Source organism: Leucopleurus acutus (genome assembly GCF_964270905.1).
Source record: "Leucopleurus acutus genome assembly, chromosome: 4".
In the NCBI taxonomy this organism is placed as follows: Eukaryota; Metazoa; Chordata; class Mammalia; order Artiodactyla; family Delphinidae; genus Leucopleurus; species Leucopleurus acutus.
In genome coordinates, this window is record NC_139146.1 from 69,341,983 (window position 1) to 69,477,785 (window position 135,803).

Below are 135,803 nucleotides of genomic sequence, written 5' to 3' on the forward strand. Positions count from 1 at the left end.
AAAACACCATCATATAGGTGTATCTATTAGTAAAAGTCAACTAATAACTGCTAATGTATATGTGAGTCAAAAGGATTTTAAGTTTGCCCAAAATGTTGAATCTAGGCATGAGACACAACTATTAATTTCTATTAACATATTTCAGGGACATAAAGAGTATTTTTTAAATACTGAAAGGAAAATGAATTTTACTCATTAATAATTAGTAATTATATAAAATTGAAAATTGTGGTTTCTAATTTAGCTACATGTTTGTGTGTGTATCCTAATTGAGCTAATTGTGTGTGTGCGTGTGTGTGTGTGTGTGTGTGTGTGTGTGTGTGTGTGTGTGATGTCTGTGCATGTGAACTAATCCGCAATCTGTTGGTGATGCTTTAAAGTTTCAGTTTAAAAATGTTCAACTCTTACCAAAACCTCTTCAGGTATACAAAGCTGCAAATTTGAGTCAGAGAAATTTAAAGTTGCAATTTACAAAAGCAGATTTACATTAATTCTTATCTGAAAGAGCTGCTTTCAAGACAGAAAAATGTGCCAATTAACTGCCCTTTCCTTTGTAATTAGTGGCTTCTGAGTCCTGATGAAAAGAAGCCTTAAGGCAGAATTTGCAGTAAACAGGAAAGGAGAGAATCATAGAAGTGCTTATATATATTCTGTGACTCCTATGAATTCTCATTGATGGGAGTTTTTGGCACAATTTTCTAATCCAGTATGAATGTTGTTCCACAGCAGCCAAACTGGATGTTTTTTCCAGTTTCCAGCACCAAGAAAATTTAGCTGATCAATTTCAATACAACACATACTGGAAAGAGTAAGACCTATTTATTGTCTTTTTCTTTTTAATTTAAGGTAGTTTCCAATGATTAAAATAATCTGTAGGATTTCAATTATTACTTTCAAATAAACTCTAATGCTAAAAATGTCATATCCACGACATTCCAATAGTTATTAAATTCTAGGCATAATGAACATCTTGTCAGGGTGACTCATAATTATTTGAATTTGTCATGCTGTAATATGTACATGGCTATGGACACTCTACAGGGTAATTAAAAGCTGATTTCAAATCTCTAGTTTCTCTTCTGATGTGTACTAAGCTTCCAATTATACTAGCAGGGATTCTGAGCACTTGGGAAGGGAACTGATGTTGCAGATATGAGGTTCTGTTATTTAGAGGAATTCATCTTGGAACGACAATGTTACCTTACGTTATAGTTAGGCAACAGTAGAAAATACTCCTATGTAAGACCTAAATCAAAAGGGTCCATAAAATGTGGTGTAGGATCTCCATTTTCATCGCTGTTAGGAAAAGAGAAAATAAATCAGGTCATCTGAAATCCACTTTAAACCAGTTCCTAGGGTAAATCTTTTAAAAAGGCAATGGCTTTTTGGGCATGGGGTGCTTTCTGCCTGCAGTACCACAAGTTAGCAAATGCGTGTCTCTATTAGAGGTCTATAAGCTATGTTGCTATATACATACTGTACATGTTGGTTCACAAATTAGCAGTTATTAGTCAGACTGTACATGGCAAAACAAACCAGGTTTAATGTTGCTATACATCCCAAAGACAACCTGTGTCTAGATTCAAGGACTGACCCCTAATACAGGTTCTCTGTTTAAGTATGTAGCCCAGTAAACTAAATTAAATGTACCAAACAAAACTGGGAAAACTATTCTAGACATTCTGTCAATTTTGCTAACACTGTTGAAGGTTTTCTTGGCTTCAGCTGGCTTGTTTTCCGGCTTCTTGTTGGGCTCTGGCGTGGTTGCACTCTTGGAGATGGTGGAGAGAACTGGGTCTTTTGAAAGATTCGGGGCATAATTGGCAACTGCCACTGCATAAGCATTGTTCTGTATCATGACAGAGGCTTTTTCTTTTTTCTATTGAAAAATACAAGAATTAACAGAATGTGGGTTGAGACTGCTTCTTAATATTTTCCAAACTCCAGTTCAAATTCTGAAGAAAAGTATCTTGATAAGCATCATTATCCATTAGAAAGAAGGAATTTAGGGAAATAAATGTAGTTTATTAAGTCCTAAAACCATGAGGGAGAGGAAACCCCCAGAGTAAATCAATGATATCATTTTCCTGGAGAACCATTTTCTTGTTGTTTACATGGAACACTGACAATCAAAAATACAACTTTAACAAATGACACATTTTTGACTCTTACAAGTCACTCAAATATTTGTTGAATGAATGTGTGAATGAATAAATGAAATGTAGACATAATTTAACATGAGGAATGATCATCTACAGTGAATGATCTCAAATTTTGAATTAATAATTTAATTTCTTTAACTTGATAACAGGATTTCTCCCCTTCATGTCAAAATCATACAGTAATGTTTTACTCAGATGGTAGGAAATTGTATCCATATACAGATGCTAGTGTAATAAATACTAAGAACATAGAAGGAAGATGAAGTACAAACTTTTGGATTTCTGCCTAGCTCATCCACAACATGTTTCTCCTTATACTTCCCAGTTCAGTTCTCACCCACTTTAGTCTGGGTCACAGTTTTCTCCTGCCTGGACCAAGCAGCATTCCTTTGTACTCTTCCACTTGGCTTGACCTCATCCAATCATTAGTCAAACTACAACCCCCATGGGGACTTTTTAAAGACATAAATTGGATGGGGTCACCTGTCTGCTTAAATCTCTTAAATACCATCTCATGGAACTTAGAATAAAATCAACACTTCCTGCCATGGTGTCTTTTTTTGTTCATTATATACCAGTCTCACTGAAATAACTTGCATTTGGAGGACTTCTTTGTTTGATGCCTTTGGCTATGCTACTTCTGATAGGGCCAGAGTAAAGGGACAAAGTAGGTAATTAAATAGTTAATCCCACTAGGGGACTGTAAGTAAAGAAAAAATTATGGGAGACTCCTGTAAGTTAATGAACACTCTAGAAAGTAGGTTTGCTTAGCCACAAAACCAAGCAGGCTTGCTTAGCAACAAAACCATGAAACAGAAGCACGAGACATGCCCCAAAACAATAAAACGATGGTGGCATGAGACCCACATCCTGCCCAGTGAGCTCAGTAAATTAATGTTTCCTAGGACACGTTCCTATATGCACACTAAAAACAAAAATATAAGGAAAGGTGACATACTAAAATCTGAGATGATTTCACATTTTTAGCATAAGTTACTGCCTTTTCGCTCATTTCCATTGAGGCATGACAGTCCCAGCTTGACCATGTAGGGACAAGAAAACTCCCCTGCCTGACATGGAGGAGGAATTGATGATAGAAGCATGACATCTACTCAAGAATGAGGAAGAAGGGGTTTTTTTCCCCCTCCCACTCTTCCTTTGATTATAAAACGGTAGCCTGCTAAGTTCTTGGGGCACAGCACCCTCTGGCCTGCCTGCTTGTAAGCGTCACAAGCATCCTATTCTAATACATCACGTCTTATCTATCTCTTTGTCTCTCACTTAATTCTTTCTGCACTGAGACATAAAGAACCGGAGCTCGGAGTCCCCTGAAATGCCACCTAGTGTTTTCACTTCCTCATCCTGGAATGGCTTCCCTGCATCCCATTTTCCACATGATCAATACCCTCTCATATTGTGGTCTTGGTTGAAGTGTCATTTCCTCAGAAAGTACTTCCTAACCACTCTATCTAATGTCATCCTGGCTCCCCATCTATACTCTTTTAGAGCACCCAGTTTACTTCCATCATGTCATTTTTCAAAATGAGTAAATTCTTTCTTTAGTTGTGTGATTATTTGACTGACATCTTCATTTCCTATTAGAATCTAAGTTCAATGAAGGCTGGTGCTATTTCTGTCTTGTTCACCATTATAACCTTAGCATGATTCCTTCCATGAAGTAGGCAGGTAATATGTAACCAAATTAATGAAACCTGAAAATATTTACTCAACATTAAATAATAATATTTAATGAAACCTGGAAAACTATTTAACTGCACTTCTGTATTAATACAAACTCATTGCTAGTTATCTAAATGCAAACAAATTTGAGCAAGCAATGAATTATCCAAGATAGTGAATAGTGTAAATCAACAGATTTATAGGACCAACTGACCTAGAACAGAATTTCAAGTATCAGTATCTCACAATGTCCAAGTAAAATAAGATAACAAAGGGCCTCTGAAAGCCCAGGAGGATCTGTAAACAGGCCCACGTTTCCTGTCCTTCACTGACACTGGGTTTCTCCCTCACCTCTTTCCCTTGCTGATAAGGCATTCTTCCAGAACTGGCTGGAGGAAAAAAGGAAAAGGGGTAAGGGATTACCATTTGTAGCTTTATGAAAGCTATAAAACAGCTTTTCTCATGTTACACATGGAGGGTAATCCTCAAGCATCTAACTGGTAGCAATGATAACTAACACCCTGTGAGCCCTAGGATGCGTCAGGTTGAGTGTTAAGCCTAAGGGTGTCATTGCTGACAAAATTCACTACTGGATAAGAAGTAAGTTCTATGTTGTAACCCCAAGTTACAAAATCAGAAACAGAAGCTAAAGAGCTTTTGTGACATGACCAGGTCTCCTGTCTACTAAGTGGCTAAAAAAGCACACAAACTCAAATGTGTGTGGCTTCCAAACCTCTGCTTGGAGCATGCCTCCTGACTACCTCTGAGGAAGCTTGTGAGTATCTTTTTCTCAAGATTTTCCAATTGAAGTTTATATTACTAGGTCAACCTTCTAAAAGGACTTTTTAACCCATAAAGTTCTGACATATAGTGTTTATATTGTTATTATTTCAATTATACCTAAACATCACTTAAACTGATATCGAATTGCAGAGATTGGTCAATGCAGAATTCCTAGCAAAGTTCCTGGCACAGGGCAGGCTCAAAAAATGTTTGCTTCATGATAAATGAATGACATCGACTAGAATGATTACTGTGATTATATATATATATAATGTATATAAGCATATAATGTATTTTATAGAATACAATAACCATTTATTAGATTAATAGAAATAGATTCTAATAGTGTGTTCTGCAATTCTATTATGTAATTATCCCAAAAGTCCTCAATTTCAGCATCTATAGATGTAGGAGACTGAGAAATAATAAAATAAGCTCAACTGAAAAACAATGCTGCGGAATTTCCACGTTTGTGGAAACTGTTTCACTTGTGATTGAGACATATAAGAGGGAAGTGGGAAAATATGACTATACACTAAAACAACAAATGATTTATTTTTATACATTATCTGGGGAAAAAAAGTAAATTATGCTGCTGTAGAATCAGTGGATGCCGTTACTTAAGTGGAATGAAAAGGGAAGATAACCCATACTAATGAAACTTTCTTTTTTTTTTTTTTTGCGGTACGTGGGCCTCTCACTGTTGTGGCCTCTCCTGTTGCGGAGCACAGGCTCCGGACGCGCAGGCTCAGCGGCCATGGCTCATGGGCCCAGCCACTCCACGGCATGTGGGTTCCTCCCGGACTGGGGCACGAACCCGTGTCCCCTGCATTGCCAGGCGGACTCTCAACCACTGCGCCACCAGGGAAGCCCTAAACTTTCTATTTTTTAAATGACGTTTTATAAGAATCAGAATATTCTGAGGTTATTACTTTATTAGAGTGTCCAAATATATAATTAAAATGTTAAGTCTGGAAAATTCCTGATTACAGAAATCAAAACATCTTACATCATCGTGGCAAACCAGTTTTGGCTTTCTTGGAGTATTAGATAAAATGAAGTGTTAGTAAATTGAGCAAATGCTCTAGCTAAAATATAGACACCTAGTAGTGAAGTGACCTAGGATATAAATGAAAATAACAATCACATAGTTTCAGAGCTGGAAAGAATCTCAGAGACTGAATAAGGAAATGGAGCTTAGAATAAGGAAATGGAGCTCTCATAAATACAACAGTCTTTGGAGAAAACCCCAGGTTTACAAAGTGGCAAATTTATGCTTTCTACATACCATGTTGCTTTTTTACAGTCATTGTGGCTACTAGAAAGCCCATTACTTGTAAAACAGCAACATGCTCTCTTGTCAGATAATGCTATTGTTAACTGTCTGCTAACCATCCTGACTGAGAAAAGTGATACTTACAGAAGATTGTTTGAAGGTTATACAGTCCATCCACTTCTCTAAGTACTCTAAAGTCTTTCCTTGGATTAAACTGGGCCATGAGAAAGCTATATACTTGGACCATATTAGCTTAGCTCCTTGAAGAATTGCCTTCACTGAGTTGTATATTAATGTAATGCCTTCAGCTTTTATTGAAGGGGACTACAAGAAACATCAATATAAAATTCATTACTGCTTTTACTGGGAAAATGTTGACATTACTTGCAATAGCATCCAACTTTCCCTAATATAAAACCCATATGATATTGTTTAAAAAAGAGATTTTTAGTATAGGACAATCGTTCTTTCTGAGGAAATTTATACATCCATTTTTTGGTTTAAGAAAGATAAGTTTCCCCCATGGTTTACTCTCATAGCCAAGAAGCTCAAGATTTGAATCTCAGCATAATCTAGCTATGAACTACAGTTAATGTTCTGGCCCAAATGGTGGACATATTTGCAGTCTATTTTCCTTCATCCTGATTTTCTACTTCTATTTATATCTTATTATAATAATTTAAGTAATGTATTCTTTTGGTAAACTGCCTGAAATGCTTTTGGAACAAGGCATGATGTTTAAAAATGCGTATAAATGAATAAAAACACCTGAAATACAATGTTTTCTATGAATTGCATGGAGTGAATCACAAAACAATGGCACATTTCATGTTAGTTTGGATATTATGGTACTATGCCTATATTTCAAGTAATTTAATATATAGTGTATTTCCAGAGAATATGCTTTTCTTGGCCAGTGTAGAACAACTGACTCAGATTTAGAAATAAAAACAATCTCGAGACAAAAGGTATTTTTAAAAATTTAATTCAAATAAACTATGTGCTAAATGCTATGTCAGGTATTGGCAGAGAAATAATGAATAAGACAAAACTATTATCCTCTTAGATCAGGTAACGTACTGTTAGAAACAGATTTGTTTATAATAAAAGTATAATTTAATGAGGTTACATAAAAGAAATTCATGCCAGATACTGTAGAAGGATAATGGGAAGATGGCAATTAGATACAATTGGATAGATTTGAAGGAATAAGTAGTTCATCAGTTAGAAAAGAAAGGAGAGGGCATTTTAGCAAGAGGGCTGAACATATCTAATGCCATGGAGATGTGTAGGGGCATGGAATTGGGAGATGTTTTTAATGGCTAGAGGAAGCATATGAGCATGGACTTTAGATTTGTGTTCAATCTTGGATTCACCACTTATTAGATGTGTGATCCTGAGCAAGTAACTTTACTTGACCAATCTTATATTTCCTCATTTCTAACATGGAGATATTCCCAGGCACATACTAGTAAGTGCACAATAAATAACACACACACAAAATTTCTTATTATTCATCATGTAAACAAATATATGAGAAGGCTATATATTTGGACCATATTAGCTGAGCTGCTTGAAGAATTGCTTTCAAAAATTCATTAAAGAACTGAAAAATTAAATGAACAGATTTCTGTTTTAGAAAGATAACTCTGGCACTACTATAGAGGATGGATTAAAGGGAGACATGATTTAGAGATAATGAGGAATAAAGAGTCTCAAAATAATGAGAGATGGCAAGGGCGTGGTCTATGACATATAGGTAGGAGAATGGACACCATTCAATGACTGATTAGGTCTTAAGGGTAACTTCCAAGTTGTTGGTTTCTGAGATTAGGTTTTGCCATGAACTAAGGTATATATGAAAAAAAAATGTAGGCATTTAGGAGATTTTTTGTTTGTTGTTTCTTTCACCTTTTAAAAGAGATATGTAAAGACTGAAATGTCATATTCATGTAGAAATGCCTAAGGAACAGGTTGGATATATGAGCTTGGAAGTTAAAAGAAAGGTATGGAGTATAGCTGTAGATAATAACTGTGGAAGGTAAGATAAAGGTGTTGGCTGTAGTTGTGATTTGGTTATACTTCATTAATTCATACCATATTTATTGAGCAACTAATATATACTAGGCCCTGTGCGAAGGGACAAGGATAAATGATTTATTAAAATAAACATGGTCATTGTTATCATGATCAGTGAAGGAGGTGGTATATAAGCATGCAGTTACAAACTGTGGTAAAGAATTAAATGCAAAAGAGCAGGATACTATACACACTTATAAAGTGATCTAATTATTCAGGGGTGTGGGGAGCAAGTGTTCAGAAATTTCCTGAGCATTGGTATATGTGCTGAAGATGAGTGGGTTTTAACTATTTGGATATAATAAATAATGAACAGTGTTGCTGACATTCCTACAAGTATTGTCAGTAAAATCCTTAAAGTGAGAATCACATATGAATAGTAAAAACAAAAACATAAAATAAATGTAAATGACTATCTTTGGGGATAAACAACAGCAGATGCTAAGGAGATTGGATCTACTCTGAACTCAGGCAAAGAATCTCAAAGAACAGAATGAATAGTGGTAGCTGCCAAGATTTGAGGAAGGAAGTTGATATTCTAAGGCCTGTTTTAAAGGCCTAACAGAAGAGAAAAAGTTGCTGACTTGGGCCTGAAATGGAATCTTGGAGTATAACAGTATTCAGTGGATTCAATAGGGATTCCTTAAGAATGGAAAATTATCTTATCTGAAAATGTAGAGGTCGTTGCTGTCCTTCAGTTATAGGACAATGAATGGAAAGAATTACAGTGAGCTGAGAATTAAACTAGAAGTGAGAATATACACATTATAAGCAATGTTTTCAAAAAGCTTGAATGGAGAAAAAGAGGGTGGAATCTGATAATGGGGGAATGGGTGACATACAATCTGGAGAGAGTTTTGGTTTTGCCTTTATGGTAAATTAAACATATTAAGCATCTTCAGAAACTTAAAGCAAGGAGACAGTTGAAAAGGAGAAGATAGCTTTGAAGAAGTAAAAGAAGAAAATAATAACTGATGCTTCAAGATTGAAAAAGGGACAAGAAGAAAAGAATCAAGAGATGGGGTGGAAGTCTTGAGGAAGTGGAAGAACACTAGGTGTAAGAGAAGGTTCCGGAAGAACTTGGGGGGTTGCATAAGTAGATATTTTCTTATAAGGAAGGGCATAAATATTTGCCCTTCCATATAAGTTAGATTATTTGATCCACCACTACATTTTTAGAATGATAAAATTTTGTTGACTAATTTCACACCTGAGGCTAAAGGTATAGTGTATACACTTGTGCAAGATCACAGAGCAAGGTAGGCTTTGTCTTCTAATAGAGGGCTCAAATGTGTCTTGAATATGAAGTGAGTGGATTTATTTATTTATTTGCAAAAACTAACTTTAAAGATCAACAGAGCACAATCTACATGAAAACTGTATGTTAAATACATATCTCTTTCTTTCAAACATATAATATTAACATGAATCTCTGAGTGATTATTCTTATGAGACAAATTAATACTTGCCAGTTAACAAACCTTTAATAACTTTTTATATACTCTTTGGATTGACAGATAATTTAAGTGCATTTACTCATGTTTACTAACTTCAAAAAAGAGGACTTCCTCCAGTCTGGTTAAACTGAAAGGATGCCAATTTGGCTGATGGATAAAAACTTTGTATTTCAGGAGAATTATTGTTCTCCACTTAATTAAATCTAAGGATAACTAAAGCAGAGGTAAATTGCACTGAAATATTTTTTTTAGGCATATGTGCTAGTTTGGGGCACTATACTAGATTTCCTTTTAGTTCTAAGGACCTGGTTACTTCCAAGGTAGGTTTAGGAAATACCTCCCCAGATTCATTTCAATCATGAAAATGGATTGAGTACCCATTGATAAATTCACCACTGTAAAGTTTTAAAAGTCTTTCCGTGAAGGCAAAGAAGTCTTCTCATTGGTATTACATTGCCAGATTTAACATCAGAAACTTATTTATTCTTTTATTCAACAAAACTTTCTGAAGTGCTTACTAAGTGACTGGCACTGTGCTTGGCACTCTAGCTGTGGAAAAGTGATTAAGAACAAGCAAGGTGCCTGATATAATGTTCCCTTTAACTTATCCACTGAACTTGAACCACTTATTACTGAAATAATACAAATTTGTTAGTTGTTTTCCTGCAAATTAGGTTGGAACATAAATGATTTCAACCTAGATTTAGCTTCACTATGTGTGATCTGCTATGTGGGTGGAGTTAAATCCAGTATTCATCAGTAGTAGGTTATTGCTTTTAGAATGCATTATCAAGAATGTGTTTTTCGCATTTATAGGTACTTCTCTTTTCCAAGTTCAGGGGGTGAGAAGGCATATTATTTGATATGCCAAATCACAATATCAATTTGATTGACACCCTCATCGCATTAAAAATAATATATCAGTATATTTCTACACAGGGCATTTACACTACAAACCACTATTTATCTTTTGTGACATATTTACAAAGCATTTTATCTTCAAAAAAAGTTAGTATGAAAGTGCATGTGTAACTAATATAAAAAGAAGTAATTGCATAGATAGCAATGGAAAAGCAGTATATTTTATGGGGAATGAAAACATCAATCAACAGTAAAATGCAATGGAAATGGTAAAATAACCTAGAAGTTAAGCATGGAAAATTAATCAGATTCCCTTTAATATTTACTCATTGGCTATTAGTATACAAAACAGCTTATAAAATGAAATAAACCAGCAGTCTTATGAGAACTTTTACAGTTTACAAAATTAGGGAAAAAGAGCAAGACTTTTAAACTATAACGTCAACTGTTTGTACACTTTAACTGCAATATTGTCATAGAAATTTGAAAAGAAAAATTTGTATTCAAATAACTGAAAAGGAAAATCAGCAAGTATGTTATTCCAAATTTAATGGAAGGGTATTCAGGTAGATATTTTATTAAAAAGGAGCCCTCCAAGTAGAACTTTTTACTATTATTAAGACTACATTATATCTCATTGTGACATATACAAAACCTCCTCTTAAGACAGATGAATAATAATCTATAGACTAAGAAAGGAAATGGCTATTTATCAATGCACAAAACTCCCACTTCCTTCAGTACTTGAAACCTAAAAATAGACACCTGAAATAATTACCAAAGAAGTTAATCTTCAAAACAAATACTTTTTCTCTTATAGACTTCAGGAGCAACTTAAAATGTCTAGGCATTTCTACCTAGTTACTTATTCCATACAACATGGGAGAGATTACGATGCTGCCAGTCTTTTACATCCAAGCAACAGAGATGGGGGTAGGTGAAGAGTAACTCAGCCCACTTGATAGGGCCTAAAATTCTATAACTGGGAAAGTTAATGCCCACTTTTCTTTTCCAAATCTTTTCCCTATAAACCAGCGTGGTTAAGAGCATGAATTTAATGGTCAGGCAGATCTGGGTTTAAGTATACTTATTAACTTGTGTGAGCTTGAACATGTAAATAACCTCACTAAGCCATCCATAGCTTCTTCATCAGAAAAAAATGAGAATTAAAAAGAAACCGTAGTTATAAAGTTGTAAAGATTACATGAGAGAACATGTCTAAAAAACTTAGCACAGTGCCTGACACACAGAGCTCAAAAGATGCTAGGAAGTGGTTTTAACAGAAGTAATACTACCAGCACTCCTAAAGGATTTCAGGCAAGAGCGTACTTTGAAAGAAATCTTTTATGTTTGAATGTTCTTAATGTCAGTTTTGAGGAACAGTATCTGTTGCAAGCTAAATCTGTTGGAGGATTCTCTTAATCACGGTGAGAAGGAAGTTCTCACTTACCTTGTCATTTACTACACTCTTTCCATCCCAAGCCCATCCTCTTTTGGTGAAGTAATTAACAGTTGCAAATTCAATTAGAGCAGAGAACACAAATGCATAACAAACAGCAATAAACCAGTCCATGGCAGTTGCATAAGCCACTTTGGGGAGAGAATTCCGAGCACTGATGCTTAGAGTTGTCATTGTTAGAACAGTTGTTACTCCTGCAGAAAGATAGGAAGCAAAAACATCAACAAATACCAGCAGGACAGCATTGGAAATACTTTTTTTTTTCTTTCCCAAAGGTACTTTCAGTGCCACCTCTAGCCATTAAAAAAGCAAACAAAAATCTTCAGAAAGAAAACAGTGCAAAGTTAATTATTGTAAATGGTTATTATACTTTTTGAAGTGATGACTCTGAAATGCTTTCATTTTCCATTTTTGTTTGTATGAATCTCCTTTTTCTCTTAAATACCGTTGAGGTTAGAAAGACTGGTGAAACTGAAATAGAATTCCCTATGAGGAAAGAAGGACTTGAAATTGACCAATTGTCCATTAACATTAATTAAAAAAAAATCTTTCACAAAGCCTCACATTAATTTGTTCATCATTTATTTGAATCATTCTAAGCAGACGACCAATCATCCACACTAGTAGTCACAATAGAACTATGATTAAGAAGTTCTTCATTCTAAGTATAGCTACCTAAGGATGAAATTAATTCTGGATTGCCTAGCATTGTGAGGACATAATTTCTTTCATAATGTAGCTTAGAATCTTCAGAAAATAAAACAAGCAACTAAATCCCAAACCTTATAAAATTTAAATCACTAAAAAGGTATATTATATACCTTTGTTGGTTTAATAAATAATTTCGTTCCTTGCATTATAAAGCTTTTCTGCCTATAGTCTGGGAAGTCACAGTGGTTAAGTAAAAAGAAAGCAATAACTCAGAAGCCAGTCACAGTATCAGCAGGTCAAAATGTCTACAATTACCTGTTTTATCAGAGATTCAAGAGAGGATTAATTATGTACATAGGGGATACATTAAATTAAAAGACAATTGAAATGTTAAAGAAATGTTCATTCATATACTGAAATTTTTTATATTTTATTTTTTAGTTTCCCTTAGGATAAATAAAACAGCCTTTTTTCTCACTTACCATAGAGTTAGAAGTTCAAAATAGCAATAATTCTATTTAATCATGAGTGAATGCATCTGGGAATATGATGGTAGTAGTAGGGATAAAAAGTAGAAAAATAAATTTATCTCACCTGCTGCTGAGTCAATATTAAAAAACACATTTACAGAAATACATTGTGTTTGCATGCATCAAACTGTGAAAGGTTTTAGATGGTGTCTTCTTTCGAGAATTTGGTAGAGGAGAATAATTATATAGAACACATGCCAGATACACCTACACATACCCACAAACACAACCATATCTACCTGTACACACACACACACACACACACACACACACACACACATATATATACATGGCAATGCAAATGATGAATCAATATATGAAACTATATTTAACTTCACCAGCAGTCAAGGAAGAGAAAAGCAATAATGAGATATTTTCAAAACAATATTATTTTCAAAACAATATTAACAGCAAAACAATATTAACAGCAAAACAATATTTCAAAACAATATTAACAGCAAAATGTTAGCAAAACTTTAAAAGATTGATACTATCCTGGCATTGAAGAGGATGTGGGGCAATTGACATTCTCTTTAATAGGGATTACAAATATCTAAGAGACTGTTGCCTAATCTGAGGTCATAAAGATTTAGGCCTATATTTTCTTTCGAGTTTTATAGTCTTAGTTCTTACATTTAGGTCTTTGGTCCTTTTTGAGGTGATTTTTGTGTATGGTAGATGTCCAAATTCATTCTTTCTCATGTGGATAGCCAGTGGACCCAGCAACATTTGCTGAAAAGACTTTTCTTTCCCCATTAAATGATCGTAGCACTGTTGATGAAATCAATTGATCATAGATATATGGATTTACTCTGGACTTTCAATTCTATTTCATTAATCTACATGTCTGTCCTTATGCAAATTTCACAGTTTTGATAACTTACAGCTTTAGAGTAAGTGCTGAAATTGGGAAGCAGGAGTTCTCCAAATTTCTTATTCTATTTAAAGATTGTTTTAGCTTTTCAGGGTCCCTTACACTTTCCTATGATTTTATGGTCAGTTGCTCATTTTTTCAAAAATGGTCACTGGAGTTTTGATAGGTATTGCATTGAATCCCTTGTTTGGGGAAGTATTACCATCTTAACTACATTAAGTCTTCCAATTCCCAAACATGGGATACATATCTATCCCTTTTAATCACATATACATATATCATCTCCATTTATTTAGAACTTTAATTTCTTTCGGCAACATTTTTTTTTTTTTTTTTTTTGTGGTACGCGGGCCTCTCACTGCGTGGCCTCTCCCGTTGTGGAGCACAGGCTCCGGACGCGCAGGCTCAGCGGCCATGGCTCACGGGCCCAGCCGCTCCGCGGCGTGTGGGATCCTCCCAGACCGGGGCACGAATCCGTGTCTCCTGCATCGGCAGGCGGACTCTCAACCACTGCGCCACCAGGGAAGCCCTCGCAACATTTTATAGTTCTCAGTATACAAGTTTTTCATCTTTAAACTTAAATTTATTTATAGGCATTTTATTCATTTGGCTGTTACATAACTAAAAATAGCTTCTTCTTAATTTCCTTTTCAGATTGTTCATTGCTACTATATACAAACAAAACTGATTTTTTTAATGTTGAGCTTGTACCCCGAAACTTTGCTGAATGTATTAGATCTAATAGTTTTTATGTGGCTTAATAAAAGTTTTCTATGTATAAGAACATGTGATCATGTGATCTGCAAATAGAGTTTTACTTCTTCCTTTCCAAATTGGATGCCTTTTATTTGTTTTTCTTGCCTAACTGCCCTAACTAAAGCCTGAAGTATGATGTTGAATAGAATTAGTGAAAGCAGACATCCTTGTCTAGTTCCTGATGTTAGAGCAAAAACTTTTAATCTTTCACCTCTAAGTGTGATGTTAGCTTTTCTTTGATCCTCTTTGTTGGGTTAAAAAGTCCTTTTCTAGTGCCAGTTTGTTGACTGTTTTTATCATGAAATGTGTTTCATTTTGTTTTTCAGAATCTACTGAGATGATTTTGTGTTTTTTCATATTTCATAAATATGTTTGGTATTACATTGATTGCTTTTTGTATGTTGAACCAACCTTACATTCCTGAGGTAAACTCTACTTGGTCACAGTGCACAATCCTTTGTATATGTGGCTGGTTTCAGTTTGTTAGTTTCTTGTTGAGGACATTAACATCTATATTCATAAGGGATGTTGATCTGCAGGGTTTTTTATTTCCCTTGTGATTTCTTTGTCTGGTTTTGGTATCTTGGCAAAATGGCTCTATAGAATGAGTCAAGAAGTTCCCTCATCTATTTTTTCAAAGAGTTTGAGAAAGAATGGTGTTAGTTCTTTCAATATTTGGTAGAATTAACCAGGAAAGCCATCAACCTTAGGCTTTTATAGATTTTTTTGATTACCCACTTCATGGCTTTACTTGTTATAGATTTATTCAGACTCTTCAGTCAACTTTGGTAACTTTCTGATTTGAGGAATTCGTCCAAGTTATATAATTTTTTGGCATACAGTTGTTCACAGGTTCCCTTATAATTCTTTTTATTTCTACAAGGTCAGTTGTAATATGCCCTCTTATTTTCTGATTTTAAAATTTTGAGTCTTCTCTCTTTTTTATCTTGATCAGTCTAGCTAAAGTAAAGACAATTTTGTTGACATTTTCAAAAACCAACTTATGGTTCTATGTTGATATTCTCTATTGTTATTTCCTTTCTCTATTCCATTTAGCTCTGTTCTAATTTTTATTAATTCCCTCCTTCTTACTTTGGGTTGCATATGCACTTTTTTTTTTTTTTTTAGTTTTTAAGGTGGAAAGTCAGAATATTAATTTGAGATCCAAAAAAAAATAATGTAGATGTTTACAACCATAAAATTCTCTTTGAGAAATGCCTTTGTTGTATCCCACAAGTTACAGTATGTTGTATTTTTATTTCCATCCATTCTAAAGTATTTTCTACCATCTCTTGTGATTTCTTCTTTGACCCAATGGTTATTTAGACGTTTCTTATTTAATTTCTACATATTTGTAAATTTTCAAATTTTTATCTATTATTGATTTCTAATTTCATTCCATTGTGGTCAGAGAACATGCATTGTATGATTTCAATCTTTAAATTTATTGAGAATTGTTTGTGGACTAATGCATTGTCTTCCTGAAGAATGTTCCATGTACACTTAAGAAGAATGTACATTCTGCTTTTTTTGGGTGGAGTATTCTATAGATGTCTGCTAGATATGGCTGGCTTATACTGACATTCAAGTCTTCTATCTTCTAGTTCTAGCCACTATTGAAAGTGGGGCATTGAACTCTTCAACTATCATTTTTGGACTGTTAATTTCTCCCTTCAATTTTGTCATTATAGTCATGTATTTTTAGGCTTTTTTGTTGGGTCCATATACATTTATAATTGTTATAACTTCTTGATTGACTCTTTTATCATTATTTTATATTCTTACTTGCCTCTGGGAAAGTTTATTGTTTCAAAATCCATTTTGTCTGTTATCAGTGTGGACAGTCAAGCTCTTTTTTTGGTTATATACTATTTCCATCCTTTTATTTTACCCTTATTTGTATCTTTGAATTTATAGTTAGTCTCTTGTAGACAGCATATAGTAGGATCATGTTTTATTTTTTGTTTTCTATCCATTCAGCCAATTTCTGCATTTTAACTGATGGATTTAATCTATTCACATATAGCATAATTTCTGGTAAGAGAAAAGTTACTTCTGCCATTTTCTATTTATTTTCTATAGGTATTTTATATTTTTATTTCTTAGTTCCTTCATTACTTCCTTATCTTGTGTTAGATATTTTTTAATGTACCATTTTAATTCCCTTGCTATTTCTTTTACTATATGTGTTTGAGTTACTCTCTTAGTGTTTGCCCTTGGGGATTAAAATGTCTAATTTGAATTAATACCAGCTAAATATCAAGAGTATACTAAAAATTGCTCCTTTATAGCCCCATGCCCCTCTTTATGCTGTTATTATCACAAATTACATTTTTACATTGTGTGCCCATCAATATAGATGTACAATTCTTGCTTTGTGCAGTTGTCTTTCAAATCAGAAATAAGGACTTACAAACAAAAAAATACATATTTATACTGTCTTTTATATTCACCTGTTATTATCTATTTCTTTCTGTGGATTTGAGTTACTATCCTTTCATTTCAGCCTTAATGGTTTTCTTTAGCATTTCTTGTGTGACAGTTCTGCCATTGACAAAACTCACTCATTTTTTGTTTATCTGGGAATATCTTAATTTTTGAAGTGTAGTTTTGATGGATATAGAGTTCTTGTTTGAGAAACTTTTTCTTTTGACACTTGGAATATGATATCTTACTGTCTCCCAGCCTCCATGCTTTCTGATGATTCGTTAGCTGTTAATCATATTAAGAGTTCTCTTTACATGAGGCATCACTTTTCTCTAAATGGTTTCAAGATTCTCTTTTTTTCCAGTTTGATTCTGATGTATCTATTCATGGGTCTCTTTAAATTTATTCTATTGCTGGTTTACTGAGCTTCTTGAATGTGTTGACTTGTGTTTTTCATTAAATTTGAAAGTCTTTAGTCACTATTTCTTCAAATATTTTTAAAACCTTTATCTCTCTCCTTTCCTTCTGTGACTACCATTATACATATACTGACATGCTTGATAATATGCCTCAGGTGTCTTGGGCACTGATTATTTTTCCTCATTTTTTTCCTTTCTGTTCCTCATACTTAAGAATCTTAATTGACCTATCTCTGAATTCAGTGATTCCTTCTTCTGACTGCTTAAATCTAATGTTAAGTTCTTCTAGTAAATTTTTCTTTTCAGTTATGGTACTTTTGAATTACAGAATTTCTATCTGTTTACTTTTTATAATTTCTATCTATTGATTTGATATTTTCTGGTGAGACATCATTATTATACTCTTCTTTCATTCTTTAGACATGGTTTCCTTTAGCTCTTCTATTTTAACTAATGTAGCTTATTTAAAGTCTTTGTCTACTTAGCCCAACACCTGGGCTTCCTTAGGTACAGTTTCTAATGAATCTTTTTTTTTGGTAAATGGGCTATACTTTTTTTTTTTTTAATTTGCAGAACTTATATTTTTGTTGTAAACTGGATTTCTTTTGTTTTTGTTTTTGTTTCCAGTACGTGGGCCTCTCACTGTTGTGGCCTCTCCCGTTGCGGAGCACAGGCTCCGGACGCGTAGAATCAGCGGCCATGGCTCACGGGCCCAGCCATTCCGCGGCATGTGGGATCTTCCCGGACCGGGGCACGAACCCGTGTCCCCTGCATCGGCAGGCGGACTCTCAACCACTGAGCCACCAGGGAAGCCCATAAACTGGACTTTGAATACTGTAATGTGGCAATTCTGGAAATCATATTCTTGCCCTCTCCAGGGTCTTTTGTCAATTGCTACTTGTTGTATTTATTGTCTCTGTTTGTTTAGTGACTTTTCTTAACTAATTCTATAAAGTCTGTATTCTTTTCATTTGGGATCACTTAAGTCTCTGTTTTCTTAGCTTAGTAGTCATCTAATGATTGCATAGATTTTTGCTGAAACACTTGAAACCAAAAAAACTCTCAGTCTTTGTCAGGTGATTCTGTGTGCAGGTTGGGATATGTCTTCATCATTCAACCAGGCAGTTTACAACTCTGCCTTCGCATCCACTTCCTGCTTGTATAGAGGCTCAAGGTCAACAAGAGGGGAGAGCTTTGGGCTTCCTCAGTCTTTTTTTGTGTATTCACATAGCTCTATGTATGCATGTGGCCTTCTAGATTCCAGGAAATATGTCAGTGCTTTTCAAATCACTTATGTACAATTCATTCACCAGCTTTTCCTCTCAAACCTTTTGGTCAGCCCATTGTTTGCCCCAGATGTTATCCAATGCCTCAGGCAGAAGCAGCTAAAATATTTGCCTGGAAATGCTTTCAGTATGCATCCTTCAGGTGGTAGCTTTGGCACTGGGGGAATTCTGAGTCAAATGAAATAAAAACAAGCTTTTTGAGAAGATCTTCCAGGGAGGCATAATACAGATGAAGTAATGACAATTCTTTTTGGATGAGCTCCATTTTCCTCCTTCTGGTACCAGGAATTCAGGCTTTATTTTCAAGACTACCATTTAGGTAGGGAGTGGGTATGGGACTAGTGTAAGTTGCAACACCATAAAGATTACTATTCTTTACCAAGATTCTACCATTTTTCTTGAATACATGTACTCAGGGTTGCAAGCTGTTGGCTAGTTTCCAAAGTTCTGAAAAAGCTGATTTTAACAGTTTTACCAGTTTCTTATTGCTTTTATGAAGATGTGGGATTTTAGTATTTCTTATTCCACAGTTTTCGGTGATGTCACTTCTAACATTTTGAGGGTCTACCCTGAGACCTAGGAGTTATCTTTCTAGATAAGCCAGGGCAGTATAAAATACTGGATAACAGTATAGATATTTCCTCAGAAGGCCTTATCATCAGATGGCTTGGGTTTGAATTCTGGCTCCATTACTTGCTGCCTGTGTGATTTTGAGCAAGTTTCTCAACTATTCTCATTACGTTCATCTTCAAAATAGAATTTTAGACTATATCTACTTCAGAAGAACGTTGTGAAGGTTAAGTATGCATTTACCACAAAGCCTGGAACATTGTAGGAATTTATTAAATGTTACTTATTTTACTTCTCTTTTTCGTTGTTATTACTATTACGTCTATCAGAAATCTACTTTACTTAAATGATAGCAGAAAAATATTTAAAGGTAAATGATACACAAGGCCCTTTACATGAACACTGCTTATAAAAGTAAGAAAGTGGCAAAAGTGGCATAGTCAGTGTTTGGTAAATAGTTTAATAAATTGTTGAATACCTACATTAGTAATACCAATACAATATTGAAAAGAATAAAGTTGGGCTATACATTAATGGCAAAAAATCTACAATACATTTTGCTTAAAAATGTTTCATGATTCAAGATTCATGAAAATATACACAAATGGATTTGTGCATCAACATAGATATACTGCATGAACTTAGTAAAAATAAAATCAGAAAAGACACTCATCTTAAGTTACCACTTTGGTAACTTTAGGAGAGAAGATAGCACATGGTTTGGAATGATAAAACAGAACTGGACTTGTGACTGATTTTTCATTCTTTTACTTTTTTTGGTATTTTATCAGGTAAATATAAAAGGACAAAATCTCTAAGGATACAATCTAAGACAATAATATTAGTTACTTTGGGGAATTAACATTGAAGGAAAGTCATTCTTAAAAATTTTTCCTGGAGTGAACCTGCTTTGCTTCTGTGATAAGAAAAAATACAAAATTTTTGATTTAAACAAGAGATACTTAATGACTTTTCATCTTTTCTAATTCAAGTGTGAATTCCTGGGAACGACTGATATATACATTAGTGTTGACTAACTTAAAGAAAATCTACAAAAAATGCATGTTCAAATTACGGCCAACTATAAATTTAACTATGATTCTAAGTCTATACTGCTAGCTTAAAATTAGATTTGAGTCTAGTCATTCAAGCCAATAAAATGTTATAGCAATTTCAATATGAATCTACTATGAGGCTCTTTTTCACCATATTCAAATCTTCCCTATATCTAAATTTTATTTTCTTTCGTCTGATTGTGGAAACTTGACATTAAAATTGTTAACATGGACTATAAGCTCCTTCCTCCTTCCCTCCCTTCCTTCCCTTTTTTCCTTTTACTGGAGGGGTAAGATTCTCATATGTCAGCTTTTCTGGCTGCTAGTTGAGTCTAGCCTGGTCCCATTACACTGTAGATAGAAGAGCTAAGAATTAAAGAGCTGCACTTAGCTAGAAACCTCACAAACCTTCCACAAGCCCATCTCCCAACAATGGGCATTCTTCTATACCTAGTAGGGCCTCTATAAATGAATGTTCCCACAACATTACTTTAACAGACTTGTGTCTTCCCTTATCACCTCTGTGTGACCACCAAATCCCAATGCTTCTTTGGGAAGCCTAAGTTGCTTTTTCAGTAAAATTAAAGGTAGGTATTTTAAAGTGCTTTCAGCCCTAAAATTCTATGCATATATGTGAAAACTATGTGACCATTTCCCATACACAGACAATATCTAATGTATAGCTATTTTATATTCTGATTTTATTCTGTGTAATATTTATTTCAAGGTGTAGGTGCCAAAAACCTCAACTCATAGTAGCTGAGAAAATGGTGTCAAAGTAAAGAAATGCTAAGTATTGAGTGAAAATATACACTGAAAGGAGAAAATCAAATCAGGGGAAATGATTTCAGCACAGAGACTGAGACTGTGGGCTCCAAGGCCAGATGCCTGAATTCTAATTTTGTGACCTTAGGGAAATTTCCTAGCCTCTTCGTTCCACAATTTCCTCATTTGTAAAGTGGGGATTAGGTATAGTGTTTTCCCATCCTGTTGTTATAGCAACCAAATGAGTTACTGCATGTAAAGCAATGCCTCTGTTATAAAAAAGACACCTCAGTGTGTGTGAGGAAAAAAACATCACTCTGAAAGCAAAGTCAGGACATATTTAAATCAGAAAAATAAAATAAAATACTCCTTGAGACCTTTAACCCCATCAAATGCTTGTTTGTGGTTAGGGTGTGGGAAGTTAGGAAGTTAGGAAGAAGTGTCAGAAACCAAACAGGCACAAAAACTGCAATAGAACAGAAATGTAAGATTGTTTGATACCACCTGCTGGCTACTGCTAGAAATGGCAGAAACAACAGACATCCTGGAAACAAAATGGTGGATTCCCCACCCCACCCCTGCCTGCCCCTTCAGCCCAATGGACAAAGCAATAATCACCCCTTCCCCCGAAAAATGATAATAATAACATTTACAAATACAGTATAAGTGCAGTATGAAAGGTTGTAATTTTAGTTTATTTTTAAGGTTGAAATTTTAACGCATAACTGTACTACATCTGAATAACAAAAAAGTTGAAACTTCTATGTGTTAGAGACAGAAATTAGAACTTGGATAGCATATCATTGCCCTAAAACCTAATTATCTCAAATTCCACTAATTTAAAATTTGTGAACTATTGATTATAATCTAGAAGGACATGATCGAAAGGTTAATTATAATATAGACAACACTGTGAGGGATTACAAAGTTTTCTTTATGATTACCTGAATACATCATGGATTTAATAAATCAAAACTCATATCCCTTTCCCCAAACCCTTTGTATCTTGATGTCCCTTTCTCAATGAAAGGCCTCTGCGATCAGAATGAAGTCATTTTCATATTCTGTCAGTTTGGGCAACACATGGTTTCCTCTCCCTAGAATCTTTTCCTTGTCACACATCCTTCTTTTTTACCTAGTTAAATCCTATTTCTTCTCTTAAATTATTGAGTACCTACTTACTGCAGTACTTTTTGTAGGCACTGGGAACATACCAATGAATAAAATAGCAGAGATTCCTGCACCTAAAGAATGCACATTGGACTAATGCTGCAGCACACACAGCTCAACTTGTTCTTTCTGCAGGATTTCATCCATGAATGAAAAAAAATAGGCACCTATGACCTGGTCCTATGCATACCTCCATAGGTCGTGTCCTTTTAAAATTTTCTGTTGGTTTACATGACTGTATATCCCCAATAAACTATATGGATTACAGTTTGTTTGTCTTCTTCTCCCCGAAATGTAAAAGTGTGCATAACAGAGGGTAGGAGATCATTAAGTAGTTTTTAAATTAAATAGTTTTTAAATAAATAGTGCATAGCAGAGTGCAGGAGGTCGTTAAATAGTTTTTTAATTGAAACTACTCCCCCAATGATCTGTGATAAGGCTTTATTTATTAAGATAATGGCAAGAAATCTCTTCCTTCTTTTATAGAGCAAGTAGGCATTGAGTTCCCGTTCTGTGCTGGGCTCTGTGGAGCTGTGAATGGAATGCGAGCCAAACCAAATCAGCTCTCTACGAGACATTTTTTCAAAAGAGCACAAAGTAACATAATATCACAAGTGGGCAGGGTCTATGATAAACTGTAACGGGGTGACCGACCTAGACGGGAATTTGGGTTAGACTTCCCCAAGGAAATGAAGGGATAAGTTAAAATGGCCACCAGACAACGGAAGATAATACTAGACTGAGGAAAGAATATGCACAGGACCCAGCCCAGAGACATGGGGAAACACGGCATTGCGAGGCATGGAGAGAATCCTGCAAGGTGGGAAGGCAGAAGAGAAGGGTTTCGTGAAGAAGAGGAGAGAGGGGGAGGCAAGAGCCAGACTACCCAGGGCCTGTTTGATGGTGTTCAGGTGATATAAATTCTTTTCAAGAGCAATGGTAAAGCTTTGCAGAGTCCATTTTGAACTGGTTAGTGACATGGTCAGTATTTCTTGTTTAAAAGATTACTCTGGCTATTGTTCCTCTATAGTTAAGGTGGTTGCTATTTTCTTTATTTTTCTCCAGCATTTTCTGTTTGCCTTTTGTTTACTGTAGTTTGAATACGATATGACTAGGTATGTTTATTGTTTGTTTTGATTTGTTTTGTATTTATCCTTCTTGGTGTTCTCTGAGCTTTTGGACCTATGGTTTGGTCATTAATATTTGGCAAGTTTCAGCCTGTTAATGTCAAATATTTCTTCTGTTCTTACTGTCTTCTTCTTCTGATATTCCAATTATGACTATGTTATACCTGTTAAAATGATAGCACAGTTCCTGAATGCTTTGTTGTTTTGTTTTTGTTGTTGTTTATTCAATTTTCTTTTCCTGTTTGAATTTCAGTCTGTGAGGTTTCTAATGATCTACAGACAAGCTCAGCCTTATTGAGTTGATTGATAAGCCCAGTAAAGGCATTTCTGTTATTGTGTTTTTTTTTTTAATTTCTATCATTCCTTTTGATTCTTAGAGTTTCCATCTCTCTAATTATATAACTGATTTCTTCTTGGATGTTGTTTCCTTTTTCCATTAGAGACATTAACATATCAATCACAGTTATTTTAAATTCCTTGCCTAATAATTCCAGCATCCCTGGCATGTCTGAGTCTGGCTCTGTTGTTTGCTTTTTCTTTTCCACCTGTGTTTTGTTTTTTATTTTTCCTTTTGGCATGCCTTCAAAAAATTTCCCCAAGTTTTATTAAGATATAATTGGCATGCATCACTGATAAATTTTTGTTGAAAGCTGATCATGTTGATTTGGGTAATAGGAACGGAGATAAATAGACCTTAAGGGTAGGATTTATGTTAACTTGGCTAGAGGTTGGCTGTGTTTAATGTTTGCTGTCGTTATAGGTGCCGCAGGATTCAAGGGTTTTTTTGTGTTCTTGCTTTGGCTTCCCCTTTTGACTTTGGACTTCCCTAGCTACTCCTCCTCCCAGGGAGTCTGTGTCTTCAGCTCTTTCTGCTGTAAGCTGCTGCTCTTCTACGGGCGTCACCTTGGCGTGGAGGTAAGGTATACGAGAGGGAGACTGGTCTACAATCTTCGAGTAGATCTCAGGCTTTTAGGCAGCCTGCGTCTCAGACTGTAGCTTCGCGAGTGTTTCTCCACTTGTACAGCTTTCTTCCCCATTCTGCTTACTCCTTGCAGTGGCTCTAGCATGCCCAATCTATTTCCTTAATGCTCTGATCTCTGTTGATAGTATTTCATTTCCTCAAACCTCCTTAGATAAGAGAGTAAGACTGGCCTTCTGTCAGCTGGGATGAGGCTCTGGCCAAGTCCCTTCCCCTGGACACGGGCTTTGGCTATGGAGAAGGCTCTGGGTATATTTCAAAAAGCTTCTTCTCCCTTACCCTTTCCTCTGCCATTGTCAAGAATGGATATTTCTCAGATCTTTCCCTTGAGAATCTAGTGGGGTTCCGGGGAGGTAAAGCCCACGAATATGTGGGAATCCCCCATAAGATTGTGGTCTTAGGAGTTTCTTACTTTCACATGAGTACACGCTCAGTTTCTAACAATTCATGACAATGACCATTCAAGTGCCTCTACCAGATGCTTAAGCAGCATCTCTTTCAGGTAAAAAGAAAATCTTAGCTGTGTCTCTCAGTGTGTCTGCCTCTTCACAATTTGGGATGGCAGTTTGCCTCTCACCTTGATTCTTGTACGAATGCAATAAAAGCCCTTAATTTTCACTTGTTTAGCTTTTTCATATTGTAAGGATGGGAGTGACAGCTTGCAAGCTCTTCACATGTCAGTGCTGAAACCTGAAGCTCAGCACCTTGATTTTAATACATGATTTTTTATAACTTCCCATGTTATTAGTCATACGTATATTTTTTCTCTTCTGGCTTTCTGGTTGTGTCTGGGTGGTTGAGTTTGACAGTTAATCAGAAAAGCTAGGTAATATTTAGCAAGGTAATGAATCAATATAATATAGACAACCTTCTGGAAGTAAAGAATGAACTGATATCAGCAGATGACTGATAGTCAACAAGGCAAATTCATAAATCTCTGCATTTGGCCAGCACAATTAAATTTGAAACAGATGCTCTAACAGTTCCCTGTGTTCCTGCTAACTGCATCTTAAAAGAAGAAATTTGAAGACATATAAAAATGAATTAAAATGAATTATAAGGTCAGAGTATTTTTATATCACTATATTGACATCATTTAAAAATAACTTGTTAAAAACAGGAAAATTCAAGAAATCAACCAAATTTTTAATCATATGTACCTGATTTGTTCAATCAGCTTGCCTAATATTTGTTCCCCCACCAACTGGCTTGATTATATTTTTGGCAAAAATATTACTTGTAAAATCTGGCCAAATTATTTAATGCTTCACTACAAACATAAGCAAAATCATATTTTAAGATTGAAAGTAAGAAGAAAATTCAAACAATAATGTTACTGACCCTAATTTAACATCTATGCACACTAGTTGTTAAATTAATAAGATATTAAGAACCTTCATGGGTACAGACTGCAATTTATTTGCAATCAGTGTATGTGAAAGTACATATACATACATGCATATGAATATTCAGGAACTCTGGGGCATCAGTGGTGGAGTCTCAAGCTATGAGGATCAATTAATATACCAAGTCTGTGTTGAGTGCCCCTTCCAGGTTATCAGAGAGCACCCTGAATATTCCCAGAACATAACATATCATAATATAAACCATTGTTTACCTTCCCTTCTCCTCAAACAGACTGTAACCTCTTTGAGTGTAGGAATAACATCTTTTTTGTCTACCTTGTGTTGCTAAGGTCTAGCAAAGTGTCTGGCACATATTTTCTAACTGAATGGATTAATAAATATAGTTTTGAAGCAAATACACCTATTTGTGTGGATATAGACATATATTATAAATGAGTGGGTATGTTTGTGTGTGTTTGGGGTTAAATACATAAATACACAGAAACAGTCTGATACTAGCTATTTTTTTCCCAGAATTCAATGACTAGGGAAGTGGATGCCTTGGAAGATTTGGGATTAAGAGATGTCCGATCATTTAAACAGTTTTAAGTAAATATTTTATATGCTCCATAAGTCTAATCAAAATATTATATATGTAACATTATATATATATACACACACACAAAATAGTGTGTACATAGTATATGGTATACTATATACTAATATATAATGTATATATATATAACATATATAGTTATACATGTAATATATACATATGTAAAATTACATAAATATACTAATGTTATGATTAGTTCTTAGAAAACTTATTAAGCTAAGCACCAACTAAAGACTGTTCTCTGGAGTGAGCAAGTAGGAAAGCAGACAAGATAAAATGAAAGTACCGCCTCATCCTCTCTCTCATTTAACAATTGTGGTGGAAGACATCCAAGGGTATGATTGTTGTGGTATCAGAGACCTAGGCTTCCTCTTTCTTGTTTCTCTGCCATTTTTAAGGTAGTGCCCATGTCCTTGAGGTTGAAGAGGGCTTGCCAGCACTTGGCCTGCATTCCAGCAAACAAGAGGGGAGGGAGAAGGAGGGGCACATAAAATATTTAGGTTCTTAATATCTTATTAATTTAACAACCAGTGTGCATAGATGTTAAATTAGGGTCAGTAACATTATTGTATGAATTTTCTTCTTACTTTCAATCTTAAAATATGATTTTGCTTATACTTGTAGTGAAGCATTAAATAATTTGGCCAGATTTTACAAGTAATATTTTTGCCAAAAATAGAATCAAGCCAGTTAGTGGGGGAACAAATATTAGGCAAGCTGATTGAATAAATCAGGTACACATGTCTTTGAGAACTTAGTCATATGGCCACATCTAGCAGTAAAGGAGGCAGGGAAATGAGTGGGTGTGTACATCAAGTCAGTGTAGTGTTCACTTGATGTACACAGCTAGAATTGAGACTTCTAATGTTCTGTAAGTTATTAGGGAATAACTAATCATCTCTGACAGATGGAGGCCTGTGATGCTTTAGGCACAGACTGTATAAATTATCTGAAAAATTGGGAAGGAAGAAAGGAGTGTTTTATATTAACCCTCTAACGTATCAAACTACCTACTAAAGCAAAACTCTACATACCTATGTACACTGGCCTCCTGCAAGTTATTCCAATGGGCTTGCTTTGCAAATGCAGCTTTGAGACAGTCCCAAGGCCCACTTCCCAATATTTTGGTCCTATCGAAATAGAGATTCTAGACCTATTATTTCCATGCACATTCTGTCTTTTGACCACTCTCTTCTTTAGTTCTCTCTGTAGGCCGTTCGTTACCACTCGTAGCTCGATTGTTCAGATTCCACAAGGTAACATATTGCTCTTCTACTCCTCTTACTTTACTGTTCTCTCTGGGCAATATAATTTACTCTCATTTCCTAACCTGTTCCTACATGACAAGTATCTTTAAGGATGTATCTTATGAACTCCAGTGCCAAATATCTCACTCTGGCCATCTTCTGCATATCTCTAATGAGCTCAATAAAAGTTTATTGAGCTTCCTATATGACATTAATTTTTTTTTTTTTAGATTTTAAAAAATTAATTAATTAATTTATTTTTCTCTTTGGCTGCAATGGGTCTTCATTGCTGTGCGTGGGCTTTCTCTAGTTGCGGCAAGCAGGGGCTACTGTTTGCTGCGGTACTCAGGCTTCTCATTGCGGTGGCTTCTCTTGTTGCAGATCACGGGCTCTAAGTACACGGGCTTCAGTAGTTGTGGCATGCAGGCTCAGTAGTTGTGGCTCACGGGCTCTAGAGTGCAGGCTCAGTAGTTGTGGCACATGGGCTTAGTTGCTCCACGGCACGTGGGATCTTCCTGGACCAGGGCTCCAACCTGTGTCCCCTGCATTAGCAGGCGGATTCTTAATCACTGCGCCACCAGGGAAGCCCGATATTAGTTTGGTTTTTTTTTGCGGTACGCAGGCCTCTCACTGTTGTGGCGTCTCCCGTTGCGGAGCACAGGCTCCGGACGCACGGGCCCAGCCACTCCGTGGTATGCAGGATCTTCCCGGACCGGAGCATGAACCTGTGTCCCCTGCATCGGCGGGCGGATTCTCAACCACTGCGCCACCAGGGAAGCCCTAGTTTTTTAATTAAAAATCTATCCAGTCTGCTACATGTCTGCACTTTGTTATACATGAGTATACAAAAATATGAATTATATGCTCAGGGAGAATATAATCTACTGGAAGATGCAGAAAATCAATAGGCAAATTTTGCAGATGGTGTAATAAATAACAGAGAAAATATGGGGTGCTCTGAAACTGCCTAAAAAGTACCTGTCCAAGATTTTGGGATCAGAGAAGGCTTCCTACAGGAAGTGATATATAAAAGGAAATTTGAAGAGTCTGAGGAATATGTTCAATGAAGAAAAAACATGTTCCTGGGTCTAATGTAAGTCCATGTAGCAAAAGGTACCCTCACAACAGGTTAGGTTGGGGAGGCCCATGAAGGCCACATAAACATGGTAAGTGTTTCAGTCAATGGCTGTAACGTACAGTCATGGAAAAGTTTCATGCAGGAGAGGGTTATGTGACTAGATTTGAGTTTTAGAAAGATCACTCTTGCCACACTGTGTAGAATGGAATGAAGAATAGTAAGACTAAGGACAGAGAGATCAGAGAAACCTTTTATAATAATCCCACACTGTTAAGTCCCATAGAAATCTCAAGTTTTAAGCCTTCACAACTGAATCTATAGTCTAAGCCAAAACCTACCACATCTCCCATAATTCTCTATTGTAGGGAATGACGTTACACTTATCTAGTCACTCAAGTAGAAATCTAGGAGTATTCTGCAATGCCTAATTTCTCTCCCCTTCAGATTCACCATGTCCTGCATATTCTTCCTCCGTAGCTTCTCTCAGATCTGTAACTCTTTCTCCACCAATATTCATTGTCCTATTCAGGCCTTCATTATTTCTCACCCAAATAATATCAATTGTCTCTTAACTAGTCACCCTCCATCACTAATACCATTTCAGTCTATGTATACAATATTCCCCATAATAGTCTTCCCCTACACTCAAATGCCTCCAGTTTACTCCCTCACTAAAATACCCTTCAAGCAGTTTCCGTGGCTTTAGCGTGGAATGTAAGGCTGTACACGAACTGGCCTCTGTCTAACCATCCTTACAAACAAATGAATCCCATGCCTGAGATACACCGAGCAGTAATCTGCTGCTCTTCATATGCTCCATGTTGCTTTTGATAATTGCGCACCCTCTGCTTAGAATATGGCCTTTTCCATTATGCTAATTTGCAAGGCTTGAGTTGATTCTTCCTCCCTTGGGGTTTCTCTGACTTCCTCAGATTTAACTGCTTCCTTCTTTTTGCTCTTACCTTATTTTGGAATATTTCTCTCCCAGCACCTATGATCCTCTATACCACTTATTTATTTACATGTCTCTCTCACTCCCCCATGCTCTGAGCAGCCTATAGGCACGTGGAAATGCTACCACCTCATTCAGATTCTGGCAAGAGTAAATCCTTATTTTTTGTCGATTCATCAAATGAAATAATTAATTTAAAAATCTGTGAACAGTAACACTGGGAGACCATATTCACAAATTCTATAAGAAGGAACATACAGGTTAAGAAGCTAATAAGCTTTAGAATGAAACAGAGGTTTAATCACAACACTGTAATATAAATGGAATATAAAAATAGTGTAAATTGATGCCTTTTCCACTTAAATCGCATATTCTTACATTACTCCAGATAGGATTAAAAAGTATCATTTAGGAGCACCTACTATATGCCACATCTTATTATAAGAACTTTTCATGTATTAATTTGTTTAATTCTCATAACAACCCTGTGAGTTCAGTAGTATTATCATCCTCATTTACAGTTGAGGAAACTGAGGCTAAGTGAGGCTGACTACCTTACTAAAGATCACACTGTTAGCAAGTGGTAGAGGTGGAATACAAACCCAGGCAGTCTGCCTCAGAAGTCCACACTCTTCACTAAATTGTACTGCCTAGGGCTTCCCTGGTGGCGCAGTGGTTGAGAGTCTGCCTGCCGATGCAGGGGACATGGGTTCGTGCCCCGGTCCGGGAAGATTCCACATGCCGCAGAGCAGCTAGGCCCGTGAGCCATGGCCGCTGAGCCTGTGCGTCCGGAGCCTGTGCTCCGCAACGGGAGAGGCCACAGCAGTGAGAAGCCCGCGTACCGCAAAAAAAAAAAAAAAATTGTACTGCCTAGTCTATAAATGGTCTTCTCTTTCAAAGCCAATTATATGTCCATATAGTGTCTTTTTCAAAATCATGAATCTAACACGTCAGCCCCTAAGCTCTTTATACATTTTAAAGTTATATCGTGGGGCTTCCCTGGTGGCGCAGTGGTTGAGAGTCCGCCTGCGATGCAGGGGACGTGGGTTCGTGCCCCGGTCCGGGAGGATCCCACATGCCGCGGAGCGGCTGGGCCCGTGAGCCACGGACGCTGAGCTTGCGCGTCCGGAGCCTGTGCTCCGCAACAGGAAAGGCCACAACAGTGAGAGGCCTGAGTACCGCAAAAAAAAAAAAAAACCAAAACAAAAACAAAAACAAAAAAATAAATAAATAAATAAATAAAGTTATATCGTGTATTAAAATGTTTCGATTGCTTGAGAAATGGCTTATACCTAGAGACAATGTGCAGTAAAATCAGGCACAGACTTGGATTCTGTTTCTGCCACAGCAGCTCTGTGACCTTGCTAAGCTTCATTTCCATCTGTAAAATGTAAATGATTTTTTTTTGGTGGGAGGGGGATTGTTGAGAGGATAGAGTATGAGCATGTATGCCTGGTACATAGAATTGTCCAACAAATGTTCAGTTATCCTCCTTTCTCTCTCCCTCTCCCTGCCACCTTCTCTCTCTCAGCCTCAGTGACTTTATCTCTAAAATGGGAATTATGATATATTATAAAATAGTATTTTATATACTTGAACATTAAATGATACATGCAGATGTCCCATTTGGAACCTGTCAAATAAAAAGTGCTATAGCTTCCCTGTTATTTCTGAGTTGTTTAGGCCCCCAATGTAGATAAAGCAGCTAAGAATCCAAACCAAGGATGCAAGAGTCCCATCTAGTGGTGGTTTAAGAAAAAAATCAAGACACCTAAGGATTATACTGCTTAAATGGTTGCCTAGAAAGCCTTGGGCTATTTTGTTTTATTCATTTCCCACCTTGAGAAATAATCTAATGTGGCTCACAGGGAAAGAGAAAGGAAAGCCTTGAACTGGATTCTTCTCTGTTCTTCCATTGTTCCAAGAATGTCCAAAATCTTTTCAGAATGGATCCACAGATTTCTGGTCTTGTTAAACTCATTATCTTCACTGCTGAACTACTCTATTCCTAGATTTCTAAAAGGATGTGATTCAGCTCCTCAGTTAGGCATGATTTGATAGCCTAATGCTATCATATGGATTCAGCAGTGTCGTTATGACTTAAGACCAATCTCTCTCAAAAACATCAGTCAAAATCTATTACATTTGAGAGGTGACTTCCAAGAAGTCTAGCATATGGTTTACATCTAATCTCAAATGATATCAGGAATGAGGTGGAAGTTCTGGTTAAGGTAAGGCTAGATCTAAAAATGGTTGAAAACAGCCTTTCTGGGATCCCTGCACCTCTGCTCCATTACCCAGGGAAGTTCAATCCAGCGTAACTGCTAAATACCACAGTGATTGTTATGAACTAACTGCATGTTTGTGTTCCCCCCAGATTCATATGTTGAAATCTAATCCTTGATGTGATGGAGGTGGGGACTTTGATAGGTCATGTGGTCATGAAGTTGGGGCCCTCATTAATGAGATTAATGCCCTTATAAGAAGAGGCCAGAGAGTTAGCTCACTCTCTTTCTGCCACGTGAGGACACAAAGTCAGCAACCTATAATGAAGGAGAGGCCTCTCACCAGAACCCCACCATGCAGGTGTCCTGATATCCAACTTTCAGCCTCCAAAACTGTGAGAAAGAAATTTCTGTTGTCTATTAACCACTGAATCTATGATACTGTGTTAAAGTAGCTTAAACTAAAACAGTAATATTCTCATTTCATAAGTTTAAAAGAAAATAATATATTCAGTATGATGACAATAAGGCAATAAAAGAACAGACCACAGAAAACACTATCTTGTATAAACTCCCCACTATTATCAAATCTTTTTATTATTTCAATCTTTTAATTGTATTGTCATAAAATGCAAGGTGACTGTTCAAATATTAATAGTTTTGGTGGTATGGTGGTATCTTATAGCTCCCTGAGGTGATCTAACTAGGGAGATATTACGTTGTTTGTGATAAATAATGCATTATTAAATAATTTTTATCAGAAAAAAGTCACCCAAGTAGAAATCATTTCCTTGAAAGACTAGTAGGTATTTGAAAATAAACAATAGTTTTAATTTTTTTGAGAGTTTAAAAACTAAGAATAAGGCTTCCCTGGTGGCGCACTGGTTGAGAGTCCACCTGCCGATGCAGGGGACGCGAGTTTGTGCCCTGGTCCGGGAAGATCCCACATGCCGCGGAGCAGCTGGGCCTGTGAGACATGGCTGCTGAGCCTGTGCGTCCAGAGCCTGTGCTCTGCAATGGGAGAGGCCGCAGCAGTGAGGGGCCCGCGTACCGCAAAAACAAAAAACAAACAAAAAAAAAACTAAGAATAAATATGCACTCAAAATTTTGCTATAGTGAAAATAAATATTTAATGATCTAAACCCGTTTAAATAGTAAAATAATCAGAGTAGAAAAATCTATTATTTTCCACTTTGTTATTTCAAGGCGTAAGTGAAGAAAAAAGAAAACAACTAAAAAAAAAACTAAAAAAAAAATCAAAACAAAACAACGACAGTAACAAAAAATCCTTCTCTTGAAACACCTAAAATCTCCTTTATATATTCTATAAGGTTATCAAGCTTTCACAGATGAGTTCCAAGACAAAGTACATTATAAGAAATGGTTTTACAGAATGCAGTCAAAAGCAGTCATAGAATTCTCCACCTCAGATTAAAATTAAACAGAAGTTTCTAATGACTAAGGTGAACCTATTATAAGTACCTATCCTTTTAAAGACCTGGATTAACTAGGTTAATTTTGCTTAAAAATGCAGAATATGACACCAGGACAGAAGAGAACTTTGAAAAGTCATTTAATGCATTAGTTACTATACCATGATGTGACAGTATCAACTTCTGGGCAGGAAATAGGGCAAGCAATCTGAAATACTTCAATAAGCAGCTGCTAATGCCAAAAGCTAACTATTGTTCAAGTCTGAACATTCACCTCTAGTTCTGATCTATGTTTAGTAAGCCTGACTCTCAAACAGAAATTACCTATGTTTGAAGCAATCACCCAGGAGATTTCTGATTTCAAGCTCTAAAAGAAAAGAAAACAAAACCAAAAAGAAAGGGAAAAAGTAGTTTGATGGCATAATGGTGCCATAGAAAAAGTGAAAAGATTAGAGTCAGAGAGTGTGAGGTCAAATTCTTGCTTTGTTACTGACCTGCTGTCTGATAATGGAGTAGTCTCTTGATACTTTTGGACTTCAAAATTCTTGTCTGAAAAGGGGGAATAATTACTTTCCTAACTGGGGATATATTTTTTTCAGAATTAAATAGTGATTAAATTTGAAGTTTCTAACACAGTATATAACCCATAGAGGTGCTCCGAAACACGCTTTACATTTTTTTTCTCATCACTATGACCACATAGATTTCAGTGCAGGAAATGGGATTGGATAATCTGCCCTCATAACTTGAATGGTTATAACTGTATTGAAGTGACATTGGCATGTCCTGAAAAGAATCTAAAAAAGAAAAAAAATTCACTGACAAAATAACAGCATACACTTTTAATTCTCTTCCTGTGCCCTTACTAATCTATTCTTCTCAATCAAGCTTAAGCACCTATATTCCTGAAACAACTTCTAAACCTGCCCCTAGACTTGGACCAGCAAATCTTTCTAATCTTCCTTGCCATGGCTTATTAACGTATCTTGCTTCAGTCACTTTCCTAATTGGCAGTGGCTGACTGGGATGAGTCTACCAGCAGGGAGGAGTGTGGCTGGTGGGCTGGCAGCTTGCTGATTAGCGTGTGCTGCCTTGTGCCAAAGTCAATTCTGGGATGCCAGGTGTGCAGCCTGTTAGCGCTCTGCAGCCCATGCCTTGTGGAAGACAGGGATTTGGAACGAGGTTTGCAGAGACTTTTTTTTGCCCTGCACAGGCTTTCTGTTCATTGCTTTCATATCCTGCTACCACCCAGACATTCTACTCCTGCTGGCACTTTCTCCATACTTTCCAATTAAAACCGTCCATGTCTCCTTCTAAGGCTGCCCCGATTCTTTCGCCTAGATAGGCTGAAGCTGTATCCAGGTGATTTTCTGATTTTTCTGTCCCTTTTTAAAGTTCTTTTCAGCTTGACTGTGGTATAATTGGCCAATAAAATTGTAATATATTTAAAGTGTACAGTGTGATGAATTGATATACATTATGAAAGGATCCCCACCATAGAGTTACTTAACCTCATCTCACATATTTACCTTTTTTCTTTCTTTTTGGTGAAGACACAAGTTCTATTCCCTTAGCAAATTTCAATTACACAGTACAGCATTATCAACTATAGTTACCATGTTATACATTAGATCCTCAGACCTTATCCATCTTATAACTGAAAATTTGAACCCTTTTATCAGCCTCTCTCTAATGCCTCACACCCAGCCACTGGCAACCGAGATTCTATTCTCTGTTTCTATGAGTTCAACTTTCTCTTTGCTTGGAATTTTTGCTCAATTCTTATGCAGTGCTCTTTCCTATCTCTTCATGCCTTCAGCCATAGACCACTTGGATTCACAGAACATTCTACAGTATCCTTGGTTCTCAGAAAATACTCAGGCTTGCTATTTGTTGAATATATAAGACAGTAAAAGTGTATGTTTACTTTAAGATTTAATAAAACCTGTACACATATTGTTTCAGGGATCCTCTTAGCATCCCAATGAGGTAGACAGCATAAGTTTTACATCTATTCATAGTGGAGAAAATGTAGACTTTACAGAGGTTACATGCTTGCTTAATCTAGAAGTGGAATCAGAACCTAACAGAAGCTCTCTTCATTGTTGGTGCAATATTCTTTCAAACATGTAGTTAAGTGTTCAACATTATTTGCTGTTTTATTTAATAATTTTATTTATTATTATTAGTTGTTTTATTATTATTATATTTGTTACTTCAGATCTTGATTATCTCTTTATTAAACTACAATAACCTCATTATTAAGGGACTTTCTGCCCAGTAGGTGACTGGTTTCTCAAAAGTTGAAGTGGAATGTTCTTCTTATCTGCCATTTTTATGATCACCTATAGTATGTGTTTCATGTAACGGGTACACAGAGCCCACTTATTATATAGCTTTCCTGAACTAAATGAAGAAGCATGTTTTTCATTCACCAATTCCACTGTAAAAAAGATATTTCTAATATTAAATAACTTGTCGGACATGCTGGTGGAGGGGAGAACTGCTCCAGAGTAGGACTAATGTTGAGACCTATAGGGAATTAGACAATGATGCGGGCAACAGGATAAAGGGGAGGTAAGCATGAGGGAAGGGAGGAAGACTAGTGGCAATATTGAGAAAGGTATGAAGAAAGCAGATATATTGGTAACTCAAAATGATAGTCTAATAATTAGATATTTAATATTTGGTTTTATAATGTATACAGTTTACATAATATAGAATTTTAACCACACCCAAAGAGAGGTCAGGCCTTTGCTCTCAGCTTCTGGGATGTGATTTCTAGGCCTGGAATGTCACACTTGATAAGAGTGGCTTTGCTTGGGGGTTTCGGTGCAGCTCAATAGTGACAGTTGAATTTAGGGTGGGAGTTTGGGAACATGCCATATCAGCTCTACCTCCTGAGCAGCTGGAAACTGAGATCAGCCACAAGACCAATCAACCATGCCCATGTGACAGAGCCCCAGTAAAGCCTCTGGACACCAAGGTGCAGGTTAGTTTCCTGCTTGGCAATATGTGCTGTCACATATCAGTGCCAGGAAAGTACTGCTGTCCCTGACTCCATGGGGAGAGGCCAATGAAAGCTCTGCATTTGGTCCTTTGCCTGGACTCGACTCTATGTGCTTCTTCCCGTGGCTGGCTTTAATCTGTATCCTTTCCCTGTAATAAACCATACCTGTGAGTGTAACAGCTTTCACTGTGTTCTGTGAGTTCTTTTAGTGAATTAACAACTCTGAAAGTGGTTTCGTGAACTCCCTGAACTTACAGTTAGTGTCAGAATGACTGCAGCCCTCTGCCCTGTGTTCCTTCTAAACTTCACAGTTGGCTAACCTATTGCAATGAATAAGTTTTATTTGCTTATTGTTTTTCCCTGTATCCATGCAACCTTCTTTTGGAAACAGCACTCTGATTCCCTAATTTTAAAAATTAGGAAAGTACCCCACTTGACACTTTTAGTCTCTATAATTTTGCTAACCTAACTCTCGTTGAACTCACAAATGTGCTTATCTATACTATCTATCTATCTATCTATCTATCATCTATCTAAAATCATTTTCCATTTACTTATTGCCTCAGTTTAACCTACTTAATTGGCCATCAGCTTAAAAAGAGGTAAAAATAACTGCCCTCTTGAAATTTAAATTCTTGTCGGGGAGGCAGATTAAACAAAAGTATATATTTTTTCTATAAAATATTGGAAGATGATATGTGCAATGGAAAAAAAAAACATAGAATAGGGCCAGTGGGAGCAGAAGATTCAGGATTGGGAAGCAGTTCACGATTTTAAGTTAGATTGTCAGGTAGGTCTCTTCAAGAAGATGACATTTTAGAAAAGCCTGAAGGAAATGAAGGAGTTAGCCACACAGATATCTGGGAAAAGAGAAACCCAAGCAAAGGGAAAAGACAAACCTTAGAGGTGAATGGCTAGTATATTCATGAAATAAGAAAGAGGCCTGAGTGGATGCTAGGGGAAGGGAGGTCATAGGAGGGGTGTGAACCTGTCCATGATGATTGTATCAGGGATAAGAATGTGATCCATGTCTAACCAATAAGACTCAATTAGGGGACTTTGAGATGGGATGCACATCTAAGATGTTGTTTCTTATGGATATCTATAGAAGCTCATGATTAATTAAGAATAAAGTTAACAAAGAGGCTTAAGTCCGCTGGACTTGAGCTTCATTTGACATGACAAAGGAGACTCGATTAAAAACTGAACACACACTGGTGTATTTCACTTAAATACAGGAATATCAAAAATTCTGAAATTCCCTTCAAACAATTGAACACTGATGATATGAATATCAAAGAAGTTGGATAACTGCCCAGGTACGTCTTACCTAGAGGTGTATAGAGTTCATAACTCCCAAAATATGCCATCTTGGGATATCCAACCTAAACTAAAACAAGATCTGACCACTCTTTACCTATTTATTGATAAGAAGGAGAGAATTAAGTATTAGATAATAAATAGTAATAATAATAGCAAACGATTACATAGAATTTACTATGTGCCAGAATTATTCTAAGTATTCCATGTGTCTATGAATGTATGTGTGTGTGTTGATTCCCTAAAATACCTAATGAGGTAGATATTATAATCCCAGTTTTACAGAGGGATGAAACTAAGGTACAAAGAGGTTTAAAAAGACTTTCCATAGCTTACCTAATTTGATCATAGAAGAGCCAGATTTTGAACCAAGGTACAAACATACCTTGGACATATTACAGGTTTGGCTCCAGACCAGCACAATAAAGTGAATATCACAATAAAGCAAGTCACATGGAATTTTTGGTTTCCCAGTGCATGTAAGAGTTATGTTTACACTATACTATAGTGTATTAAGTGAGAAATAGTATTGTCTTAATTTAAAAATACTTTATTGCTAAAAAAATGCTAAGCATCATCTGAGCCCTCAGTAAATTGTAATCCTTTTATAATAGTAACATCAAAGGTCACTAGTCACAGATCACCAAAACAAATATAATAATAATAAAAAAGTTTGAAATATGGTGAGAATTACCAAAATGTGACACAGAGACATGAAGTGAGCAAATGCTGTTGGAAAAATGTCACCAATAGACTTGCTTGATGCAAGGTTGCCACAAACCTTCAATTTGTAAAAAATGCAACATCTGCAAAGTGCAATAAAGTACAGTAAAACGAGGTATGTCTGTGCTCTGATTCCAGAATATGTGCTCCTAATCATTTCATGACCTTCATAGCAAACTGCTATTTTTTCTTTTTTTTTTCTTATTGTAGTAGAAACCACTAGCTCCCAATCCAATATTTAGTCAATCATAATATTGGAACACTGAATTTATTCAGGGTGGCAATTTCTCAGACTCTCCGGTTATGAGACCAAGTTAAGCTAATAATATATAAATAGAGATTGCTTGAAGGGACTTCTGGGAAAGTTCATTAATGGCAAACACAGAGCTGGAACAGGTCTTTTGCCCTTTTTGCTTACTCCTTCCTGTTCCTGAATATGAATGTGATGCCTGGAGCACCAACAGCCATTTTGGACAATGAAGCAAAACTCCATGCTAGGGATATAAAAGAAGAAAGATGAAAAGAGACAGACTGCCTGATGCCCATGATATTATCATATTAGTCTTGGAGGATCTACTTGAGGATTTTTTTCACATGAGAAAAAAGAAACACCTCATATAATCAAGCCACTATCTTTTGGATTCCCTAACATAAGCAGTCAAACTGAATCATGGAAATCTGTGATCTAAGTAGAAAAATGAGCAATCCAAACATATCCCTTCTGAAGTTTTAGTTACTCCAAAAATATAAGACAAGCAGGTAAGTCACTTGCAAATGCAATGTACTTTGTATGTACAAACTTTGCAGTATAAGGCATTTGAACTCCCTGTACTCTTTTACCAGACAAACATACACCCTAACAGATGTTTGTTATTTGGTTTTAGTTCTTAATAGAAAAAAACTCTCTATTCCATAATGAATATAATATTAAGACAGAATACCAGTACATATTTCTTTTTTTTTTTTTTTTTTTTTTTTTTTTTTTGCGGTACGCGGGCCTCTCACTCCGGACGCTCAGGCTCAGCAGCCATGGCTCATGGGCCCAGCCGCTCCGCGGCATGTGGGATCCTCCCGGACCGGGGCACGAACCCATGTCCCCTGCATCGGCAGGCGGACTCCCAACCGCTGCGCCACCAGGGAAGCCCCAGTACATATTTCTTATATATAAACTTTATTCATATACTCATATGTTCATGTATTAATGTGTAGTAATATATTCATAGATAAACTTACTCATAAATTTGAAAAATGATTTGGCTTCAAATATACAAACAATAATTGGCAAACTCGTTATCACTATTCTTATTTATAGGAAGTTCTGAAGGATGTTAAGCAACTAAAAAAACCATAAGCCACAATTTCACAAAATAAGCTATATGTTTATACAAACACAAAATGAGGTTTGTACATTGCAAATACATTGTTTAGTCACAGGAGGCTTGAAAGCACAAAACCTGAAGTTTAAGGTTAGAAGTTTCCCAAGTGCTTCCTTGTACCGTTGGCAACAGAGAACAGCTACCTCATCGTAAGGGTGTTCGGTTTTGTTCAAGGACATACCCCAAGTATCTAGAACCATGTGGTAAGTAGGTGCTCAGTATTTGTTGGTGTTGAATGAACTGGATGTGAGCACTCAGAGAAAGTCAAAGGAGGTTTTCCTCATCTATCATTGCAAGATACGTAGGCAGCCCCTTTGAAGATATATCTTTGAAATACCAAGCTGCCCCTACAACCACAAAATAAATGCAATATAAAAAAAACTGAATAGATAAAACCTAATACAATGGAACAAAGTTTCTAATATCAAAGGGGTGCACATTCTAATTTCAACTCCTCTGCCTGCTGTCTTATTTGCTCTGTTTTCTTATTCTATTGACCCCATAAAGTCAGACCTCAAACGCTGAGAATTTTGGCATCTGTGTCCCAGGGCATATTAATTTCTTAACTGTAATAGTTGTTGTTGTTGTTGTTTTAACTTGGGGGGTTACCCACCACAGAAAGCCTCTGAGGCAGGAGGAGGGCAGATGATTTAATGATATATTGTAGACCTGATTTAATGGTAATCAGCTTGTAGACCTGACTGTGGATTCAGGGAGAGAAGTTTGGAGAGGGTAGACACTTTGCTTAGGTAACTGCTGTGCATCGGTCAGAGAATGATGTTAAGGAGGCAGAAAACCGTGAAAGATGAAATGGGGGTGGAGAATAAAGAGGCTGGGCAGGTTTCAAATCTCATTCCACACGGGATGTAGGATTTTTAGCTTTTACTTTTACACACATATACACATACACTCACATGGAATTATATTTATTACAAACGTTACACAGAATAACTTGTAGAGATAATACTAAGAATGCCTTTACCACCTAACTGTTTATATTTCCATGACAATATGACTTTTGGGTCCTTAAACCTGTATTGTGAATCATTCATACACAAATGAATTTACACATTCACGTATAGCCTGGATTTTTAACTTTGTATGTGTTATTTTTATAATCAGTCTTTAGAAACTTTTGTACATTTGTTATAGTTGAACCTAGCAGCCTAGATACTAACACATTCAGTTGATTCACTGTTAAATATTTATCCATCTATTTATCTCTCCTTATACTTAGGTAGTCTTCTATTGGTTTTTTTTGAAAACATATTCCTCTCTATGATTTATGCTATAAAATCTGTCTTTATTTACCTCAATGCAATATTTTGTTTTCCTTACAACCTTTATTAAGCAAATACTTCATCATTTAATTTTATCTGATATGCTATATATTTATATATAAATTTAGATCTTTCTGGAATATCAACTCTGTCCCAATCATTTTCTTTCTGTTATTAATTATTATGTACTTTTCCCTGAAACTTTATTTTCTGTATTATTTGTGCTCTGAAAATCATGTAACCTTATTTTTCAAGTCATTTGAGTGGAAGTTTTGTCATATTTTTAGCCATGTCAGTTTTTTTTGTCTTTGATTCAATAACTTGCAAATTTTGAAATAGATATCTAAGAAGATTCCTAAATCCTGGGAAATCCTTGGTGTGCTCATCAATTTTTTTTTTAAACTCGTGACTTAAAAATTATTTTACGGAGATGAAATTCACATAATATGCAATGAATTATTTTAAAGTGTACAATTCAGTGGCATTTATGCATTCACAGTGTTCTGCAACCATCATCTCTCTCTAGTTTCAAAACATTTCTATCACCCTAAAACACCCTGTTCTTACTACAAAATCACTTCCCATTTTCCCCTGCATCCATCTACTGGCAACCACTAAACTGCTGCCTGTCTCTCTGGATTTGCCTATTCTGGATAATTCATATGAAAGGAATCATACAATATGTGACCCTTTTCATCTGCCCTCTTTTACTTAGAATGACGTTTTCGAGATTCATACATGTTGTAGCATGTTATCAGTATTTAATCCTTTCTATAGATGAATAATATTCTACTGTAAGTATATACTACATTTTGGTTATCCATTCATCCACAGAAGGATATTTGGGTTGTTTCCATCTTTTGACTATTAGAAATGATGCTGCCATAAATACCTGTGTACAAGTTTCCACGTAAACATGTGTTTTCATTAATCTTAGGTAATACCTAAAAATGGAATTGTTGGATGATATGGTAATTCTATGTTTAACCTTTTGAGGAACTGCTGAACTGGTGTCCACAGAAGCTGTACCATTTTATATTCCCCCAGCAATATGAATGTTTCTATTTCTCCACATTCTCACCAATATTTATGTCCTTTTGTTTTGTTAATTATTTTGGCCATCCTAGTATGCATAAAATGTACTTTATTGTGGTTTTGATTTGTGTTTCCTTAATGTACAATGATATACATCATTTCTTGTGCTTGTTGCTATTTGTATATTTTCTTTAGAAAAAAGTCCATTCAAGTTCTTTGCCCATTTTTTAAAATCAGGTTTTTGGTCTTTTTGTCTTTGAGTTTTAAGAGTTCTTTATTTATTCAGGATATTAAACCCTTATCAGATATATAGTTTGCAAATATATTCTCCCATGCGTAAGTTGTCTTTTGACATTATTGATAATGTTATTTGAGATACAAAAGTTTTCATTTTAGTGAAATCCAATTTATCTATTTTTTCCTTGTCATGCTTTTGATGTCAAACCTAAGAATACATGGCTAGATCCAAAATCATAAAGATTTATCCTATATTTTCTTCTAATAGTTTTATACTTCTAGATTTTACATTAATGCTTTGTATCCATTTGAGTTAATTGTGGTATCTGGAGTGAGGTAGGGGTCCAGCTTCATTCCTTTGCACATGGTGGTCATAGAGCTGTCCCAGCACCATTTGGTGAAGAGACTACTATTTCCCCACAGAATGGTCTTGGCAACCTTGTTGAAAATCCATTGGCCATAGCTGTTTGTTTGTTTGTGGACTCTCAACTTTATTCCATTGGTCTATATGTCCATTCTTATGCCACTACCACACTGTTTTGAATAATGTAGCTTTGTACTAGGTTTTGAAGCTGGGAAGTATGAGTCCAGCGAATTTTTTTTTTCTTTTTCAATATTGTTTTGGCTATTTGGAGCCCCTTGCAATTTCATATGAATTTGAGGATTGGAATTTCTGCAAAAAAAATAAAAAGCCACTGGATTTTTTACAGGTATTGAATTCAATCTATAGATTGCTTTGGGGATAATTCTATCTTAACAGTATTGTCTTCCTCTCAAAAAACATGAGATGTCTTTCCATTTAATTAGGTCTTCTTTAATTTCTTTCAACAAAGTTTTATAGATTTTAGTGGACAAGTCTTTCACCTATGTGGTCAAATTTGTTTCTAGGTATTTTATTATCTTGGATACCATTATAAATGAAATTATTTTTTAAATTTTTTTTCGAATCATTCTTTGCTAGTATTGAGAATAAAATTGAGTTTTCTCCATTGATAATAAGAATAACCAACAGTTATATAGCACATATTAAATGCCAGGCATTGTTCTAAGAGCTTACACATGTCTATGGTCTCAAAACACTATAGTCTATAAGATAAAGGTACACTATCTTAGCATGGCCTACAAGGACTTCCCATTAGGCCTCAAGCTATACTTCTATCTGTATGTATATCAACTGACACTGAAACATCTCACTGTCACTGAATACACTATGTTCTTTCATCCTTCAATGTCACTGCACACTTTATCCTTTTTTGGCTAGGATTCTTGTCCCATATCATCTGTCTGGGAAACTCCTACTTATCCTTCAAGAATTAGCTCGAATGTTGACTCAGCTACTTAATCAGTCCTTTTAGGGAGGATCCATGCTCCTGTCTTTTTTAATGGTTTATATGTGCCTCTTTTATAATGATTTCATCTTGTGTTGCCATTATCTTTCCTGCTTATTCTGATGCCCTCCACTGTACAGAGATAGTTGAATGCAAGGACTGTATTTTATATGCTTTTGCACCTTTAGGGCCTGATGCCATATCCAACTTAGTAGATCCTCAATAAAGCTTTCCTAGATGAATGAGTGGACCAAATACACAAAGGTGATCTACTTTGTCACAAAATGTACTCATCCTAGTTCATATATCCGAAAAGCAGTAACCAAATTCCCCTGCATGGTTTAAATCAAGAAAATTAACTTTGTTATTAAACACACTACTGGTAGCGAATGAGGGAGTCTTTTTCTCCCTCTCTTTCCCTTCCTCCCTTATTCTCTCTCACTTAAAGTACTAAGGTCATTTTTGTTCATCTAAAAACCAAACAAAAAAATGAAATGAAATGAAATGAAATAAAATAAAATAAAATAAACATAGCTTAGAAATATGGTACTGTTATACTTTACATTAAAACCTCTAAGAATATTCTCCTTATACTAACATGGAAAGAAACGTTGATAAGCAAAATGATTTAACAGAAAGAAGACAATGCAATTCAGAAGATTTGAGAACTTCTTATATTCCGTTTTAAGAGTGTGACACTGACTCTGTATTGTACCTCTCTGAGCCTCAGTTTCCTCATCTATAAGGCAAAACGAATACTCCCTGCTCTGCATACCAGAAACTACTGGGGTGAAGATCAAGAGAGATAATGCTTTTGAAAGAAAGCCATGAAACAAAATGTGCTGCACAGCAAAGTATGTAGTTATTCACTCACCAAACACAGTTCTTGCAGGCACAGATTCTCTATTAAGCCAGAATGACACTTGGGAGAGAATGACAGTCATGATGCAAGGCAGATATGTCTGAATCACAAAATACCCAATTTTTCTTTTCAAGTGGAAATGAGCTGTCATTACGGTATATTCACCTAGAAGAAAAATTTAAGAAGCTTAAGAAACTGTAATAGTCAATAGTTTGAACATTTTGGAAATGGAAGGGATTAGGCAAAGAACAGTCCCTGATTTAAAAAAGGAAAGAATTTGCCCCGTATATGACATGGAAAGTATATAACATTAAAATGCTCACTTAGCATAGCAAGAGTATTTAAAAGAAAATTTTCATATGACCAAAAAATTTGAATGGCATGTGTATCGTGTGGAATTTGTTTTTCTCTCTAGGTCATGCTTACTGACCAAGGGATAGAGGATTCCTAAATGCTCTGACCATGGATTATCTTACTTGCTCAGGTTCTCATCCCCTTTGGTCCCAACCTCAAGCCTCTGTTTTGACTGTTTCCAGTCCAGTCCTCTCCGGCTCTTTAAAGTATTGATCTCTGGCCACATCTCCAAGACTGATCTCCTGGCCCAGATTTTCTACTTTTAATCTTGTCACCAATTCTGAATTTATGTGTTAATGTCTGCTCTAATATAGTGGAGTCAGTTCTATCTGATACTCATAGCTACCTTCCTTTCTGCTCTCTGGGTTTTTATCTGCCAGATGTGAGATCATTCGTTCATACAGCTGCTTTTTCTTCGAAAGGGCTTTAGCTTTCCCACACAGACCAATAGTAATTATCCATAATCAAGAGTTGAATAGTCATAGCTTATCCAGAATAGGGGGAAAAGAATTAGAAAGTGAGGGGAATTGTAACACTGTGTGAAGGTAAAATTGACTTGTCTCAAAAGACACACATGTTTTGAATTGGGAGCATAAGTTAGACTACTGTTTTTTAAATTTTAATGCACACCTTGGTATCTCCTTGAAATCTTGTTAAAATGCAGATTCTGACTTAGTAAGGAGTCAGGCCTGAGATTCTGAATTTCTAAAAAGCTCCCAAGCACAGTCTGCTGCTCCTTCTTAGGGCACAAAAGGTTTTAAGCAAACTGACACATTTCCAATGACATTCACCCATTAATCTTCTCAGGAACTAGCTTTTCTTTAGACTCATTTTACTAACCTGTACTGGATTTAATTGTCTCCTTCCCAATTGATTGGCCCAGCAGATCATACTGATTTAACCTAGAGCCATCAGGAGCAACTTGTACAGAATCAGATGCATTGTATGTCCAAATGTAAGTGACCTCTGAGGTTGTATACGCATCTGTAGGAAATCAGGAAAAAAATCTTTTTAAGCATTTTAGTAAGAACTATCAATAACATCCACCATCAAAGGTCGCATATTTCATAGAATTATTGTTTACTATAAAAATTGATATTTCTTAGGGCAAAAAAGTGCCTTTGAAATTTACAACTTCAGTATGCAGGGTGTGAAGCAGACCAAGAGAGACAACCATGACCACAAGAGTATTTTCACTGTAACCACTTTGAGAGATGAAGAGCAAATTTCTCTTTAGAGCCTGCGAAAATCACTGGGCCCTGAAATGGTTAAAACGTCCTCCATATTCGCGAGGTAGTAGATGACGGCATTGCAGTAAACAGGTTATGAATGCCCAAGGCCCATTTAACCAGTTAATTTAGAAATAATAATCACTCATGAAAAACTTATGTCCATGTGAGAATAATGATGACATGTGTTTATTTTAGGTATTATTTTTGTAGTTAGTTTTGTAGGTTTTTCTTCAAAACGTTCACCTAGTTAAGAATTAAGTGGCTTGGGCTTCCCTGGTGGCGCAGTGGTTGAGAGTCCGCCTGCCGATGCAGGGGACACGGGTTCGTGCCCCGGTCCGGGAAGATCCCACATGCCGCGGAGCGGCTGGGCCTGTGAGACATGGCCACTGAGCCTGTGCATCCGGAGCCTGTGCTCCGCAAAGGGAGAGGCCACAGCAGTGAGAGGCCCACGTACCGCAACAACAACAAAAAAAGAATTAAGTGACTTAACTATCATAGTACAATGCATTTCATTAGAAGAATGAGAATTTTGCAGAATATGCAAAATAATTCAGAATGCTATAGTTTCGCAAGTTGAAAACACTTTTTAAAACCTGTTCATTTTAAAATTAATTAATGCACACAGATCTCACTGAACTATACTTGCATAGCATCCTAATTAAGCTATGGATTGGCAGGAGGAGACAAATCACATACAGACCAAGTATAATTTTCTGATTTATTTGTCCAAGGATACAGAACTAAGCAGAAGTGAGATGACTCTAACGCTGGAAGGCAGGCAGCCTATCTTGTCTCAGTACTTCTCTGGCCCTGGCATTTCCCTTGTGCCTGTAGGGGGAACAGCTGACCTCTCCATGCAGGCAGAGTCTCTCCACAGTTGAATAACGAGACAATTCCAGCTGTACTACTGACCTTTCAAAGAACTTCTATGCACTTTTGCTCAAGGGAATGTTTAGAAATATTAGTTACTCCTGGTCCTTGAGCAAAACTCAGTATCACAGTCACATTTTCAGTTGAGGGAGAGAAAGAACCAGCAATATCTCTGCCTCTAGCTCTCCAGGACACTGGAAAAGCTCATTTACCTGCCATCTAATAGGTTTTCTAGGTTAATACCATTGTTCCGGGGTGGTTCTGGTACTTACCTTGATCTAAAGTCTGTGATCACAAATCCATTCCCACTTAAGCATTAGTTACAATAAAGTGAATGCTGTGTCTTATTCACTGTGTGATCTTTTAATGACATACTACAGCGTTGTCTGGTTTTCAGAATGTTACTAGTAAATGTTAATATCAGTGAAATACATGTATACACCTACATCCACAAATAATTATATTATGTGAAACAATTTTTGAAATAGCATTCTAAAACAGGATGTATGTATGTATATCATTATACATACTTCATATCATTATATGTATATATATATGTATTTGTTTTAATAGCAGATCTATTCCTACAGCTTGCATATGAATGAATTCAGTTACCCTAAGGTCTAAATTTTTATTAATTAATTTCAATTAGTTAATCATTGATGATTCTGCTGTTACATATAAATAAGTAACATTAGAAATGTGTATAACTAGCAATGCATTTGCAGATCATCAAGTGGCCTTCTCTTCAATAAAATTTCAAATGACACAGAATTTAATAAACCAAAAAGACATCACATGCTCCAGTTCATATTAGAAGGCCTCAGAGTACGCAGTAGTTGTGGATCTTAATAAATTATGAGGTTTTATTTTAAGCAATTATAATAATTCTACTTTTGAATTTTGACGTTTACCTTTAAACATAAATAAGAGAAGATGAAACTCTACAAACATAGGTGACATTTTAAAGAAACTAGTAAGAGACTAATGGGAGGGACTCTATCTTACTCATATCTATACGTCTTGCACCTGGCACAATGCCTGTCACGAGGAAAATGTTCTCACTTCATTCTTGCTAGATTAATCAATAAACTCATAATATTTTAATTCTGTTATTTACTGTTATGAAAGATGGAAATCTGGATAGAAGCCTAAGAATATGTTAAAGAAAATGACTGATCCTGCCCATGTCTTTTATAAAAAAGCAATTATTTACTTTCATTTTTTAGGCAGGAATGTTTTTTAGATTGGGGGTCTGATGAGAGAAGAGAGAGCAGAAAGTTATGTAATGCAGATTAGAGGCATTTCCTGGCCTACCAACACACATATAAACTTGGAGACCATTGTGATTTTTCAGTGAAGTATAAAAGGAGAGACAGACAAATTTCTTTATAAATTCCATATCTAGATTAGGTTTCCATTAAATAATTTTATTTAATTTTATGCAGTAATCCATTTTGAGTCCTAATCTGCATTAAACATCAAATGCATACTGACCGATTCTTAATATTTGATAACCAAAACAATCCCCAAATCATTTTTATCCAAAAAGAAAATTTATAATTTCTTTTGGGATAATGTCCAGAATACTCTTAGATTTCCATTCAGGAAGTTTTAAATCAAATTAAATAGCAAGGAATTATATAAAGATGTGAGGCAACGGGAATAACGCAAAACGAAACTGAATTCAAAATTTAAATTAGTAGAAAACATGCTTCTTTTATTTGAGAACAATGATAAAAAGTTCCAGAAATTCTATCATTTGTGGGGACACAAGGGAGTTTTTTAAATAAGTGAGGAGTAAATGACTAGAAGAAAAAGTCATGTCTGCTTCTGCTAAAATTTGTTATGCCAGCATTTTAAGTTTTAGGTTGGCTTGTTAGTCTATACACCATGCTCGTGTCCATACTATTAACACTATGTCTCAAGTACATACTATTGGCAAGGATAAATAAAAGAATATACAACTTTTTTACTCAATGTGTCAGAAAATAAATATGGAGAAAACTAAAAATAATTACTTCAATAGAAAATGCCTAACAGTAAGCTCTGTGTGTTGCCTGCAACACTTCTAGATACAGAAAACCATATTCTCAAATGTACAATATTACACTACTCTGAAGATGCACTCTAAGGGATTTTAAAATTTCATTTAAAATATTTTCAGGTGTATTTATTTCAAATTCAGAATTGAGACATCATACGTCATTTATATTTGGTATCTTAATGGCACTAACTTGTCCACTGAAAAATGCCTTTCCTTCTTAGACCATAACTGCATCTTGAATAAATCCTTTCTTTGGTATGAAGGCTTTTCAGTTTTCTATTTAATGCCATTTATGCAATGCAAATGAGTTTTTCTGTGCTGCATCTGCTGCAGTTTTTCCAGCGTCATGTTTACTTTGTATAACAAGATTGACTATCTTAAATAATCTTCAAAAAAGTGCCAGTATTGAAGTGATAGTTTCCGTGAAAAGAAAAAAGCGTTTATTGTTAAACAAAGGGGAGATTCTCAAAGAAAATAGAGAGCTGACACCTTTCGTAAGATTGAACAGAGCAAACAAGATTGAACTCATTCCACAAAACTATGGCCATCAATAAAATTAGAGGGTTTTGCATTCATATTAGCCACCATTCTTCTCTTTTCTTTCACTTGATACAGTCTGTGGGGAGAAGGCATATTATTCAGTCATACATATTTGTATCAGGTGAGAGAACTGCATTTCTATGCAAGAGACTGAAAAGTCAAAACTGCCCAGAATGGACAAAGATGGAGGTGCCAGAAAGAGCAAAGGTTTCTGAAAAGGTCAGGCTATGGAACACACTCACAAAAGAGAGAAGCTGCTTAGCTGTGTCCATGAATTTATCCTGAACCTGCCCTGAATGCCTTGTGGGCCTAGGGAGATGATTTGACCTTCCCTCTTTTCAATTATTCTGGGAGAGCTAATGCTTCTGCTTGACATATAAGATACAACCTCAGTGACCTAAAGAACAGCCAAACGCACAGAGCCTTTTCTGAAATATTTTATGTACACAGACAGTGCCCACATGTAGCAATCGAGTTACATCATCTCCGTCAAATTTATTTTAGAAAGAAACTTTCCTTCCATTATTAGAGAGTAGAAAGGTAATTAGAGATCCAGCTTTTTTTTTACCTATTCTCTGTTGCCATTTGCAACAGGTTGATCACTACTTTAACAAATAGAATCTATCCTTAACATTTCATTCTTAGTTGAAAAAAAAGCCATTTATTTAGCATTTTTAATGGGTTAGCACTTGAAAAAGAAGGTAATTGACATAGTCCTGACCTTCAAGTAGCTCCCAGTCTACTTTTTCACATTGATAAAAACACAGGGTGTTCTTTATTAGCAGTAAAGCAAATGACAATTAAACACAATGATTAAGATATGATATTTGGGAGTACAGTAGGGCTAGCCAATTGATTACTTGAGGGAAATCAGTATGTTTTTTAGTTCTGCATCTCATTGGGCAAGTATTAAGCATCCCATCATATGAGAAGAAAGTATACAATTAAGTTGTGCTGCTGCCTAGCCCTGATTTTATTGACCCAAAACATGTACCTTCATCCCCATACTTACAGCTGCCAAATTTCAGAGGACATGAGTGGGCATCCATTGGAAAATCCTCCAAGTGCATTGGACACTCAGCTTGAACTGTAAGCCTAAAAGTCAAAATTCCACTCTTTGTTTACGTAAATTTGCAAGTCAAGATAAATCACTGCTTATTGTGGTCAACAGAATTAATGATGAGGTAGGACCCTCATTAGGGCATCTGATTAGGCTAATTCACATTTAAATATGCTTTTGTTCTTTCACATTTAGGCGATCCTTCAGAAGACATTTGCACCCACACAATCTGAGCTCAAGTAACAATATTTATTTAAAAATATACTTTAAGCATTTTGTACTATATGGTTAGTTAAGAAGAAGTTATGTACACATTTTTGAAGGTTATCTTCCCATTAACTTCAGTATTAACATTTGAAATCTTGAAGAAAAAAATGAAAAACAAACCTCTGTCATAAAAAGAATGCTATTTTCTCCCAACATTCCATCAATAACCATATAGCAAAATTGATATAGGAATTCAATAATGCCTCAGAGTAGCACCCTTCAAAATTATGTAAATTGTAAATGAATATCATATACTGTATATAGATACATATATATAAATAGAGACATAGTTACATATGTAGATATATCTCCTATAAATATCTTGTTGAGACTAGACTATTCAAATTACAGACACAGGTTATGAATGTTAAAGAAATATTTTTTTTGTATATACGTGATCACATTAAAGAGTAATCATAGCAAATTTGTTTTAAAGAAAATTATCTACTATTCCATTTCAGACAAAGGTAAATTATATAAAATAGGGAGTAAAGTGAACTTACAGAAGAATCTCTGACAATGAGCAAAACAAATGTAACCAACAATTTAATTATAGCTTATATACTTCCAAGAGAGTATTTAAGTAGAACCCTACATAATATTTTTCCAAACCCCAAATTTCCAATCATTGTCTTAATTCACAGGACTAATTAGCGTGTAAAATCAAGGGGGATACGGCATCTATATTGCAAGATTCAGAGAGAAGCAGAAAGAATAGCTAACTTCCATTTTAGGCAATGGTCATTTAGCAATGAGCACTTAAGAGTTTTCTTCTTTAAAGATCAAGACTGTATTATTGTCCCTTCTTAAATAACTTTCACAATTGAAATCCAACACTTAACATTTCATATGAAATAATACATCAAATGCTTCGAATACACATCTGTCTATATACAATGCTGATGAAAGTTATCTATGTTTTAAAGTCTTTATCAAACATTTACCTTTTAGATTATACACCATTTTATTAGATTTGTGATTGTTTTCTTTGTTACATAATATAAGTAACTTATTTTAAAAAGAGTAATTCATGAGAAGAGTTCAAATGGAACAGTGATTAGAGTCAACAACTGTATATTTCTTTCGATAATTTTTTAAGATTGAATCATCTGAACTTGATGTCATATGACATCTCTGAGGTTATAAAAGTATTTTTCTCCCTTCATAAGAAGGATTAAAATATTAAATTAAGTGAAACTTGCTTAAAAATCACTTAAAAATTTGATGGGATATTTCATGAGATATTAAAAATAAAATTATGTGTTGTATAAAGAAAAATTTAAATCATACTATTAAAGTTGTATGTAACTAAAATATAGTATGAAAAGTAAACTGCCAAAAAAAAATCAATTCTTAACAGCTAAGGCAATTTTTAAGCCTTAACACTCTAAGATGAGTGTCAAACTCATAACCTTTATTTTTTAAATATCAAAGCATTTATAAAGCATATTCTGGTTACCTCAATAATCTGTTATGAAAATGTTCAACTTGCTAATACTTGACAGCTAAGTTGGCTGGTTGGTTAATACACAGATTCCTCAGTATTTAATGGCAACATATCAAACTTGAACACATACCTCATTGTGTATAGCAGAGTCCCATCATCCTGGATTCGAAGAAGCTTGTTTGGCATTGTCATATTATGTGCTACTGATTTTTTCCCGTTGTGGAAGAAGGTATCTGGCGTCCAGATTTTGCTGGCCATTAAATTGTTAAGTCGAAGGATGTTCATAGGACCTTTAAATTTTAACCGTTCATCTTTCCATTTTTGTCGAAAGAAAACATCTATTGTATATTCCTGAAATATAAAATAGAATTATTTTGAAAATAATAAATGTTTTAGATACAAAGACACTATAAAATTTCAACAAAAATAATAATATTAATAGTTTAAAAAGAGAGAAAGCTATTTTGAGAAGTGAATTTTGAAAGATCATTCCTTTATCTTATCAATAAATGTTGCCACTTACAATGGGATAAAGCATGTGTATTTGCACAATTAGCTACATGTTATTATGAAAAGAAAATAATAAATTTACTTTCTCTGGTGTCTTTCAGTTGAACAAGGTCTTAGGCAAACTGCTTTACTACATTGTATAGTTTAGAACCACTCGGAAAGGGGGCATGCTTTGGCCGGGTCTGGGTGGATTGTCCCAAATCATTCATCTCAAGAATGAGTAAGGAGGCAAGCAGGCAGCCTGATTCTCAGTAGAAAAAAAAGAAGAAAGGAAAAGAAACAACTATTAAATACACACACTGTGGGATCTATATGACATCTCCTGTTGCCAAAGAAACTATAAAAAAAAAAATCTGATTGCTTTCTTAATCCTAAAAAAATGATGAGATGTCATACTGTTAACAAGAATGTATTGGGGAAGATGATTTCAATAAAGTTTACTTAATGAAATTGTAATAAAATACTTTGAAAAGGTATTAGAATACTTAAAATATGAATATTTTGCAAACAAACACCCTCAGGTTAAAATGTGCTTTTAAATATTCATACAGACCAGCTAGTGATCAATTCCCCTATTATCATCCTCCAATACGTTAAAAGTTGGTTTATTCAATCTCTCTGTCTCTCACCCTCTCTCACTCTTTTCTCGTTCCCCACCTCCCCTCTTTTTTCATTTTCTCTCTGTCTTTCTTAGGATAAGAGGATGTATACATTTTAGATGAGATGTACAATTCACAATTATGATCGATACTGACAATTCTTCAATATTAAAAATTTTGGTCAGTGTATGTTTGTGCAGACACTTCCATGATAAATAACTAAAATGTTCATTTATGCACCTGAGATTGGAAATTCAGAAACTGGCCTTTGTGCATAAAGCCATAGCCATCACATGTTTGAAAATAAACAACTTAGCAACTGGCAATTTCACTCAACTAAAATTATGTGTTTAAAAAAGGACATTAAAAAGGCCACATACTTATGACAATAACAAATCATTTATACAAACCTTACTCAAGTAAATGAAAGTAAATGATTCCCAGCGATCCCTCAAAAGTTGAATGGATGAAGATAACAAGAAATGGCCACAGGTAATGACATATGGACAGGAAGTAAAGAGTGGCTCTGGGCTCCTAACCCTTAGAAGAAAATATCATCATCTAATCCACCCTCACTCTCTGTGGTTTAGTCATTGTTTTTAAGTTCAATTCTATATAAGTGTAACTCAATTTTTAAAAAGAAGCTGGATTTAGAGATGAGTTTTTGCTATCTGACAAATTTTTATGCAAATGTTTCTTCCAACTGTGGTTCTCCCAAATCCAAGCCTGATGTGAACACATTGGACATTTGCTTGTTCAGGCACACTGAATATATTTTACAACTTTCTGTAAAACTTCAAATTCAATTTTTCCATTTCTATAAAATTATGAGATGTTTTATCTGTTTTCAAAAGCTCTTGCTATACGAGCAAATATTTCCTACAGATCCATCACATAGGGAATACTCAAGGTTTCCAAACAGTAAATTACAGATGAGCTCTTTTTAAAAAGTATTTTTAAGAATACCGTTTTTGAACCTTCGCAGTGTCCCAGGTATGCTCTGCCAACCTCTGCAGAGTGACCTATGCCTTTTTCTTCCCCTCTCCGCAACCAGGTACATTCATGTTATGCTCTGGGCAATTTTAGCAATCCGCATCCTCGCTATTCATCAGATAAAGCAAGTTCCCTACTTGCCTGGGCCAAGGACTGTACTCACAGCCATGCTCCCAGTCCCTTGAACATCTGGAAGAAACAGTCAGCTGTCTGTATCTTTACTACTCATAATACAGCTTTCTATTACTAAAGATCGTATACTGCAATTATACCTTTGTTCCTCTGCCTTCTGCTAGATCTGCTAGATCTTCTAGCAGATCTTCATAAAAGGCACTATGGCTTTCATTGTGCATTATTTTACTTTGTCTTCAGAGACATAAGAGAGTGTAAAGAATACTACAAACACTTTGTAACGATCACCAGCAAGAGTCACAAATATTATTGAAGCATTCTCTCTCCTGTGTATCCCTCCTCAATCACATTCCCCTACTCTATGAGGAAATAATCATCTTGAATTTGGTGTTTATCATTCCCATACATGGGCTTATGTATTTACTATATAAATGTACGTGTTCTGTGTCACATTTTTAACATTTCTATAAATGAGATCATACTGTGTATACTTTTCTGACAGATTTTTTTTAGTTACATTGTTGAGATTTATTCATAGCAATATATCTAGTACTTTGGTTCATTTTCATTTCTACCTAGCATTACCTTGTAAGAACGTTTTACAGTATTCCTCCTTTTCCCATGTTCTTTAATACTTTTTCTATTTCCTTTGTCACTATTGTAAGCAATACTGTTATGAACATTATCAAACAATGCTTTAAGGTGTAAGAGTTACTTTAGACCAGAGGTCGGCAAACTATTTCCATCAGGGGCCAGTTAGTAAGTGTTCTAGGCTTTGCTGGCCATACGGTCAGTATCACAACTATTCAGCTCTTCTATTGTAGTCTGACACAGACACAGATAACAATGACACAGATAACATTTCAATGAGTCAGAGTGGCTATACTGCAATAAATCTGTGTTTACAAGGAAAGGCGGTCAACAGGATTTTGCCCGTGGATCATGGTGTATCCATCACTGCTCTAGAGTAAATGGACAAGTGGGGATACAAAATTTATTATATGTGCAATCAATAACAAGATATTGTCAAAATGAAATTGTAAGAGGTGTATACATTACAATACATAACAAGATACTGTCAAATCTTCAAAAATAACAAGATATTGTCAAGTTGAAATCCTAAGAGATGTATACATTTATATCCCCACTAGGTTCTCTACAACTTGGTATAGACAGAATATTTCATTTTAACCATTATGGTTGGCGTGAAATGGTTCACAGTGCTGCCATTTGGCTTGTTCTATTAACTAGTAAAATTTAACACATTTTCATGCGTTTATTAAATGCTCTACTTTTTTATGGATTGTTTGCTCATGTCATTTACTCAGTTTCCTTTTAGGTTGTCCTTTTCTTATTGAGTTATAGAAATTCTTCATATTTTCTATATACAAATATTTTAGAAAAATACAGAACTCACTAAGAATTATAATAAAGATCATAAAGGTATACAAAAGATCATAAATATACCCCTGTATGTTTCTCTTAAACATGTCAAAGTTCTGCTTTTAACATTTAGGTCCTGGAATTACTGTGTATCATATGAGACACAGATCCAATTTTTTTTTTCAAATGGAAGACAACTTTCTGGTACCATTTATTGACTGGCTTATCATTCCCCACAGCTCAGCAATGGCATTTCTTTCATGTATCTAGTGCTTATATAGGCAGGGATCTGTTTCTGTTTATATTTCAGTCGAAGACATTTTATACTTCCTATTACGGCTTTTTTTTTCTTTATGTGGGAGATATTGTGAAGTGTGTTTTTATGATTCCAAATATATCGGTTTCTTTTACTTATATTTTTGTCACTGATGTTTAATTTTACTGCTTTATGATAAGAGATTATGCTCTGAAGATAGCAATAATTTTCAATGTACTTAAAATAGCTTAAGAAAAATTTTTGTTGAACCTGACCATTTCCATCTTTTAATGGTAAGACAATTCAGTCCATTTGCATTTAATGTGATTACTAATATATTGGATATGTCCCCAGGCTATATTGTTTTTAGCAGTGACAAAATGATGAGGATAGATGGGATAACTTATTTAGATGTTTCATGATTAACTGATTAAAATAAATAAGAACTCTAGAAAATTATGGAAGAGGAATCATAAAAGAACACAGATACATGCACACATACACAATGAGTAGAGGGAGAGAAAAGTATCAAACTAAGAGAAAAGAAATTTTAAAAAGTATATAGAGATTAACAGTGTCAAATAGTGGTGAAAGATCTTGAACGCTTAGTAGAAAAAAAGAGTTCAGAAACCAAAATGCAATGGGTTGAGGAGTGAACAGAGCATACAAGTGGGAAAAAGTAAAGTATAAGGTACTCTTTGCCACTCCTGATTTTGTAAAAGCCATTAAGGGAAATCAGAGTTTAACCAGTAAAATCTAGAGACTAACTTATACCATTTAGCTATTGCCGTGTTAAAAGACACCTAAAATGCAGTAGTTTAAAATAGCAACCATTTATTATTAGCTCATAAGACTGAAGGTCAGCTGATCTCACCTGGGCTCAGTTGATCTCAGCTGTTCTTGCTCATGCATCTGTGGGTTAGGCGGCCATTGGCTGATCTGAGCTGTTATTGTGTAGAGACACTGGGGCAACTCAGCTCTGCTCCAAGTGTCTCTCATCCTACTCCAGGGACCACTGGTCTACCCTGCGCTTACATTTCTCATGATGATGGCAGAAGTACAAAAGAACAACCCCCAATGCACAAGCCCATTTCAAGCCATTGCTTGTGTGATGTCTGTTAACAACCCATTGGCCAGAGAAAGTCACATAACTGAGTTGAGTGACAAATACTTTAGCAGGTCACCTCACTCTCAGTGGGAGGGCATTACGAAGTTAATGAAAAAACATGTTGATATTGAAAGGGGTGAAGAATGGGTGCCAGCATTGCAGCCTATCACACTAGCCCTCTGTGAGAGAAAAATAAAAGATTTTTGTGAATGAAATGAGATGTTTGAGAACATCTGAAACTTCATCATGTGACGCCAATGAAAGTTACATGGGTCTAATATCGGGGGGCAGGTTGGTTATAAGTTAGTAAGTATAACTGTAATCAACTGTATTGTACCTCAATTAAGTGTGGGCCCGTGAGCAGAAGCAAGATTATCAGCTTAGAGCAGTAGCTTACAAAGTGGGGTATGTACATCCATTTGGGTGTAGGAAGAAAATATTAGAATCTTTATGTTTATATAGAATTCTTATCTAAATATAAGAAGTAAATTAAGCTTTACTAATAATATATGGAATGATATTGGCACTCTCACTATGTCCATAAGTAGTAGATGATGGTCATGCATGAAAGGCATGCTATGGGAAGAGAAGAAGCCACAACAGGGAATGGTCAAGTGATGCTGAATTCATTTGCATTCAGTGTACTGTGATTTGTACTCAGGTAAATTTTCAAGTTATAATAACCAGTTTTGATTAAACTAACTCTAGTGAAAATAGCCAATTGGCTTAAAAATTATTGCTAAATGACACCATGGATCGAAGAAAACACTAATAATTACACAAGCACAAGTGAAAAATAAGAAAAGGGGATATCACTTCTATGCCTAATATGAGTTCTTCATTAGCCACATAAAGAATGATGAACTAATAAACTCTACAAAAAAATATGCAAAAGCAAATTCATAATTTTCAATAAGGCTACTTAAAATATGGGTTTATACCCACTACATTTAATGATGAGCTTCATCTGAAGCACATGTTGTGCCGTGAAATACTGGTTAATGATAGCATAAGGACTATAAATAGTAAGTTGTTTTGAAAGTAAGTTGTAAATAGTAAGTTGTTTTGAAAACCAAATATCCAGAACATGAAGATGAACAGCTAAACTTGGTAGATGGGTTTTTTAAAAATTGGCATGATGGTTCAGTAATCCGTAGCCAATGATGCACTTCTTAAATTTGCATATCTTTTTCATCCATGGCAATTATTAAGACAAGTATTAAAATAATATAAATTTAGAATCAGACTTTTTTTTTTTTTTTTTGCGGTACGCGGGCCTCTCACTGTTGTGGCCTCTCCCGTTGCGGAGTACAGGCTCCGGACGCACAGGCTCAGCGGCCATGGCTCACGGACCCAGCCGCTCCGCGGTAGAATCAGACTTTTGATTGCTATATTATAAAATATTAAAGAAACATATTTAGAAATAATAAAGCACAATTTAAACATATTAAATGCTAAAATATTCTCAGGAATAGAAATCTTAAGTATGAGGAAAAATAAATCTTTTTAAATAATGACACAATAATTATTCCTGAAAATAATATGTATTTTAACTTTATCTCATTCTAATTTCTGCTTTTGTGCTTCTCAGAATACCTCAATATATTAGTACAAAAGCATATAGATACAGACATATAGATACATAAACAAGTAAATACAGCTGATTCACTAGTTTTTATGGTTTTGCTTTCAAGATTAAAATAACAGGGAAAGGAGACATTTCAATCAAATAATATTCATGTCATATCCACTAAGTTACTACAGGATTTCCAGACAGATTATTTGCATGTGATTCTTTTAAATGCATATATAACACACATTCTCAGTACTTGAAAAGAATATTTTTGAAAGGTTTCTTAAAATAAAACTCAAGTCTGTCATGAGTATATACTAATATAGTAATTATTTGATTTGTGTGTTACAAGAAAATTGCCAGAAAGTACAAAACAATGCAACTTCTTCATACAAATAAGACCTAGTCCCTTGAACCAAGGTTCTAAAAGAAATAAATAATACCAAGATCAATTACAAAATCGCTCAGAGAATACACAAACAACTAAGGAGCACAATTAGAAAGAAACAAAAAAAATTCATAAGGACCTATCAGCATGCAGCTATCCTCTGGCCTGTGTATAGGACACATGAGGCTGTTAACTGAGACTGAAAAGTTGAAGAATCTGTACACTTCAAGATTTGAAAAACTCTTTATGGGAAATTTAATCCAACTTCTTCTTATAGATGGGATTATAGATAAATGTAGTGACTGCCCTGTTTCCAAGCTTGTAAGGGGCAGAACCCAGACAAGGATGTGATTTCCAGCCTAATGTCTTTACTACCACTGTTATTTCCATGAAATGTATTGCTAACAGGGAAGTCACTCTCTATTGCACAGTTTATTGAATAAACATGATTTCAAGGACACATTAATTTAGTGAAGACAGCATATTTTTTTAGTGCCTGGCTACATTAATTATAAGTCAGTGCTTGTAGCCAATTTCTGAAGAATTAGATCTACTCACTAAAACATAACCAAATTGCAGGACTGCTCTTGGAGTGATTTCTCATTTACTTTGATTTACTGAGTGTATTTTTTTTTAATTTTTAATTTAATTTAATTTAATTTTGGCTGTGCCGTGCGGCCTGTGGGATCTTAGTTCCCCAACCAGGGATTGAACCAGAGCCCTCAGCAGTGAAAGCACAGAGCCCTCACCACTGGACTGCCAGGGAATTCCCTCCTGAGTGTATTTTAAAGTACCAGAATTTATTTCATTATACCCTTTTGCTATTAAAGGTTAGTCTCCTCTGAGTAAGTTCCTATCAGTGTGTTTCTTCAATAACGAAGAAAAATGTGGTTTATGAAGCATGTATGTAGCAACTGAAGAAATAACACCCTGAGACTATACAAGAATGGGTAAGATCTAACACTTTCAGTTGGTACTCAAAGGGGTGTGAACCAGGAATTTAGCCCAGTATTAGCATTGCAAAAATTGCAAAAAATGAAAAGCTTAAGAACAGATCAGCAAAAAAAAAAAAAAAAAAAAAAAAAAAAGAACAGATCAGCAGTGTCAGTAAACCCAATTAGTGCAGTTCATAAAATCTTATTATGCAAAGACGCTCACACAGACTGCAGACCACCACAGCTACTGCATGTTCCTGACTATTGTGCAGGCGAGATGCCTGGGCTTTCTCTTTGGAACTAGATGCCTGGCAGGTTTACAAACAATTTAGAAACTGATACTAAAGGTTCAGATTCTAACAGTAAATTATTAAAATATATCTAATCAAAATACTTAAGAAGATTAATAGAATATGTTAATTGCAATTCACTTTGATACAATTTATTATTTAAAATTCATAATAACCTTATTAAATATAGAGAACTATTCCCATTTCACATATTCATTAAAAAAAAAGAGGGCTTCCCTGGTTGCGCAGTGGTTGAGGGTCCGCCTGCCGATGCAGGGGATACGGGTTCGTGCCCCGGTCCGGGAAGATCCCACATGCCGCGAAGCAGCTGGGCCCGTGAGCCATGGCCGCTGAGCCTGTGCGTCCGGAGCCTGTGCTCCGCAGCGGGAGAGGCCGCAGCAGTGAGAGGCCCGCGTACCGCAAAAAAAAATAAAAGAGAGAAAGCCAAAATTTGAACTCAAACGTTATGTTTCCCAACATCATGTTCTTTCACTGTACCATATGTAAAAACAATCCTTGGAGGTGGGACATTAAAGGGAAATTTCCTTCTTTATAGACTAAAAAATAGACACTACTCATGTATTATGGAAAGTTGCAGGCTGAGACTGAAGTTTTGGAATCTCTGTCAAAGTCTTCTTTCCACATTTAAAACTGACTCAAACACAAGATTGAAGGATAACAGCAATAATAATAAGTTGAGTAATGTGAAATAGATGTTAAGTACATTCAATCTTAAGTCAGATAGAATAGGGTACTGGACCTTTAGCAGGTCACTTAATCTCTCTTTATTTCAGCTGACATATCTGTAAAATGGTGATAATTATACAACTTACTTCCTTTAAGGATGAAGTGGTATAATACATGTAAAGTTCTTAGAAACAATCTGGACATCAAAGAAGGTAGCCTGGTATGAATCACCCTCAAAGTGTCCTTCTCCCCCCATTCCCCATACTCAAGAAGGTAGCCTGGCAAGAGAGGGACACCCAGAAGCAAAAGGGCACAAAGTAAAGTGCCAGGGGCAGGAGCTAAGTAGGATGCCACAAGAGGTCCATGAAAGAATAAGCCAGCTGTGCGTCTGGTGTTTTGGATAATAAAGTGGTCTTTGAGAAGAAATCACAAGTGTGCCCCATGAGAGGTCCTGTATTTATCTACCGGCCATTCAAATGTCATTGATTGCCAGGAGAGAACCACCAACAGAATAAGCTAAGTAAAAAGGAATTTCCCCCCCTTTTTATAATCTCCCTTTTTCTTGCTTCAACTCTGGAAGACCCAGAAAGAGGAGAAGAAGCGTAGATCATGGCCTCTCACCAACTGTGCACCCCTTACCTGTGACCACGGCTAAGAAAAGGAGAGAAGCTCTAAATGGCATACGAGATTGAAGTTAAAATTGGACTGGACTGGGCTCTTTGATGTGTGAAAGTGAACAGAAAGCTGCAAGATGCACCCCAGATATTGCCATGATATGGCAAAAGAAGATCCAAAGAGTGAAGTGCTGCTGAGTTTGATCAGTTGAATTTCTAAAGCCTTGGAATGAAGCCCAAATGCTTTCTCACAGCCTCCAAAGCCCTGCAATGACCCCTCCCTCCCTTACTTCTCTAGTCTCATGCTTAGCAATTCTCCATGTATGTTGCCTATAGCAATAGTGATACTGCAGGGCCTCTGACGTGTCATGCTTCACCTTACTACCCAAACTCATTGATCTCCCTTGCAGTCTCTCTTCCCTGTCAACCCCTACATTTGGCAACTTTTACTCCACATTGAGAACAAGTACAAAGACCACCTTCTTCAATGTATCAACAGTATCTAGCTGCCCAGAACATAGGAAAGAAGCAATAATTAGTCCATGAATAAACAAATGAGAGGAGCCACTGGAAATTAAATATAGTAACAAGGATTCTGGGCCATAACAGCTCAAATGGTGCACAAGGAGAAAGGCATCAGCAGAGGCAGACGGTAGAAAAGCTCTCAGATATCTTATCTCAGTCCCCTGCATGCAATACCCTAATCCTAAAATTCACAAGTGTGAAGTGTGTATGTTTATGTGTGTGTGCATCTGTGTAACTATATTAAACTAATCACAGTAGGCTTTTCTTTTATATGATATTTACTTTTTAAAATATATTGACACATATAAAAAAGTCAGGCTATAATAAGATCTATGGTAACAGAAATCTATGTTTTAGGTTTTATTTGGAGATGCTTTTATGGTGTTTTGGGGCATTTGGCTACAATGCCGTTCATGAGCTGATTCTAAGTTATTTTCTAGCTTCATCTCCCCCAAAATCTCTAAGAGTATTCTGGGCTGCAGTCACACTGAACTTTTGCATTTTACTAAATTCAACAAGCTCTTTCACTTTGTGCTAAAACACTTTTCCCATTACATAGCTAGCCAGTCCTTGTTTGTCCTCCACTATCTTCTTTTCCTAGAAACCTTCTCAGATATAGATATTCTCTACCCACATCTCCTCTGCCACCATATTAATCCATAAATACTTCAATAAAAACATGACCACACTGTTTTAAAGTGGATTTTTTTTTATCTTAGCTGTTCCCCACTACACTGTGAAAAACAAGAGGGCAGCAACTGGGTTATACTTAAGTATTTCAGCTCCCAACACTGTGACAGACAGAGTACGTACTTAGCAAATCTGGTTGAAAAGAACAAACACAACGCATGCCTTCTAGTAGCTCAGACGGCAGTAAAGAAGCAAAACACGTTCAGATTTTTATAATCTAGTGTGCAAAGTCATAAAAACATGTGGTGGAGCACAGGTACAAGAAGGACTGACTCTACTTGGAGTAGCCTAGAAAAAGATCAGGGAAGATGAAATGGAGCTTGGCTTTGAATAAATGAAAGCTCTCCAGTTGGCCAAGGAGGAGGGTAGGCATAACAAGAACAGGGAAAAACATCTGCAAGGCCAGAGAGTTGTTAAAGATAATGGCAGCTTCCCAGAACAGTGAGAAGTTCAACGCAATCTTTAAAAATAAAAGCCTGTCTGATAGTTATAATGCCTTGCAGCTACTGCCCCCCGCCTTGCCTTCTCTCCCCGACCACGCTGCTTAAAAATGTTGCCTCCACTCTTTCTCCATTTCCTCACCTCCCACATGCCTCAGCCCACTGCAATCTGGTTGCTTTTACCACGATCAACAAATATCTCCTTGTTCTAATCTAATGACACATTTAAATCCTTTTCTTGGCTTTACCATAATATATGACACCGTTGTTTTCTCCCTACTTTTGTAATGCTCTCCTGCGTTGGCACTAAAACCAGTCTCCTGGTGTTGTAGTTAACTCTCGGGAAAATGCTCATCATGGGACCTGAGACCTCCTGTGTCTGACAATAATCTACACGTAATGGTATCTCCTGGAGAATGTATGGGAGTAACACCGGTGGTTGGTTTCTATTATTCCTCCTCAAGACATACAAGTTCTGCATAGTTTTCCCCAAAAGATGGTCCCATCCTTGTAACCTGGGGAAAGAACTTGCAACTTCTGCAATTTTTATTTTAAAAATCACTTCATGTTCAGAAATCCTAGCTGTTTTTTATTTAGTTTTTACAAAAGAATGGAGGAGTGGTAAGGAATGCCCTCCCCTGAGGCAGCCAAGTGAGCTATGACTAGATATATGTAATTCCTACAAGCCTCCCTCCTGCAGAAAGGTAATGGATAGAGTCAAACTAGTTCAACTACCTTTATCTGCACTCTTTTATGAAACTATTACCCCACTCCCTGGGTAAGATTTCACTGTGGGCAAAACCTATGGGTTCATCCCATTACTAAATGAATCATACTTCCTTCAGGATACAGAATCCTACCTGGACAGAGGGCCATAAATTATACAGACACCTGACTACTGAACATTGTTGCATCTGATAAAGAGGGAAAGGCAGTGGTCTCTGATGTTTGTTCTTAAGGATCAGAGCACAGTCTAGTCAGAGAAGGGAATGCACCTCCATTTGGACAGACATCCATGGTTGCTCCTTCTCAGATTCCTCTGCAATCTTTTTTATCCTCTTGTAGTCTAGAGCTTCTGTCAGGGTATGATTACCATCTCATCCTAATCTCTCTCCTTGCACAAGTTCATGTATGCCTTCAACTACCATCAGATGGCTCCCAAGCCATCTGCACTCTAAGTTCTCTTGAGCTCCAGGTCTATTCCTGCTACCTAGACATCTCCAATTAAATTTCTCACAAAGACCCCAACTCAATACATCCAAAATGTAAATACTCATCCCCTAGACACCAAAACAAAAGCAAACAAAACTTTTCTTCCTGTGTTCCATATCCCAGTGAATGGTACCACCATCCACCCAATGCCCCCAAGCCTTCATCCTATACATCTCCTTCAACCTCTACTTCCAACAGATCACAAAGGCTTATCATTTCTGTCACATCTCTTAAATCTTTTCAGTTCTTTCTTTCAGGGTAGTAGTCCCTCTACCCTGACCCAGTCTACAATCATTTCTTGGCTGGCATATATCAGCTTTCAAACAATTTTTTCCTTTCCTTGTCCTCTAATATAAATTATTGGATTGCAGAAAATCTGACTCTTCACATTCCTTCTGTATTACCCCAGTCCTCCACCCATCCTATGATGGTTTTTGGCTGCCCTCAGCATAAAGTCAAATACCTCAACCCTGTTAAAAGGCAGACTGTCATGCCCCACAACAAGCAATTATGATTCCACAGATCGTAGAAGGAACCTAGAAAACCACTTTTTAAATAAATACTCCAACTGATCCCAACACAAGTGTCTATGATTCTCATTTTGAGGAACATTATTAAAAATTCTAGGAGGGTGCTGAAAAATATTGGTTGAATATTAGCTAAGTCTAATTCCTATCCTTCCAAAATATCAATAACTGTCCAGTAATCAACTTCTACATTCTGACTTGAAAGTGAGGAAACATTAACAGATGGCAACTTCTGATAAGTGTTGACAGCTTAAACCCAGTGTTAATTTTCGGCCAAATATCAAGATCTAATAATTCTCTAAAGCTTTCTATGATGTTAACTACTGAACTACATAATATCCCAATAGCTTCTGGGGTTTCTAAGAGTTAATGCACTCTGTGTTTTCATAAGATAGACAAGTACTAACTAAGGGGATTGATATGATCAATAAACCAAGGTCACCACTTACCTGGCTGCCTGTTTCTTAATAGCCTAATGGTAAACTCTAGATCAGAAATCTTGAGATGACTTCAAAGTGTTCATCATTCAGGATCTAACCCTAACACTTAGCAGTGCAAGAGGTAACCATTTGGGCTGAGTTCTTAGTCTAGGTTTCAGTGCAATAGTTGGTGGCTATACCACTTATATCTGAAGAATATGCTCACACAGTGAAAATGCTTACTAGAATGGGAAAAGACCCCCTATATAGACCAAATAAAAAAGTAAAAAATACACACAGAAGAGCTATAAATTGCTTAAATGTGTAGTCAGCTACTACCAACTTTGTCAATTAGCTGCTAGTACATCCCCAAGTTTACCTTCTTACTCATGAATTTTTTTAAATCTTGAAATTAAAAAAAAAAAACTGTACTTAATTGCTTAAAAAAATTTTTAAAAAAACTGTACTTAATTTGGCTGTAATTACAATCTTTAATTATAATTTAGATCTGCAACTTTCTTTGGACAATTACACTAGATAATGATTCTGAGACAGCAGTGTGTGTGTGTGTGTGTGTGTGTGTGTGTGTGTGTGTGTGTGTTTGCTCTTTTGCTTCTTAATTCTTTTTGCTAGGCTGCTTTTTCCTCTCAGGCTAATGTCATAGTAAATCTACATCACTGACCTGCACAGGAGGACTTAGGAGTTTAAGTCTTTCTACTGAGTATGCACACTGCATAGAAATAAGGGTATTAGCTAAGCTACCAAAAGTGAAATTAAATTTATTCTTTACTGTTTTCCCATTAACGAATTTCTTCTGTAAGACATGAATTAGATATCTTCATATCCACTTTTATGTATAGGTAATAATAATGTGGGTATCTTGTACCTCTGTGTCATACTAAATTTCTTTCTCTTTCGAGTCGCACATATAAGTTTCATTTCTTGACCTGGCCATCCATACTAACATATATCAAACTCGTCCTCATCATTTGTTTTGCTTTCCAACAAAAGTAATATCAAGATTGAAAATCACTCCATGTGAGCACCGTGAGGTCCAAGTCATTTCTCTTCACAAAATGTATACATGTTTTTAAATTGAGCTCTGTCTTCCCTGATATATTTATAATATGAGTAAGTGTGTGTGTTTGTGTGTGCCTGTGTTACATGTGTATATGAATTACTCAGCTTTCATTTTCTCCTCTAGATTTGGACACATATCAAACAGCAGCTGTTGCATGGTCAAACTACCTCTTGACTCTCCCTCAAAATCCTCCTCATATCACACATTATTATGTATACCTATTATTAGTGAATTGCCTCTCAGCTCCAAGTCCACCCTCCTTTCCCCTTCTTTGTGACACAGGAGAAGGGCTCTGTAAACAGTGCTCCTTCACCAGTTCACACAATATTAGGCTTTGCCATTAGAAGGTGCTGGAGGGATACTGCCATGTCATAGCAAGGGAAGAGGGCTTTTCCTTCTGGTTCTCTTCCTGGTTCAGGCGCACTGTCATCCTCTGACACAGCTTCAAAGGACTGCCGAGCTGTGAGTTGTCAGCCAGCAGGCAGGCTATTCCTCTGACCAGCTTCAGCATGTACCCTCATATGTTTCTTCACCAGCAGGAGGTGCATACTCCTCTAACCACAAAGTCCTCTCCAGTGAGCTCTAAGTCTTGGCCTTAGGGGAAGGACTCCTTTACAAGTCCTGAGTTCCTTCCTTGTTCATGATGCTTCACCCCAGAAGCAGATGCTGCCCCTGCATCTGCTAAATCTATATTGCTTAGAGTCTTCTTTTACATTTTTATTTAACCATCTTGTACTAATCTATAATTCATTCTATGAGATTTTCCCTGTTCTGATTACCGTTATGGATCCTTTCCTCTAACTGGACTCTGATGATAGAGTAAGTAACCCAGTTAGTGGTCTTGCAACTAATTAGACTCCCCCCAACCCAACTATTGGTAAGACTGAGTAAACAAGGTGCATAAAGATGGAAACAAAGTAGAAAATTTGACATGACCAAAGAGAATTCTATAGGACTATGTTAGGCTAGGTGATTCAAAGAAAATGTGTATTAGGAAAAAACGTCTAGGACCTTCAAGCATCTCAAGAGCCTAAGAGATGTTAAATATGTATTTCATTTTAGGGAATTTCTCAATATACAATTGTATGTGCTCACATACATACACACACATAATCCAAAATACATAAAGAAAACTAAAAAAATAAAAATAAGTGATTTTTTAATATTTAAATGTTGCCAAACACAATTCTACTCAACTTAATTCAACCTATATGGTTTGGAATATGGCTGCATTTTCATATTTAATATAATGTGTGGTAGTGTCCCCCAAAATAAGAAAGCCTAACTTGAGCCTGTTAAAATTTCTTTAAATTCTTGGGCTAAAGTCACTGAAGACACCAACATTCTGAATTCAGTTCACAGATGAGTTTAAATTTGCTCTATTGCCAACGACTATACGCCTAACATGAGCTCCCGCCTTTTTATTTTTATATATTTATTTTTGCATATAGCTTATTAATATTTATTTCAAATTTATTTCAAAATGACAGCAGCAGACAGGACACACAACTGCTAGACATATTATTGCCTGATCGTGACTGCTTCACTCAGACACGGTCCTGTCCCAGTTCTGGGACTTGTTGTCCTTAACCTTGAGTGTTCAGCTTCACACATCAGCATTCCCTGCTCTGGGCTGCAACTTGACATCCGTGGATTCCTTATGCTTAGCTTTAATTCTTGCAGGAGAATTATAATGCTTTTTCACATTTTCTTATTTGATTTTTCCCAGAATTTAGGATTTGTAAAAATATATAAATTTCCTATCAAATGCCTGGAAGAAATTCCTACATGGAAACACTAACTAAACGATCACAGTTTCTTTTTATTTTCCTTTTTTTTAAAAAAAAATTCAGCTTTATTGAAGTATAATTGACGAAAAAAATTTTAAGGTATTTGAAGCAATCATAGTGGTGATTTGATATACATAGTGAAAGGATTCCCTCTGTCTAGTTAATTAACATATCCATCGCCTCATATCTATTTATTTATTATTTGTTTTTGGCAAGAACATTTAAGTTCTACTCTCTTAGTGAATTTCAATTATACAATACAGGGTTATCAACTATAGTCACCATGCCTTACATTAGATCCTCAGACCTTATTCATCTTGTAGCTGAAAGTTTATACCCTTTCACCGACCTTTCCCTATTTTCCCCACCCTTCAGCAGCTGGCAACCACTTACCTAACATCTCTTTATGACTTTTTTATTCCACATGTCAGTGATACAATGCAATATTTGCCTGGTTTATTCACTTAACATAATACCCTTGAGGTCCATCCATGTTGTCAAAAATGCTGGGATTTCACTCTTTCTCATGTGATATATATATCACATCATATTTCCATATCTTGGCATTGTGGAAAATGGTGAATAAAAAAAGGAGTGCAGGGAATTCCCTGGCTGTCCAGTGGTTAGGACTCGGTGCTTTCACTTCGGGGGTCCAGGTTCAATCTCTTGTGTGGGGGAACTAAAGATCCCACAAGCTATGCAGCACAGCCAAAAAAAAAAAAAAACCAGTAGTGCAGATTTCTCTTGGGGATCCTATTTTCATTTTGAATATACATACCAGAAGTGGATTACTGAATAATATGATAGTTCTATTTTTAATTTTTTGAGAAACCTCCATACTGTTTTCTATACTGATTACACCAATTTACATGGCTGCTAACTGCACAAAGGTCCCCTTTTCTCCACATCATTGACAACATTTATCTCTTGCCTTTTTTAAAACTATTTTTATTGAGGCGTAGTTGATGTACAATATTGTATGTTTCAGGTATACAACATATTGATTCACAGTTTTAAAGGTATACTCCATTTATAGTTATTATAAAATATTGGCTATAATCCCTGTGATGTGCTCTACAATATATCCTTGTAGTTTATTTTACACATAGTAGTTTGTACTTCTTAATCTTGTACCCCTATCTTGCCCCTCCTCCCTTCCCTCTCCCCACCAGTAACCACTAGTTTGTTCGCTCTATCTCTGAGTCTGTTTCTTTTTTGTTATATTCACTAGTTTATTTTATTTTCTAGATTTCACATATAAGTGGATAAGTGATATCATACGGAATATCTTGTCTTTTTGTTGATAGCCATTCTAACAGGTGTGAGGAGAGATCTCATTGTGATTTTGATTTACTTTTCTGTTATGATTATTGATGTTGAGTATATTTTCATGTACCTCTTGGTCATCTGTATGTTTTCTTTCAAGAAATGTCTAGTCAGTTTTTATTCCTTATTTAAATTGGATTGTGGTTTTTGTTTTTGTTTTTAATATTGAGTTGTACCAGTTCTTTATATATTTTGGTTGCTATCCCCTTATCAGATACATAATTTGCAAATATTTTTTTCCCATTCTGTAGATTGCCTTTTCATTTTATTGATGGTTTTTTGCTGTGCAGAAGCTTTCAGTTTGATATAGTCAGTCCTACTGGTTTATTTTTGCTTTTGGTGTCAAATTTTAAAAAATCATCACCAAGACCAATGTCAAAGAGCTTACTCCCTATATTTTCTTCTATGAGTTTTATGGTTTCAAGTGTTACATTCAAGTCTTTAATCCATTTTGAGTTGAAGCTACCAGCTTTCTAAATTTTTCAGTGATCCCAAAGAATGGTCAGAACAAAGAAGAGGAGGATTATTTTAATCCATTATCACCAGTGGAAAAAAGTCTCTTCATATATTTTGCCAAAAATATAACTGTTTGTCTAAAACCCTCAAATAACAAACAATTGCATGTCTAGAAAAAGCATATATGAAGATTTGTTTACTTCTGATTTTTTCAGGTAAAAGAACTCACTCTGCAAAATGAACAAACAAAAAAACTTTAGCATAGTAACTGTTAGTATTAATATTCACTACACAAAATCCAAAACATTGAAAACTTTGATATTTTGGGGTCCTATATCATTTGCCTTTCTGTTTTGCCTGGTGATAAAACACCATAGCTTACCATATAAGAACCATAATTTATATAATATTCTGCTAATTTTTCAATGTAGTGCTTGACAAAATTCTGACTCTCTGCACTTGACTCCACATAGAGGTTAGGTGCTCATTCTCACGGTCTCTAAGATAGAAAGCATTTATTAAGACAAGCTTCACAGAAATATTATCTTTACTGCCAACCAATAATGTTTGGGATACACATTCTTACTAAAAATATGTGTCTGTGATCTTTTCAAGTTTGTGTACACTGAAATTAACCTATGGAAAGAGGAGGATTAATATTTCACGTCATGATATAGGATACTGCAAGGGAGGAGGAGAGTTATGTTGAAAAGTGGGATTTTTCCTGTTGTTGCAGAATTGTAGCTAATGCCTGAAGTTGGGGAACAAAAGCACTTAAATCTTCACATTCTAATTTGAAAGAACTTCAAAGATCAGCAGTGTTTGGTATCAACCACCTCCCCAAAATTGGGGGTCATCACCCCTCTTCCACTTTACATCTTCAGCCATCCAAGTTAATGTAAAAAAGAACTATGAGGTCAGAGAAATGGCTCTGGGTGGAAGAAAAACTGATTTTTTAGTGATAAAACCAGCATATCTGCTCCCTAAAGGAAAGGTAGGGAGGTCCCAATAAAATGGATAATTATGGGAATGTAAATTGGTACAGCCACTAATGAAAACGGCATGGAGGTTCTTCAAAAAACTAAAAATAGAGTTGCCATATGATACAGCCATCCCATTCCTGGGTGTTTAACTGGAAAAAAACAAAAACTCTAATTTTAAAAGACACATGCACTCCAGTGTTCACAGTAGCATTATTTAGAATAGCCAAGACATGGAAACAACTCAAGTGCCTGTCAATAGAAAATTGGCTTAAGAATATGTGGTATATAAGTATACAATGGAATATTACTCAGCTGTGAAAAAGAATGAAATATTGCCATTTACAGCAACATGGATGGACCTAGAGAATTTTATACTTAGTGAAGTAACTGAAACAGAGAAAAACAAATAATGTATGATATTACTTACATATGGAATCTAAAAAATAATACAAATGAATCTATATACAAAACAGATATAGACTCACAGACATAGAAAACAAACTTAAGGTCACCAAAGGCGGGGGGGGGGCAGGGGAGGAGAGGTAAATTAGGAATATGGGATTAACAGATACAAACTACTATACATAAAATAGATAAGCTATAAAGATTTACTGTATAGTACAGGGAACAGTATTCAATATCTTGTAATAACCTATAATGGAAAATAATCTGAAAACAAAATAACTGAATCACTATGCTGTACACTTGAAACTAATACAATATTATAAATCAACTATACTTCAATAAAAAATAATTGGCTAATATTGTTAATGAGCATCTGCAAAAAAGGAAAACCTTTAGTTTTGTGTGTTTATCCAGGTGGAAAACCTGCACACTTATCCTTCCCCTTGGGGTATCAGATAAAGGGAAGAAATTGGGAAGAGATGACATGATGGAGAAAGGCCAGGCAAAGCAGGGACAAGGGCATCTCCTCTAATTCTCATTCCCTGACCATAAGGAAGGTGGATGAAAAATAATTTTTACGAAAAAACTTCTATAATAGAGCACTGTAGATAGCAGTAGAAGTGGAAGATGGATTACTAAAATTCTTATGCTTAACCAAGGATTTATCGATGATGTATCTAGTCCACTGATTTCTAACCCAACAGACTAATTTCCGTCTTCTACTGATCTCATTTTAAAGAAAAATAAAGACCAGTTCCATAGAATTCAAGAATGTTAAGATTCTAGTTTTCTTTAGATTAATTTATATGTATGAGTGTATGTAGTGTATTTATGTAGCTAGGATGACAAGAAATCCACCTTACTCAATGTTAATAGAAGGTTTCCATTTGTAATACCGACCGTAACCACAACCTGTAAGAAGCAGTTATCTATGAAACTGCCCCAGACGTATGGAAGTCAAGTAGGGGCCTTAATTGAATAAAGTGGTTTGGGCTTCCCTGGTGGCGCAGTGGTTGAGAGTCCGCCTGGCAATGTAGGGGACACGGGTTCATGCCCCGGTCCAGGAGGATCCCACATGCTGCAGAGCAGCTGGGCCCATAAGCCATGACCACTGAACCTGTGCGTCCGGAGTTTGTGCTCCGCAACAGGAGAGGCCACAACGGTGAGAGGCCCACGTACCAGGTTCTCAGTAATATCATTATTTTTATTTAAACAATTGTTTGCCACACTGCAGCTGGGTAGAAAATTTTGAAGATAATATAAAATATGAAGGGTTAATCTGAACACTCAAGTTAGAATGGTGCACACAGATATAAGCAGATTAACAGCCTTAACTCTCCATGTATTTGGGCAGACTAAGTAGGCATGAGACAGATCCAGAATCTATTACACTAAAAATACGTGTTTATTCTAAATTACCCCCCAAACTTCCCATTATATGAAGTAAAAATACTGTTTAATGAAAAACTCACCATATCTGTATCTGAGACGGGGCCAAAACTGGTCACATAGATGTTAGTGAAGACTTCAGTAATACTGTCTGGTGTAAGAAAAAGAGATTGAATATAGACATTATATAATGAGAACCACAGGAGAGAGAAGGGGTCAAGTACATGGCATGGTTAGAAAGTTCTGTGATATTTGGGAATATTTCATTTTTGCTTTCTTTTCAACGTTCACAACCAACAAAAATAGCTGTATTACTTAATTACTTCATAGGGTCTTACAATCCTAAATGCTAAATGCTTAGAAGGATTATGACATTCTTATTTGGAAACTATACCTGACTAGAGCATTTTGTTTTCAGCACACTGCTCAGAATGAATAGTTTCTCAGAAACTATCTTAAATGTACCACCAGTATGGAAAATAAAGTACAGTTGGTATGGTTACTGTTTGATACAGTCCTGTAATTGACCATTAAACCAAATATTTCAAATGATATTTCATGCTGGTAGAGATTTAGTTTGTAAATTAGTGTATCTTCTCAATAAAGCACAAACACATTGTTAATCATTATAAATAAACATAATTCATATTTTATAAAAAGCTTTATCATTCAGTAACATAAAAGCAAATAACATTCATTAATCACAAGGATTACTTCCAAACAAACTTGCCTTTACATGTATCTAAGAATGCCTAAACCCCAAAGATTAAATTGAATTAGATTTGAAATTTATGTAACTTATAAAGTGTAGTACAATTAACTGGATTGCTTTATTAACCAGGTGATTTAGATCTTTGATTTTAAATAAGCCAAATGGCAATGGGGGGAAAGCTCAAAGGAAAACTTTAAAACTAAAACCCTTTCAGTGTTCTTATAAGAAAAAAGTACATCATTAATTTCTACCATCATGAACTTAATGCCTTAACTGCTAAGTGTCAAATGTGTAATTCTACACAAACAATATCATGAAATATTTTAATATTATACTGAACATTAATTCACAACCATGAAAGAGACAGTAAACTGAGTCTGGAATATTGTATCCACTAAAGCAAAAATAAAAAAGGATTTTGAAATAACAGAGTAGACTGAATGCTTACGCTTAAAAGGACTTGAAATGTAATCATCTACATGAGAAATCTATGAGATAGATTCTCTGTTATCATCCCAATATATGTGTACACTGATGTACGGGAAGTTAAGGAAGTGTGCCCCGTGACCCACACTCTGTTGGGTGGATAGAGCCAGGTTTTAGGAACTAAGCACTCTGGCTCCTGAGCCCTCAGGGTAAACAAAGCACTGTACCACAGTCAAGAATAAATTTACAACTAAAAGTATTTTCTTATCAACTACATATTTCTATTTACCACAATACTCTGTGCCAAAAGCACACTTATGGTGTTCCAAATAAATATATTCCTTCAACATTGTTATTTTATATACTATTTTATTCCCAAAAAATGGTATTTGTGAAATTTTGTTGTAAAACTCATTTGAAGCTCATTTCTAAAGTTAATTCTCAGCTGCCACCTGCCCCCAAACACTTGCACAGGGTCTACTTCATAGCTATACAATTTGTGCAGTCACATAGGTCCCTGTGCTCAGAAAAGTCCCATGCCTGGTCTAATGTTCTGTTTTTGCTTCCTTGAAATTCTTCATTATGTTTTGCATAAAGGGCTGTGCATTTTCATCCTGGACTGGGCCTCACAAATTATGTAGCTGGTCCTGGATTATATATGTTTTTTTCCTCTTACTCATACAAAATCAATCGTGCTCTCACATTTATTCAATAAACAATTGAATAAAACGTTAGTCACTATAGATATTGGTTTAAAATGTTCCAAGAGAGAGAAATTAAAATGTTCTGGTAGTCTTCACCCAAATAGAGGCAAATGGAATTTATTCTCCTTAATCTGGAGTTGTAAAGTTAGAAAAGAGAGTTGATAAAAATACATGAATATATTCATGCTAAGGACATGAAGAATATCCACTTACACACCAAATGGCAAGTAAAGAGTAAAGGAGAATGTGATCATCCTAGTGGCTGCCATGAGGTGCCAACTAAGAATCTAAAGGGAGAAAAATAAAATTCCCCTCAAAGCTCTAAACAGTAAGAGCAACACCTCAAGACAGAACAGAGATAGGCAAAGTTACCTTAAAGAAAATAATTTCAAAGTTTAAGGACGTCATAAACACAGTTAAAGAATGTATGCATTACAAGGAATATTCTCCTGCTATGCATGTTCAGAAAAAGTAGAGGAAAATAAAGTGTCCCTAAAGCTAGAGATTATAGTGTTACAAAGGCAGCTTACACCACTGCGGAGAAGTGAGTTGCGTACAGTCACTGCTGCTGAGAGATCCAGTAATCTGAAGTCTGGAATATTTACTGAATTTAGAGACCTGGGAGCCACTAGTAAAGTAATGTGTGCAGAGGCCAGCTTGAAGTGAGGGAAGTGAGAGAAGAGGAAGAGCCTAGAGTGATTTTAAACAACCTTTGAGAAGTTCGACTGTGAAGGGAAACAGGACTCCAGCAACAAGGGAAGGTGGGGGAAAAGAGACAGTTTTTGTTTGCTTGTTTAAGGTGGAAGATAGTTAAGGATCTGGCAATGCAGATGGAAGGGACTAAGGGAGCCGCTGAATATTCAGGAGACAAGATCAGTGAAAGAGGAATATTCCTGAGTAAGCAGGTAGTGCATTCATTAAAAGAGATTGACATTATATACATGGAGGGAAGAAGGAGGAGGGAATATCCTTAATTATATCTGGGCAAGAAGACAGAATGTTGAAATAAATGGAAGTAGGTTTTTAGGTCTAGTGGCAGGAAAGTTCCTGGAGAGGAGAGAAATTCTGAGTTACGTGCAAAATATCTGTGCATTATTTTTATTATAATAGATGATGATTCCAAGTAAAACATTTGGTAGTATAATTATATTAATAACATTTACAATAGTATACATCCATAGAAAACCAATGTAGCATCTGCTGCCAGTTCTTTGTCCATAGCCCCTTGAAAATCATGATTCCTCTACATCAGGGGTCCCCAACCCCCGGGCCGTGGACTAGTACCGGTCTGCAGCCTGTTAGGAACCGGGCTGCACAGCAGGAGTTGAACGGCGGGTGAGCGAGCGAAGCTTCATCTGCCGCTCCCCATTGCTCCCCATTGCTCGCATTACCTCCTGAACCAACCCCTCACCAGTCCATGGAAAAACTGTCTTCCATGAAACCGGTCCCTGGTGCCAAAAAGGTTGGGGACAGCTGCTCTACATGCTGGGATGTTCTGCTGCAAGCTCCTGTGATTCTCTGCCTGAGGGCTTTTCCTGGCTGTGCAGGGCAGAGTGTAATTGCAGAAACGTTTGTGTTCCTGGGAACAGCCATCAACCAACAATGGATGAGAGTTGGAGGAACTCAGCTTTCTCTCCCTCTCAGTGGAGACAACTCTAAGGCATGCTCTACACCATTTCCCAGATGACTTCAGGGAGGAAACTACAACTGTCCTCAGCAGTAACCTGCTCACCATGGTACCCTGCTTTGGCTGTCCTTCCTTCCCTGTATCACTTTGACCTCCCTCAGCTAGTGCCGCCTGATATCCCTTCCCAGATGATTGTGTATCTTAGAGTCTGCTTCTGTGAGAAGCCAAAGCCAACTACAAACATCATTCACATACTCTAAGAAGAAAAAAAAGATAATAATTAAGGAGTCAGGAAAGATATTAATTGTATTAAAAGACATTAATTAATTGCAGCTAACCATCCAAGCAATAAGGTATATCGTCTTCACCCCTGTAATTTAGATATAACACTAATACTAATAAGGGCACACACTCATAAGATGGAGAGTAAAATCAAACTGTAAATGACATCCCTTCAAGAAGATGAGGATGCTAATAATTTTGCTCACCATGTGTCATAAATAGGATGTCGTGCACATATTTTAAGACAAGTTAGCCATTGCTGTTTTGCTTTACTCTCTCAGCAGCAACAAAGACATTTTGCTTCCCGGGATGATTTCTGTTAACAGCTACATGTGCCATTTGTCATCAGTCAAGTTCAGTAAAGTCAACAAATACTTAACCGACTTTTGTGTATATGGCGCTTAGTGTTCCCTATTAAAAGTTGAAAACCTGGAATCTGATCATATAATTTGTCACCATTCCACCACAAAAGAATTGCTGCTGCTTATCCAATATCTTCCTCCCAGTAGACACTTAACACGTGTTTGCTAAATATAGTGCCCATAAAATCAGGAAGAGCTAAGACCAATAATAAAACCAATATGAATTATGTTTTCTTACAATCATTTTTCATGATAGTTCTAAGGTTTGGACTTTGATTCTTTGCAATGATTTGGAAACATGAAATATAAACATATATTGAATACATGAAATTTCCTCTCTGTGACTCCTGGTGCTTTTAAATTTTTGAATCTTTGTATATTGTTTGTTCTTGTAGTTTTGTTTATTTACTTTGATATTTTTCCTACTAATGAAAATGCATTGATTTAAAAAGTATAGCACATTTGGGGATCCGAAACAAGAATCACGATGGCTGTATGTTTATGGACAGGACACAAAGTCCTCAAAGGATAAACTAAACATACCCCATCATGACAGTCACTGATTATGGGTTACAAATGAATGTGACTTTGAAATCACTGGAGGGTCTATCTATCCCCCAATAAGGTTTGGGACTGTTCTGGCCCTTAGAACCATCACCAGGTAGAAGATTTGTAGTGCCTTCTCTTTCTTTGAAATGTCTTTCTTCAGTACCTAATGATTCAGCGTGCTCTGGTGAGGAAGCTGAAGCCACACCCCTCTCCCCAGAGCACTAGTAAAGGAAATCAACTAGGAAAGGGAAGAGGAGACTGAATGCACATTGATTCCCACGGATTTAGTGGGACCGTTTGGTTCAATTAACAAATAGCTGCTAAGAGTTTATTAAGTATTGTCCAGAGACATCCCCTGCCTGACAGACAAGGGAGAGAATGTTTTCAAAGGGAAGCTGTTAGTGGTGCCAGAAGCAATTTATGTTCCTCAAGGTAATGTTTCATCAAGACTTTGCTACATGCTCAGTGTGGGACTCTGACGGGAAAGAATGAAGATGTTCTCAAAGATCTCACTTTTACAATCACAGGTTAGATTCTCTTTTGAGGAGATTCTAGTGACCCCATCCCATTTCAAGTTGTTAAAGATAGAATCCAGAGCACATGGGATACCCTAGAACACTAAGAGTTCAAAGTTTAGTCTGAGCACAGGCTATTACATATCTAGTATCCCTGGGTTAGTTAGAAACTTGGAGCTTATTAATCACCAACCTGAAATCCTATGCTGTTGTCTAAGTACTGATAGAAACCAGCTTAACAACTAAGTGATGAGAATTTAAAAATAAAAACTATGCTGATATAAATTTACATTTTGCTCCCCAAATACATATTAATAAAAAATGATTCTTATGTCCAATATATATAATGATAAGATTTTACCTTTTTAAGATAATGAATTATTTTATAAATCAACATAAATTGAGCATTCTTAATGCGCTAAGAACTACAATTCACATATATATGTGTGTGTGTGCATATATATTACTAATACAAAGGATTGAAAAAATTCCACTGTATTAATTTTCTTTCTTATAAAAAATGTGCATAAGTTAAAGCTTGCTAATTGACTCTTTCTTTTATGACCTTTTCACCATCCTCACAAAATACTGCTGTGGACAGCAATATTTCCGTTTACTTTGCAAAATAATTTTTCAGTTCTTTCTTTTCTATTTTGTAGAAGGAAAGCATTTAAATGTAATAGAAGCATAGAAATTGAAAACACTAAATTTCAAAAGCTCATATAGACCATGGGTTCAAATATTCAAATTTCTGCCTCCTCTATTTCGAGTCTTGGTAAAAGCCACCATCATTTTGTCAGTTGTCAAACTTTTAGTCTCAGGCTGAACTTCTTACTCATATCCAGCATTTTAATTGTTGACTGGGTTCTGTTGATTATATTTCCTACATCGTTCTTGACTTTCCCTTCTCTCTCAATCCTCACTGGCAATGACCTCTGGAATGGCCTCTTTTAGTTTTCCTGTTTCTAGTCTCACCAACTCCTATATACCCTCCATGACACTGCTAATAATAAATCATGTGATGTCTCTTCTCTGATCAAATTTTTCTCAATGACTCTCCTTTGCCTAAAGATCAAGTTCGAAGATCACAGCATAGCACATCAGACCCTTCATGATCTTTGTCTCCTTTCCATCCTGATCCAGCACTGTCCCACACTGTATACCTTAGCCATACCCAACTCCATGTTATTCTCCTTCATTCTTTTTCAGGCGGGGCGGGGGGGGGGCAGTGCTTTCTCTTTCCTCTACATAAAATGCCCTCTCATTTAATCCTTGTTCTTAAAAAATAAGTTCAAATAACACTTCCTCTTTGAAGTTGTCCTTGCCATCCCTGAGTATTTAATTAGTCTTTCTGTTGGTTCCAGAAATGTTTACTTCTTCCAATGAAATAATCAAACCATATTGTAACTTCTAATGCATGAGGAGTTGTTAAATGGTTGTGTGTTTCCCCACTCTACTCACTACTCAACAGTGCCCAGGACTTTGTTCTATGTGCATAATATAGAGCGACATAGATTATCACAGAAGATTATGGTCAAGGATAAGGCCCTACCAATCCTGTCACACTCAAATATGAGATAAAGTATTATCTTTACACCTATGGATAACCTGCAATAAATTACATGTAGAAAAGTATTATGATGGTAAATTGCTGAATTACATTAAACATATAAGGAAAAAATTTAAGGCATGTTTTTAGATTCAGATGCTAAAAGCATAAGATCATTTGCCTTTATTTCTAATAGAGTTCAGTTCTCATATTCAACAATCCAACATTTTTCATCTACAACATCCTAAAGGTAAATGCATGAAGAGCCTTGTTGGCAATATTACAAACCTTTGCTATCTTTCCCTGAATCTCTTGGATCAGCTTCAAAAAGAAATTCTGTACTTATAAAATGGAGCTAACTGATATTCTAATTTGATGATAGTATCAATTTCTTCTTAAAAATAAATTTGGCCCAAATTAGTATAAAAGGAAAAAAGAAATCTCCTAAAGTAATTAACTTTATCACCCATTACTGGATGCTGTTTCCTGACAGTGTGTATATTGGAAAATGTTATGATTATTTTACACCTAACATGTAATTAGGAACTTTTAGAAACTTTATGTAGCAACCCTTAAATACTTGTCTTATCTGTTGAATTCCCATTGTGTGATAGTAAAAGGAACTTATTACCTATTAAGCATTTACTATATGCATGGACTGGGTTAAATTTTTATATATAATTTCATGATCACCCTGTGAACTGTGCATAATTATATTCATTTTATCTCATCCAAATTCAACAGCTACTTAGAGAGCTGTACTGAAACATTTTTTGTTACTTAAAAATCCCATGCTAATAACTATTTCAATAATAAAATGTCATTCAAAAACACAACCATTGGAAGAATTTAGTTTAAGATTATTTGGTATCTTTAGTGCCAGTATAGTCACATCATATATATATTTATTACACACTTGCCATGCACCAGTCTAAAGTTATATATTTGAGGAGATAAAATAATGTAGAAATAATAATAAAGAAACCTACAGTCCAGTTAAATAGTTGGTGCTGGTTTTATAAAACATGATGTCATTTCAACTTTTCATTCCATCATATACCTGATGTAATATGTATATGTTACATATTAGTATGTATTAGATATACCTAAATATATATATATGTATGTGTGTATATGGTTTGTTTATATATGTATTATATATTGTTGTGTGTGTATACATATATATAATAATATGTGATTTATATGTATATATTTGTGTGTATGTGTATACACATACCAATATATAAATTTTGGTGTTGAACTGTCCCATATTTAAATCAAAAGGCTTGGGCTTCCCTGGTGGCGCAGTGGTTGAGAGTCCGCCTGCCGATGCAGGGGACACGGGTTCGTGCCCCGTCCGGGAGGATCCCACGTGCCGCGGAGCGGCTGGGCCCGTGAGCCATGGCCACTGAGTCTGTGCGTCCGGAGCCTGTGCTCCGCAACGGGAGAGGCCACAACAGTGAGAGGCCCGCGTACCGCAAAAAAACAAAAAAAACAAAAAAAAAATCAAAAGCCTTATATCAGTCTATCTTAAATCTGGAACTTCTGAAGAGGGCTACATGTAGAAAGATACTGATAAATGGATAAATACTTTTTCTTTCTTTCCTCCTTTCTTTCCTCTTGTTTTTCTTCCTTCAAAAAAATGATAATTGAGGGACTGATTGTTACACTACGTAATACACTTAGATAAAAGACAAATAAAGAACATAGTATGTAGCCATCATGGTCTTTGAGGGGAAAGAAACAAGTAAATAGATGACTGTCTACAAAGCATGTGTAAATGGTAACAATAATCAATTATGCTAAGCGGTGATGCCAGGAGGTAGGAGGTAGCTGATGGTAAGAAGAGGAGTGACTCTGAACCAAAACTGGGGTGTCAGAGAAGGCTTCTCAAGCCATCCTTTAATGCATGCTTCTTTTTAAATTTTTAAAAATTTTAAAAGTTGTCTTAGTTTGCTCTCAGAACCTTTCCCTTCTATCATTTCAACTCATTTGATTACATGGTCTCATAGTTGAAAGAAAGAAGGAAAGAAAGAGAGAGAGGGAGGGAGGGAGGGAGGGAGGGAGGGAGGGAGAAGGAGCTAGCTAGCCATTAACAGTAATGATTATTAATTCTTATGATAGGCCCCCCCCCTTTTTTTTTTTTTTTTTTGCGGTACGCGGGCTCCTCACTGTTGCGGCCTCTCCCGCTGCGGAGCACAGGCTCAGCAGCCATGGCTCACGGGCCCAGCCGCTCCGCGACACATGGGATCCCCCTGGACCGGGGCACGAACCCGTGTCCCCTGCATCGGCAGGCGCACTCTCAACCACTGCGCCACCAGGGACGCCTCTGATAGGCCCCTTTGATGCAATTTTAGGAGACCTAGACTTCTAATTAGGAAGAAATCTTAAGAAAGTAGATTACAGCATAGGGTTTGGACCTCAAAGTGAGGGCAGAAACACAGCAGAAGGAACTTAGAAAAGATGCACTAGATGCAGGAGATAAATGAAAGGTTGAAAAAAAAAAAAGATAACTGTGAAATTAAAGTGATAGTAGAATTCTTTGGTGGTCTTTTAAAATTGTTTTGGATGCTACACCTAGATCTGGTCAGAAAACTCAGTTTAATGCAAGTTCCCAAACTCAGTCTCCTTTGTGATTCATAACATTATTTTACTTTGTTCTAGATCTGTCCCTGAATCCTAATTATGTCTATATATTTTTCAGAACATTAAAATATTTTTATTTTAGACATTTACTACTATATAAGAAGTAGAGATATGAGAAAAAAATTTTTACAGTCAAAATTTTTAGTCAGAATATTTGAAAAGATATATATATATATATATATATGTAATAACATTAAAGACTCATGCATGAAAAAACTGTCCTTTCAAGGATAGCGATTACAGACCGTATTTGAAATAAAAAATTAAATTTACTCTTTTTTTAACACCTTTATTATAGCATAATTGCTTTATAATGGTGTTAAATTTACTCTTTATTAATCTATAGTATACTTTTAATTTCTCAGCTCTGATCGTATATCTTCCATAAAATATTTCAATGCAAATAATCACGTTGCTTCATTCCTTTTTCGATATGCATCTAAATTTTATCCTTTTTCCTTCTCTGCTCTAATACAGTGTTATGAGCATTTGATTTTTCCCCACTGTCCTAAATTCAGTTTCCAGCACCACGTCCTATAACAGTATTCGTTATACAAACTTGTAGGTTGATACATTTGGGGTTTTACCAGAAAATGATTCCCACTTTGTCCACCCTTACTTGTTCCTGCCATTCCTGGTAGTCTTTTAAACTGCTGTTTCAGCTCTCCAGGCAGTTTTAAAAGGCAGCTGTTGTACAACCCCAGCTAATAGATCAAAGAGATTCACCCCATGTTTGCCTTCACTGAGCTCAGAAGGTGGAACTCTCAACCTTTTGCTATAAGGGCAGAGAAACATTGATAAATGAGCCTTTATACCTCATGCAAGAAAAACACATCCAGTTTATAGTCACAGGGACAGTTATAGCTAAATCAAGGTATTTCACTTGTGCCCAATATGTCTCACCCCCAGCTCTCCTGTTTGCAGGGAGCTGACACTATGTGTCTGAACTGTTGGGTCTCGGTAGTTTGCTTTTATCTGTGACTCACCGATTATGATGAAAAAACAGAAATAGTAAGTAAGCTACATAATTGATTTTTCCTTTGGTCCTCCCAGAAATAATAATGTTTGCTTCTTTTCTCAGTGTGGATGTTTTTATGAATCCCATCTGTAAATGTTCACAAGAATATAAACCTAATACAGAAATGAAATACATCATTTCCAGAAAATATTGTGGCCGCTCTCTTTAGTTCCTTAAGAATATATCACCACAGAAAGAGAAGAACTGAGACTGCCTTTTGCCCATGTAAGAAAAATTCTAGACAGACTTTTTAGACTTATTTAGTCAGGTAATTTCATCCATTGTCCATTTCCATTGACCGTACAGTACTTGTCTCTGTGTGGCCAGAGAACAATGAAGCCAGATCACTACTAAGGCTCCCTAACAAGGGAGACAATTTTCTGCAGTCAAGAAGGCTGTGGGCATCCGTACTGATTTTGGAGAATGGCTGGAGCAGAGTGCCTGGATCAGACAATTGAATGGGGAATGCATAGGCAGAGCCAGACCTAGATCAAGCTGTAAAGTAAATGAAGTTTTTCTCTGAAAGGTCATATTATCTTTTCATGCCTTACTATTTTCTTTGACCAGTAGCGTTGTCCCCATAGCCCTCAAAGGTTCAACAATCACTTATTCAGCACCAGCTGGGTGCATATCGTTTTCACAGTGCTGTGGAGGTTACAAGGAAGCATAAGGGAGTTCACTGTTCTTTTTTAAGTGCATACAACAAAAAGCCACAAATTGTAAAATAATAATACTCATTACATTTATTACAATGCTTGCTGGTGCTCAGGCTAAAACCTTGTAATTATCTTTGTCTTTTCTCTTTCACACCCACATCCGATCCATCCGGAAAACTGTTGGTTCTATAATATATCCAAAATCCTGCTACCTGTCAAGATCTTTGCTGCTACCACCTTGGTCTAAGCCACCACCATCTCTCACCTGGATGACAATGGTCTCCCAGCTTCCACCTCTGCCCTCATACAGTCTGTTTTCATTATATCACTGAGAGTGGGTCTCATAAAACATGAGAAAACGGAATCATGCCATACCACCACTTGGAATTCTGAAAAAACTCCCCATTTCACTCAGAGTAAAACCAAAGCACCTATAATGGCCAACAAAGCCTTAAGTGATGTAAGCCATCCTCTCTATTATATATCTCACTTCATCTCTCTCTATCAACTTGGCCTCCTTTTTCTAGACATACTCCCACCTTAAAGCCGTTGAACTAACTGCATCCCTCCCCATCCTAGAATGCTATTTTCCCAGCCATCCATATATGTGACTCCTTCTTTAAATCCTCATAGAAATGTCAACATCTCATCTTGCCTTCAGTTTTCCCAATACTCACTTCCCTGCTCTACTTTTATTTATTTATTTATTTTTATTTTCTCCATAGCATTCATCACTTACTGTCATACTACATAATGTACTTCACTATGTGTATTTATTTTTGCTCTGTTCACAAAGATGTAAACTTAGGGGCAAGAATCTGTTTTGTACACTTATAATATTCCAACGGATTAGAACTATTGTTGACACGTACTTGGCATTCAATGAATGCTTATTAAAAAATAAATACATTTAGGAAAGAATGAATAAAAACAGCTTTTACCACATGTATACTACATGCCAGGACTTTGCTACGTGTTTTGTATATATTATCTTATCTTCTCTCATAAAACACTGTGAGCTAGGTATTACGCCAAATGCAGAAGCTGACATTTGGAAAAAAATGTGTTACTTGTCCAAGGTTAAAAAACAGTTAAGTGACAGAGCCCGGATAGAAACTCACGTCCAACTAAAACTTGTAATATTAACCACCATGACATGTTGCAAGTAAACTCTTGTTTCACTACACAGTTCTGCATAATCCTAAATTCTGTTATGTGTAGGAAAGGATTTAAGCTTCCTAGATTGGCAAGCAGAAAGTAATTGTCAAGAGCTTTGTTATTCCAGAGTCTAATCCTAATTAAGAAAAATTTTCAAAGATACTGGTTCATAATTTCTATAGAAAAAGGAAAGAAAAACAGAGGGAACGTGTGAATTTTAATGTGTTCTTTTATTTCATTTCATCATATCCTGATTCTCAATTCTTCCTGGGAATTACTCCTAAGTTTCTCTAATGCTTGAACTCTCTTCTGGACCTTCAATTAACACAATACCCAAACCATTTGGTAAATTCAGCATTTTCAAATAAACTAGGTGACTTTTTAAAAATCATTCAAACTGCTTGTTTGGAATAATGCAAAGCAACCAACCAGTGGAACCGCAGCTGCTCTCAGTGGTTTCTCTTGAATTCAGTTATGGCCTCAAGAATGAAGACACTTGGTCCCACCTTGGTGAAGCACGGGAATCCTTTAACTTCCCTCACTCATGGCACCAGTGTATACTCTTGTGCACATTATCTTATTTCAGATATGAATCTGTCATCTAGTCTTGCCCCATGTATGTCAGACTTGGCACCACCTGTACCTCAGATTCCAAAATTCTTTGGGATGAGGCCTGGATATAATTGTACACACTAACTCATTTTATACACACCGTACAGGCAGCCACGAACTGACTAGACTCCTAATATGCACATTCTGATAAAAATATCCTAGTCTACTCCCTTCCGAGGCACCCTCCACCCACACCGACACTTCACTTTCTCATTTGCCTGGTGAGTCATATCAGTGCTGGGAATTTATATTAAATGCTTCAATCCCAATTTCTTATTTTGTTTTTTGCCAGGATTCTCTTAACCTGAATAGTCCTTATAAATGCAATTGTTCGCTTCTTACAGTATAAACATGGGGGAATGTGTAGTAATCAATAGAGTCCTAGCATTTCGATGTGCTGAACAATATTTTTTAGAATTAAACATCCATCATGCTTTAAAAATACTCCAACAGATTGTTTTTCTAACTGGTGCCTTAAACAGCGGTTGTCCCTCTCTCCGCAAGCTCAGTGAAGATAATATATCCTTTGGGGTCAGGCGATGCTCCATTTTCCCCCCAGTAGACCTTTTAACTGCAAATAACTTTTCTTAAATGGATTCTCAAATTTCTCATTATTAAATCAAAGAAAACAAGAGAAGAATTTTTATGTGCACAAAGCATTCACTTTAGCACTTCCTGCAGGATAGCTCATTTAAATGTGTAGGATTCCTGATACTCTCATTGCCAAAGATTCCCCCCAGGGCACAAGAACCTTCAAATAATCAGGACTATGTTAGGCACAGCACTACCAGAGCATGATTGGAAGAAAATACATTACAGTCTAATATGCTACACGTTTTCTGTCTTGTTTTTATTTATTTATATTTTTCTGCATTACTTTCAAATACGACTAGGTCAGTTAGAATGGAAGTTCAGTTGTAAGACTCTTTCAAGCTCTTTCTAAATATACACTTCATCAGCTTATTAGACCACTGGAGCTAAATGTGGTTAAAATAGTTTTGTTTACATTCCTCGTCCGTTATTCTCATAATGGTGATGTATTATTACCTGTTCCAAGAGTCAAGAGCCCTCATCTCTGTCTTCATTGAATCTGCTGAAATGTGACATCTCTTGCTTCACATCAGGGACCAAGATCATATCCCTGTTAATTGTTAGCTGGATCACGGCACTCAATGCTCCCGCCCACATCATGCCTCGTGAAAGAACACCATTTCCCTCAAATTCATCCTTTAAACTCCGAAAATCGCTTCTTCAACCACTGCTCTACTGTGTGCCTCAGAAAACCTTAATAATTCTGGAGTTCTCAGAAAATCAAAATCAGCTTTCTACTGATCTGCTTGTAATCTCTTCTCCCAAGACTTCTAATTTTATTCTCCTGTCCAGTCCCTCTCTATGGACTTGCCAAAGTCAATCTACTTGTTGATTTTTTGACTTTCTGGAAATCTCCCATTCAAGAACCCGCTTGCCACCACCTCTTCACACTCTGGCCCAGGCACGAATCAGCGTGGCAATTACTTAGGAGGTGAGGCAAACTCACTGAGCAGAAAGTGGCCACTGCTTTCCAGCTTCCCAAATTTATGGCATCTAACAGCTCCTCTCCTTGAAGTTTATCAAGCAGTTACAGGATTCATGGCAGCCACAAGTAAGTAAGTCTTTGAGGAGTCTAGAGTCTGCATATCAAAATCACTTCTGAGACTCACATAAGCCCTGGGTCTGCAGAGATTGTCACAGGACAATGAGGAACAAATTTAATGGTTTCAGAGTTAGCGTATTCTATTTTCCTAGGGAGGCAAAAGGAACTGCCGCCCTGTGGAGGTTTGATCTAGTGTTAGGGGGAACCCTTATTCCCCAGTCCTCACATTTTCCTGAGAACAGTATTGAAATAACACTTCCAGCCCCATTCCCCACTCATTCATGCCTCCCCTGAAAGAGAACTGTGGCAAGTGAGATTCGGAGAAGGAACTGAACACTTTGTTGGGTTAAGATCTACCTGCCCCAGGAGTGCTGTGTCCTGTGTTCTTGCTTCCTGTGATAAGCATGCGATATCAAGCATAAGCTTTTCATCCAGAGACAGAGCTGAAAGTGTCCCTTTCTGGCTACACTACTGGGGTTCCATACATATGAAACAGTGACTACGAGTTTGTGTGTCTATCTACAGGCCCCAATATTCCTGGGGTGAAGTATTAGGAAGCCTGACCATGATCACACGTGTAAGCCACATTCTCCAATCCAGCTTGGTCAGAAATAAAACTGATATTCTAATCACCGTAGGTCTGCTTCCTATGTCTATGTTTTCTGTGAGTTTAGGAGGAGAATAAAGGAGTCTTATTACTGGCCTCATAGACCTTCAACAGTTAAAGAGAAGGAATTACACGTCTTTCACCCAAAATGTTGAGTTTCGGTTGATTAGGACTGTGTGAAGTTTAAAGCCCTCAATTTGAATCTGAATTCTGTCATTTACTATCTTTATAATATGAGGCAAGTTATTTAATCTCTCAGTGCCTCAGTTTCCTCGGTTGTGGATTCAACTAAGATTTTTTTTTTTTTTTCCGGTACCCGGGCCTCACTGTTGTAGCCTCTCCCATTGCGGAGCACAGGCTCCGGACGCGCAGGCTCAGTGGCGATGGCTCACGGGCCCAGCCGCTCTACGGCATGTGGGATCTTCCTGGACCGGGGCATGAACCCGCGTTCCCTGCATCGGCAGGCGGACTCTCAACCACTGCGCCACCAGGGAAGCCCTCAACTAAGATTTAATGAACACATGGTCTGTGCCAGATACTATTCTAGGATCTGAGGACACACAATGTGCTCACACACAAACAGAATAAAATGCATTCATGGAGCTTTCATTTTGTAAAATTGAAAGAGTTGTACAACATAAGGTCAGTATAAGGATTAAACGAGTTGGTATATAAAATGTACTTACAGTGGTACCCAGAGCATAGTAAGCACTCATCAATTAGTAAGCACTCAATAAGTGATGGTGATGATCTTTGCTGCATTTAGGGAAGCAAAGCCAACTCTAAATCTTGCTATTAATGCAGTTCTTTCTCTGTGATTGTCTCTGAGCTTCATTCAAGATATCCCATGATGCATTGATGATTCTCACCAAAAAAAATGTCATAAATTCTGATTTCTAAACTCCACTCTCAAACCCTACACTTAGCTCCTTAGAGGATACTGTTATTTAATATGCTATGCTATGTCAGGAGGAATTGAATTTTTCTGACTTTGAAAGTACAGGGGTTTCATTTTTGTCTGTGTGTTGTTTCACAACATTCAACTAAAACATGCTTTGCATATCATACTTTCAACTTGATTATGGTAAACAACATTGAAAACATTTTCTCATGGCCTTCAATGTGGCAGTAGGACACTGCTAAATAAATACATCTGTGAGGTCGACAAGAATGTGGACAAAACAGAACTGCCATTTCTTTAAGAATATTCTAACCATTTCTCAGTTTCACACACTGGCTAACTAGGAATTCCAGGTGTGCATGCTTGCTGGGTTGGTTCTAGTATAGATGTGGCTACACTAGCAGACTCCTGCCCCTACGTCCATGCGTAACCACCTTCTGCAACGCAACTGATCTAGATTCAACTCAGAGGGAACTCTCTACACACTCTTCTAACAGAACCCTTTCCTCTGCATGCCATGCCAGTTATGAGGATCTTATGTACTAGCTTGGTTACTTGTTAGAATTGTCCATTTTAATTCCTACCTAAAAATACGTGACAGATCCATTTATCTTAGCCACATTAATGTTCTCTACATAAGGACTGATGATGAATTGTTTTCACAGGTAATGGATAACTCTCAAACACAGCTCCTTGTCTTAATACATTCATTCAACTATCAAAAAACATGTCTCTTATTTACAAATGCTGTGATCTGCAATTCTGTCTTCATTTTGAAACAGGAAATGAAAGCCTGGAGAATTTAAATATAGTGTACATGGGGTCATAAAGATAATAATGAGTAAAGGCATTAACTAAAATATTTTCCTCCTGACAAAGTCTATCAAACTATAGACACTGGTTTGCAAAAGTTGACCAAAATTTGCCCATTTTTTTGTAAAGTCTAATAACAGTCACTCACTGCAAATTAAAGAGATATTCTGAAAAAAATCCTTATGGGATTTGACATTCTCAGGCATATTCTCTCTACTACTGTTGTAAAATCTAATGCAAACCACTCACTCCAAATTTAAAGAGATAATCTTAAAATAAATCTTAATTGGACTTAACATTCTCTAACAATTTAGGGCTCACCTTCAATTGTGGACACTCATGATATCCATGACAATCACTGTAGAAATGGCACTGTCAGCCCCATCAATTATCAGATGATTGAAAGGTGTCATACCTTTCTTTCCTCAGTAATGTGTTGCTAAAACAACACATCTACAATTGCCTGTTTCTAATATATTTTTAATGTACCAAGTAATATTTAAAAAAACTTTTGGTAAGTTCTCTAATTGTTTAGAACTCTATTTTTTTTAAAAAAATAATTACTTTCAACAAGGAACGACCCCTCATATAGTGATTTTTATTTTTGTATTACAATACAATGATAAATGAGAGCATGAAAGATCTATAAGAGCAGTGGGAGCTTCACTCACATCCCTGAAAAGAGAGGGGCAGAAAGAAGAACATCAATGTTCTGATGAAAAGAAGATTCCCTTCTCCTGTCCTACTAGCTCTGGGAGCAGTGAAACCAGATAAAATGCCTTATGGTTCCTTGGGAATCTGATTTGTTCAGGAACTCCAAAAATAATAAAGACAACACTCCTTAAAGCTTGAAAAAAGAAACTTCATTAAAAAAAAAACACTGCTTTGCATGGTACAGGTTAACTTACATTCCATCCAACAAGAAAAGCACAGTTTGGAAACAGAACTAGAATTTTTTTTAAATGTAGATGAAATCATTATAATAAACCATAAAACGCTACTAAGTAAAAGATTTAGAATTGTCTCTAAAATTTTAATGATTGGTTGTAAGCATCTGCCATATAGTTGCTGGTCATTATTAAGAGGAGAGAATATAAGCCTTAGCAGACTTACATGCAGTAAAGCAATGGTTTGCAAAAGGACAAAAGATGATAAAGTTAAACTGGTTTATTCGATTATTAAACATTTACTGAGTGACAGTCTATGCAGGACGCTGTGTTAAGTGCTGTGCAGATTAAACAATCAAGATGACTTAGTTCCTATATTCAAGAAATTCATAATCTACTCAGGAAGCTAAGGCATGCACAGAAGTCACGGTAATTCAGATCATCCCTATTTAAGTAAAATGAAGCAGTTTTTACCCATTTGCCTAAGTCAAAAACCTTTGAGATATCCCTGATTTTTCGTCTTCTCTCACCTCATCTGGTCTAACAAGTTTTATTTCCACTACCTACAAGACATATCAAAAAACAGATGTTTTTTAAAAATGAATAAAGCTGCAATAGATAAGGCAGATGATAAGGGATGGATAATAAATGTAGGGAATGAAAAGTAAAGTATTTCAACAATACAGAGAGGAGATAAGTGGCAGGGGGAGTATTAAGAAGTAGTGGATACACACTATTATATATAAAATAGATAAACAACAAGGACCTACTGTATAGCACAGGGAACTATACTCAATATCTTACAATAACCTATAATTGAAAAGAATCTGAAAAAGAATATATATATATATATATACTTATGTATAACTTTGTCGTACACTTGAAACTAATACAACATTGTAAATTAACTATATTTCACTTAAAAAAGAAGAATTAGTGGAGACAACTAATCAGTAAGCATTAATGGACAGAGCTAGGAGATGTTTACACCTGCAGAGGTAGAGCGGGCATGAGGTCTCTAATCTAAGAAAAGACTTTAGAAAAATGCACACAAGGGCAGCTGAACTCCTGGGGAAAGATGAGACTGCCATCAGGAATGAAAATGTAAGCAAGAAATATTTCCATGTATTAAAGGAGAAAGAAAAGAGGTCATCAGAGAGAAAAGAGGCAGAAACACACAAATACTAACTAAAAAATATGACAAGATAATGGCCTATTTGAGAATATATAATGACATAAAACTAATTTAAAGAACAATTTAGCAATGGAAGGCTTAAAGAAAAAATTAACTTTATTATATAGAATTTCTACTGTGTAATAGTTTAGCCTTTCAGCTATAAAGTTAGTATTCTGAGAATACTTCATAAGACATTTAATAAAGATATCAAGAACATTAACAACCCTAAAATGGTTTTAAAAGACATCTATTCAATATAGGCAAGGGTGATAAAAATAAAATTAAATGTTATGAAAGTATTAATAATGCACTTTAAAAGTCAGTCATTTTAGAATGTATAATTTTATTTATATTAATGGCAATTTTGAGCCATAACTGACATCTAAAATGCATTGTTGGATATAATTCAACTTTTCCAGGACAACTGTAAGGGAAAAAATGCGTTCACATACAATGGTTTAAAACTACAACACCCACAGCTGGTAATCTTGTCACATAAAAACTAAAATGAAATTTCTTTATCCCTTGCTAAGGGTTCATAAGATATTCTGTAGATCAAGCGTCACATCAATGTCATATCATCCTGTAGATGGCTTGTCATCACCTCCTTGAAATGTTCATTCCTACCCAATTAAGGGGCATGTAAGATGCCAAAACTTGGAATTAGAGAAATCTAAATTCAAATCTGAGTTATATACCAATAATCTTGTAGCCCTGTGCACACATCTTAAATTGTGCTGCAGTTTTCTTACAGATGGGGCTCAGAATGCTCATCTGACAATGTTCTTGTAAAATGAAATGAAATGATGTCTGTAAAGTGCACTGTGCTTGGCACAGGCTAAATAGTAAAAAAAAAAAAAAAAAAGGGTATATTTTAAGTTGGTAATAGAAATTATATTAGTTTTATATTGTTTAACAAATTATTACAAACTTAACAGCTTGAAACAGCATCCATTTAGGAAGTCCAGTTTGGCATATGTGGGTTCTCTGCTCAGGGTCTGAGGCAGAAATCACCGTGTCAGCTGGGCTGTGTTCCCTTCTGGAGACTCTGGGGAAGGATCAGCTTCCAAGCGCATTCAAATTGTTGACCTTGCAGCTGTAAAACTAAGGTCCCCATTTCCTGCTGGCTGCCCTGTCTCATCTCCTTGAGGCTGTCAACATTCCTTGCTACATGGCCCTTTCCAGCAGTGGAGAATCTCCAGGTCAAATCCCTTTCCTGTTTCAAATCTCCCTGAATTCTCTATTTCTGACCATCTCCGACCTCCAGAACCAGACTTAAAGGGCTCATATAATTATGTCAGTCCCTCCTGGATAACTTCCTTTCCTTAAAGCAAAGTGCCATATAACAAAAACCTAATCGTGGGATTGATGCATTCACAGTCCCAGGGATTACACAGCAGGAATCGTGGGAGATATCTTAGAATTCTATCTACCACAGCATGTGGCAACAGTCTTAATAATTGTCTACTGTATAACACTTTCAATCATTTTAAAAACATATCTTTTTTAAAGTTTGAAGAAATCATAAGTAATTATGATTAGAAACCTCATAAAATCCCTAAAGTTGTTATATCATTAATGTTTATATTTACACACAGAAGATACAACATATTTATGGGAGTTTGAATGGCTAAAGAAAATCTAGAAGAAAGTAGATTATCATTTACTTGCCTACTCATGCTTTCTCAGAGACACCTTATTCCCCTGTTTTGTTCTGTACTTCAATAAATGTAACGTTGAAAACAAGAAATTCCCTTTCATTTAATTCCAATGTGTGACAAAAAAACACCATGCAATTCACAGATTCTGACAAACTTCTGAAGTTTGATTCTGCAACAAGCTTCTACTGGAAAGGCACCCACAAAAGGAAAAGTTTAATCATAGTTAACCCTAGGGTAAGTAGTTAAAGGTCATCCAATTCCATGAATTCTCTTAGAAAAAAATAACTATTCATGTCCTGTTTTTAAAGGAACTCTCATTTAAACTCATTATTTCCTAAACTGTGAACAAATCTCCACATTATGACATATTAGCAAGAATCAAAGGGCAATTGGGAAGCTGGCTACTAATAAACATCTACCATATGCCAGGTACTTTTATGGTTACATTACACACATAATTTCATTTAATCTTTTTAACGTTCTTAAGAATGTTGGTTATTTTATACCTATTTTACCTATGAAGAACCTGAGGCTCAAGGAAGGTAACTAATATGTGCAAAAGCCATATAACTAGAACGGGTTAACGCCAGAATACAAACCTAGGTTTAACAGACTCCAAAGCCTAATCTCTTTCCTGGGTACACTATACTACCTGGTAAGATTAACATGGGTGGTCAAATGGGCACAAAGGAAAATGCATCTAGGAGACAGGGTTCTTGCATTTAATATTCCTTCATTTCTTTGGTTTTTATTGACTTATCCTTCTTTCATGTGCCATGTTCTTCAAATGTGATTTACAACAAGCCAACCAAAGCTGAAATTTATAAGCATCATTGCATCATTGCATTATTAATTCCACAAATAATCTAAGTACTAATAAAGCAATGCTGAAATGATCTACCTAAATGACATGGTCTTCTTGTGTCTTTCTCATTAGCTATTCTTGAGCATAATAACAGCAAAAGCTGTGATTCACATCAAGTAAGGAGTAAAACCAGCAGACTGAGAGGCAAAGATTCTGGCTTTAATTCAGCAATACCCTAAGAGATTGTACTACTAATCAATGTCCTTTCTGTCCCTTCATATCTGAACCCAGATCCAAGTCCAGGGTATATGTCAAAGTCAAGGCTGACCAAGAAATGTGATAAGGAGACCCCCTAATCAAATAAATGAGTGGGATTGCAAACCATCCTTCACCTTCCAGAGGTAATTACCCAGAGGCCCCTAGAGCAGAGATATAATCATTGCTATCCACTATCTCTGTTGCATTTGGGGGTTCTTAATTCCTGATTTATCAGACAAAAGCTCTGGAGAAACATGCATGGGTCAGAATGCACATTCTATCACAACATAATTATGTGATAAAGGGCAAATAAGTGGTCTCTTGCTCTCATTTTCTTAAAGAGAGGAAAAAGTGGAGATCATCAAATTACTACCTTGTGGGACTGATAATGAGTATTAAATCATAGGTGAACTGCTTAGCATATTACCTGACACTCAAAACATGTTGGATATTATTATTATTAATTTATTATGATCAGCATCGTTTTATAATGTAGCCTCTGCAGTACGACTGCAAGGCCTCTGTAGACTTATAAGAGAGCCTCTGCAAGACAACTGAAAATTTTCAATCGTCCATATGAAACTAATAATTGTTCTGCATAATTTCAACATGGAAAAACATTTAGATTTATGCTACTCGGGTTTTTGAAATATATTTTTGTAGTTTTGTTTTTGTTTCTATCACATGAAACTAGTGGCTCTTCCAGTGCTTCTGTTTTGGAGTTAGAATGCAGGGCTGAGTGCCCTACAGACAACAGAACCCATGGGGCCTTTGGTTCACAATCATCACTCATATAGTTTGCCCAATGCAACAACAGTGAAGGCCACAGAATTAGTTCTTTTACTATATTAAATCCAAGCTCATCCTAATAGTTCTAATTCTATGTGCTATTGAATTTAAGGTCCAGCACAGCAACTGAACCTATATGTCAATCAGCAGTGTTTCTAAGAAGAGTGACCCATTGGAAGAAATGCTGGAGGTCAAAATCACTAATATTTAAAGATAAAACTCGAGATAGCCTTATCCACCAGAGGGCAGACAGCAGAAGCAAGAAGAACTACAATCCTTCAGCCTGTGGAACAAAAACCACATTAACAGAAAGATAGACAAGATGAAAAGGCAGAGGGCTATGTACCAGATGAAGGAACAAGATAAAACCACAGAAAAACAACTAAATGAAGTGGAGATAGGCAACCTTCCAGAAAAAGAATTCAGAATAATGATAGTGAAGATGATCCAGGACCTCGGAAAAAGAATGGAGGCAAAGATCGAGAAGATGCAAGAAATGTTTAACAAAGACCTAGAAGAATTAAAGAACAAACAAACAGAGATAAACAATACAATAACTGAAATGAAAACTACACTAGAAGGAATCAATAGCAGATAACTGAGGCAGAAGAACGGATAAGTGACCTGGAAGACAGAATGGTGGAATTCACTGCTGTGGAACAGAATAAAGAAAAAAGAATGAAAAGAAACAAAGACAGCCTTAGAGACCTCTGGGACAACATTAAACATAACAACATTCACATTATAGAGGTCCCAAAAGGAGAAGAGAGAGACAAAGGACCAGAAAAAATATCTGAAGAGATTGGAGTCGAAAACTTCCCTAAAATGGAAAGGAAATAGCCATCCAAGTCCAGGAAGTGCAGTGAGTCCCATACAGGATAAACCCAGGGAGAAACATGTCAAGACGTGTAATCAAATTGGCAAAAATCAAAGACAAAGAAAAATTATTGAAAGCAGCAAGGGAAAGACGACAAATAACATACAGGGGAACTTCCATAAGGTTAACAGCTGATTTCTCAGCAGAAACTCTACAAGGCAGAAAGGAGTGGCATGATATACTTAAAGTGATGAAAGGGAAGAACCTACAATGAAGACTACTCTACCCAGCAAGGATCTCATTCAGATTCAACAGAGAAATCAAAAGTGTTACAGACAAGCAAAAGCTAAGAGAAATCGGTACCACCAAACCAGCTCTACAACAAACGCTAAAGGAACTTCTCTAAGTGGGAAACACAGAGAAGAAAAGGACCTATAAAAACAAACCCATTACAGTTAAGAAAATGGTAATAAGAACAAACATATTGATAATTACCTTAAACATGAATGGATTAAACATTCCAACCAAAAGACACAGGCTTGCTGAATGGATACAAAAACAAGACCCATATATATTCTGTCTACAAGAGACCCACTGCAGACCTAGGGCCACATACAGACAGAAAGTGAGGGGATGGAAAAAAATATTCCATGCAAATGGAAATCAAAAGAAAGCTGGAGTAGCAATACTCATATCAGATAAAATCGACTTTAAAATAAAGAATGTTACAAGAGACAAGGAAGGACACTATATAATAATCAAGGGATCAAACCAAGAGAAGATATAACAATTATAAATATATATGCACCCAACATAGGAGCACCCCAATACATAAGGCAACTGGTAACAGCTATAAAAGAGGAAATAGACAGTAATACAATAATAGTGGGGGACTTTACACCTCACTTACACAATGGACAGATCATCCAAAATGAAAATAAGGGAAACAGAAGCTTTAAATGACACAATAGACCAGATAGATTTAATTGATATTTATAGGACATTCCATCCAAAAACAGCAGATTACACTTTCTTCTCAAGTGCACACGGAACATTCTCCAGGATAGATCACATCTTGGGTCACAAATCAAGCCTCAGTAAATTTTAGAAAATTGAAATCATATCAAGCATCTTTTCTGACCACAACGCTACGAGATTAGAAATGAATTACAGAGAAAAAAACGTAAAAAACACAAACACATGGAGGATAAACAGTACGTTACTAAATAACCAGATGTTTATTTGAATAAATCAAAGGGGGTATCAAAAATTACCTAAAGACAAATGACAATGAAAATACGACAATCCAAAACCTATGGGATGCAGCAAAAGCAGTTCTAAGAGGGAAGTTTATAGCTATAAAAACCTACCTCAAGAAATAAGAAAAATCTCAAATAAACAATCTAACCTTACACCTAAAGGAATAAGAGAAAGAAGAACAAAAAAAACAAAACCCCAAAGTTAGCAGAAGGAAAGAAATCATGAAGATCAGAGCAGAAATAAATGAAATAGAAACAAAGAAAACAATAGCAAAGATCAATAAAACTAAAAGCTGGTTATTTGAGAAGATAAACAAAATTGATAAACCATTAGCCAGACTCATCAAGAAAAAGAGGGAGAGGACTCAAATCAATAAAACTAGAAATGAAAAAGGAGAAGTCACAACAGACACCGCAGAAATACAAAGCATCCTAAGAGACTACTACAAGCAACTCTATGCCAATAAAATGGACAACCTGGAAGAAATGGACAAATTCTTAGAAAGGTATAACCTTCCAAGACTGAACCAGGAAGAAATAGAAAATATGAACAGACCAATCACAAGTAATGAAATGGAAACTGTGATTAAAAATCTTCCAACAAACAAAAGTCCAGGACCAGATGGCTTCACAGGTGAATTCTATCAAACATTTAGAGACGAGCTAACACCCATCCTTCTCAACTCTTCCAAAAAATTGCGGAGGAAGGAACATTCCCAAACTCATTCTATGAGGCCACCATCACCCTGATACCAAAACCAGACAAAGATACTAGAAAAAAAGAAAATTACAGACCAATATCACTGTTGAATATAGATGCAAAAATCCTCAACAAAACACTAGCAAACAGAATCCAACAGCACATTAAAAGGATCATACACCATGATCAAGTGGGATTTATCCCAGGGATGCAAGGATTCTTCAGTATACGCAAATCAATCAATGTGATACACCATATTAAGAAATTGAAGAATAAAAACCATATGACATCTCAATAGATGCAGAAAAAGCTTTTGACAAAATTCAACACCCATTTATGATAAAAACTCTCCAGAAAGTGGGAACAGAGGGAACCTACCTCAACCTAATAAAGGCCATATATGACAAACCCACAGCAAACATCATTCTGAATGGTGAAAAATTGAAAGCCTTTCCTCTAAGACCAGGAACAAGACAAGGACGTCCACTCTCACCACTATTACTCAACATAGTTTTGGAAGTCCTAGCCATGGCAATCAGAGAAGAAAAAGAAATAAAAGGAATACAAACTGCAAAAGAAGAAGTAAAACTGTCTCTGTTTGCAGATGACATGATACTATACATAGAGAACCCTAAAGATGCCACCAGAAAACTACTAGAGCTAATCAATGAATTTGGTAAAGTTGCAGGATACAAAAATTAATGCACAGAAATCTCTTGCATTCCTGTACACTAATGATGAAAAATCTGAAAAAGAAATTAAGGAAACACTCCCATTTACCATTGCAACAAAAAGAATAAAATACCTAGGAATAAACCTACCTAAGGAGACAAAAGACCTGTATGCAGAAAACCATAAGATACTGATGAAAGGAATTAAAGATGATACCAACAGATGGAGGGATATACTATGTTCTTGGATTGGAAGAATCAATATTGTGAAAATGACTCTACTACCCAAAGCAATCTACAGATTCAATGCAATCCCTATCAAATACCAATGGCATTTTTACAGAACTAGAACAAAAAATCTTAAAATTTGTACGGAGACACAAAAGACCCCGAATAGCCAAAGCAGCCTTGAGGGGAAAAAAACGGAGCTGGAGGAATAAGACTTCCTGACTTCAGACTATACTACAAAGCTACAGTAATCAAGACAATATGGTACTGGCACAAAAACAGAAATATAGATCAATGGAACAAGATAGAAAGCCCAGAGGTAAACCCATGCACCTATGGTCAAGTAATCTATGACAAAGGAGGCAAGGATATACAATGGAGAAAAGACAGTCTCTTTCAATAAGTGGTGCTGGGAAAACTGGACAGGTACATGTAAAAGACTGAAATTGGAACACTCGCTAACACCATACACAAAAATAAACTCAAAATGGATTAGAGACCTAAATGTAAGACTGGACACTATGAAACTCTTAGAGGATAACATAGGAAGAACACTCTTTGACATAAATCACAGCAAGATCTTATTTGATCCACCTCCTAGAGTAATGGAAATAAAAACAAAAATAAACAAATGGGACCTAATGAAACTTAAAAGCTTTTGCACAGCAAAGGAAACCATAAACAAGACGAAAAGACAACCCTCAGAATGGGAGAAAATATTTGCAAATGAATCAACAGACAAAGGATTAATCTCCAAAATATATAAACAGCTCATGCAGCTCAATATTAAAAAAACAAACAACCGAATCCAAAAATTGGCAGAAGACCTAAATAGACATTTCTCCAAAGAAGACATACAGATGGCCAAGACGCACATGAAAAGCTGCTCAACATCACTAATCATTAGAGAAATGCAAATCAAAACTACAATGAGGTATCACCTCACACCAGTTAGCATGGGAACCATCATAAAATCTACAAACAGTAAATGCTGGAGAGGGTGTGGAGAAAAGGGAACCCTCTTGCACTGTTACTGGGAATGTAAATTGATACAGCCACTATGGAGAACAGCATGGAGGTTCCTTAAAAGCTAAAAATAGATTTACCATATGACCCAGCAATCCCACTACTGGGCATATACCCAGAGAGATAACCACAATTCAAAAAGCCACATGCACCCCAGTGTTCATTGCAGCACTATTGACAATAGCTAGGTCATGGAAGCAAACTAAATGCCCATCGACAGACGAGTGGATAAAGAAGATGTAGTACATATATACAATGGAATATTACTCAGCCATAAAAAGGAATGGATTTGGGTAATTTGTTGAGATGTGGATGGATCTAGAGACTGTCATACAGAGTGAAGTAAGTCAGAAAGAGAAAAATAAATATCGTATAGTAACACATATATATGGAACCTAGAAAAATGGTACAGATGAGCCGGTTTGCAGGGCAGCAATTGAGACACAAGTAGAGAACAAACATATGGACCACAAGGGTGGAAAGTGGCGGGGGGTGGAGGTGATGGTGCGATGAATTGGGAGATTGGGATTGACATGTATACAGTGATGTATATAAAATTGGTGACTAATAAGAACCTGCTGTATAAAAAAATAAATAAAATAAAATTCAAAAATTTAAAAAAAACTACCTCCAATCACACTATTTAATATTAATACTAATTATCAATTATTTGAAATCTTTAAATCATTGATAAAAAAATAAAGGTAAAACTCATTGTTAAATGCCTCAAATGTATATGAGAAGCCCAAATAAGGAGCTACCCAAAGTACCAACAAGTCTATGTATTTTTATGTATATGGGCATTGGATTCACATACATAGTCAATTGACAGATAGTGAATTCTATTTATTCTGCCAGGCACTGAGGACACAGTAGGAAACTAGAAAGACATGGCCTCTGCTCCTCATGCATTTAATTCCACTGTCCCTGGCAATTACTGTCACAGAGGTTTGAGATTGCAGGCTAGCACTTCAGACTATCTCCTCTTAAATCCCTGCAATTTGAGCTCTGGCTTCCCAGCCCAAACGGCAAAGCTCTTTATGCCTCGGAGTTGGGGAAGAAGGTTTTGAAGGTGTATCATATCAATTTGTCAAAAAAGCATAACAATGAACTTGTAAACACACTAAGCATGTTACCCACAAAACATAGTTCCTGAATTATATCTTGAAATAAGATATGACTGTATCACCAAGCAGTGCATATTATTTGTCACTACTGAAGATGAGTTACACCCTGAGAAATGGGTACTTCCTGCTAGGAATGGTAGTCATTACACTGCCAAATATCTCCAATTCTTCTACTCCTGAGTTAATGGTAGAGTTGTACTTCTCTGCCCCCTTGAAGTTAAGCATGTCTATATGACTTCCTTTGAGCAAAGAATCTGAGCAGTGACATTGTGTCACATGTGGGCAGAACTTTAAGTGACAGTTGCTCCTGATCACATGTCTTTTCGCTGACCCGGTGACCAGCGATAGTTTAGATGGTGGAGGTCCATCAGCCTGAGACCCTAAGGGATGATGATGGGTAGGCGAGCCCAACCCTTACATACCCGTCGCACCTCAGTGGACAGTGTTGTGTCATGAACAAGATAAATAAGGGAGAAATAAAACATATTTTAAACTGAGAGTTGTTACTGCAGCATAAGCCAGTTAATTCAGACTAATACCTTAGTAAGGAAACGTAGGTCTCTGACCCTATAAAATTGACAGCCATCTCAGAACAGTGGTGCACAAAAGCTCCTCTTTGAAGTTATTGAGGAAAATGCTAGCCAGACTCATCTGGTGACAGACTGATCTTACTATACACATTTATTTTTCCTTTTTAATTAAAAGGTTACAAATAAAGTCCTATGAGAGAAAAGAGGAAAACACCATCATTTTTAACCAGAAACTTAAAGATAAATAATTCAGTCCAGCACTGGGACCTCTTGCATGAGAATTAAGAATATTTGATGAAATGCAGATTTCTGGGCTCAAACCAAAACTGACTGAATTTTTGAGAACGTGTTAAATTTGCATTTAACAAATTCTCCAACTGATTCCTTCACACCCTTTATGAGAAATCTTGGTTTAGGACTAGGGCCTGCAAACTAATAATACTCAGGTGTGTGTTGTTTGCGTTACACAAGATTTTGTTTTGATTAGCATTAGAATTGGTTGGTCTTTAAAATTAAGAAACTTCCCATGAAAACTGATATTTCCAACAACTTGTGAAAAATAATTGGAGTATCTAGCAACTCTAATCTCAAACACTTATACAGCAATAATCAGATAAAACTTAACCCTCTTTAAACAAGGAATGTACCTGCTCCAGTTCTTCAGTTGTCATAATGTCAACCCACTTTTTACCTGACCTGCCCAAGAAAAGCATTAGGGTTTGGGTCCCCTTATTCTGGTTTCTGGCAGCAATGTTATACAGACTGGAGGCTATGCTCTGGAAAGTGGGGAAAAAAGAAAGCCATTGGAGAGTATTGAGCAAAAGAATTACACAACCAAATCTAGTTAAAAAGTAAAAATCAATATAGAGAACAGGGTAGGGCTAGATTTATATACACAAGTGTTTTGGGGGACAGCACATTATTTACTTGCAAGGCAGGTAACTTAACTGAGTGACATGAGCTGAATGAGATCTCTGGCTAAAGGTGGAGGACACACCTCCTATAACAGGGAAAGCCATTACTTAGTTTCAGTTGCTGTCATCAACTCAATTTCAATTTCTGGCATCAGGAATTTTGGCCTAGGATCACCAAATATGCCATTTTTGAAAGAGAAAGAAATCCACGCTTTTATTGGAAATTTCCTAATTTTTAAATGTTTTAAGCTAATTATTTATTTAAAAACAAAAATAAGTTAAACAATCAGGTTAATATCTGTATATTTGAGGATCGCAGAATTGGAGTCAGGAGACTGGAAAAGAGTAAAGAGAATTTGAAAACTCATTCTCAGATGGATTTTTAGCTCTTGTAGCTTGACAAATGTAGATTACCAGTAGCCATGAAAGAGAACCACAGGAAGAAAAGAAGTTTCAGGTAGAAAATTATGAATTCAGTTTCTAGAAGTTTGAGAAATGTATATATGAAAAGGCATAGTTCATCAGTAGTCTATTCAACAATATTAGTATTATTAATATTATTAATTCATCTATTACAACAAATATTATGATTACTATCTACCTTCTAGAAGCATTACACATAGAACAGGGGCTAGAACAACAGACAAGGAGTCATAAATCTCTGACTTTAGGAGACCTTAGATGCCAATAGGTAAAATGGGAGTTACAAGAAAGTATGTTAATTTTATTCCAAGTATAGTAATGGGTGATTTGTTCAACAGAGATGTGTGTGTGAGGGGATGATAGTCATGTAAGGTTACTAGAAAGTATGACGTCTAAGCTGGAACCTAAAGAAAGGCAAATGTGTTCCCAGTAGACTTAACAGCCTGTATAAAGGCCCTCAGGCTAGAGAAAGCCAAATGCATTAAAAACTGAAACAAAGTCAGTGAATCTAAGCCACTTCATGCAAGATAGCGATAAATAGTGAGCAATAAGGCCAGAAAAGTGAACAGAGGCCAGAGACTGTAAAGTCTGCTACGTTAAATGCTCTGGACTTGATCCTAAAAGTAGTGCGTGGTCATAGAGTTCATCTGGGCAATAACGAGCAAATTTATATCAGAAAACAGCAGCAGGATGAGAGAGAATCTACATATAGGTTAACATTTGAGGCTATGGAATTGAATGAAATTCTTCTGGGAAAATCATGAAAGTGAAAAGCAATAAGAGTTAAAAGGACAGGATCTTGGAGAGCACCCATATTCAAGAAGAGAGAAAATAAAGAGGGGCCAAGGACTGAAACAGATGAAGAAATGTGGAGAGACCAAGAGTCAGGAAAGAGGTGGTAGATCTATGTTACCAAACAGAGCAGAGAAGCCAAAGAGGGTGAGCTTCGAAGAGATGTAGCCATTTACATCACAGAGAGAGAGAGAGAGTGTCCAGCAATGTCTAGAACACGGGCAATTATAATTTGGCACATTTATCACTACCTCACTGGTACCAACCACTTCCTAATCAACCTTGCTCGGCTTTAAGAGAAGCTCTTAATTGGCATTTTTGTGCACTAGGAGTATCTACTTTTGTACAAACTCCTAATTGCTAGGAGTTGGAAGACCAAACAGCCTTTATTCTCTTAGCTGGCCATACTTTATAGAGGCCTAGCAGCCTTATTCTGCTAGCTTGTATTCAGGCCCATACTCTATTTTTCTACAATGAAGAAAAAATTGGCTTCAGATTTCTGTTCCAAGAACCTTATTTTCTACCCTATTTGCCTTGAAACAAGTCACAAAAGGATGGGAGAAATTTTAGATGGAAAGGGCATTGCAAGTCATTGCTACAGTCTCCTTACCTTCATGTTTTGGAAACTGAGGCACAGAGATAATAATTGGCCTTTTATAAAAAGAAAGGGGTTTTTCATAGATAAACTAGTGTTTTTTTTAATGCTCTCGTACACTGCTTTGCCCTCACAGCCTCTTCTGATCAAAGCAAAGGCCCTTTCCCCTCTTCGTGTCTTTAAAATAAAAATTTAATCAGTTACTTAAGAACTTGGATCCTCCGGGTTTATAATCTGGTCTCTGTCAGGCACTCTCATACAAACCATGTATAATATTTTTAAAAGGAAATTGCAATTTTCATCTGTCCAAAAAGAAAATTTTGGAGCAACTTAAATAGAACATAAAATAATTTGAAGAGAGAGCTCTATTATTTTTCTGCCCTCAAGATTACATATGTGGTAAAATTTTATTTACCACAACACAATATTCAGAATTAAATCAGTTTTATAATCAATTATTTTATAATTTTATAATCAATTAATCAAATTGTATAATCAATTATTTATACTGGATTAATTCACAAGCTCCATGTCAATATTTTCTTTCCCACAACTAGCTAACTGTAATATCCAACAAATCTTTTGAAGCAGAGTTCAAATATCATGGCGTTATCACAACATAGCTTTAATTTTTTAAATATATATAGAGATAGGGATATGTTCTTATTTATATAGAATGTGACAGAATTAGAGTGTACTGATAGCTGGATAGAGAAATTGTATTTAACATACACCATAGACTTTAACGGTCAATCTAGTATTTACTGGCAATTTTGTAAAAGTGTATCATAAGGAATAAATTTATCTATGATTATACTCTGATAAAAATAAGATTTATCACTGCAACCTTTAGAAACATAAATTATGAATTCCTAATTATCAGAGTAAACCAGAGGCAGTAATGATAGTAATAATAAGTGAACACTTAGCCCTTCTTGTCATTGCATTATATTCTGTATGAATGCTCCCTGAGGTTGTACAGCATGGCAGCCCTAGCTGAGTACTTTCTTGCTACTGAGAATGTGACCCAAAGACCAGCAGCATTGGCATCACTTGAGGGCCTGTTAGAAACCCAACATCTTGAGATCCACAGAGATATATTGAACCAAAATCTGCATTTTAACAGTCACCATCCAGGTTATTCATATGCAAATTAAAGTTTTAAGTACTTTAGGTATATTGACCCATCATTGGAATTAATATTTTCTATTTTACAGAATAGAAAATTGAGGCACAAAACGATTAAGTAACTTTTATTAGCATTAGTAAATGTGGCAGGCATTGCCAGTAGCCTACTGAATAGCCAACACATCTTCCTTCTTTCTAATAAATCCTCAGTTTTATAAGGGCAGAAATGTGCCCAACCCCAGGTAGGGCACTCATTTTCCCAGATACTCTCCTAGCTTGAAATAACTATGAGATAAATATAGAAATCGGCTGCAAGTGCTGGAAAGGATTATTTTTCTGATAAAGGGAACTAATGGAACTGGCACCATCCCTTCATTTCATTCCAGCCTTAACCATGGATATGATAGCTGGAGCTGCAGCAGCCATCTTGGGATCAGAAGGTAACAACATAAAGGACTGAAGTCACACTAAGGAAGAGGAAGTGGAAAAATAAAAAAAGTCTCAGTTCTTGATGTTCTTGATGCCGTCACTTAAGAACTCAGTACTAGGAGCCACCTACCTCTAGACTTCTTGTGAGAAAAACTGATTCCCCACTGAAGTCACTGCAGATAGATTTTTCTGTTGCTTTCAGACAAACGCATCCTTAACTGATAAAAGCTACCATGAGGGGGCTTCCCTGGTGGCTCAGTGGTTGAGAATCTGCCTGCCAATGCAGGGGACACAGGTTCGAGGCCTGGTCTGGAAAGATCCCACATGCTGCGGAGCAGCTGGGCCCATGAGCCACAATTACTGAACCTGTGCGTCTGGAGCCTGTGCTCCGCAACAAGAGAGGCTGTGATAGTGAGAGGCCCGCGCACCGCGATGAAGAGTGGGCCCCGCTTGCCACAATTAGAGAAAGCCCTCGCACAGAAACGAAGACCCAACACAGCCATAAATTAATTAATTAATTAATTTTTAAAAATTTTTTTAAAAAGCTACCATGATATTCTTCTTTCATCTATATTTTATTATTTTATTCCAATGTTATGTTGTTCCAACTGGCATTAAGTTTGCACTATAAAAAGCCACTGGGGATTATGATATCCTCTGCTAATGTCTTCTTCAGACAGAAGTATGTAAAGTGTCACATCACCCTCTCTGAGCGGGTGGGGGAAATTACAGAAATGACAGGCTGCAAAACATTTCCCTAAAGGGAAAGGATTTGATGAAGAGTCACTTTCCGCCCCACTAACCTTCATATCCACTCACTTAAACATGAACCTGAGTACTTTTCCTTATCTGCTGATAGATTTTGCTTAACCTCCCAGCTGTTCCAAAGCGGCGGCAACAGTGGCAAAGATTGCAGCTGCCCCTACAAATGGTAGCAGTCAGATACCTGAGAGTGAAATGCTTGTATTAGAAGCTGTCACCAGAAATGACAAAGACTAAATTGGGTGTGGCAGCAGCTAAAGGAGAGTGACAAAGGCAGGCAACATCCGTGTAACAAGCAGACCTCCATCTACACATAAATAGCTCCATCCTGAATCAGCAACTGGGCCCCACGTGACTTCTCATCAGCCCCGTATTTCACAGATAATAATGGAAATGCTCAACGACCCTCCCTGCTAATGCTATGAGTCAGATCATCAGTTTGGTGGCAGCCAAAAACACCTCCAGGAGTTCTGCAGGTTATCTGGGGATCTTGAAAGAATGAGAGTGGAAAGGAATTCTTCTGCTACAGAGATATTCTCCTCACTACTTCATCTGCCTGGTGTTCTCCTTTAAGAATTCAGACACTATTATTCAGATTTATATGTTTTAACAAGTCAATTTTTTTTTTTTTTTTTTTTTTTGCAGTACGGGGGCCTCTCAGTGTTGTGGCCTCTCCCGTTGTGGAGCACAGGCTCTGGATGCTCAGGCTCAGTGGCCATGGCTCACGGGCCCAGCCGCTCCACGGCATGTGGGATCTTCCCGGACCGGGGCATGAACCCGTGTCCCCTGCATCGGCAGGCGAACTCTCAACAACTGCGCCACCAGGGAAGCCCTTAACAAATCAATTTTTGATATATAATCTATTTTAAATGGCTACATACTGTAATATAAGCACTACTGATCATACAGCTCAGTGTATAGCTTTCCTGTTAGTTCTCTTTGATCCTGTAATTTTGTAATCATTACTAAAGCAAAAGCTACTCAGAATGATAAACGGATACTCAGTTTTAGTTTTTAGTTATCAAGGGACTTTGTTCTCTTAGTAACGCTCTAATGGCAACTCCCTTTAAAATCGCTGGACACTCACCCCCATTCCATTATAACATTTTCACCACCTAAACCCACCCATTCACTCTCTTAAGACTCTAGAGTTTCTCTTCCTCTAATAGCTGTTGGATGATTCCTTTGCTATGCTCCAAAGCAGTCATCAGCTTCACATTTTTTGCTTCGATGATTATCCTCTCACATGCCCTAGATAACTAATTAAATCTACCCTCCCATATTCCCCTCTACCTGACCTGAACACCAGCCACGCAATTCCATTTTCTTTTAATTAAGACTTCCTCTCTCTTGGTATCCAAAACTTTAATCTTCCTTGTAAACCTGGCTAGCATTTTAGCTCACTATTTCCTTTCTTGAGAAATTGCAGAGTTTATGCAATCATGCAGCAAAAATGAATTTGTTCCATTTACCCTAATTCTCTGCCTATGGCTGATTTGCTTATTTCTCTTGTAAAGGCTTCAAAAAATTCATATAATTGAAAAACTGTGGACCCTCCAGCCTATATATATGTGTAGTAACTCATCATTTTTAAAGCTTCAAAATCTAAAATCTTCTCACCAATAAATAGGAGTAAAACGGAAGCCTCTCATCTTTTTCTAAAACATTCCATGACGTTTGTCTTCCTCCTCCAAACCACTCCTCCAGTTTAAGTCTGGAGCTCTCTTCATCCAGGGAAGTTTTTAACACACACACACACACACACACACACACACACACACACGCGCACGCATGCACGCACGCACACACACACACACATACACCATTCTAAAAGCAGCTGATCCTTTTACGTTCTTAATGGAAGTCAAATGCCTTCCCAGTACTTACTAAAATATTTATGTACCACTACAAAACATAACCTAAACAATGGGTTTGGGAATGCTCTTAGGAGGCATTTATAATTTTTATCCTCTCTTCAACCTTCCTTAACTTTGTGGCATAACTCTATTCCTCTGCTCAATAGACAAGATCCAATTGTACTACTCAATATATGATATTCCTCAAATATTCACAAAATTTATGAATTATTAACCATCTCCACAAAATAGCTGAAGATTGCAGTATCTTCTTTTTGACATATTTTTCCTCTGGATACTATATCAGAAGAAGAAAACCTTACCTTTTCTTTTATTATGTTTTAAATCAACTTAGTAATATTGCGACTGAACATGTCCTCTTAAGAATCCTGCAATACTTTAATACAGAAAGAATAATGCCACACATACTACTGGAACAATCTTTGTGCTACATTTTGCATTTAGTCCCCTAAAAAGGAGCTACCATCCTGAATCTTAACAAAGATATTTATAAAAAGAATGCTGTTATAACAGAGTACTGTGTTTTTGAATTTTGTGCAAAACCATTTTTTATGTTCTTAATGTGCATGTTTTAAATATTAAAACAAACAAAAATTTAAAAAAATAAAAATTGACATAACTTAATTCATATTAAATTAAGATGGAGATGGAGTCATACTTTTCCATATGCTAGTTTTTTCATTTGTTAAAAGGTATAATAATAACATACAGAGACATCAAATCTACCTTAATGTAAGTTACTTAAAATGCAAAAACCCAATGGAGAATTTGAAGGGATTATATGTACCTTATAAGTTGATATCCTTAATTTGATGAGTTTCTATATGAAATCCCTTTAGATTTAAACATTAATTTTATTCTTATGGTAACTTACTCCTAAATAAGAAGATCTAAACCTTGAGGAATGAGGGTATTTCAAATCAGAAACAAGTTTTCAGAATTCTGTGTTGGGTCAGAAACATTAAAACTCAAAGGAAATACACTAAATCCTCATGATATTACAACTCATATCATTAATTTTTTTATTCCACAGTTCATGTCTAGTTATTATTTAACTCATCTGTAGCTCAAAACAAATTAAGATGAGGCAGAAAATAAGTTTTCCTTAGAAAGAGAACTGAGGAGTATCCAGAAGTTTCGACTGGAATAAACACTTCCCTTTCTACCTCTAGGAATGCCACTCTTACCATAAATACTCTCAACACCCCTGCTACAGACACAGAAAGACATGCCCTCTGGATGTTATACTCTTCTGTAGATATCACAGTTCTTAGCCTGACAGTAAGTATATCAGAAATCTCTCTTCTTTTTATGAGAAAAGACTTACACTTCAATAAAGAAAAACATACAATAATTATAGTTGAAAGGCAGAAAGAGCCAAAATATGATATGATATGAATCTCTGCGAAGACTCAGTCCTGTTCGGCATAGTATTTGCAGCATTTACAGCAGGACCCAGCAAATCCTTGGCCCTTAGAAAGAAACAATGGAATGAATGAACTAGGCTTATAGAGACAGAAATTGGCTAACTCCAGTTGTATGATGCAAGTAAAAGTGATTTCTTTTCTTTATTTCAATAGCATGTTCTTATAATGGAACACGTGTTGTACTGTTTCGAGTCATTTTGAGAATCACAGTGTACCTACCTTATCTGCCCTCCAAGGGGCCTCATCCCCTGGAGACCAACACTACACCTTGTACATCTTTATATCCTGCAGAGTGTCTGGCACGTCATAAGTCTTCAATACACATGTGTTAGGGAACAAACTACTAGAATAACTTCATTTGACTCTTTTCAGGTTAACACATCAAAAAGTAATGAATTGCTGGCTGGCCAAGCTGTTCACTTGGCCATCTCCACTACCAATATAGATTTCTACAATATGATTGGAGATGTATCAATCAAAAAATAACACTAACACAAATGGATCCGTCATGCCTATGGTCCAATTTATCCACTGTGTGTTAAGGAGTGAAAAAAAGAAAAATGTTGATTGTACCTGAGCTTAAAAGCTGGCAGGAAAACAACAGAGTGAGTGGGGTGTGCTTGTGCCCGAAAAGAGCAAAAATAGCAAGCCCTCAAAAGTATGACTAAGGGCAATACCTCTCTAGCAGCAATGGTTGAGAGAAGAAGCTGCTATTTACCAAAACTGTTTTAAGGTGAAAAAACAAAAGCCTTAGCGTTAGTTCATTGAAACATGGGTAGTATTCTCTGGGTCACTCACTTCAGTGATGCTCCCTTGAATTTTGCAGGAGATGCTGTTTGGGAAGAAAATGCCACCATCCAGTCTAACGCAACCCATTGCTGCCGTGTACGCACTCGGTCTGCCTTTCCTATAAAATAATCACAAGCTATATATATAGTTAAAACATCAAACTGAGAAAGAGTTCTGCAAAACCTCACTCTAACCATTTCTGAAGAAGCCGGTCTTAGCACCATTCCCTAAGAGGGTAGGCAAGCAACACACAGCTTTAGAGTGAGGGTGTACAGAAACGCTAAGATGTTTCTTAGTCGGCTTGTGATACTAAAAAGAATCCAAAAGTCTGCACATAACATGACTGTGTTTCTCGTTTTAGCTAGCATGCACTGTGAGGAAGCCCGTACTATGAAGGAAGCCCATGTCCAGAGTTTCCAGCCTCCCAAACAGCAATCCACTTCAGGCACCTAGTACCTTTCCGTGTTCTGTTTCATACCTCCCACAAAATAATTTTCAATAAAGAGGAAATGAAAAAAACTTGATATCCATTATTTACATATTTACCCAAAGCTAATTACACACTTCTGTGAAGTCATCCCAATTTATTTTTATTTTCTCGCTCATGAAATAATCAAACTCGGTGTTTCCTGTGACCTTTTCGCAAATGCAAGTGGGTGGAGAAGATCTGGTGGCAGAGAGTGAAAAAGGCTCTGAAATCTTCTTATGCCTAAGGTTATCCCACTCCAGGCACACTGGGGGACCTCAGAAGACCTAGTCAGGAGGGAAGGGAGAGTAGATTCTCTGCTGCCTCCTGCCTCTTGAGGAGCATCAGCCCCAATCACAGCTGCTGAATGAGGAGAATGCCGAACATCAGAGCTGTTACGCGGAGGACCAGTACCTGAGGTTTACCCCGCCTCCACCTGAGACAAGAACTTCTTAAGGGCTCAGTCACTTCCTTTCTGCTCACCGCGCAATCCACTTGTCCCCTGCCCCTTTCAATTCCGTATAGAGATTTCAGACCATTCTCAGTGTGTTATCTCCTTCGTGACGCCTATACCACCCCTCGCCTCATAAGATGCTGTCAAGCATCAGGCACACACCCGGTAGCTGCAAGACCCAGAGCTCGTGCCATTCAAGTTCCTGGCACATCCCAGGCTAGGATGGTGGACACGTTCAGTTTCATGTCCCTAAAATCATCATCTGCATCTCATAGTGAGGTTTTCATTCTGTAAATATGATTTTGTTCTTATAGGCAAATTCAGTATCATGAACTGATGATGCCCAATTGTTATATGTTACAATAATCTGACATATTTCTTTTGTGATTGGCTTTGTTTCCAGAGATTCTGTACATATACAAAAGTGTACTACAAAATGAAACTAATAGCATGAGAAACATACAAATATATCTTTTCTCTGTGCCACACATTTATCCTGTTTTAGAAGTCGCAGCTTTTACAAATTAAAGAAAGCATTGAGTGAGGGACTCTATTGCATTCATAGTAGAAGTAGTAGTAGAATCGACAATAACAGCAATAATGTCTACAAGTATTGAGTTCCTACTCTGTTTGCCAGATGCTCCAAAATTTTTTTTTTATTAAATAATTAACAAACCAATAAGTCACATACTTTTAGCCCCCCATTTTACAAATAAAGAAACCAAAGCAAGGAGAGGTTGAGTGAAAAGTTTGTAGTTCATATAGTATGGCAACAGAATTCAAATTCAAAGATGCTGGTATTCAGAGGCACTGATCTTAACCACTTCTTTATAAAATAATACGATGCTATTTTGAGGTCAGACTCCCTCTTAGGTCTGGGAGAGACCAGATTTTTTGTACTAATTTTTGCCCACCGAATATCCTATATTTTATTTTTATAAAATTGAGAGTAGTAAAATTCATAGAAACAAGTTATCATCCATCTCTCTACAGCCTGAGGAGAAATATCCAAGAGTGAAGTTGGAAACTGACCCTCGGACCCTAAGTCTATAACCTGACATCATGTTTTTCATGGCTTTAAGCATACAGCTGCTTCAAGTTTTAGAGGACAAAACAAGAGCACTATGTACCAATTCTATCTAGACAAGCTCCTTGAAACAGCTTTTCAAAATGCAGTTAAGCACAGTACTCTATCTAGATTTTCCAGACTGAATCTATAATTTAGATACCAAGCCTTGCCATGTCTAATAGTTGTCATTGTTGAGCACTGTGAATGTTAGCTGTTATAAATATACGAGGCCTGTCTACACTTTCCTTTTCTTCAATGACCTTCTAAACACAGTCCGAAACGCAAATGTGGCTCCTTTTATTCAGTTAACAATTTGAAAGCCTCTTATGGAACGTCAAAATCCATAGGTGGTACCCGAGTTGTTAGCTCCAATGACTAAAAGGAAGACTAAAGGAAAAATTGATTCAGTTATAAGTTCTAGCTAAGCTGAACATATGGTCTTGGTAGATACATTTCCAGACTTACAAGGGACTAAGCCAACCAAATGCACAAGACCTACCAGTATTTTCTTGGCATGTTTTCAAGGATACTACCTTATGATGTTCTCCTTGAAGTACTCTCCTCTGCTATTCCTAACGGTCCTAATACCTATCAATGCATGCCACATTATGCTTTCTTATTTGAACCATACCATATTATTGTGAGACAGACAGGGTAAGTAGAACCTCCCCTCCAATTTCACAGGTAAGTAAATGACATCACAGATGGGATAAATGAATCGCCCCAAATCCCCCAAATCACACAGTTAGTTCAAGGCAGAATCACATCTAACATAAGCCAGGAGTTGGAATAATTGTAATGATTGTTTCCATTCACCAAGAAGTTAGCCTAATACGCTGGTGCTAACAGTGAAAGGCCAGTACAGTAATTAAATGATAATTGCTCTGATGATTTTAAGGATAAGGTAAGTTCTATAGTCGATTCTTTTCATGGGAGCATACCAAGTAACATAAAATAAAATAAATGAATAAAATAAAATTCATTCAAGAAATATTTAATTCCATGCTTACTATGTGCCAGGCACTGTTCTAGATGCTTGAGAACCAGACAACAAAACAGACAAAAATCCCTAACCTCAATTAGCCTGCATTCTAGCAAAAGAGACAAAAGTAAGCAATTGACCTAATGATTTAAAAATTATCTTGTGGGGCTTCCCTGGTGGCGCAGTGGTTGAGAGTCCGCCTGCTGATGCAGCGGACACGGGTTCGTGCCCCGGTCCGGGAAGATCCCACATGCCGCGGAGCGGCTGGGCCCGTGAGCCATGGCCGCTGAGCCTGTGCTCCGCAACGGGAGAGGCCACAACAGTGAGAGGCCCGCGTACTGCAAAAAAAAAAAAAAAAAAAAAAAAAAAAAAAAAAAAAAAATTATCTTGTATATTAAAAAATAGTAAGTGCTAAGTAAAAACAGAAAATAAGGCATAAGAAGGAGCAGTATTGCTAAAGGATGAACACATAACATTTATCACATTGGTCAGGGTAGGCCTCGTTGAGAAGATGAGCTCAATGGGTATCCAGGGAAGAGGGAACAGTTGGGGAAAAGCTCCAAGGAGTGTGTGTGTATCATGGTGTCTTCATGGAACAGAAAAGAAGCCAATGTGACTGTAGCAGTCTTAGCAAGAAGGAGAGTTGTGTGAGGTGAGGCCAAAGAAGAATAGGGAAACAGATTATGCAGGACTTTGGAGACCATCGAAAGAAATCTGTGTTTTATTCTGACTGAAGTAGAAACCATTGCAGGATTTTGAGCAGTTGAGTAATGTGATCGGGCCCTCAGTTTAAAGAGGACCCATGGGTCTGTACACCTTAAATGCTTACAGTGCTATATGTCAATTTACCTTAATAAAACTGGAAGAAAAAAAAGAAAACCCATAATTAATTATTAAATACCTTAAAAATTTATCATTCGACCTCTTGTACAATCCTTTTCATGTATAGAAGTCCCAATTTATCCTCCTCCTCTCAGAATAAAATGCTAATATTCCCATTTTCCCTAAGAAGATATCAAGGCTCAGAATGTCTAAGTAACTTGTCTGGGATAAGAGCTAGTAAGTTGAAGAGCCAGGTGAAAAGAATAATTTTTCTAACTCTTAATACAAAACTGATTGCTCTTTCCTATGTACTCATTTATACTAACGTTACAAAGGAGAAACAATAATAATTGAGATTAATTATTCAGATTATCCATCAATAGAGATGTTCAGTTTGATATATTAAATTGAATCAAACCCATTTTTCCCCTTATTATTAATATCTGGGATATAATGATACAAATAATTTCCCTGAACTTTCTATTTGAAATGACATATGAACATTCAGGCTGAGAATTTTGGACAGAGAAGAAACCGTAATAATAACTGAAACTTACAACAGTGTATTTACAAAGGTTTTCAAAGTCTTCTAGTTATTGTTATGTATTAACTCTCTACTATATGCCAGTCATGTGCTAAATCCTTTGCATATATCACTGTATTTAATATTCATCAAAAACCCTAAGAATAGTAATAGTAATCCTATTTTACAGATGACAGATGTAGCCCCAGAGAGGTAAAGTACTGAAAGGTCACAAGACTGGTCAGTACTCCATCTAGAATTTTACCTAAATCACCACAGTCTAAAGTTAGGTTCTCTTCACTCAGCCACACCACCTTCCTGCAGCAGGATGCACAAAGTATCACCTCAACATTCCCAACTGAAAGGTCAGCCAGATGTGAGTAGCTCCATTTCCCAGATGATTAACTGGTCATAGAAAAGTTAATCAAGTAATCAATATATTTTGTTAGAGTCACCATATGCAAATCAATATTTAGGTAGTGACAGTACAGAGCATTTATGATACAATACCTTGCCTCAATAAGTTTACGATCTTGTTAAGGTAACAAGAGACATATAAAAAGGTAATAAATAATCCAAGATAGCACATAATAAGTACCAAATGAGATACAAAGCCAACAACAGCCAAAGAAATTCAACAGAGGGAAAACTGAAGCTGGGTGCTTCAATTCAGTTAAGAAAGGTTATTACTGAAGAGGACCCACATTGAGGTGGTCTTCACAGGAAAGGAGAGAAGGAAGAAGAATAATTCCAGTGAGAGGGGAATATTTTCCCCTCAAAGGCTAAGGGAGCAGATTTGAATGGATTATCAAGAGAAAATGAATAGATGTGTTTGAAGTACAGGATAGATGGGTGGCAAAGTAAAAATTAAGCCAGAGAAGTAAATTGTAAAAACCTTGATTGTCATGTTCGGAACCTATGGGAGGAGGGAAGGAATTGATTGTGTTTAACTGCTAGTATGTTGTGCGTACACTGTAGTTTATGTAATCCTCTCAACAACACTATAAAGTAGAAATACATCATGGCCATTTAATTTATTTATTTTTTTAATTTTGGGAAGGTATAGTTGATTTACAATGTTGTGTTAGTTTCAGGTGTACAGCAAAGTCAATCTGTTGTACATATATGTATATCCACTCTTTTTTAGATTCTTTTCCCATATAGACCATTAGAGAGTACTGAGTAGAGTTCCTTGTGCTATACAGTAGGTCCTTGTTAGTTATCTATTATATATATGGTAGTGTGTATATGTCAATTCCAATTTATCCCCCGTTTACCCCCTGGTAACCGTAAGTTTATTTTCTACATCTGTAACTCTATTTCTGTTTTGTAGATAAGTTCATTTGTACCCTCCTACAGGGGAAAGGAAATAGTCACCCAAGTCCAGGAAGCACAAGAGTCCCATACAGGATAAACCCAAGGAGAAACATGCTGAGACACATATTAACTGAACTAACAAAAATTAAATACAAAGAAAAAATATTAAAAGCAGCAAGGGAAAAGCAATAAATAACACACAAGGGAATCCCCATCACGACCATTTTAAATGAAAGGAAACAGCGATTACCTGGCCAAGACACAGTTTTGGGTGTGTAGATGGAGAAGAAATTCTAATCTAGATCGATCTGCATGCAAGGCCTATATTCCTTCCCCCCTACCCCCTCATCACCATCTACAGAAAGCAATGGGGAGCTATCAAAGGTATTTGATCAAGACAAGAGAGTAATATATGAAAAGTATTGACTACAAGAAGACCAATCTGACTGTGAAATATTAGCACATGTCCACTATCAGAGAAGGATTGGGGAAGGAAGACACTAGGCAAGAAGAGCCACTTTGTCTATTGCATTAACCTACAGAATGAGTGACAAGGATCTATATTCGAATGCTGATGACCAAAGTAAAAAGAATGGAAGAGATATTTTAAAAGAAATATGAGGAGATGAATGGCAATATCCATGTCCTTTAACAGGTAGTTTTTACTTCCCAAATATACACCCACAGTGTAAACATTTCTCTTAAAATCTCATAGACAAAATCCAAGATCTAGCTTAAATATCTTAAGTCTTTTTGACAGCACATGATTTATTAAAAAATAATAAAATCTAAGCCTTGGGAAAATATCTGCTTTAGTGCAATCTACCTCTCAAATCACCATCATGAATTATGACAGCCTCATGCTAAGCATACTTCTGTTGTATGAGTTTGACATAAGCTCCTTGCTATATATGCTAACATGGACAGTAATGCCTTCTATTCATGGTCATTAGAAATGTTAATTACTAAGAAAATATTCTTTTCCTTTAGTTTTTCCTTCTTTTAACTTTTCTTTTAACTTTTTATTTTATATTGGAGTAAAGAACTTATTTACAAAATGGAAACAGACTCATAAACTTGAGAGTTTTTCTTTTAGTAGACTAAGTATATATTAAACAGTTGAATTATCTCTGAGAGATACAATGCATCATACTTCTGAACATTATTCTTCCCCATCACTTCTCTCTTGAAATGCAAGGTACCACTCAGGATTCAAGTCCAAAACCACTATTAATTAAATGGCATATTATTTAAAAACAAGTTGGGTCTTTTCCAAGCTTTTCTGACTCCTGAGCAATGCAAACCATACAATTGCCAAATATGTATAGAATTAACAACCACCTACATTTTTCAAAGACAGTATTGACATAAACATCCAGGCGTTTTGTCACTACACATCTTTTCAAGCAATTTAATATTGCCAACCTGGTAATAATCAGGCTAACTATATAAACCTTCAGTCAGTACCAAGCATTCAACTAATTCATCTTAACTTTGAATTAGTTATTAAACTGAACATCCTAATTAGTATAACATACATTTGATAAATGTGTGCATGCAGATATATACATATATATATATATATATATATATATATATATATATATATATACATCTTATGTTAGAATTAATGAGTAACAATATTTTGACTCAGAATCCTTTCAGGAATTACACACCTACCTTACTTGTACATAATCTCCTTAGTATCACCCATCTATGCTAAAGGATAATTAAAATTTAACACATTAGCCAAGCCTAGTTTCCTTTACCTTTATGGATAAAAATAGATCTGTTTTTCTGAGTTGAGAATGAATATTTAAATTTGAAATCAAACTGTGCCACAGGTCAATAAATTAGGCCTACAGCTGAAGTATACCCAAAATGTCTTTGAAAGTTTCAAGAATGCCAAACCGGTGCTGTATTTTAGAAACGTCACATGCACGTGTAAAGATATATCATCACGGAATCCTGTGATGATTGCTAAAATTTATCTGGTTGCTAAAATTCAACCCAGATACTCTTTTATATTTTTATGTTTCCCGTTTCTATATATCTGTACTAGTGTGAAAGTAGGCATCTGCAAAATTCAATGAAGGAAACGAAAGATACTATATAAGCATATCTGCCCAATAATGTCACGCTTTCACATAGTCTAAGTTTGAAAAACTTAGCCATTATAAATAAATTAATTTAAAAACTATTCATGCACAAAGTCTGGGCTCTATATGACTTCAGGTAGTCTATAAAAGGTATGGTAAATACATTATATCTGTATAAAAGGAATCAGAGATAATGTTTATTTCATATACCTTATTTTCTATTACCTATGTTTTTTAATATGTGACAATGCATTCATGTGTAAAATGTATTAAAATATAAATATTACCCTTAACTTTTAAAGGCATTATTTTGTGAGCATTTAAGAAAAGGAAAACTATTTTTACCTCCCAGTCCTGGTCTAAGCCGATTATCGTAACCATCCAGAAGTCTGTCTAGAATTCTTGTAAAGATGGTAATGTTATTTTTAGCCTCATCTTCTTGGATGTTAGCCAGCACCAACCTAAACAGATAATTTTACAAGCTGATATATATACATACGTGTGTTTTGCAAGTGCCAACATGCTCTTCCTCCTTGATTTGAATTTTAAGGCTCCCTGAGCTATTAGTGTCACCCGTTTTCCTCCTTTTTTTTTTCCACTCCTTTAAATGCCAGTATGTCTATAGAGAAGGTAAACATGCTGTTGGAAATAGATAATAAATACTAGCTTATCAGAAATTTTGATGCCAAAATTATTTCAGATTTCTATCACTTCGCATTTTGTGTGACCTATTCAATTTTTCTAAAATGCACTCCCTAGAATATATTATGATGGTAGATTATCACATGCAGATACTATTAGTAATGTTGTTCTGCATTTGGAAAGGTACAAAAAGCAAAGGGACTACTGAAAGAATTCTTCAGTGATTTGAATATTAATTGGAAAATAAATTGCCTCCTTGGAGGCACAGAATTTTTCCATCTTTCTCAGAAATGTCTTTTCTTTTTATGTCTTTTTCTCTTTTAAGCCAAGATGATTTTCTAACTTTGGGTATACCTCCACCCAATGGCCAAGCGCAATATAGACATCAGGGGAACTCCGCTGGCTGTGTTCCAGACTCCAATGAAGTCAGGAGGTGGAGGTGGGCTCTGAAAGCATCAGCAGCACAGACACAGCTGCAGAGAGCCTTGGAGGAGTACCCCTCCTGACTGGTCTCTGAGGAGAGCAATAGAGGTCATCCAAAGATTAAAATGCCCAGCTACTTTGTGTGTGTGTGTGTGTGTGTGTGTGTGTGTGTGTGTGTGTGTGTGTGTGATAAATTTGCGGAAAGAATAAGTGGTCTTAAAATATCACCAGAAGAGGGTTAGAAACACTGATTTTCTCCATTATTTCTCCATCAGAAAGCCAGACACCTGGTTTTGTGACATCCAGCAATTTGGTGCAGAAGCAACTGGATGTATAAAACAGAATGTCCCTTTTTGCTGCCATTTTTTTCCCCAGAATGATTCAGAGATTTAAATTACTGGTCCAGAAAAAGAATCATTTATATAATAGAATAAAATACTGGCATGAGCATTACTGGTCAAATATAGAACAGAAAACTAGTAGAAGAAAATATGGTTAAGTACTGAGGATTTTCAATGATTATTAATGGACCACAGTTTGTTCACTCCTCTAAAATCAAAGATTATATGTAATTGCATTCTGATCAAGGTGTACTGTGTGAAATATCATTGACAGAATTCATTTGCATTTAAATGATTACACAGCTAGTAGCTAAAAATAGTCATAATACATCGAAAAATCAGTAACCAACTTCAAGCAAATATCCTCTTGGGAGAAGAGAAAACACTAAAATATTGATATAAAGATAAACATTAAAAAAATTATGTAAGCAAATTAGTTCAAGCCTCAAAAGTTTTTATGTTGCCTTAAGCTAACTTTAAAACCAATCACTAAGATCGTCATGAAGTTCCACTTAGAGATTTTCACTGGAAAGCGTTTTTTAATCACATGTCACATTTTCTTTCTAAACTCAATATTAAGATATTAAATGAGGAGCTATTTTCCAATTAAAAATAAGACCTCATAAAGAGATTTCTTCTCAGTTCTAGAAAGTATTTTCAAACTTTGACAATTACGGAGACAGGAAAATGAAAATTTTAAAGGGAAATAAAGGTATCATAAAATCAAAAACACTAATTTTTTTAAAGGAATAATTACATGGACATTATTATGAATCATATTTTAAGTTCTCTGGCATTTTGAAAACCATACCCTAAATTTAGGCAATTAATAAAAGCTGCCCATTGATGATAAAAAAAATATCAGAAAAGACTACAATTAAGATGATGCTATTGAAAACAACAGAAATTAAATTTGATATTTGTAGAATACAGGCAAAACAGAAGTTGTTACATTTTCAAAGTAAGTACTTTTTATGACAGTACCATTTTAGAAGTAAAAATTTCTAAATCAATAATATGAAAAGTTGATTAATAAATCAAGCTTTTGTTTTATTTGTTTGTGATTGTGAAGTTGTATAGTACCTCCACCTAGAGGTTTCAGATCCACACATCATTTAGGTTTTCTATGTTGACTGAAAGAGCCAAGACCAAAAGGAAAGAAAGACAGAAAGAAAAAGAAAAGAAAAAAATTAACACTCAAATCATTTTAGCTTATGCTTTTCTGTTGGGCTTAAAGGAAAACTGATGGTTTCTTTACTGAACTTTGGTGTTATTATAATTGCATATAACAACCACTTCAATTCCTTGCAAAAATATGCCATCTAAAGGGCACTCTTTTCTTCCGTGATTTATTTTTTTAGAAAATGTTTGTATTCACTTTTATATTTTATCGCTAAAAACAAGAAGCAGCGAACTTTTAATAGTCGCTGTCATTTAATAGTTCTGTTTCTTGGTACCATATGTTTTCATTAGAAATGATCCTTCAAAATATTTCAGCTTCTGAAAAGCCACCTCTGCATTGATAACATTCAAGAAACACACCTTCACCCTGAATTTAAAATGGAAAATACAGTAAATAATTGTCTCACCTGGCTGGGTCCCACACCAAGAAAACAAGAAGCAGCAACTGTATGTTGCAGATGTGCAGTTTCATCTTCATCACCACTCTTTGTAAAGTCATGGAAGAAAAACAAAATACACTTAAAATTACATTCAGTCCCACCATCCAAATAGCCCAAAAGAATGTCATTTCAACTGGGAATTGGAGTTAAAGATATAGAGATTATTCCAGTGGAGTGTGTGTAGGGTGTGATGACTGGAGGAGGGTCTTTTCTTTTCTTTTCTTCTTCTTTTTTTTTTTTCTATTAACAGAATGATGACCAAATAATCAGACTTTGCTCTGCCAGGAACTTCCCTCAGCCACATCGTCAGCAAACACTGTTTTGTGGACACACACACGTATTAAGAACACACGGGACCCTGCACTGACATTTGAGCTAGAGAAAAGAATGGGTTGGAGGGGAGAGTGAAAAAGGGGAGGAGAAACGGGTATTTCGTGCCACATCCCCTCAACCAAGACCGCCTCCGCGACCACAGCGGGAAAAGCAAGGGGCAGCCAGCCCACTTTTTTCGATTATTCTTCTTTCATTACAATGAACTGCAGTCCTCACGTCTTCACTACTTCAGTCCTTTTAAAATAAAATAAAATCACCTCCCTCCCTGCCCAACCACAGTTGCCCAAGACCACGTCTTGGAGGCAGCCGGGTTCGGATTAACTGCTGCGAAACAACGCGTTTGACAGCTGTTCCGGAGCCGAGGACCGCAATCCGAGCCGGAGCGTGAGGCTCCGGGATCCAGCGGAGGCAGGCAGGCAGCGGCGATCACAGCGTGCAAAGTTAAAAGACTATAAAAGAGCCAGGCTAACGTGCTGCCGGGCGGGCGTCTCGGATCTAATTGTAGTTGCAAATAGGCTTCTGGTGAGGAGTATCGAAATTATTTTTTAAACATGCTGGGGAGGAGGGGGCGACCTGAGCCGCTTCGGTTTCCAGGGACCATCGGAGAGTGAATGGGGGGAAATGAGCCATGCACGGGAGGCAAAGGTAAATGGGAAAGCAAGGGTCCCTGTTGGGACCAACGTGTGCGACCTTACCTGAAACGGCAAGCAGAATTGGGTGTTTTCCTCCCTTTGCCCTGATCTAGAGGAGATAGGAAACTTGAGAGAGAGAGACAGACAGACAGACAGACTGCAGCAGCCCGGCGAGCGGGGAGCGATGGGCTGGTAGCAGCCGAAGGAGAGCGCGAGGAGTGGCGGCGGCGCGAGGAGTAGAAGGAGGCGAAGGCGTCCGTAGTGGCGGTGATGGGCGGAGGAGGAGGAAGAGGAGGAGGGGGAAGCGTTGGCAGGAGCTGGCAGGGTGCGGGGGGGACGCGAGCAGAGGCGCGGTGCGCGCAGGCAGCGGCGGGCACGAGCCCCACGCCTGGAGGAGGAGGAGCCAGGCCCGAAAGGAGGGCTAACGAGGTTCTCGGCAACGCAGGGACGCCCCCCTACCCCCGCCCAGATACCGGGTAACCGCCCACCGCCCGCCGCCCGCCGGGCACCTGCCAGGGCACATCCCCAAGCGGCGGCGAGCGCCTCTCCCGGCGCCCACGCCGCGCCGGAGGAGCGGAGCCCACTCGCCGCCCGGGACTGCGCCCCGCGGCCGCCCTCAGGGACTCCCTGGAGGCCCCGAGGTTCCAGGGGGCTGCAGGTGGGTGCTGGTGCGGCTTCGGGGACGCGGTGTGTTTGTGCGGCCCTAGATCCCCGGGACCTCGCCCTGCCGCCCGCCCCCCAGCGTGCCCTGGCTCCGGAGCGACGTGGCTGCCGAGGAGAGGTACAGCTCCCGCTGGAAGGCAAGGGGACTCATCACGCCTGTACTTGGTCATCAGCGCATCCACGCAGGACCAAGTTCGAGGCATGTTGCGTGGAATCAGACAGCAGGAAGTTTCTCAGATTTCCTGAGCCCTTCTCCTGTACCACTCATTCCTTCACACTCCTGCAATCAGGACCAATTTCCCTTCAAAGCTCTGAGGGCTGGAGACTTCCCTGGAGCTGGTCAGTCAAGTCATCTGCAAATTATTGGGAAACCCGCTCACTCTCAGCAATTCTTTTCCCCAATACCTTTTCACAAACGTCCTCCCTACCTGGAGGACAAACTCAATCAACCTCTCCAAAAAAGTTTACGTACTCCCCACCCTACCCACCTCCACCCCCAGCAGAAAGGAACCTGCTGTGCTTCTACTATCTCTGCAAATTCTTTCCGCAGCGGGGCGGGGTATGTAACATGTTTTGAGGTTTTCCCCCTTTAGGGGTTTTTGCTGGTGTAGAGACCTGTTGTAATTTCAGTCCCATCGTACACTTTCAGCCTTGTGCTTAATTTGTCTCATTTCTCTTCTACTTTATCTGAGGCGATAAGATCCAAACGTGCAACTTGAACAACAACAAAAAGAGAGACATTTTCCTCTTCGTACTGCAGGTAAGACAGAACGTTATGCACATCCTTCTAAAGCAAAGCAGAACGGGTGTTTGTCTCTTCAAGAAGTTGTAATAAATGGTAGACATTTTAAACGAAAAAACAAAAAGTATGCTGATATGTTTCTGTCCCTTTGCCTTCAGAGTCAATATATGCCAAACACTTCAATTTTGTTAGATATGAACCCAAAATTCAGATATTTTTCCTAGATGGTACAGTTTCATAACAACAGGCACTTCTAATCGCCGGTAAATTTTAGCATTGCTTTGAAGATTATGTGAGGACAATAAAACCTTTACATTGCAAATTTTTCAAGCTGTTCTTTTTAACCTATTAATCACCACTTTCTAAATGAGCATTTAATAAGCTACAACCTAAACAAACATTTGCTCTACTTAGCTGCCTCTGTGAAGAATGGAACACCACCCAGCTTTCTCCTCCATCATTAATATTCCCTTCCTGACTTGCCCACTGCAGAGTCTAATTGAAATTCACAAAGATAAAGGCATGCCATTTAAAACCTTGCAACTAGGGAATCTAAACATCTTCTACTTAGTGTGAACACTTCACTTCCTACTGTATTTTCCTATTTTCCATTTCTATGAGTCAATCTTTATTAAGATCTCTATCACTTCGCCATTTATATTACTACTAAGTTGTTTATATTTTGATAATGAAAGTTGAACAGCCCATGGTTTCTTCCCAACCTTAATTGCTATGCTACAAAATTTCTCCTTCATGGATGTACAATTTTTGTAAATATCTTCATAGATTATTTTCTTACCACTGTAGTCTTTTCCTTGGGTGCCAATGACGAATTATGGATTGTAGCTTTAATTGTTTTATCTCAAAATTTGTATTTATTGGAATTTGTTCTCAAAAAAAAAACCTCTACCATTAGCACCCTTAATAAATTTGTAATCTCACTGCCGTATGACCCGTTTATGTGGAAGTTCACAAAGTTCAAGCTGTTTTGGATGATTTTCACCGTTTGCTTTTTAAAAAACTATGTTAGAACAATCTATAGATTTGGATATACACTTACTTGAGAGAGACTCAGTAAAAGCTAGATTCAAAAAATTCATTATAAAACCATGATTTTTAGTTCTTCCCCACAAAATGCCTTGCAATTTTATTGAAGCTGGATAGCTGTGATTTAAACTTCAAAGTACATTAAAGGAAATGGAAATCAGAAAAGCCGATTGCAAGCACCGGACCTCTACTTTTATTGCTATATCTTCACTGATATTTCACTGTGTTACTAGTCCAGTCAAATTTCTTCTAGGATTGTCCAGCTTCCACAAATATCTGAAAAATCCAGCCTGATATCCTTCTTTCCTCTCTGTGATGGAGTGCAGCGAACTGCCTGTGATTTGAGAGCCAGCCTGCGTAGGTCATGACTAAGCTCTTCCTACCCACTCCTTGTGGAGCAGGTCCTAAGGCAACCAATCCTGTAGAAGAACTGACAACTAGTCGGTTACCAGTAAATCCAATCCCGCCCAGGCTAAAGCAGTGCAAAACCTTCTGTTTGAACATGTTTGAATTACTCTCCCACAAATTGGATTTAGGGGGGCGTCACTTCTTATATAGTTCCCATCCCTAACAACCAAGTCCCTAAGGAGATTTCCACATGAGGACCAAGAAAAAAAGAAAATGAAGAATTGGGAGATCATGAATTTTGTCTCCTGATATCTCACAATATTGTATAGTTTTAAAATTCATTTAAAATTTAAAATTCACAAAACTGTTCGTGTTTTTTAGCAGATATTTTGTAGAGCTTCCTTTTTTAGGGCTCAGTTATATTGAGACTTGGCACTACTGCTCCAGGGAACTACTACTCCATAATCTATATATAGGGGACCTAATGAATCTTTAGGTTCTATAAGATGTGTATATAGGTATATATAATATATGTACATATATATTATATACATACATACATGCATACAGAATTACAGATATTTATCTGTAGAAAGACAGATACCTGAACTAATGAAATAGGCATAAGGATTTTAATGAGAATAGCATTTATATAATACATTTCTACAAAATGCTTTCAGTCTCACTGTCTTAGTGAGTCCAGTCATCACTGGGCTTAGTGATGTTTATATACCTTGAAGAGAAGTACCAGAATTACTTCAACAAGAATAGCATCTCACCATATTTACAAATTTTTAAATATCGGCATATATTTCATATAATAAATTTATATACACTTTACATTCTTATGAGTCATTCATTCAAATGAGAATATATATTTGTGAAAAAATAGAAACTAAAGCATAGATTATCCTGTTTTCACAGAATTAAATATTATTCTGTACTTTTCCCCAGAATACTTTACTAATTTCAAAGTATGCTTGGAGTGCAAGTCTGTTCTCACATATTCACCACATTATCATTCAAAAAAAGAAAAAAACTGGAGCAAATACCCATTTGTTAATTCTCAAGTGGAAACCATGGCTTGGTGAAGCTCCATTTTTCCCTGTAAGTTGAATTTAGATAGATAGTTCTAATATGTCCACTAGACTCCAAGATTTTGCAAGAAGAGACAGCTGGAAAGTGGGAGTAACTAGCCTTATAAACAAATAATTCCAAAACTACTCTGTTACATTAATGTATCTAGGTCACATTTCATTACAGCTAAATATATCACATACACTAACTTGGATACACTAATGCACATTACCTTCTTCAAACAGAATAACTCTCTGTTTATAAAATAATTTTACAAACCCTTATCCGACTTGCAAATCAAATATATCATGCATTCTGGTGCATTTCTAAGATATTAAAAGTTTAAAAACTAAAATCCTAGTGATTTCTAAGATTTTAAAAACTACTTACATCAAACACAGATACAAAGTAATTTGAAAGGAAATCCTTTTGCTATCCTACTTCGTGAAATTATAGGCAGAATATTTTCACGTTATTCAGTTGCTTCCTAAAACAAAGAGAACATTTCAGTAATGCAAACCAAAAACTCCCTCATTGCAAAATACACTGTGCATTTCATTGAAGGATAAGCTGCTACATGATTGGCAGCTTTTGCCTGTGAGGCACGTTCCCTAAATAATAATCATTGTAATGAAAATAATAAATGTAAACCTATAATGTCTTCATTAGTATAAAAGCTTAGACCCCATTCTAAATACTTTGCACAAATTTATTTAATTAATCTTCACAAGCAAGAGGTTATTATTATTCCTATTTCGCTGATGCAAAACTTGAGGCACAGAAAGGTTAAGCTAGCTCAGGTATTCCAGTTGAGAAGCCAGGAGTAGAGCCCAAGCGATATGGTTCCACAGTCTCCACGTTTAATTATTATTCTGTATTACCTCTACATTATTCCTTGACAGCCAAAATTTTAGCTTCTCATGTGTAGTCTCACCATTGAAACTTTGGACAAAACATTTAACTGTTGAAGTCTTGGTGTCGTCTGAGTAGTGTAAGTCTGTTAATAACAGCCGTATATTCATTTAACAAGTCTTATTTAGTGTCTGCTGTGTATGTACAAGACCCCATTAGATACCACTACTCAGGATATAATTATGACTAAGGCATGGTCCCTACCCTCATGGGAGTTTATATCAAATTGAAAAGGCATAAAATAATGTATGTTGTTAATTGTAAACAAATTAACGACTGAAGCCTATACATGTACTCTAAAAACTTTGTTTGTAAAACAATACTACTTTTACTAAGGATAACATACAGCATAAGAAAAAGAATGCGACATAGGGAGTGTTTCCTTTAATAATTTACAAATCTAGATGTTCCCATGTAACAATTAATAAATGGATTCTTATTATTAAGAACATGATTAAGTACCTTCTATGAAACAAACAAAAAAAACACTTAAGCCCCTAGGCCCAGGAAAATTTTATATCCAGAATAAAAAATAATCTATTTTATGGGGATATTTTCTGAATAATAACACCTCATCAGGAAAAATCATGCAGAAGAAACCACTAACAATAACAACAACAAAATCAGAGGACAGAGGAAGTCCAGGACCTAATTTGAGCCTATGTACATACATCTCAGGTAGGATAATATTGGTCTCAACGAAGGATTATTCCAATATCATTATTTTTAGCATCAAAGCTCTTCCATCGTGAGAGGAAGAGAGAATATACATATTGTGAAGAAATAAGTGAAATACAATCAGGCTATGAGTATTTCATGGTCAGTCAGAGAGACATGAAAGAGAAAATAGAAACCAATTATTTCAAAGAAAAATATGAATAATACCATGGCAAATTAAATATGGATACCAAATAATTTTAAATAATAATATGTAGACCATTTCTACTTTCTAGAGACCTCTTTTATTTGCCAAAGTGACCTGCTTATAGATGCCCAGTAAATAATTGCTGATCTCTTTGTAGAGTTAAGCACTTTGGAACACAAAGTGGGAGCCTTGGTTCCAGAGTTTAAAATGTCATGACCTTTGGCAGTCACAGCTGTGATATATGGTAACTCTTGAAGCTCTCACCATCTCTCACTGCTCCCTATACATCACTGGAAGTCACCTTCTTTCCTCAAAAGGTCTCTTCTCTGGTGTCCTCTATCTTACCACCATCCTCCCACCAAAATTCTGAAAAAATGGATTCCCCGAACACACACACATTTACTGTTGCTGAGAACATACCTCCTATCTATCCCCATCATCTGACCCATTCTACCCATTACCAGTCCCATCTCCTGAGCTCTGTCCTCATTTGGACTATTGCAATGCCAATACATAGTAGCCAACTGGTTTCTTTACCTCCAATCTCAGTTTTTTTCAGTTTGTTTTCTACAGGACCAAGAAAAGAGTCTTCCAAACAATTCGATAGTGTCTGTCAATCATTTAAAATCTTTTGTTGATAAAAGTATAAGGTGCAAACTTTTACACATCACATATGATCCCTGTTTATATCTCCAGCCTCAACTGTGATCTTTCCACAGACACCTTGTCACACACATGCACATGCCAGCACGCACACACACACACACACACACACACACATACACACACACACATCCATAATTAGCATTCATTTCTCAACATCATCCCGTTCTCTACACTCCCTACAAAGGAAAGTGTTTACATTTCTGTTTCTCTCAACAGCCAGTAGTTTCATGTCGCTATGCTTTTGGTTATCATTGCCCCTTCAACTGGAATGCCATCTTCACATTGTCTCCCTGGTGAGCACGTCACGCCTCAGCCCTATAAACTATTTCTTACCCGTCTAGATACAATTGTTCATATTGTCCTTTTGTGTGCCTGCTGGACTTAGCACAGGCATTTCACATGAAACCTGGAATATCCCATTTAACTTATTTATTAACTTTTCTATCTCACACCTGTGAGTCTCATCATAATCATCTTTACCTTCCTGGTGCCTAGCATAAAACCAGGCATATATAATCTTTCAGGAAATTCTTGAGGAATTTATGAAAGAATGAATCAGTGAATGAATGAACAACCTGATGAATAAATAAAAGAACACATGAGCGTCTGTGCCTTCATATGTATATGAGAGACAATATTTCTTCAGAGGAAATGAGATGCAAGAGAGTAGTGGTTAAGTGCTCAGACTCTGGTGCTAAGCCTTTCGGTTCAAATCCTAGTTCTATGGCGTAATCACTATGCAACCATGAATAATCCCTTAGCCTCACTGTGCTTTAGTTTTCTTACCTATGGAATAAGGAGAATTGTAAAACCAACTTCACAGGTCTTGTGTGAGTGCTCTGAGTTGACACACGTGCACAGAATAGCAACTGGATCACAGACAATACTGCAGTGTTGGCTGGTATCACTGACATGTTTGAAAGCCCTTAGTTCACTGCCTCGGCATTTAGTAGGTGAGATGAAGTTACACTCCTCACCCTTGAATTTATTGCATTTTTTAGTCTTATCTTTCCACTGTATGTTCCCATCCACTTTTTCTCACTAACATTCAGGTTCCCACCTTCACAGAATAATCAGGCAGAGCCCTCCTCATATACCTACATTCTCTTATGTTGCCTTATTTTTGTTCTTATGAATACATGGTTTCCCTCATTCTCTCTCTTTTTTTTCTGCTCTTTTTTCCCTGTCCTCCTTTTAGTACACCATGCCCTCCTTTTTATTCCAGCTCGGCCTGCATTTCCATCTTTTGTTAGTTCCCTAATGTCCCCTTTTCCTCCCTCTTTCTTGATATTTATATATAGCATAAGTCTGCTTTTGTGCACACACTTGTCTAACATATGGATGAAGGTGTGTTTATAAGAGTGCATACAGGCAGGGAAGTGTCTATTTTGTCCAGTGGGAATGTGAGTGTCTCTGCTACAAAGGTACGGGCAACCCTGTCTGTGTTTCTGTCTGTCGGTCTCTCTATAAACCATGCTATTAAATTATTCAAGTGCATTGTGTGATTCATTATAAGAACTGAATAGAAAAGTCAAGTGACTTTCTCTTTTGAACTGGCTACTGGTTTTCCTGCAGTAAAGAGATTGCCACATGTTGGATCATTTGTTTAAAAGAGGCCCATATCTGTAACATCCAGAGAGCCAAAGACACTAATCAATGTAGAAGTCTTCAGCCACCCTGCCAGCCATGCCCTAGATTAAAATATGATTAGAAGTTGCTATTCCTTTTTTGTGACTTCCAGGTCTCTAATATTCCCATGCTACTCAGCTGGAAGAGAAAAAAGTAAGAGACATTTTTGTGTTAGGAGTTAGGCGTTAACAAATTATCTTTAAAGAATATTTTTTGGGGGAAGCTATTGTAAAAGTGGCTTATGACAGACATTAATGCTGTCTGGCAAATAGGGCCAGTTTCCAGCCTAGATGTATGAATAGACAGAATTTCATTACTTTCCTTGAAATTAGAGGTGACAATGGAACTTTCTCTGACCAATGAAAGTTGAGCAGAAGGGACACAGGCCATTTCCAGATGGAGGCTGGGTGAGCCTGTGTTCATTCACCCTGCTGTCTCCTCCATCATCTGGTCGTAGCCAGAGATGCTCCAAATGGTACCTTAGTGGTTCCTTGAGGAGGGCATCCTCTGAGCTAAGATCAGAGCTCCTAGCTGACCTGCGATGGACACACAGAATGAAATAGAAATAAATATTGTTGTTTTAAGCCTCTAAAATTTAGGATGGTGTTTAACTTGGCCTCTCCTGACCACTGAAGGATGAAGAGAAAAGGAAGTTTTGTTGTGTTTTCTTTTTCTTTTAATTTTTATTGGAGTATAGTTGATTTACAATGTTGTGTTAGTTTCAGGTGTACAGCAAAGTGAATCAGTTGTACATAGACATATATCCACTCTTTTTTTTAGATCCTTTTCCCATATAGGCCGTTACAGAGTATTGAGTAGAGTTCCTTGTGCCATACAGCAGGTTCTTATTAGTTATCTATTTTATATACAGTAGTGTGTATATGTCAATTCCAATCTCCCAATCTATCCCTCCCCCACCTTATCCCCTGGTAACCATAAGTTTGTTTTTTACATCTGTGACTACTTCCATTTTGTAAATAAGTTCATTTGTACCTTTCTTTTTAAAATTCCACATATAAACGATATCATGTGACATTTGTCTTTCTGTGTCTGACTTCCTTCACTCAGTATGACAATCTCTAGGTCCATCCACATTGCTGCAAATGACATTATTTTGTTCTTTGTTATGGCTGAGTAATATTCCATTGTATATATGTACCACATCTTCTTTATCCATTCCTCTGTTTATGGACATTTAGGTTGCTTCCATGTCCTGGCTACTGTAAATAGTGCTGCAATGAACATTGGGGTGCATGTTTCTTTTCAAATCATGGTTTTCTCCAGATATATGCCCAGGAGTGGGATTGCTGGGTCATATGGTAGTTTTTAAGGAACCTCCATACTGTTCTCCATAGTGGCTGTACCGATTTACATTCCTATCAACAGTGTGAGGGTTTGTTGTGTTTTCTTTTTAATATGAAATATTGAATGATGGAGTGGCATACAAAATATTTTCTGGCAGGGAGACTTTCTTAAACATCCTGAAATCACAGCACATAAATAGTTGCTTACCGAAGTCTGAACCAATGGATTTCTTTGATTTGGGGTAACACTTGTTCTTTATTTCCATCTCTTAACGGTTCTTCGCTTTCTTTCTCCACCTAAACACCCAGAGGGGTTGAGACAAAGTCTAAGGTGGTTCCTGACAAACAGTTTCTCTGAACCTCTGCTTCGTCCTGCCCCACAGCAGCACAGACACTGGATGTGGTGCATACAGACACTTGATGTGGTGCTGATGAGGACAGAGCATGGTATTCAGTGAGTGCCAGCAGGAGCTCTGATAACCGAAACATCTGTCAGGTTCCAGAAATGGGATGGAAAAATGACAAAAAGAGAAGGGATAAGAAAAAGAGGATGACTGGGACAGCAACTGTTAGATGTTAAAGTGAATGAGAGGTGGATAGGAAAACTGGTCCTGATGAGGAATTCATGTTAGGAATATGTCTCTGTGTCTCTACTACATAAAGAATCAACAAAAGAAATTGACTCTGACCTAAATATAGTGAGAAAATTTTAAAGCCATTTGCAGAGATTTCCAACCAGGTAGAAAAGGCAAGTTAGTCACGAACTTTAATTCTATTGTTGTCATTATACAATTCACAGCAGCAAACATTTCTAGATTCAAATTTCTTTTAGCCAATCAACTTCATTCAAGTACAAACCATTGCAACAATGTAACATGAGAAGAAAAATATACTTGTCTTGAATAAGCTCTTGAAAGACCCAGAAACTATGATTTATCTCTCTTCTTATCACTCACTGTAGTTCTCATATTGTAGATGCTCTGTAAGTGTTAATGGAAGAATGTAAGGCTGTGTCAAGGAGTTCATATATGTTGTTCACTGTAGCTCATCTGTTCTCCCCTGATCCATTTTGACCCTCACTAGCCTGGTCTCCATGCAGTAGTCTGAGTTGTCTGTCCAAAATACAGATCTGTTCATGTCACTGCCTAACTTAAATTCCTTCACATATTTCCTATTTCTCATAAGGTCAGGACCAAAATCCTTATCATGGCCAAAGTTAGTCCCAGATGCCTTGACGCCTGCCTGGCCTTGAACCATTGTTTCCTTTGCTTCATCAACCACAGCCTTATTCAGTTCTTGGAATGTACCAGGCTTCCTACTGCTATTTCTCCTCCTGCCATAGGTCACTGTAGTACCTATCTCCTCTGCTGGAAAGTTCTTACCCCTTCCACTCACCTGATTTGCACCAATTCATATTCATATAAAAAAAACAGGAAGCTCTTCCTCAAGAAGCCTTCTCTGACATAGCCTCCCCACTTGTCTCTGTTAGGTTCCTTTGTTATATGTGCTTTCTCTTAGAGAACTTGTCTCAGTTTTTTTATTGATATATGATTGTGTGTCACTATTTGGTTAAAATCTATTAACCAATCATGCTGTATATTCCATGAGCTCAGGAGCCATGCTTATTTTTACTTAACGTTGTACCCCCTGCAATTAGTACACTGCCTGACAGAGATAGTTGTTGAAACAAATAAAGGGATAAACAGATGTGTAACAAACACAGGATTAGATGTATAAATGTTGCTTTCAAAACTAGCATCTCATATCCTTATACATAAATCTGCAGTTCAGTAACTTGGATTGTTGCCACATTCATAAAGAGTCTATGGAGAACTAATAGCTGAACTTCAGGTCACAGCCTCTCTGCATTTATGAAAAATGAGAAGGGACACAGTGCTGGGACTGAGAGGGGAAGCGGAGTGGCTGGGAGAATTAATTCAACCAAGGCAGGCCAGCAAGAGGAAACGATAAGAAAGATAATGGTGTATTGGTTCACAATGAGGAAAGCTGTTTCTCCTCATCCAGTAGCATTTGGTAATGGTGGAAGCCAGTGGATTCCTTACGTCAAAGAATAAGACGTCAAGGAATGTGGAATACCTAGGTTCCAGTCTTCAAGAATTCATCATCCCAGCTTATCTGGCCTTAGTATATTCTGCCTGGAATGGGGTGATTTATCCTTGTTTAGTTTGAATGCAGGACTAATTAGCAGCTCCATATGAACTATCTGGATGTGGGATCTATAAGTATTCTAAAAGAATTTTTGCCATATAGAAGTTGTAGTGGATGGAATATAAGATACCTTTTATTTCTTATATATTCTTATATCTTGAAAACTCTGCTTATCTACTAACAGAATAATTTCCCTAGGAATTTTATTACAAATGGGAATTTTCTTTTTGTATCAGTTATTCCTAACTCTTAAGTCAAATGAACTGTTTATCTGTCCCATATCCCTATAAATCCAAGTGTATGCTCAGAGAAATGTATTTTACATATTATAAATATAAAATGAAATTAATATTTGCACATATATATATATTTATAGCACAATCTGAACTAATCAATTAAGACTCAGGGGTCAGTAAATTAATCAGCTGCTGCACAAATCTGCCCTGCCACCTGTTTTCATATATAAAAGTTTACTGGGTCATAGCCATGCCCATTTGTTTAGGTATTGTCTAAGAGCTGCTTTTGTGCTACAATGGCAGATGGAGTAGGTCAACAGAGTCTATGTGGTCTGCAAAACTTAAAACATTTCTATCTGACCCTTTAAGACAAAAAGTTTTCCAACCTCTGAATTAAGTCAGAGTTGCACATATGATCTGAGCAGCAATTTAGAAAAATTGGGCCATATAACAGGATGGTTCTCACATCCCTTCCTTAAACAATTTCTATTTGGGAGGCACCTTTCTAGCTCCTATGGGAATATGTTCAATTAGTATCAAAAAATGCCTTGGTGAATCAAATAGTTATATTTTTTTCTGAAAGAATTGAAAGATATTTTAATATACAATTTATAGAATGTAAAGCACTACCCTAGGTCCTATTTAAAATTAAAACCAGAAAAAAGCGGGACTTCCCTGGTGGCGCAGTGGTTAAGAATCCGCCTGCCAATGCAGGGGACACGGGTTCAAGCCCTGGTCCGGGAAGATCCCACGTGCCGTGGAGCAACTAAGCCCATGCGCCACAACTACTGAGACTGCGTGCCACAACTCCTGAAGCCCGCACGCCTAGAGCCTGTGCTCTGCCACAAGAGAAGCCACCGCAATGAGAAGCCTGCGCACAACGAAGAGTAGCCCCCTCTCATCACAACTAGAGAAAGCCTACATGCAGCAACGAAGACCCAATGCAGCCAAAAATAAATTAATTAATTAAAAAAACAGATTCTTTAAAAAACAAAACAGAAAAGAACAATGTGAACACCTTCAAGAAACAGTTTGATAAAAGAACATGAGATCTGCACCAAAAATCTAAAATAAGAGGTCTTGTGTGCATCTTCCATTTTGGTGAGTGTTCTTCCCCTGTGCTCCCATACCATCCTCTGCTTGCCCACACTATGTTGCAAAAATATGTTCACCTATCTTCACAGGAGGAATGTGAACTCCTTGAGGATAGGAGCTAATGATGTATTTCTGTACCCCCTTCTGGGTAGCATAGTAATGAGTTCTCAATAAAAATTTGTTGAAAGAAATGATAAAATGAAATATGGATAGATGGCTAGGTCAAATAAACATCGTTATTCTGCATGATTATACCAGTGATTCGTCATACGATACTGAAGCAGGTTGAGCTGGAGAGATGAAAATGTGTTTTGTGGAGATAAACACCTTCTTACTGATGATTCTGTGAACACGCATGTTGATGTTACCTGTTCTTGTTACTTAGCAGAGGAATTTCCCAGTGTATCAGCACAGTTTATGTCTCAGGATTGTCCTAAACATTTCTACAATTTAACTCACAAAATGTACTGAACTAAACAACCACAGATAACAACCACAACTTACATCCATTGACGTTTTATC

At 36.6% G+C, this 135,803-nt stretch overlaps 1 protein-coding gene across 2 annotated transcripts; it reads right to left on the bottom strand.

The window, feature by feature from the left end:
• Window positions 1-1,582: 1,582 nt before the first annotated feature.
• GABRA2 (gamma-aminobutyric acid type A receptor subunit alpha2) lies at window positions 1,583-121,622 on the bottom strand (the record flags this gene model as incomplete). Of its 2 annotated transcripts, XM_082838555.1 has the most annotated exons (10): window positions 1,583-1,879; window positions 6,046-6,225; window positions 11,749-11,951; window positions 44,447-44,599; window positions 45,629-45,772; window positions 50,490-50,572; window positions 52,382-52,602; window positions 73,046-73,113; window positions 118,881-118,996; window positions 121,531-121,601. In XM_082838555.1, 10 exons carry the CDS (start codon window positions 121,599-121,601, stop codon window positions 1,583-1,585), a joined length of 1,536 nt encoding a protein of 511 aa, XP_082694681.1. The 2 variants fall into 2 exon arrangements, with proteins under 2 accessions (XP_082694681.1, XP_082694682.1); XM_082838556.1 differs by lacking the exon at window positions 6,046-6,225 and having other exon boundaries at window positions 121,531-121,622.
• Window positions 121,623-135,803: the final 14,181 nt, after the last annotated feature.